Below are 144,179 nucleotides of genomic sequence, written 5' to 3'. Positions count from 1 at the left end.
GCCTTCACATCCTTCCAAGAGATATTTTAGTCAAATATTCTTGGAATTTGATGTTGAATTTCTTTTACCTTCGTTGCATATTATCACGATCTCTTCCTATCTCACACACATTTCATTCCCAAGAGCATTCAATCATAGTTCCTTGATTGTGGTCATCTTCCTCATGATTCATGTGAGAAAATATTATGTTGATTTCATCTAGAGTGACTTATGATTTGTTGCAATCTTTCAGAGGAGTAGATCGTTTCTTATTTTGATCATGTTTCCCAAGATGGAGATAATGATCCATATTATCTACAACCGTATGACATGACTTTTATAATATCCTATGTTAGCAAACATACCTCATATTTCTTTCAGTCATCCATACTTCTTCATTTGAAGAGACTTTATTCTCCAGCCTTTCTTTCCTGTTATGTCATCATACCATCATTCCTTGAATCCCACAAGTTGGAATTCCTGATGAAAACCTTTTGATTCCTTTCTACATCGGTGAATCCTTTGATGAGAATTCTATCAGAGAAACTCGAGGATGTTTCATATCCTTACTCGGTAGATGCTTTCTTCTAAGATGATCTTAGTCGATGATGAACTCTACTTCTATAAGTATTAAATATGTTTCCTAAGAGATTTCTATCCTTTGAAATCAGTAGGACCTGTACCAGACATACCTTTTACTTCCCATGTCTCGAGCTCTTACTTCTAATGATTCTATACTATTTTCTAACCTGATGCATCCTATCTTATTTAACCTTCACCCTATCCATAATTTACAAGTGGAAAGTACCTTCTCTATAAAAAGATCATCTTAATCATAGTAGAGATCTTGTATTTCTTCATTCTTAGGCTTCTTTGACTCGGGTTCTTTCACTTCCTCGGTAATGTGTGCTTCTTCTATATTCCTCTTGTCCTTTCCACAGTCAGGACAATCTCTTCTATAGTGTCCAAGTTCATGACATCCATAACATCTTATCTTATCCATGTTCTTCCTCTTCTTTGGAGGACCAAACTTTCCAAATTTTCCTTTCTTCTTGTCATTGTAGCATATGCTTGATTCTGCTCACTTGGTCCGACGTCAATCTTTGCCTTCAAACTAGTTTCTTTGATCTTACAGAGTGACCATAGATCTTGAAATGGGTAGTCTCTTTCTTCCCATATAAACTTGAAGTGAAGTTACCCCATTCTTTCGGTAGTGCATTTAGTACCATTGTGGTCATCTCTCTATCAGACATAACTTCTCCTAGTTCTTGTAGTTGATCTCGAATTTATAATATCCTCATAAAGTATGAGGCTATTCCGTCTTCCTTGGATATATTTATTTTGTATAGTTATTTCCTTAAGGAGATTACTTCTCCTGCAGTACTTATAGAAAACAACTCTACCAGTTTTTCATATATAGCTTTTGCAGTTTCCAATTTTGATATATATGGGATTAGAGAGTCTTTTATAGATTTCTATAAGAATCCTTTGGGCTGTCACTTCTCCCTTCATGTATCTAGCATGAACATGAGTATATTATTTTGGAGGCAGGGTTATTGATCCCTTAATGTAATCCATGACCTCATTCTCAATAAGATTTAGGTCAGTCCTTTTCATCCATGCAAGGAAATTTACAGCCCCAACCAATTTATTTATTTCCTTGCAAAAAGAATTTTTTATATTATCAGATATAGTCATAGACTTACTTGTCATATTTATGCTTGCTTCTTCTTTTATCTAGATGTTGATAGAGGACCTTCTTCTTGAGTGATTGATGAGAGAAATCTTGATTCATGATCCTTTGATGATGTGATGATATTTGAAGTACATATAGGGTTTTGGTTTTCTTTATGCTTCCTTCGATCTAGGGTTTCTTTGATGTAGATCTTGAACTTGTTGACATCCTTCGCTTTTCTTTTATGATTTCTTTGAAGATTGATTCTTGTGTATCAACTTACTTTGACTGCCCCCTTTGCCTTCATCTCCTAAGCTCTGATACCACGTTGAGAAATGTAGGGCATTCAAAGTTAACAATTTCTCTGCTTGATAACTGCTTGTGATGCACTTTTGCTTCTTATTTTATAGTCTTTTCTTTGTTAGCTTATTAATGTATTCCTTCATCAAGAGAATTACCAAAATGCATAAAAGACGAGGGACATAGTATGTAGGCTTCTATAGCCAGGGCAAAAACCTCTCACCTCTTGAGAGGAAAACCCGATCAAAATTCTTCTTCTAGATCATCAATTGATAAGTAACAAGGTCTTGACACAGACCCTTGAATCTAGTATCCTCTCAAGAACCTTGTCACCAACCTTGATGATATGCCTGTTCCTTCCTTCACCTTTCTTCTTAATCTAGAACTTCTTCCTTTTGGCTCCTTCTAGAGAAACTCTGTCTCTATCCTTTTTTGTTGCACCTTCACAACTTCCTAAGAGAATCTCGGTCTCTAGATCTTTTGTAGAGAAACTTAGTCTCTACTTTGATTACCCAGAAGAGTCTTTCATTTGCTGCCCCAGAAGTAACTGCCAGAAGATACTTCACTACCCTAGAAGAAAATTTGTTGCCCTAACTTCACACTACCCAGAAGATAATTTGTTGCCCTAGAAGAAAGTTACTTTCACTAGCCCAAAAGAAACCATAACTTCACATTACCCAGAAGAGTCCTTTCTCTCCCTTTTTCTCACTCATGTTCTCTTCCTTCTTCACACTTCTGCTTCTTCCCTTTCTTCATACTTCTTCTTGTCTCGATGTAATTTGAGTTGCTTGTCTGAATTGTGTGTGTCCAAATGAGGCCAAGTAGGGCCATTTATACACTTCTTCGCTTGACCTTTAGGTCGACTTGACAGTTGGAGTTAGGCCGACTTTATCTAGCAGCTTCTTCATCATTTGTAGGCTGACTTGAAGAGGTTAGGTAAAAATTTCTTGGAGGATTCTTTACATAGACAATATTGGCCTTTTACAAAGTGTAACATGACTTCATTTACATGACAATGAATCTTACATTTTATGACTAGATGACAAATAAATCCTAAAGACTCTCAATGGGTCTTGACTCAAAAACAAAATCCTTGATCATGAAACCCATGAAGAAAGTCAATAAAATAATTTCATTTTTCTTATTTAAATCTCCTTACATAAAATCATATTTACATGTCATTATGAAGACTGAACCTAGTTACACTTTTCAATGCCTATTACATGAAAATGCGAAATACATGAAAAAACATGATTGCAATCACATTTTTTTTGATGTATTTCACATTTTTCGTGTAGTAGGGTCCATCAGAAGTATGAAACATGGGTACTCCTTGGATGAAAAATTAAATTCCGCATCCAACAAGTGCTCTTGCTTGAAATATGAGTAAAATCGTAGAGAGATAAGTTGAAAATACGAGTTGAAAAAGTAGTTTTTTCTTTTTTATTTCCAAAACTTGATGAGGTAATCTAATCGTATTGAATTATTTCCACTATTATTTTATAATGTTCCTTATGAGGCCCATTTTAGACCTCAAAATTTCTCTAATGCTTGTCCCTCCTCCGTTAAGTTGCCTTACCCTCTCCTACAAGTCAGCCTCAAGAAAATGATTCGACCTCCAAAAGGCTATATATAAAAGATACATTTGACCTTGTGAAGAACACGATCATGAAGTAACTTCAATCTGAAATCTATAGGAGTGCAAAGAAGTACATACCAATAGCATAAGGGAGAAATATATATACGACAAGGAGGGGACTCTTTAATGGACCGAAAAATATGTGATATTTGAGATAAAATGGCAAAGACTACAAGGTCGAGGGTGCAATCAATAGAAGGTAGGATGAGATGCTCACTGAAGCCAGTTTGCATTGATTTGATTTGTCTCTACAATTTTATCTTTGTCTTGATAGTTGGAAGGCCGATTTGATGGACATAGGAGGTCCTATTGTTGAGTCAAGGTCTTGGTTGTCTCAAGTTGATTTGAATCTACTAGTGGAAGAGTTTGACCGGGTTTTCCTCTTCATAAGGGTTTTGCCCTGGCTGAGCACTTATATTTGGTCTCTTTATGATCTTCTTGTTTGGAATTTGTCTTGATGATGAAAAGAACATAATAATAATAACAAATATCAAATATACTAATCACAAGAACTTGTCAAAGTGTAAGGGAAATTGAGCTAAAGAACCTAGTCTAGATGCTGCCCGATATTTCTCAACACAAGTTGCAGAGGACTTGCCACCACGAGAATTAGTAGTGGGCCTTTTGCAAACCAATAATATTAATAGAATAAAACTCTACGCTGTAAATGAGACAGCCCTGCAAGCATTTGCAAACTAGAATTTATTGTTGGAGTGGGAAATGAAATCGTTGGCAACATGGAAGATCCAAACTTAGCTGCTAAATGGGTCAATGGAAACATTTAAGATTACTTACCAGCCACAAAGATCATAGGTATATCAGTGGGGAACAAGGTTTACTTAGGAATTGACAAACAATTACTGGCAAACCTGGTTCCTGTAATGATCCCTGAGTTAAAGGGGGTAACTACCGCACAAAAGACAAATCACGGGTTTTTCCACAAGCAAGAAGCACCTCTCACAGGCAAGTTTAAGTTTTGCCTCCACTGGTGCAAGAATAGCTTCAATCAATGGCATGTCATCATATTTTTGAGTAGCATACACCCTTCGAAGTTTAGCGTCTGTTGCAAATTGCACAACCAATGCAACTTTCTTCTCATTGGTTATTCTTTAGTTTAAGTTTCTGCAGTAATAAGCATGATGTATGGTAATCATGATATACATTTTAAAATATCTCTTGAAAACCTAGAATGACAACTAAAGGAAGACCAATCTAATAGTTCAAGTTAAGGAACATACCCTATTTTCAAGAAAGATCTCATTAGCATTCAATTTTTCATCCAATTTCCTTAACTCCTCTATAAGATGTAGAACAATCATGATGCATGCAATCCACCAAATGAATCGTATGAAACCACCTTATACACTACATGGGATACCTTTGGCTACAACTATGGGCCCTATTAAACAACTTGTAAAAATGCAGACAAATCATCAGAAGGGAGATAAAAAAAGGTTGTTAAAAACATTCACAATAATGTTATCATTGGTGACATTATTAGTGTGGGAGCTAGGAAATTGCCCATTTATTAGAATTATCTGCAAGAACAACAATGGGTATCATTAATAGTGTACTGATGTAGATTTCATCCAGACGTGAATAGAACATAGATATCGTGGTTGCGAAAAGGAAATAAGGAGTTTGATTTCCAGTATAAACAATATAATTCTTAACATGGAGGCCATAGGTGGGTATGAGATGAAACAAAATCTTGGGTTGAGATGTTTAAAATCCAGTCAAGAAGGACAGAGACACAAAAGCACATGGACAAAGAGAAATAGAAACAAAGACAATAGAGAAATAGTATATTACCTCGCATCTCAGAAGTTATGGATTGCGTACAAACCTTTTTTATAAAATTACACCCCACATGGTCGAGCCCCTCAACATATTGGATCTTTGAAGAGATACCCAATCTTCGAGCCTATTCGACCAGTCGATACCCGACCTCTAGTGAGACATTACAAACTCTTCTATTTCAAATGTTATTGTATATATGTTCGAAAGGTAAAGAAACCCAAAAACATTATCGACGTGCCCTTTGCACCTCTTGATACAAATGCTAGTTTAATATTAATCATGAAATCATTAAAAAAATATGCAGAGATCATTTTATTGGGGAGTATTAAAAGATGAGAGTTTCATAATATAAACAAAAGCCACATGGTGGCAATGCCACTGCTTTGCTCTTTTGCCCATTGCCACTGGGTGAATTTTGTTATAATAAATTTAATAAAAAGATAAAACAATTAATAGAATATGTTAGAGAAAAAGATACAAAATAAACAAACTGTAAATTAAAAATTTAAATGTATTTATTATTTTACTATATTTTCCCAAATAATAAACACAAAATTCTAGAAATTCATATATATATGATCAAAAGTTTAATTTGGTTATGTTGTGATTTAGAAATTAAGTGAATTCTAATACTATGCTAATTTGGAAGTTAAGTAAGCATGTTTTTTAATATCTCATTTTTTTAAGTGCGTATTGTAGGGTTCTTTTTATTGATCCGAAAAATGGAGTAAATTATATTAGTTTAATTTTAAATAGGGATTTTTTCTTAGTTTAAATTTTTTTGTTAAAACAAATTTTAATATATATAATATTATTTAAAATTTTGATTTATTTTTAAATAATTTGATAATAAAATTTTATTTTATTTGAAAAATATAATCATATATTCATTAATATTAGTATTAAATTTTTACCATACATCTAATAATGATTAATGTGGTTGATATAATATTAGTTTAAATTAACCATATTTGTTAAGATAGTACACTAGCGTAAAAGTTTCAATAAAAATAAAAAGCCTACCAGCCAAAATGGTTTCCAAATTATCTATGAAAATAATTGTGAGAATAAAGCATGTAAAATATTCTTATCATCCCAAAGTCTCATGTGAACATTGTAGCTGTCAAAGAACATGTCATTGCTTTTGTTAAGAGTTGTTTTTCATAATTACGTCGCCCTTTGGAAATCAGAGGATTTATATAACTTGTTTAATGCTTACCTAATGAAATAATTTTTCCATACAAAACATATTTACTTACAATTTATTTGCTTATTGGTATTGAATTCTTTCTCATTTATTCAAAATAGTTTCTTGTTTAATTCTTATCTAATGGAATAATTTTCGTATACAAAACATATTTACTTACAATTTATTTGCTTATTACTATTGAATTCTTTCTCATTTATTCAAAAATATTTTTCCATTCCTCAGCAAATCTTTAATCTAAATTTTTTTTCAATAAAAAAATTAAAATAAATTTAATTTTATTAAATATTTAAATATAAAAACTATAATATGATGATGATGATGGTTAATGTCCGCTGAGACCAAACATTGGTCTATCGAACCTAAAGAAACAAATTATTTATTTTGATTTAAGATTTTATTCCTATGCTCAAAAATCTTGGAGAGAAGCCTCCCGAGTTGACTATAATTTTGACATTGTAAAAGGCTAGGAAGGTCGGTATTGTAACAAAGATTGTGACACTGAGATCTAATGTGGTTGTACGTGGGGCACTCTAAGAGGAAGTGGTTTTCATCCTCGATGTTCCTATTCTCACATATATGGCAGATCTTTTCCATCCATGGCGTTTTAGGAACTGCCCAACGACCTGTTTCACTATGGATCTCATGAGAATTCGTTCTAATCTTTGCTATATTAATTTTCTTCTTTGAGCTAGTTAAAATAGAGATATACTTTTGATCTTCTAGGGTGGGGTTGATGACCTTTTTATAATAACTTAATTTTCTTTTAGCTGCTAAATATTTCTCACACCACATTTTTTCTTTCAACTTAGAAGTAACAATATCTTTAATGTTATTTATGTTTTGCAATGCATCATTCTCGTTGATCTCCCAATAGTTTAACTAGGCCCTTGTGTCTTTATGCCACCCCCAATTGAGCCTTAGGTGGTTTTGGCTGGAATTTAAAGCTAGCTTAGGAAGTCTATGATCATCTATGTTATTGAGTTTATGCTTGTACAATAGAAACCTAATCATAGCTAGGCTCTCAAAAGGGGAAAGACCTGCTTCTATAAGGAGAATAGGATAGGGTGTATTACTTTTAATTTTCAGGTTATAAGTTAGAAAATGCTTCTGGATTTGCTCAATCCTTCTCCATGATTCTCTGGAGATGCTGCAACCCCAAACCTCACAGCCATATAAGATAACAGGAGTGACTAAAGTTTCAAAGATGAACTTCTTTTTATCCCACATTACGAGGTTTGCTATTTTACAATTATTTTCAAGACCAAAATAAGCTTTCCACCCCCCATTAATCCTTTTCTCAATGCTATGGTTCCAGTTGAGCTTGTGATTATCAATTCCTAGGTACTTGTAAGAATACACTTCCTCCAAGTTATTATTGTCATACATAAAATTAGCGTAAGTGTCCTTCTTGGATTTGATAATCATAACTTTTGTTTTTTCAGTGTTAATAGTTATACCCATGGTAGTGCAGAAATCCTTAAGAAGCCTGAGTTGCTTATCAAGATCAGATGGGCACCTTACGAAAAGAACAATATCATCAGCTAGAGAAGAAGGATGATGACTATCCTAGCTAAGATTGTGCCATCACATCTTGCTTCCTCTAAATAGCCTTCGAGCTTATCGATGTAAATGCCAAATAGGGTAGGGGAGAGGGGGCAACCTTGTTTAACTCCGATGTTACACTTAATATCTTTCGACCACCCCTCATTGCTCTTTAGCTTGGCAATTACATTCTCGTATAACCTTATAGCGACAACTCTCAACTCGAGAGGAACCTTTAGCTCTTCTAATCTATTCCAAAGGTTGTATCTAGGAACCGTATCGAAAGCCTTTCTAAAGTCCACAAAGCAACAAAATAAATTGGATTTATCATTACGACATTCCTCCGCAATGATCCTAAGCGTAACGAGGTGGTTTGTTGTTGAGTGATGCCTTCTAAAACCTGCTTGGCCTTTAGCCCGCTTACCTTCACTTTCAAGCCATATGCTTAACTTCTTTTCCAAAATACTACCATATAACTTGGCTAAGAGAGGGTTGATCATAATTGTCTGATAATTAGAGGGGTTATTTGTATCCCCACTTTTAAAAATAGGGATAATGAGGCTCTCAGTCCAAGGTTTATGGAACCCTTGCTTGACTACTTCATTGAAAAGCTTGTGGATGTGGGGGATGAGGACAGGACCTCCAATTTTTAAGATTTCCGTCTGGTAACCTTCAATGTCCTTAGCTTTCCCATTAGCGAGGCGATTAACCCCAAACTTAATGTCTTCTAAAGATTGTTGTGAGCAGGGTTTCCAAATTATCCATGACATTTGGAGATTCATAAAGCTTTTTAAGATAGGAATTCCAATCGTGAAGAGCAATTTTATTATTATCTTTAGTCTTCCTAGTCAGAATCTGCCTCCAAAATTTCTTAGGAGCTACCTTAGAGAGGTGTAAGAGATTCTCCTGTATTTGATGAATGTACTGCCTCTTTTTCCTTTTAGTTAGGGCTTTGTGTATTTTTATCTTGTCCATTTTAAGAGATTCATCAACAGCTTCCTTAATTGCTCTCCTCGCACTTTTACAATCTTTGTCATACCATGGATTGATTTTGCTATTTCTTTTATTATTTGAAACTTCAATTGAGAACTTGCTAATAGAATATGAGAGGGTTGTAGTAAAATTATGATAGAGGTCTTCTATGTTGTCTATACTAGATGAAGGAAGCAAATTTGTTTTTAATTCATTTAGAAAGAGATCATTTTTATTTCGATCAAATATTAAGTTCTTTTGGCTGTAAGTATTATTTTCTGTGGGAACTCTATGCATGACAAAATTGAGAGTTATAAGTAAAGGCCTATTATCAGAGTCAGGTTTGTGGTCATTTAAGATGTCAAAATTTATTATTTCGTTGTATAATGGGAGATCGGAAATAACATAGTCTACTACACTGCTACCAAGTCCATGGATGCAGGTCATCTTGCTGGAATTGGGCCACTTCTTTAGACCGTTGCAAATTATAAGATCCTGAGCACTACAAAGCTTGACTAGCTCCGACCCAAATAAATTTTCCCCGAGGTCTTCAGAGCTCCTTTTGTACCTACTAGCTAGAGTAGGCTCTTCGTCTAATCAAAGAGGATTAGGGTTGGAATGATTGCTTAGAATAATAGCTTGGTTAAATATATAATATATTTAACCTAAAAGAGAAATTATTTGAACACACATTTCATCTATCAATATAATAAAATGATGTGATATCATTTGATCTGATATTTTTACTTATATAAAAAATTCCATTGATAATTTTTTCCTCAAATATTATAATCTTGGAGTCAAATAAACATTTTTTATATTATAACATAACGATTAAATTTTGTAGTTGTCTTTAGTGCGATTTTTTGGAAGTTTTTATGGTGGGTTTTTCCGGTGTAATTTCTTTAAAATCCGGTAGAAATTTATTGAAATCACAAGCTTGATGGGTAATCCTATGCAATCGAAGTGCCTTAGAGGTTTTCCAGGGTGCTGAATCCATATATATAGTCAAAAAACTAGTTTAAGTAACCCAAATCAAGATTTTATCTCAAAATTTTCCACCAGATTCTGGCACCAGAAAATCTAAAAAATCACACCAAAAATAATTCCAAATATGTTATTTTAATTATTTGGTAATTAAAATTATATTTCGTTTATAAATTTATTTTAATGCCCAAACATGACCACCATATACCACTGCCGGGACATAACAATAATGTTAGGTACCTTATTTTTTCTTATATTTTGGTATTGTTTTTGGTTTATATTTTATTCATGTGTTATACTCGCCATAGTTGTTTTCGTGTATTTTTAATAGTTTTATCTGGTAGATTACGATTGTTTATTTCATGTAAATTTATGGTATTGTCTGTTATCTTTTTTATTAATAGTTTATAATTGGGCTATAGTTTCTTAAGAGTCAAGTTTGCAAAGTGATTATTATTTGTTCAATGATGTGATGTTTGGTGCCTCCTTGTACATATTTGGAACTATAAAATGTTTGTTAAATTATTTTTTTGAAATTATAAAATGATTAGTAAGTTCAAGTAGGAAGTGTTTGTTATTTTTATTTTTTTTATTTTATATAACAAACAAAAGAATACACATTTGAGGTATTTGGTGTTATTTTTATTAATAATTTATAATAGGGTTATAGTGTTTTAAGAGTCAAGTTTGTAAAGTGGTTATTATTTGTCCAATGATGTGATGGTCAATGTTTTTTTGTAAATTCCCTAATGGGGTGTGCATATGTCACAAGGGGGTAGGGGTTTATGTCTATCACTTACTCACCTGATTATATTAAATATGGATACATAGCTGTTGGTTTGTGTTTTTGTTTGGGAGGTGGAGGTGGTGGGATATCACAAGCGTGAGGTCAAGGAGTCGAACTCCTTGTCGTTAGCCTTATGGATTGTCTTGAACATGGTGAATTATTGGGTCATTTCCATCCATGGTCTATACTATGTGAGGAAGTTTTATTGTCTGGTGTTGGAGAAGTAGGGGGAGGAGGGTGTCTTGTATGTCTATGGCATGGTGAATTTCTGGGTTAATTATGTCCCTAGTCTGTGCTCTACGAGGTGGTTTTTGTGTCTGGTGTTGGAGAAGTGGTGGGAGGAGGGTGCCTCTAGCAGCAAGAGAGGAATTCGGTTGTAACAACCTTGGTGAAAATTCCATGTAATAAAAGTAAATAAAGGCAAAACAATAACCACGGATGATGGGACAATTTTTCCAAGCTGAATGTTGGGCAGAATCCTAGTGATGGGGATCACTTGTGATTGGTTATGGCTAAGGAAATTGGCAAAGGCAATGGTTAAGGTTTTGGAAAGGAAAAATGGCATTATTGGCACATTTATTTATGAAAATAATGGAAATTAGGAGAAAAAGGAGGTGAAAGGTCACAGGTTGCATGTGAGGAGGAAAATGAAAGAAAAGAATGGAAAAATGAAGAAAAAAGAGGCCTCATTCATAAAAAGGCTTATGAGGATCAATTGGTAATATTTTTTCAGTTCAGTGTTGGAGCTCTCTCTCATTATTCTCTCTCTCATACTCTTGGAAAATTATAGTTTTCTTGGAGCACTCTTGGAGGGTGTGGCATACTTGGATTCTTGGAGCAAGAAGGCAAAGGAAGAGCAGGAAAGCGCAAGAGGGCATCAGGATCAATAAATACATCAGATTTGCTTGCAGGTACCGAGTTGCATGCATGTTTCCTTCACTAGTTTTGACATGCATGGCATATGCATGTGGATTTTTGGTTGTGATCTGTCATTAGCATGGAGGATGGCTGAGATTGATAGTGGATTGCCTAGCCTTGTCATTTCTTGGATAGCCATGATGATTGTGGGTTTATTTCCGTGTTCTGTTTTGGTTGGTTCTCATGTTTCCTTAGCTTGGGTTGAGTTATTAGTCCTGTAGCCTTGGTTGGACAAACGCTCTAGAGCCTTGGAACAACTTGGGTTGAGTTACTAGTCTCGTATCCTGGGTTGGACAAATGCTCTGGAGCCCTTGGTGGGTTGAGTACTAGTTTCGTAGTCTTGGTTGGACAAAAGTTCTGGAGCCCAGTAAAAGTTGTAGGTTGAGTTATTAGTCTCGTAGCCAGGTTGGACAAACACTCTGGAGCCCTAGATGGCTGGGATAGAGACCGATCTAGTGATGGTTTTGTGATGTCTGATCATGAGGTGGAATCACTGTTTGATGGGTTGAGGTGGATGGCCTCTGGAAGCCCTAGATGAGTTTTGATTGATGTGTTCTATGAGATCCCAAATTCATGCTTGGAATATGGCATAGGGGTGGATGGATGAAGAAAGATTTGGCTCAGCCATTCTACCGTCGGGTGGAACGTGGAAGTCCCATCCCGGGTTTAGATTTTGCATAATTAATGAAAGGTTATTTCTCCTTGTATTTCTATGAGAATTTTGATGGATTATATGTGGTCTATATGACTATACTTTTATGAGTAATAAGGCTATTATGTTGGTTATGTATATGTTTTATGACTACAACTATTTTTGGCTCTTATCATGTTTTTACTTGAATTGAATGATCAATGTATCTATGACCTAATGGATGGAATGTTAGTTAATGTGTTGAGGGATCAATGGTTCTTAGTGATTCTCAGCTAAGTATGAGATCCCTATGCTTAGAACTACTATTTACAACTGTAGATTACATACTCACGTTATGTTTAATGAAATGCCTATCATCGCTAGTAGGGGTCTAGTCAAGGTCTTGAACAAATATTTGCTTTAGTACTATCATTTCCATGCCATTTTATAGATTTGAAGAGATGGTTCAAATATGGGCAATGAGTTGGGCTTTGGGCCTGAAAAAGTGGCTCAAATCCCGAAGTCGTTGACATAGCACTAACAGTTTTGGCCTTTGGTTGCTAGAAGGCAAGCCTGTGAGAGTGACTCTGGGTTTTTGGTTGCCCTCATGCCTATAGCATGGAGCGGATGAGCCTTAAATTGTCCAAAAGCTTAGTGGGACCCCAAGGCAAGTTGTCAAAAGTATTGGATTGGTACCTGAGGGTCCTGTAGCTGATGATTAATGCCTGTATGGTGTGTTTCCGCTACTTCCACTTCCTTAACATGACTTAGGAGGTCGAATCATATCATATTGGCCTCTCATCGCATGTTTACCCCAACTAGCCAGTTGCTTGGGTAGGTGGGAGGAGGGTGTTATAGAGTTATCAGAGCTAGGTTCACCCCTCAGACTGGATGGGCTATGTGTTGGTCGTGCATGCATGCCAGTTGCATGTGTGTCTGTCACACTTGCATTTCATGTGCTTGTTGCATTTGCATGATGTTGATCATGCTTGTAGTGATGTTGCCATGTGGTACTTGAGGTTATTGTGGTGGAATGCAACATCGTGAGTGTATGACTGGTTACATGTCGATTTATGTCACTCACATGTATCATTGTAGTATTTTGATTGCAATCTTGCTTGTTGGTTGCATTTTTGTATGCTTGGTTGCATGTATCCTTCTTGCTGGTTTGATTTCAAGTATTGTTCATTCATGCTTGATCATACGTATTTATGCATTTGTGTGGATAGTTATGCATCACTTATGCAGATTCATGTTTACATGTGGTCAAGTGTATAGTGACATAATGATGGTGGTTGTTATGCATGAGGTAGTGGTGTGTGTTGTTTATGAGGTCATGCATTGATGACTGTACCCTATCTAGAATGACGGTTGCATGGTCATATGCTTATGTTTTATGTTTCTATATGTTGTCATGATTATGTTATACATGTATCACGTTGATTTGTTGATCTTGCAGACAAGGTATCCTCCCCAAGCTATACTAAGGTACGTTGGTTTATTGTGATTTGGTTTAGATGACATGATATACCTTGCAGGAAGAAATATCAAATAGCTAGCAAGATGGTTGACTACAAAGTCTCTCCCTATGAATCCGAAGAGAAGTATGGTGTTGGGAACCCTTCCGATTTGGCATTTACATTGAGAATATTGAAGGAAGAAATAAGGAGTTGTAAGGAAAATAACGATAGAATCATATAGGCCCAGGAAAAGCTAGCAGAGGTAAATGCAGTCATACTTCAGAGCTTGTCAGATTTGCAGCGACATGAACCACTTCAAATAATCCATGAGCATGAGGATAGAACTAATGGGGCATATGGTAGTAGATCACATGGTGGTCACAGACCAGATAGAGATGACACAAATGAGATGGAAGATTGTTGTACACTTCGAATAGGAGAGAGGATAGACACAAGTATGATTCTAGTTCTTATTCAGATAGCCACTATGATTGTCATGATGGAGAGGTGAAGAAATTGCAAGATGCAGAAGCATGGTTGATAGGCATGAAGAAGTTCTTCAGGTTGCATGACTACTCAAAGAACATGAAGGCTAGAGTGGATACAATCAGTCTCAAAGGTAAAGTGAACATTTGGTGGGAATATGTGAAGAACGTCAGAGGCATACGTGAGGAAGATTTGACTTGGAGTGAGTTTGAGCGGCTATTCAAGAAGAAGTACTTTTCAGAGAGATACTTTGATGACAGAGAAAAATAATTTTATGAGCTAAAGATGGAATCCATGACAGATGATGAGTACAATAGTAGGTTCTTGGAGTTGCTGAGGTATGTGCCTTACCTCAAGGAGGAGAAGGCTAAGATTTAGAGATTTTTTAGTAGGTTACTGGTTGCATTCAAATATAGGATTGAGTTCGGCGAGCCTAGATCATTGGAGGAGGCCATTCGAAAAGTGAAGCATTGCTATGAACAATCGAAGTGCAGAATTGAGACTAAGAAAGAATGGAGAGCTAATGCAAAGAACAAAGGAAAATGGGACAAGAAGTGAGTACAACCACAAGACATAGGTAACAAGGAGAATGTTTCACCACCTAAGAGGTTCAACTCATGAGATAGAGGACATGGACACATATCTGAGGAGCAAAATAAGGAGCCCGTGTGTGGACTTGTGGAGGAGATCATCGTAGGAGGGATTATCCAAAGTACAAGAGTGGTAGGCCTAAGATATATATTGTGCAGGAGGCACAAACTATTGGAGATGTTGGTTAGGGTATTCCACATATCTATGCAGCATTGGATAAAAAACATGCAGAGCATTAGACATCTATCATTGAGATGGACGTAAGATTTGTGATCAAGTTATTTCTATTTTTACCGACCCTGGATCTAATTATAGCTATGTTAATCCTGAATTGGTGGATAAGTGTGGTTTGAGTAAGGAATTGCATGCAAAGTCTTGGTTAGTGCAGTTGGCTATAGGTACAAAGAAACGAGTTCTTCATTGGGTAAGAGCTTGCGAATTTGAATTGAATGGTATGCCTACTGCAACACATCTAAATGTACTATCGTTGGGATCATACAATATGTTGTTGGCTATGGATTGGTTTTATCTCCATAGAACCAAGGTAGACTATTATGATAAATCTATGGAGTTTGTTGATGACAATGGGGAGCCAAGAGTCTTACAGGGTAAGAAGAAAGCCACATCAGTTAGGATGGTGACAACTATGCAAGAAAAGCGTACCCACAGGAAAGGGTGTATGTTATTTGCAATATACATTTCTAGTGATAAGGGTAAGGAGGATGAGGATGCAAATGTGTTGAACGGGTACCCAGTTTTGCAGCAGTTTCAAGATGTATTTCCTGAAGACATTACAGAGTTTCCACCTCATAGGGAGGTAGAATTTTCTATTGAGTTAGTGCTAAGGGCAACACCAACATCAAAAGTACCTTACAGGCTGAGCACACCTGAGTTGGTTGAGTGTTATAGCTCCAAATATCACCCCTGGTATTTGTCATGCTTGGTTTATGGCCTAGGGCAACCCCTCCTTCCAGACTTGGTCCAAATATTTTAAAAACAATGTTTTACTCGTACGCTACTTTTCCCTGTGTTAAAAGTGTGTAAACACGGGTCAGTCTATACCCAACCCATGTATATGTGTTAAAACACTTTAAAAAATTAAATTTCATTAACTATGGGCAGAGATCACAGGTTTTACCTGTTGATTACCTATTAGTGCCCGTGGCCCAACTGTTCCTGACTGTTTACCAACTAAAAAACTAATTTCGGAGAAGTATAAAAAGACTTCAATGGGAAGGCTTTAAGGAGGAGAAAAATGATAGAATTACTATACTGAGATTATCCCCTGATCAAGTCTGAAGAATCCATGTGCTTCAATCACTTCCCCAAGTTCAGGAAACCCTTGTTTCCTTGAGTTTTGATGTTCTCTCATATGCTTGGAGGTATTATGGCATTGGTTATGGAAGGAGGTTGTTGAAGACTGGGACTGGACAGACTTGGAGAACAGTTCCGCTTGGAGCTGGAAGAGGAAGACTCAGGTGAAATCTTTCCATGTTTTTATTATAGTTTTCTACAATAAAAAGAAACGTTGTCTTGTTCCTGATATCAACTTTGTTTATGCATCTGATGTTATTGTTATGGTTTATATATGAATGACTATTTCAATGTATAACTAACCATCTACTTATATGATATAAAGTTGATTTCACTACAATGCTTTATCTATATGCTACTATGTGTATTCGAATTGGTTGATTTGCAGGTTCGAAGATCATTAGGAGTTGCAGAGGGTTTGAACCCTGGCTAGAACTACCCAAACGAAGGACATCCGGGTATGTTCATCCTCACATAGTTAGTTTGTTTAAGCATGTTGCTTGAGTTGAATGCTTGTTTCTTGCTGTAGATTACTCCTGCTCTGCTAGGGTTCTAACCCAAAGCCCTAGGGGACTTATTCCCTCAACAGAATTGGCAACTCCACTAGGGACGTATACAATTTTTTGCATGATTTTTTTCAAATATTTCTTTTTGGAAAGATTTATTTCTTGGTCTGTGTGATTTCTAAGTGGTCAGTGTCTGTTTTCAGAATTTAATTTTTCAGTGAGCTTACTGTTACAAATTCTCTCCTGCTTTGAAAAGTTTTTGGCCTCGGTTTGCTTTATAGTGAGTTTTATAATTTGTGTTTGAACACACAAGGCTTCTTATAGAGGTTCTTGATCGTTCTGGTCTTCTGGAATAGAAGATTGTCTGTAATCTTAGTGTCAAAGTTCATTTTATGGTTTGCTTGCTTTGCTTCTTGTCAATTTTTTGGCCATTCACTTTTTCTTGCTTTTCGAAAGTTTCTTGTTGATGAATTTGAAAGTGTGTCTTTCCTGATTTCTTGATCAGTTTTCTCAAAACTCTTTTTGCTACTTTTGGATCGTTTAGTGCAAGTTGAAACACCTATTTTGTTCAAGTTTTCATTCGTGTTGAATTGATAACTTGCAAAGTTTCCTTATGGTTTGCTTTCGGTTTTTGAGTCTTTGGTGGCATTTTGAGTGCCTTCGAAAAGTTGTTTTTATTGTTTCTTGAAAAAGAAAAGTCCTTCAAAAACATTGTTTTTGCTTTCTTTGCCGAATTTGAGTTTGGTTTCTTTTGGTTTTTGAGAGTGATTTGAGATCTTTTTGATTATTCCTTCTTGTTTGGGAAAGATTTTGTGTTCAATATTCATATTCCTTTCAAACACTTAAGTTGGATTATAAACAAATTTCTTTCATTACTTTTAGAGTAATCTACAATTTTTGCATTATCATATAAACCTTGAATTAGGGTAAGTTTTGCATTATTAAAGCATCGATAGTTTTTTAGTTTTTGTGAGTGTGAAGTATATTACAAGAAAATAAAAGGAAATGTTTTTGCTTTATAGAAGTTTCTTAGAACCCAAGTAGAAGTTGCTTTTCATCGAAGAAAAAACAAGTGCATTGCATATAAGTTAGTTTTTCATTAATTTCTTTTGCGTCATAAGAACACCATCAGTTTCACTTCCGTATTGTCCCTTTGACTTAAAAAGAACAGCCACTTAAAATCAAGCACTTAATAAAATAAACTAGAACTTTTTATATTGTCAATCAGATACACATCCAAGTTTTAGGTTATTTAGGGCCTTGGATTAGGCAAGAGGAGAGTAAAATCTCGAAGGCCACTCTAAATTGTGAAACATAGAAGTCTGAATAAAGAGTGAAATCCAATAGCATTAGGGAGACCAGGAAAGCTCCGTGACTGGGAGTTAAGCATGAGGGTTTGTGAAGATAAGGACGAGAGATACCCCCTCTCTTACTTGTCGGATCTTACCTCACGATTGTTTTGCCTGGCTTCTGATACGAGTTGGTGTCTTTAGTTGCCAATCCTAGGGATTTACACAGGTGGCTACAGAGGGGAATCATGTGGCACCTGAGGTTGACGTTGCATCATGTTCAATGGTACTTCTGGAGGGCACCCTTGCGAAGCTTGGGGGCTTGCACCGGCAAAGGCTGTTGTCTGGAGGTCAGCGTAACTACCTCTGATACCTTCGCTAGTAGACCTGGGGCGTAATTACCCTAGTCTATTTTCGGAAGGCCCTTTATATTCACTTTCTTGTATTTTGGTGTCCGGTCCTAATCACTCGGAGTGGAAATACTTGGAAGTTGTTTGACTGCTGAATTCTTTAGGGACATTTTTAGTGTGTGTTCTGTGCTCCTAGTCGGCCTAGCTTTCAATTTTCTTGAGTCTTTAAGTAGATCTTATTAAAATAATTCAAAGTGGCTGACCGATCACTTAGACGGTCCCGTAGACTTCATGGGCTTTCACCTGCAAGTCTAGAGCCTTCTCCTAGAAGGTGTAGGAGCGATTCTACCAGTGGTTTTCAACTAGTGGCAGCTGGCACATCAGAGATTGATCCTCCGCTTGGGGGCATCAGTGTACAAGGTAGACCTGGTACTACCACAGAGTTAGAGAGGAACACACCAGTTCTTTCTCGAGTACTCTTCCAGTCGGAAGATAATATTGAGGTAGAAGAGCTCTCAGAGTCAATTGCGGCTCCGAATTCTCCTCTCCCTTCTAATCATCCAAACATATTGTTATATGTCAGAACTCTGACACATAGGCCTTCAAGCCCAGGTCCACACACATACATCCCTTCGATGACCACTACTGGAAGCATGGCATCCACCACGAGTGCTACGAGTATGCAGACTCCTATATTAGTACAAGGGGGAGGAACTATTTCCATCCCTTCTACATCTTTATTTGGGTCTATTGCCAACACATCCCTATTTGGGTCTACTTCCATTCCATTGATGAGTGGAAGTTCTCAAGCTAATGCATCCAGTTTTGGATTCTTCCCTTTTGGAATGCCCTCTCAAGGTATTCCTTCAGTTCCATTAAGTGTACCATTAACTGCCTCCACGTCCATGATGAGTGGATCGACTTCTTTTTAGGGTTTCCCCTTTGGAAGTGGTCATATACCACATTCAAATCCGATGATAGGGTCTATGCCTTTTCCTTTCACAGGTCAAGGTACTAATACTTTTCATAGTTGGACAAACCCTGCAGTTAGTGGCATAGGAACTGGGAATCAGTTTTTCGGCCAACAAGGGAATGTGTCGTATTCCTTGGTCAATTCATTTCAAAGTTTTCCACCCTTAGCTAATGCTTGGAACCCTTACCAGGGGCTGTCCGCTCCTTACAATAATTCATTAGGTGGAAACTTTTCCGGTTACGGAGGTTTTTCGGCTAGAGTTGGTCAAACTCTGAGTTTTGCTAGACCACAAGGTTCATCTTTTGGTTTAGCAGGTTCTACCAGTTACTTTGGGAAACCTGGTGCCTTTAAAAATCCAGGTCATTCTTTTCAGATTTTCGGGAACCTTGCCCAATCTGGGTGGAATCCCCAAGGTCCTCTACGACTTCCGTTTTTGGCCACGCTTAATCTGCCAGACTTGACTAAGTTGACAAATTATCCAATCAGATACAATCTGGCTTGGCCTCTGGTCCCAACCAAACTTCCATTGGATATTCCAAAATTTGAAGGGAAGAGTGGTGAAGACCCGGGCGACCATGTAACCACGTTCCATTTATGGTGTTCATCTAACTCCCTGATCGATGATTTGATTAGGCTGAGACTATCTCAGTGCACTTTAACTGGGAATGCGGCTAAGTGGTATATAGAGTTTCCAGGGGGTACCTTTACGTCTTTTGCCAATTTGGCTAACATTTTCTTAAACCATTTTCAGTTGCCTGTCCATTGCAAAGCCAAAACTAAACTTCTGGCCAATTTTCATCAAGACACGACTACTCACATTTTGGATCATATCCAGGAATGGAGACGGAGAAAGAGGCTCATCAAAGCCGAAATTCCACTTGAATTCCATCTCGAATGGTTTTTAAAATCATTACAACCCGAGATCTCCAAGGATGTTTCTATGTTCGGAGTTTATTCCAAAGAGCAGGTTATCTTTCGCGCCCAACAGTTAGAACTGATATATTCTTAGTCTGGGACTCTTCAGAAAATCTTGGCCGATGCTCCTAGATCCACGGTTGATATAGCCAAATAGAAGCCAATTCCACATGCTGATGGTATTGTTGGATCGATTGATGCAAATGCGGTGAACCTTCTAAGCCAATTGTAGCAGTTGTCTATACAAACTGCTTCTTCCAATCATGTTGCACCATTTACTCCTACACCTTCTCAACCTTCTTCCATAAACGTCGTTCAGGCTTCTAACCCCAAAGGAAATAAAAATTCCGATGGGAAGAAGAAGGGACGAGGTAAAAAGAAGAATCAAGATGGGAAGGGTAATGTGAAAAAACCTGACAATAGTGCTGGTGAGGGTGGAAAAGAGTCTAAGAAGAAAGTTAAGTTTCCATGCAAGTTATGCAATGGAGACCATTTGACTCATCTCTACTTGAAAATTCAAGATGCTCAGCACTTGTTAGTGCAACAAGGGTCTTCTAGCTCCCAAGCTGTCTTAACTAACCCTTTCCCCCAAGGGCAGCAGTTGCTTGCTGGCACGAACTCAAACCCTGGTACCTCTGTAGGGGGCAACTAGGAGGGGGAAAATTCCTCAAATGTTTTCATGATGGGTTCTCACATCAATGTGGCTACACGGTCACGTGATTATGGTGAAGCTGAAACATCCAAGGATAAATCTGTTCCCGGAACTACGGATCCACTTCATATTGAGCGACCCTCTATCGAGTCTATACCTCGGATACCAAAAGGTTCCGCCAAATGCGCAACTATCAACCCTAATGCTAGGGCAGCCTAGAACTACTCCATTATAGAAGATCTGGCTCAAAGTCCATGCGCTATGTCTGCTTTAGAGGTACTCTAGTCATGTCCAGCTCAACGAAGTGCTTTGCTTTCAGCGATCGGGGCAGTTGATCCAAACAATTCTTTAGTGCTCACTTTTGACATGCTCAATGTCAAAAAGGGACTTCCTCATCATATGGCTTTTCAAATAAAGTCTACTTACTAGAAAACTAATATTTTTCGAACAGTTATAGATGAGGGAGCTTCCACATGCATAATGTCTATGTCATGTTGGAAGGCCATTGGATCGCCTTCGGTTGTTCCTTCACCCACTCTCTTGATAGCATTTGACGGGCATTCTCATAGGCCACATGGGATTATCCCGACCTTTCCTATATGTTTTGGAGGAAAGGTCGTTAATATCGAAGTAGAAATCGTTGATGCCAACCTAGATTACAATCTCCTCTTCGGACGAAATTGGATTTATGAAATGGATGTCGTAGTTTCGACTCTGTTTCGAGTCCTTTGTTTTCCTCATGAGGGAAAAATTGTTAAGGTTGATCAATTGGATTATTCTCCAATTGATCCTCATGTAACTTCGAATTCTAATGTTCCATTAGTGGATAACCCCCGTCAACCTATCGAGAATCTAGGAGTTGGGATGTATTCTTCATTGATGGGTACATTTGATCTTCCCACTCCTATAGCTAGAATCAATGTCATTTCATCCTCCAAAGAGTCGTCATGGGAAAAGTTCTTACGGAATCATTATTTTTCAGACCCTTGGACCTTGCCTTCGCCTACAACCACATTAGATGAAGGACAAATTGGTGGAATGGCATTCCCTATGTCTGCAACAGAGCTTAGATATCAACCTATCATTAACTCTGTAGACGACCATCCTACTCCTTTTTTAGAGGAAGATTTAGATGGTGATGTGGCCCCAGCTTGGACCCTTGACTCTACTTCTGCTATGGATTGCTTAGATATGGTCTTACCATCTGAGGAAGCAATCTTAGAAGCAATGACAGGTGTAGATCGACCTTGGGAAGATTTACACCATCGTTCATACTTTCTTCCCCCATTGCAGGAAGTCGAATCCAGGTTCTCCAATCTGCTTACTAGCGATGTTTGTACGGTTTCAAACCCTTTGGCTCCAACACACATCCGTGCCGAAGGTAATATGTCGGTCATTTCAAAAACTGTACTGATAAACATCTCTAGGAACCCTAATGTGATAGAAAATGTCTTCATCGGAGCCGAGTGTTCCCCTGAAGAGATTCAAATTTACACCGACCTATTTAAAGAGTTTTGGGATGTATTTGCTTGGTCTTATGAAGAAATGCCTGGTATTGATCCATCCATCATTTAACATGAGATCAAGACGTATGAAAACGCTAAGCCGATTCGTCAGAAGCTTCGACCGGTCAATCCTAGGAAAGCAGCAGCTATTAAAGCTGAAGTAGAAAAGCTGCTCAAGGTGGGTTTCATATACCCCGTTCCTCTAACGGATTGGGTTTCTAATCCAGTCCCAGTTGATAAAAAATAAGGAACGATCCGAGTGTGCATTGACTTTAGGGATTTGAACAAAGCTTGTCCGAAAGATAATTACCCCACACCATTTATTGATTAGATAGTTAATGAATGTGTAGGTAATGATATTTTTTCCTTCATGGATGGATTCTCCGGTTATAATCAGATATCTATCCATCCAAAAGACCAGCATAAGACAACTTTCATATGTCCTTGGGGTACCTTTGCATACAAAAAGATGCCTTTTGGTCTTAAAAATGTTGGAGCCACGTTTCAGTGGGCCATGTCATACGCTTTCCACGACATCAAGCATGTCATCGAAGAATACTTGGATGATTTAGCTGCTTGTTCTTGAAAGAGAATTGATCATCCTAGTCACCTTCGGTTGGTTTTTGAGAGATGTCGATTTTACAAGATCCGGTTGAATCCAAATAAGTGCATTTTTGCAGTTACATCTGGTCGGTTGTTAGGGTTCATTGTTTCAACTGAAGGGATTCGAGTTGATCCCTTCAAGGTAGAGGCAATAGTTCAGTTGCCTCCCCCGTCTTCCATCCGAAAACTTCAAAGTCTTCAGGGGAAGGCAAATTTCTTGAGACGGTTTATAGCGAATTATGCTGAGATAAATAAAGGATTTATGCATTTGCTCAAGAAAGGAGTTCCATTTTTATGGGATGACTTTTCACAATGATCTTTTGATGCCTTGAAGTAGGTGTTAATCTTTGGCCCGCTTTTGAGTCCACCAGATTATGGTAGAGATTTCCTTTTATATCTTGCAGCTGCAGAATCAACCATAGGTATGGTTCTAGTTCAGGAAGATGATGCTCTCACGGAGCATGTGATTTACTACTTGAGTCGAGGCTTGGTAGGCCCTGAACTACGCTATTCTCCAGTTGAGAAATTAGCCTTGGCAGCTGTCCATGCTGTCCAGCGGCTTCACCATTATATTCTGCTATGCAAAACATTTGTCTTAGTGGCAGTTAATCCTTTCCAATTTGTCCTCAGTAGGCGAGTGATTAGGGGCAAATATAATCGATGGATTGTTATTTTACAAGAATTCGATCTTGAGTTCTTGTCGGCCAAGTCTAAGAAATCATTAGTTTTCGCAGAATTAATTTCCGAGTTGCCTTGTGGAGAAGATACCATTTATGAGGAAAGTTTCCCCGATGAACATCTGTTCCTCATCTCTTCACAAGATCCCTGGTATGGAGATATCATAATCTATCTCTAGACTTCGAATTTCCCTCCCGCTTCCTCCAAGGATGAATGTCGAAAATTACGTCACCTGGTTAAGAACTATGTCATCATTAGTGATACATTATATCACCGAGGGGTTGATTCAATCGTAGGTGTTGTTTAACCTTAGAGGAAGCAAAGTCTGTACTTAATGATTGCCACAATTGAGCTTGTGGTGGTCATCTTTCAGGGCTTGCTACATCCCAGAAAATCTTGCGTGCTGGCTACTTTTGGCCTTCACTTTTCAAAGATTGTATTGAAGCGGTCAAACGTTGCCACCTTTGTCAATTCTATACTCGGAAGATGCGTGCGCATCCAACTCCTCTTTTCCCTGTTATCACTATCGGTCCTTTTACAAAGTGGGGTATTGACTTTACTACTTGTAATTCGCCTTCAGTAGTGAATCACAAGTACATTATAGTGGTCGTAGACTACTTTACGAAGTGGGTTGAGGCCATGCCCACTTATAAAAATGATAGTGAAACAACGACATTGTTCCTCTTCAATCAGATTATTTCTCGTTTTGGTATCCTGAGAGAGATTGTCACTGATCATGGTAGTCATTTCCAGAACCAATTGATGTCCGAATTGGCTCTTAAATTGGGCTTCCGGCAGGAGCATTCATCTTCGTATTATCCTCAGGCCAATGGGCAAGTCGAAGCCGTGAATAAGTCCCTCAAGACGATCTTGCAAAGGACAATTGAAAAAAATCGCTCCAATTGGCATCTCATGTTGTATCCGGCTCTTTGGTCTACCAAACCTCGGTAAAGATTGCCATCGGTTTTACACCTTTTCAGTTAGTTTACGGGCTGGAATCTATTTTTCTTGTTGAGTGCGAAATTCCATCCCTTAAGCTGGTTGTTGAGCTCCTTCCCGAGACCTCTAGTCTCGAAGAGCACCTCCTTCATTTGGAACATCTCGATGAGCAGCGTCGAGATGCTACCATAATCAATGAGGCTCATAAGAAAAGGGTTAAAACTCAGTACGATAAAGTTGTCTGTCCTCGAGTATTTTCTGAAGGCGACCTTGTCTTGGTCTACGACCAAGATAAAGACGCCTTGGGGGCAGGAAAATTCAAGTCTATGTGGTATGGTACCTTCATAGTGAAATGAGTTTTAGAAAAAGGGGCTTATGAATTAGTCGATTTTGAAGCGAACACGTTGGCGGAGCCCCGAAATGGGCTCTACCTCAAGAAGTACTTTGCTTAGGTTATGGCTAAGCAATGGATTCTCTATATATTTTGTATTTTTGTACATATTTTATTGGGAGTTTTTTGTGATATCGACACTTTTTTGATCTGCTTTGGAAGGTGTTGATGGATGACTTGGTCTATTTCGGATTCGCAGATGGTGCTAGTTGGCACACTCGGAATCTCGCTTCCACAGCTTGGGTGATTTATTATCCATCTGGTCAGTTGATGGTGTCAACGGGAGTATGTATTGGTTCTACGTCAAATAATATTTCCAAATATACTGTTGTCATTAATTTACTATCTAAAGCTATTTCTTATGGAATTGATTCTTTGGTAGTGTATCTTGACTCACAGCTGGTAGTGTCACAATTGAATAACATTTATCGGGTTTGAGATCCTTATTTATATCGCCAATTTTTGAGAGTGAGGGTGTTGCAAAGATCATTTGTTTTTGTTACTTATTTGCACATTCCACGATCTGACAATTCATTAGCGGATTCTATCACTAATCAAGCATGAGATTGGCATATCATTCATTCATCAAGATAAAAAGCAAACATAAACAAATTTGGAACTATATATATATATATATATATATATATCATAAAATCGCCCGTGTGTACATAAAGTGTTTCAAAAATAATATACAAAATTGGGACTAAATGCCCATAATCATTTCCAGTATATCTAATGACCTGGCTCATGATGAGCAGCTAAGTAGGTGACTACTGCTTTAACCACACGCCGAAAAATGCGAACCCAGTCGCGTGGCACTCCTACCACACGGCGTTGCATATCCTCAGGTAGGTCTTCTATGGCCTCCATCGGTACCCGGTGAGTTAATCTCACCAAGTTTCGTTGGACTGCATATAAAGCCCTTTCTGTCTTGGTAGTCACCTCTTCGACACCTCTTCCGCGACACTTGTGTCGCGGAAATCCATCTGGTCGTACCGAACCCACATCTGGAACATGATCATTATGTCAGTATTTTAATCCCATCAAAAATATCTTTAAGTTTATTTTCATATTTAAAAAACATAAAAAAATCTTAAAATTGATAAAACTTAAAAAATGGTTACCTATCTCTCCCCATGCGGTGTTTGGTGGCAGCACCAAGTCTGGATCTCCTCTGAAATCCATGCCAGCATAGGGATAGTCATCCACAACGATGATTTGTTGTTCCCACCAGGAGAAGAACTCATCATTGAAAGCAGTCCTCGGCACATCTCTGCCTCCAAGGCGTTTCATCAGGTCGGCCCACTTGTCCGAGGATCTCTGGGGCTATTGATAGAAGCTGATACTTTGGGACGTAGCCCTGGAACCTTCTCGAAGAAGAAGGAATACAAAATGGTCCCGTATCCAAATTTTTTGGTTTGTTCTTTCTGTATGGAGGAAAACTGGCTCTTCATGTTGGTAAGAAGAGGTGTACACCAATCAAATACTGTAGTGAGACACTCCACGGCCAAACTCATGGATAGTCATGACACTTGGTGCAATGAGGCTGATCCGTTTATCCTGGCTATGGTGAATAGTAAGATCCTCAGGGACAAACTCTCTACATGTTTTATTGGAATTTGGCTTCCAATTTTCTCAGGATGCCCCAGACAGTATATATGTACGTAGTCTTCCACTGAAGACTACCTCGTGTTTGGCCAGTCGAATGTACAACTTCTCCTCTTCGGGAGAGACCAGTGATAAGTAAATATCTTCTACCTCTATCCTCAAAGGCATTCGATCAATCATAAAAGCATCATCTTCGATACTCCAGCAGTGGATTAACATTTCAAGAAAGTGGGTGTTGGCCTTCATATTTGGCATTTTGAAAATTTTCAATAAACCGCATCCCCTCAATGCATCTAAGTCCTGCTGATCATTTGTAACTTCATTATCAATGGTAGTATGCTCCCTCTCTCCCCAGGTGATTGTCATCCTGAAAGAAAATTGATTTCCAATCGTTAGTTTTTTGTGTTTAAATTTAAAACCGCGTATACGCGGGTCCCTTTCATACACAGTCGCGTATAGGGCCTGCGTGTACACAGGTTTATAATATCCAACCCGCGTATACACCGCGTTCAAATTTTTAACATAAATTCATACGGTAAAATCCCAATAAAAATTTCTAAAAATGATCATAAATTAATGAAAGCTAAGATTGGGGGTTAGCTGATGGATTTTATCCAATTTGAACGGTCCAATTCTTTGGGGGGCAAGTTTGCTCTTTTTTCTCCACAGCTTTTTCTCTCAACACAAATGGTACAAATGGTGAGTCAAAAGGTCATTTTATAAGCTTTGAAAATGTCAATTTTTTTCAAAACTTGATTTTTTTCGTCTCATGAATCTTTTAACTTGTGAGCTTGGATTGTCGAGAATAGGTTGTTTTGTCAGGATATTTTGGACGCTTCTTCGGAAATCTCACATCGGTTCCATGACTGCTGACCCATCATGGTAGGTATTGTTTACTTACTGGCATATAGGTTAGGGAGATAATTTTATCCATTGCATTTTGCATACTAGCCTCCATTTGTTGATACACTTGCCATAGGGTCGATCCCATCGTGTTATGGTTAGTAAGCCATGTTCACTCTTCAATTTTTAAATCATGACACGATGGTAGAGCCATCCTTTACATGGGCATCGTAGTTAGCACCTCACTAACATTGGTTTCCCATGCTGTTTCATTGAGTAGGCTCGAGAGTCCTCTCTAGTCCCACCATGACTTGTGCGTTGAAGACTCATTCTTCTTTGATTCTTCACTTCGTTCTAGCCTTATACCCTAGAGGCTCCTTTGTGTTGAGTTGTACTACTGCATTGCATTTTGACCATTTGACCTTTTGGCCTTGAGCCGGCTTCAATTGAACTCGTGTTTAAGTCACTTTTTGACCATGTCTTCTACAAACTCAAAACTTGCAATCCCTTAGCTTCGACAACTTAACACACCATCAGACCCATGGAAGGAACATCCCTTTTAGTGTCCTTGACTAGCTTCACCTCCCTGCATTGAGCATAGGAATGTTCCCATCCTAGGAACTAGATCATCTGTTTCACTGACACTCGTTCTTTCCACTGTACTATAGCATTCTTTTATTCTTTTTCCAGCTTAAAGAAAAAGACAAAAAAATTACATATTCCAAAAAGAGCGGGAACATGACAACATTTCCATATATTGTTGGCAGCTAGAGTCAGTCATGTCGCCTTTGAAAAAAGCACTCAAAAGAAAGTCTCTCCTCCATTTGGGTGGGATTTAGTTTGACTTAGGTAAGCCTTAAACTTGTTATTGAGTTAGTTCTCCTCTGATTGGTTATCTCTTCCAATCATATGGAGAGTTCATTCGTGCCTCCTACATGACGAACTTATATAGAGTTATCATATGTTGCCACATGGTCATCATTGAGTCGTGCTTTTGTTCAAGGAAAGTAAGCTTGAGTCGGCCTCTCTGCGGTGTCTCTTGACCTATTTTTCAGTCGGCCATCCCTGGTTGTCAGTGTCTTGTCTATCATCACATCAGTTATATTGGTCCTTTACTCGTGCTGGTTTGAGAAGGTCTCCATTGACTTCTTGCTGGCGGGTCTTGTCCTTATCGATGATGACATATTGCTCTGAGGACAGGCTTAGAGCCGCACCCTGGCCCTATTTTCATTATTGATAGGTCACCTTGTGCTTAGCATCGATCAGTATCATGGGTATTTGACTAAGAGGTTTCCCTTGTGTTTGACATCAGCTTTCATTATCACACATTGGGATTCGTGTAGTGCCTTGGTTTCCATTTGACCCTATTGGTGGATTCCTCACCTCTGTGTCAGCTTTCATTATTGGTTGGTTCAGAGGGTTTCTATCGTGCGTTAGCTACATCTTATGTATGTCAAAAACATGCTTCGGTGGGGTTACTACATCTTTTTTCGTCCGATTCCTTCCACATTATTGGCCTACGGGTTGCACTCGCGCTAGATTGATGAAGGATGCCTTAATGCCTTCCTTCTAGTGGATCTTTCCCCATCGACTACGACTCATTGCTTTGGGGCAAAGGTCTAGAGTCCATTTGGCAGTACCTTGGGGTTTGTAGTCATCAGTGGCAAATCCTTCGTTGTTGACAGTTAGAAACCATCATTGTCTCTTGATTGATAGATTCTTCCAGGTGTTCGACTTCAACTCATCTATTCACACTTGTTAGATTGTATTGGGTACCTTGACTCTCATTATCATTATTGGTGAGTAGTTGTTAGGAAATTATATATTACGGAGCAATGGAACACATAAAATATTGCAGAAATATAAACACAGAAAACGCACAAAACAAGAGAGACACAGATATACGTGGTTCACCCAGTTTGGGCTACGTCCACCCCGAACAGCCAGTCCTTCCTTTCTATTATCCAGCAAAATGAAGAGACACAACCTACAACAAATCCGCTGTAATATCCTCTGTTTTCTCTCACAGTCTCACCTCTCTATTTCTCGCTCACAGAATACACATCTATCACACAGCCTCAAATACAATACCCTCATACAAAGAGAGGGGTTGCCTTCTAGGGCAAAAAACCCTAAACTAAACATAAGTTCTACCGTCAGATCATCCGCCTAATGAACGGCCCAGATTGACTAGAAATTACTATACTTTTACAAGGCAATTTTACAGCTGTTTTTAGCTTCGGGGGCACTGCCCCCGAAACCCCCCGCCAGGGGGGGGCTCCCAAAGGTCGCAGCCGCCCCCCCTGGACCCCCCCTGCAGCGAATATTTTACGGGCGGCGTTGCCGCCCCCATTTCGAACTGGGGTCCTATGTGGCGATACCTTTGAATATAGAAGATAATCAGGCTCCACACCCAACAATCTCCCACTTGGAGACTGATTGTAGCAACTCCACCGCTGCTCCATTTGCTAGACAATGACTCCTCTTTGGACCTGGCTGTTTCTCATCTTCATCGTCATCCTTGAAGACCAACTGAAACTGAGCATATTCTCAGTTTCTCCCTGGTTACAACTTTTGTTAGCATATCTGCAGGATTCTGGCTAGTGTGTATCTTTTCCAGCTTCAACTCTCCATCTTCCAACACTGATCGTATGAAATGGTACTTGAGCTGTATGTGTTTAGTCCTGGAATGAAATGCTGAGTTCTTTGCAAGAGGAATGGCACTTTGGCTATCACTGTATAACGTGCCCATATCATGCTCCTTACCCAATTCACCCATAAACCTTGGTAACAAAATCATTTCTTTACTAGCCTCTGTAGCAGCAACATACTCTGCTTCTGTTGTTGAAAGTGCAACAACACTTTGGATTTTTGAAACCCAACTGACAGCTGTTCCTCCAACAGTAAATACATATCTTGTAGTGCTCCTCCTGTTATCTCTGTCACCTGCCATATCTGCATCAACATATCCTTGTAGGGAGATGTTTGAACCACCAAAGCATAATGCTTGATTTGTGGTACCTTTCAAATATCTGAGAATCCATTTCACTGCCATCCAATGTTCCTTTCCTGGATTGTTCATGTACCTGCTTACAACTCCCACTGCATGTGCAATATCAGGCCTTGTGCAGACCATTGCATACATTAAGCTTCCAACTGCTGATGCATATGGAACTTTAGACATATAATCCATGTCTTCTTGGGTCTTTGGGCACATTTCCTTGCTAAGTTTGAAATGGCTAGCAAAAGGTGTACTAACTGGTTTTGCATTGTGCATGTTAAATATTTTCAACACCTTTTGTATGTACTCATTCTGAGACAATGTTAATTTACGATTTTTCTGTCTCTAGTTATTCTGATACCAAGGATTTGTTTCGCAGCTCCCAAATCCTTCATTGCAAATGAATTTGCCAATTTTCTTTTGAGCACATTTATTTCCTGCATGTTAGATCCTGCAACAAGCATGCCATCTACATACAGTAACAATATAATATAGCTTCCATCATTTTGCTTTTTCAAATAAACACAATGATCAGAGTGACATCTAGTATAACCTTGTTCAGACATAAACTTGTCAAATTTTAGATACCACTGCCTCGGAGCCTGTTTTAAGCCATACAATCTCTTCTTCAACCTGCACACTATTTTCTCCTTCCCTTTTACCTCATATCCTTGTGGCTGCTGCATATATATCTCTTCCTCCAAATCCCCATGGAGAAAGGTTGTCTTTACATCTAACTGCTCAAGATGCAAATCTTCAGCTGCTACAAGACTTAAAATAGTTCTAACTGAAGTCATTTTAACAACAGGAGAAAATATTTCATCAAAATCAATACCTTTCTTCTGTGCAAACCCCTTCACCACAAGTCTAGCTTTATACCTCTGTTTTCCTCCATCTTCTTCCTTCAGCCTGTAAACCCATTTATTCTTCAATGTAGTTTTTCCTACAGGCAACCTGACTAAATCCCAAGTCTGGTTATGCATTAAGGAGTCCATCTCTTCTTCCATGGCTACCTCCCACTTCTTCCTGCTTTCAACCTGCATTGCTTCTTCATAACGTTCGGGTTCACCTGAATCAGTGAATAATAAATAATATAATGAAGGAGAGTATCATTCAGGGGGTCTATCTATCCTGGTAGATCTTCTAACACCACTTTCAGGTGTTTGGGGTGCCTGTTGCTGTTGTGGTGGTTGCTGTTGTTGTGGTTGTTGATTATTATTATTTTCAGGCACCTTTGCTTTTTCAGTGATTTCATCAAGAACTGTGTATTCCTTGTTTTCCTTTTCCTGTTTCTTTTCCTGCAACTGATTCTTATACAAGACCTTTTCATTGAATATTACATCTTTGCTCCTAATGATTTTGTGATTTTCGTAATCATATAAGCGATAACCAAAATCATTAACACCATATCCAATAAAGGTACATTTCTTTGACTTTGCCTCAAGCTTTGTTCTATTTTCTTTATCAATATGAACAAAGTCCTCACAACCAAAAGGCTTTAAAATAGAGTAGTTTACCTTTTTACCTGTCCATGCTTCCTCTGGAACACCACCATCCAAGGAACTTGAAGGCCCTCTGTTTATTAGATAAACAACAGTATCTACAGCATCTGCCCAAAATTGTAAAGGCAATCCTGCATGCAATCTCATGCACCTTGCACGCTCCATGATTGTTCTGTTCATCCTTTCTGACACACCATTTTCTTGTGGTGTTCTTGGAACTATCTTCTCTCTGCGAATTCCATGCTCTGAACAGTACCTATCAAACTCTTTGCTGCAATATTCACCTCCATTGTTGATCTAAGACACTTCAATTTCTTTCCTGTCTCAATCTCAACCAAAGCTTTCCATTTCTTGAAAGTATCAAATACATCAGATTTATTCTTAATACAATAAATCCAAGTTTCTCTCACAGTCTCACCTCTCTATTTCTCGCTCACAGAATACACATCTATCACACAGCCTCAAATACAATACCCTCATACAAAGAGAGGGGTTGCCTTCTAGGGCAAAAAACCCTAAACTAAACATAAGTTCTACCGTCAGATCATTCGCCTAATGAACGGCCTAGATTGACTAGAAATTACTATACTTTTACAAGGCAATTTTACAGCTGTTTTTAGCTTCGGGGGCGCTGCCCCCGAAACCCCCGCCAGGGGGGGGCTCCCAAAGGTCGCAGCCGCCCCCCCCTGGACCCCCCCTGCAGCGAATATTCTACGGGCGGCGTTGCCGCCCCCATTTCAAACTGGGGTCCTATGTGGCGATACCTTTGAATATAGAAAATAATCAGGCTCCACACCCAACAATAGTCTTGCGTTTGTTAACAGTATACATCAATGACCGGTAATCAAACGATTTCTCACATGGTCGACTTCAGATCATTTATCCCCATTGTGTAGAATTAGAATTGTACCACGACGGTCGGTGAAGACCTCGGGTTGCATCAACATTCTTTGGTTCACTTGTTAGTTGCTCCTGTTGCTGCTAGCTGACACCATTCCACATTATATGTTGCAGTCCTTCACAACGACATCCGATATGCTGGCATCCGAGTTGCGATGTAGTATCATATTTTTCCATCATGTTCATTTGGTACTATTGGGATCAGTTTTTGACATCAGTGATCAGCTTCATTGATCATCTTCTTATATGTGATATTCAGACATGTACTTGTTCGATCATGATCAGATGATCCGTTATGTACTTTCAGTTCCTTATACTTGTATACATAGTGGATCCGCTTGTACTTGATATGCAGACATGCTTTACTTTCTCTGAGCATGGGTATGCCTGCCTCAGACAGTTGTTTCTTTCTGATCTTCTTTTGCTGGCTTGGCAGGCTGAAATCTGGTGAAGTCCTTCTCAGTTTTTGACAGGTTTCCTTTCCATATACTTAATACATTTCAGCCATCATGTACCCCTTCTAACCTCATATATTAGGGGGCATCTGTTATAGCTCCAAATATCACCCTTGGTATTTGTGATGCTTGGTTTATGGCCTAGGGCAACCCCTCCTTCCAGACTTGGTCCAAATATTTTAAAAACAGTGTACTCCCTATACACTACTTTTCCTTGTGTTAAAAGCGTGTACACGCGGGTTAGTCTATACCCAACCTGCGTATATGTGTTAAAACACTTAAAAAAATTAAATTTCCTTAACTATGGGCAGAGATCACGGGTTTTACCTGTTGATTACCTATTAGTGCTCGTGGCCCAACTGTTCCCAACTGTTTCCCAACTAAAAAAGTAATTTGGGAGAAGTATAAAAAGACTTCAATGGGAAGGCCTTAAGGAGGAGAGAAATTATAGAATTACTATACTGAGATTATCCCCTAGTCAAGTCTGAAGAATCCCTGTGCTTCAAGCACTTCTCCAAGTTCAGGAAATCCTTGTTTCCTTGAGTTTTGATGTTCTCTCATATGCTTGGAGATATCATGGTATTGGTTATGGAAGGAGGCTGTTGAAGACTGGGACTGGACGGACCTGGAGGACGGTTCCGCTTGGAGCTGGAAGAGGAAGACTCAGGTGAATTCTTTCCATGTTTTTATTATAGTTTTCTACAATAAAAAGAAACACTGTCTTGTTCCTAATATCAACTTTGTTTATGCATCTGATGTTATTGTTATGGTTTATATATGAATGACTATTTCAATGTATAAATAACCATCTACTTATATGATATAAAGTTGATTTCACTACAATGCTTTATTTATATGCTACTATGTGTATTTGAATTGGCTAATTTGCAGGTTCGAAGATCATTAGGAGATGCAGAGGGTTTGAACCCTGGCTGGAACTACCCAAACGAAGGACATCCGAGTATGTTCATCCTTGCATAGTTAGTTTGTTTAAGCATGTTGCCTGAGTTGAATGCTTGTTTCTTGCTGTCGATTACTCATGCTCTACTAGGGTTCTGACCCAAAGCCCTAGGGGACCTATTCCCTCAACATTGAATTAAAGCCACAGTTGAAGGAAATGTTGGATAAGGGATAAGGGATACATTAGGCCAAGTGTATCACCATGGGGTGCACTGGTATTGTTTGTGAAGAAGAAATATGGTAATCTCAGATTATGCATTAACTACAGGCAGTTGAACAAAGTGACTATCAAGAATATGTACCCTTTTCCAAGGATTGATGAATTGTTTGATCAGCTGAAGGGAGAAACAATGTTCTCAAAGGTTGACTTGAGATCTGGATACCACCAGGTATGCATCAAAGAGGAGGACATTTACAAGACTGCATTCAGGACTAGGTATGGGAATTATGAGTTTGTTGTTGTTCCATTTGGCTTAACTAATGCTCCAACCACATTTATGTGTTTGATGAATAATGTGTTGCATCCATATTTGGGTAAGTTTGTTATTGTGTTCATTGATGATATACTGGTATATTCTAAAAACAAGGAAGAGCATGCCAAACATTTAGCAACAATGTTGAGGTTGTTGAGAGAGCATTAGTTGTATGCTAAGCTCAACAAGTGTAGTTTCATTCATACTAAGGTAAACTACTTGGGGAATGTTGTCTCCAAGGATGGCATTTCAGTTGATCCAGAGAAGATAAGGGCCATCATGGAGTGGGCAGCTCCTAAGAGTGTGGATGAGGTGATATCTTTCATGGGTTTGGCAGGCTATTATAGGAGGTTCATCAGGAACTTCTTGCAGATTGCTTATCCTATTACATCATTGCAAAGGAAAGGTAAGAAGTTCAAATGGACACAGGAGTGTGAGACTAGCTTTGAACAACCTAAGTAGTTGTTGACACATGCACTGGTACTACAAATTGAAAATCTGAACAAAGAGTTTGTGGTATACACATATTCTTGCAAGAAAGGGCTTGGTGGAGTCCTTATACAAGATGGAAAAGTGGTATGATATGAGTCTCAGAAACTAAACGGGCACGAGCAGAACTATCCCACACATGATTTGGAGTTAGCAGCGATCATACATGCATTGAAGATGTGGAGACACTATCTTCTTAGCAGGAGATTTGTACTTTTGAGTGATCATATTGGATTGAGGTATTTGTTTAAATGGCCAAATTTGAATGCCAGGTAGGCTAGATGGTTGGCCACGATCAGTGAGTTTGATTTTGAGATTCGATATATCAAAGGTAAAGAGAACAAAGTGGTCGATTCTCTTAGCAGGCGGATATAGGTACATCACTTAGTAGCTATGAGCTCCTATGGCACATATTTATAGGATAAGATTTTGTGGGCAGATCAACATTATGTTAGATATATGAATATTGTGCACATGTTGCAACAGAGTATAGGTACAAGTACAAGTGATGGTAAAGGTACAGGTACATGTGATGGTATAGGTACAGGTGATGGTATAGGTGTAGGTGTAGGTGCACAAGATATGGATTATTTTCTTATGATAGATGGATTAGACAGGTTCCGAGACAAGATATATGTGCCAAAAAATAGTGAGCTCAAGAAGGTGATCTTGAGGGAGTTTCATACGAAACCTATTTGAGTTACCCAGGGTATCAAAAGACATTGACAAGAGTGAAGAAATTTATTATTGGCCGAATTTGAAGAGGGATGTAGCAAAGTTTGTGGCTAGATGTTTTGATTACCAGCGAGTGAAAGTAGAATGTAAGCATCCAGGTGGACCGCTAAAGCCAATTGCAATTCTAGAATGGGAATGGGAGGTCATTTCCATGGATTTCATCACAGGGTTGCTGAAGACTATGAGGCAACATGATTTCATCATGGTTATTATGGATAGGTTGACGAAGGTTGAACATTTCATTCTGATTAAGTCTACATTCTTAGCTAGCGGTGTGGCACATGTATTCATCCGAGATGTGGTCAGGTTGCATAGTGTTCCAAAGAATATTGTGTCAGACAGGGATGTGGAGTTCACTTCCAAGCTTTGGAAGGAGTTATTTGCAGGTTTTGGCACAGAGTTGGCCTTCAGTACGACTTATCATCCACAGATAGATGGACAAATAGAGAGTGTCAACAGGATATTAGAGGACATGTTGAGGATGTATGTAATGCATCAACAATGAAAGTGGGAAGAGTATCTCTCCTTGGTAGAGTTCACATACAACAATGGTTATCAGGAATCATTAAGGATGAGTCATTTTGAGGCATTGCATGGATGAAGTTGCAACACTCCCATCAGCTTGAGTGATCCGGTTATCAGAGTATTGATTAGACCAGACATGTTGGCAGGCATGGAATAGGAAATGTAGGTGATCAAGAAGAATATAGAGGCAACACAAGATGGGCGGAAGCTTTATGCAGATAGGAACATGTTTTTCAAGGAGTTTCAGGTTGAGGAACAAGTGTACTTGTGCATCAAACCAAAGAAGAGCTCCTTGAAGAGTGGATCATGTGTCAAGCTAGCACCGTGGTTTTTTGGACCCTTTAGTATCATTGAGAGGATTGGGTCAGTATCCTATCGACTTGCACTACCTCCGATAGTGAAAGTCCACGATGTATTCTATGTATATTTTCTTAACAAGTATGTTAAGGATGTTGATCATGTGATTGACTGGTCTATATTGTAGGTGGAACTAGATGGAGAATTCCAGCTAAAGCCTCAGTGTATATTGTAGGAAAAGGTGCTCATGATTCAGAACCGAGCAATCGAGCATGTTAAGGTGCAGTGGAAACACATTGGGCTCGATGAAGCTATATGGGAGATGGCAGATCAGATGCGGGCTATGTATCCTTCCTTGTTTGTCGGTTGAGGCAAAGCAATTTTGGCTTGATGTTTTGGTGTGATTTTGGTATATGTTTCGGTATATGTTTTGATGATGTTGGCTTATGTACATATGTATATGGATGTAAATACCACCATGAGTTGTGTTATAAAGCTCCATTATGCGGTATGTTGTTATGATGTCATGTTATTATGTCGTTATGTTGGTTTGCTTTTCAGTAGGGTAATCATTGTAAATACTGCATCGAGCTAAGTTGTAAAGCTCCATCAAAAGTATATATTTTGCTTACAATATTTTTATGGTGATAGGTGTTGTTGAACACCGAGGAAAATGTTCCCCCAAGGGGGAGGGTTTTGTAACAGCCCTGGTGAAAATTCCATGTAATAAAAGTAGTTAAAGGCAAAATAATAACCACGAATGATGAGCCACTTATTCCAAGTTGAATGTTGAGCATAATCATAATGATGGGGATCACTTGTGATTGGTTATGGCTAAGGAAATTGACAAAGGAAATGACTAAGGCTTTGGAAAGGCAAAATGGCATTTTGACACATTTATATATGAAAATAATGGAAATTGGGAGGAAAAGGAGGTGAAAGGTCATAGGTTGCATGTGAGGAGAAAAATGAAGGAAAATAATGGAAAATGAAGAAAATAGAGGCCTCATTCATAAAAAGGATTCTGAGGATCAATTGGTAAAATTTTGTTAGTTCAGTTTTGGAGCTCTCTCTCATTATTCCCTCTCTCATACTCTTGGAAACTTATAGTTTTCTTGGATCACTCTTGGAGGGTCTGGCATACTTGGATTCTTGGAGCAAGAAGGCAAAGGAAGAGCAGGAAAGCGCAAGAGGGCATCGGGATCAACAACTACATCAGATTTTCTTGCAGGTACTGAGTTGCATGCATGTTTCCTTCACTAGTTTTGACATGCATGGCATATGCATGTGGATTTTTGGTTGTGATATGTCATTGGCATGGAGGATGGCCGAGATTGATAGTGGATTGCCTAACCTTGTCATTTCTTGGATAGCCATGATGATTATGGGTTTATTTCCGTGTTTTGTTTTGGTTGGTTCTCATGTTTCTGTAGCTTGGGTTGAGTTATTAGTCCCGTAGCCTTGGTTGGACAAATGCTCTAGAGCCCTAGAACAACTTGGGTTGAGTTACTAGTCCTGTAGCCTGGGTTGGACAAATGCTCTGGAGCCCTTGGTGGATTGAATTACTAGTTTCGTAGTCTTGGTTGGACAAATTCTCTAGAGCCCGGTAAAAGTTATGGGTTGAGTTACTAGTCCCGTAGCCGGGTTGGAAAAATGATATGGAGATCTGGATGGATGGGACAAAGACTGATATGGTGATGGTTTTGTGATGTCCGACCATGAGGTAGAATCATTATTTGATGGGTTGAGGTGGATGGCCTCTGGAAGCCCTGGATGAGTTTTGATTGATGTGTTCTATGAGATCCCACATTCATGCTTGGAATATGGCACGAGGGTGAATGGCTGAAGAGAGATTTGGCTCAGCCATTCTATGGTCGAGTGGAACGTGGAAGTCCCATCTTGGGTTTGGATTTTGCATCATTAATGAAAGGTTATTTCTCCTTGTATTTCTATGACTATTTTGATGGATTATGTGTGGTCTATATGACTGTACTTTCATGAGTATTTTCTGCTACTATTATGCTGGTTATGTATGTGTTTTATGACAATAATTTGTGTGGATCTCATCATGTTTTTTCTTGTAATTGAATGATCAATGTATCTATGACCTAATGGATGGACTGGTAGTTGATGTGTTGAGGCATCAATGGTTTTTAGCGATTCTAAGCTAAGTATGAGACCCCTATGCTCAAAACTATTATTTACATTTGTAGATTGCATATTCACAATATGTTTGACAAAATGCTTATCATGGCTAGTAGGGGTCCAGTCAAGGTCTTGAACAAGTATTTGCTTTAGTACTGTCATTTCCATGCCATTTTAGTGATTTGAAGAGATGGTTCAATTCTGGGCAGTGACTTGGGTTCTGGTCCCGAAAAAGTGGCTCAAATCCCGGCTTCAATGGCATAGCACTTACATTTTTGGGCTTTGGTCACTAGTAGGCAAGCCTGTGAGAGTGACTTTTGGTTTCTCGTTGCCCTCATGCCTATAGCATTGGAAAGAATGAGCCTTAAATTGTCCAAAATCTTAGTGGGACCCCAATGCAAGCTGTTTAAAGTATTGGATTGGTACCTAAGGGTCCTGTAGCTTTTGATTAATGTCTGCATTGTGTGTTTCCATCGGTTCCACTTCCTTAACATGACTTAGGAGGTTGAATCATATCATAGTGGCCTCTCGTTGCATGTTTACCCTGGCTAGACAGTTGCTTGGGTAGATGTGGGAAGAGGGTGTTACGTCGGTGATGGAATCTTGGTTCTAAATGGCAGAGATTGGGTGTGGTAAGAGAAAGGAGGTCCTATCAACCCAATGCTAAGTCGAGGAGGAATTCTTGACAACGGAAACCCTTCCACTAGAGGAGGGTCCTGTATCTTTGGTGCAGTCACGTGAATTGATGGGTGACATTTGAATTCAACAATTAATGTTGGTGCTAGTGTTGAACTGGGTGTGCAAGCACCAGTTTTCTGGGGTTTTTCATTCACACATGCTCTAGCATTCACACAAGTTGGTGCAATTTACATAAGCATGGTATTTTGTTGTGGTGGGGTTTGGTTGTTGGTAAATTTTTATCACTAACAGTGGCATGAGTCTCAAAGTGAAATTGCAACCTTGGAGGGTTTAAAAATAAGTCTCACAAGTGGACACACTTACGGTTATGGGAGATTCTCTCCTAATTATGTATAATTTGGTCAAAGGCTACCTCCCAATGAGAAATCTATGGAAAACATCATGAAAAGAATCAAGAAATTTGTGGAAGATATCCCATCCAAAGCAAGTTTCCATGTCTTAAGAGACTTCAACAGAGAAACACACAAGTATGTTAATTAAGGGTTTAAATTGAAGATAGGTAAATTATAGATTAATGTCCAAATCAGACTTTCTATATATCCCTAATGGTGGATGAAGTCTATTAAAAAAATTCACTAGTAGCATTATGTGTTGTAAATTTTGTATTTTTTTGGGGGGGTTTTGTAAGGTATTCACCTACAAAACCTCTTTTTTTGTTGCTCAGATATACTATCCTCAAGAAAGTCATGTATTCTTATTGTAAAGGAGAAAACAATTGGAAAATTTTGATGAATTAACTGTGTAATACATTATGTATTTTCCGTGAACAGGGTAGGATTATTTATTACAAATGCTCCTTTTGGTTTATTTTTTTTTATGATATGAAAAAGTGTCAAATGAAGTGAGTTATGGTTTTTTAGGTATGTGGTATTGATAGGCCATGGTATTGGCCTATACTATTGTAACAAAGCCTATTTACATATTAAGAATCTCAATGGTAAAGTGGGGGTAAATTTCCATGGTTAAGAATCTTGTTCCATATTTTTTTAAATGTATATATGTTTAACTTATATATTAAGTTTTTGTATTATTTAAAATAAAGTTATGATTTAGTTAGTTTTTATAGTTTTTACGCCGTAAGACGTTTCCCTTTGAAATCAACTCCCCTCCCAAGTTATGTGTGCATTTGTGGGCCCTTGATTTAGGTGTTAGATGATTAAACTATTTTGAGCCATCTGATTGATTCGATCGATATTAAGTTAGTTATGACCTCTTCGATGATATCGTGTTGCTTTCTGAGGGCCATATTGTTTATCAGGAGCTGTGAAGATGTGCTCGAGTTCTTTGAATCCATGGGTTTCAAGTGCCCTAACCGTAAGGGCGTGGCAGATTTCTTGCAGGAAGTAAGTAAAGTGACAATACACTGTTCTTGATCGATCTTGATTGTTCTTGTTATGCAGTTCTTGTTATGTAGGTTACTTTGAAAAAAGATCAGTAGCAATATTGGGCTCTTGTTATGCAATTCTTGGTATGCAGGTTACTTCAAAAAAGGATCAGTAGCAATACTGGGCATTTTTCACTGTCCATCCGCCATTGCCTTATCCTTGCATTATCTGGACTTAAAATTTGTAGGCCCTGTTCGTTCAGGGTCCTGAATACATTTGAACTGGCCCATTGGCATCTTGCAAGAAAGAAGAACAAATACCATGGTGACCAGTTCCGTTGGGTAAGTACCATATCCCTATTAGCGTAGTATTTTATTAGGGTTTCTTCTCGGCATTTCATTAGAGTTTTGGTTCTTGTTTAGAAGAATAAATATCATGGTGGCCAACAGAGTTCTTTTGGGTAAGTATTAGGTTTTTTCTCGGCATTTCATTAGAGTTTTGTTTCTCTTTAGTGATTCTGACTCAGTTTTTGACTTGCAGTTAGTCAGGCACGGGTGGAAGAAGGCGTTGGAGTAACTGAGTACACAATCTCCTCAACATTGGAGGATATCGATAAAATCCCCAAATACAGAAGAGGTAGCATGGTAGCCAATCCCAGTTTCAGCTTCTCCCGTTCCAGCTTATCCACTACCTGTACCAACAATGGCACCAGCACTAGCAATACGAGAAGTCGATTCTGACCTGTTCATTCTGTTGGTTCAGTCGATGAAGCAAGCAGTTGGTGATTCAGTAATTCTAGAATTGGTAATTCAGTAATTCCAGAAGTGGCACAAGCAGAGTACAAAGAGACATGTATGCTAATTAGAAGAAAAGTCTGAAATGACTGGTGTAAAATTTGAACCGAGCCCGTATGCTGCTTGGTTGTGAGTGAATATGGGAGAGGTGTTTGTTCGAGCTTCATGTTCTGATGGCCACCCACCTTACAACCAAAATAATGTATATTATATGTGTGGGTTCACTACATAGTTAAGTTAGTTGCGGCTTCAATCATTTATTCAACCCACCCGTTAGCCCCAATAAACAAGTAGCCAGGGTTATAATTCCTTAATCGTGGAATATAGAGAAGAGGTGCATGCATTGATTATTCCATTGATTGATAAATATAATATGGATGGGGTACAACACACGCACTCAATTTACCTCAATTGGGTGCCATTACCAGTCACAAGCGTTTGTGTAACCCCAAACCGAAATGTGGATCTATTTAGCCAATTGGGTCTTTGTCTCGAACATACTCTGAATAGTATGGTTTCTATTGCTTTAAATAATGCTATGCAATTTCTTGAGCAAAGCCTTTTCTTAAGTGTGTTTTCCAGGTGCCATTAGATAAGACTCTATTAATGCAGTCTTCTTGTGGGTTTTCTTAAGTGTGTTTTCCAAGTGCCATTAGATAAGATTTTATACAGAGCTAAATGAAGTGTATACAAAGTAGAAGGATCAAGGTATTATCCAAACTTATACTATTCTAGAATCTATTAGTTCCGACAATGTTTAAAGTACTCTTCGTTGTGGCTGTATTTTTATTTTTTGGTGTTAATAAGAGTGTATCTTATACCAAGAAGGTCAGAATTTTATAACTTTCTAGGTCTAGTTTTTATTTCAAGCCTCTTAAAAATATTTGCATTAGTTTACAAAATTGTTGTAATGTTGTCGTAGAGTCCTCTGTTATCGGAAACCTAATTGACAGATTGGTTTTTGGTTATGTTCCTATGTCCACCCCTGTTCTGTTTGTTGTCTTTAATTTTGGAGGAGATTATTAGTGCAATTTCCCATCTCACAGGATCGAGGTTCACCTTTTGTCCCCCTTCAAAAAGCCATTTTTCTTATCATAAAAGGTTGTGAATATTTTTCCCTTGAATAGAATTGTTGTAGAAAATTTTTACTTAGTAATATATGGGAACAATAGGTAAAATGTTTTCATCTGATTGATTGATTAAATTTCCATTATTTTTTGAAAAAAAGCAATGATAGTAGTTACTCATCTTGCAATCAACAATTACCTTCCAAATAGTCCATCAGTAAATTTCAAGGATGTTCTTGTCCTTCAAAAGTGCTACCTTAGTTATTGCAGTTTGGAATATTAGTGCTTGTCATTGCTTGTCCCTGTGCTCTGGGACTTGCAACTCCAACTGCAGTAATGGTTGCAATGGGGAAATTTGCTTCCCAAGGTGTATTGATCAAGGGCGATAATGCTTTAGAAAGTGCTAATAAAGTATTTGATTTCAACTTATTTGAGAGCTTTGTATTGTTTGTCTGTTTGGATTATTAGTGCAATTGTCCATCTCATAGGATCGAAGTTCACCTTTTGCTCCCTTCAAAAGTCATTTTTCTTATCATAAAAGGTTGTGAATATTTCTCCCTTAAATAGAAATGCTGTAGAAATTTTTTTCTCGGCAATATATGGGAACAATCAACATGGGAACAAGTTTTCATCAAATTGATTAATTAAATTTGCATTATTTTTTTAAGAAAAGCATTGACAGTAGTTACTGATCTTGCAGTGAATAGTTACCTTCCAGATGGTCCATCAGTAAATTTCAAGGATGTTTTTGTCCTTCAAAAGTGCTACCTTAGAAAGTAGGGTACTTATTTATTCAAACATTTAGGAGAATATATAATTTAGTGAACCTTCTTCGACGATATCGTGTTGCTTTCCGAGGGTAAAATTGTTTATCAGGAGATGTGAATATGTGCTCGATTTCTTTGAATCCATGGGTTTCAAGTGTCGTAAAAGTCTTTGCATCAGGTTAAACAATATGTTGTAATGTTGTCGTAGAGTCCTCTATCACTGGAATGACCGATAGATTGGTTTTTGGTTATGTTCCTATGTCCACCCCTGTCATGTTTGTTGCTTTTAATTTTGGAGGAGATCCCCTAACCAACATCTTGGCTCCGAGGTTGGTCTGTGAGGTGTCACATATGAAGGGATACCATTGGATTTACATCCACCATGCACATTTCTAGCTTTGAATGTAAATTTCTTGTTTGATTTTCCTTATTTTGAAGGGGATGTTCTTCCTTTTATTAGGCTTTTCTTTGATGGTTATGATCCTTTTATTGGGCTAAAGGGTCTTTTTTAACTGAGGCGAAGATTTCTTGCTTCTTTGTAATCCATGGAGTTCCCTTAGCACTCAGTCACTATAAGCCTGGAGTTGCCTGAGCACTTGGTCACTATAAGCCTGGAGTTGCCTGAGCACTTGGTCATTATAAGCCTTAAGGAGTAGTGTACTCCTTTGGGTTCTAGTCCAATGGTTTAATTTTGGTCTCTATTGGACTTTAATTTTAAATTAAGTTAAATTTAACTAAACTAGTAGGTAAGGATGCCTCTCATGAAAATACCATATAACTTGGTGATAGAGCAGACCACCAGCTAGGGGAAAATCCTGGGGTTTGATTCCTAGCCTGTGTTATTTTCAGTAGTTTCCTAGCCTCTCCAATTTATAATAAGGGATTTTTTCTCAATGGATTAGTTTATGTAGCCCACATTTTAGGTCACTTTCTTGGCGACCCAATTATTTTCATCTAGTGCACTCTATTACTCTAACTATTAATCTCCAGAGGCAATTATTAGATACTTAGTAATACCCTGTTATTTCTGTTACACAAGGACAACTCTGAATCTGCATACAGTAGAAATAAAAAAATTGATACTCAAAATAATTAAGATCTTGTTAACCAGTGTGTTATTGAGAAAATCCCGAAGGCATGTAATAGTACCCCTAACAAGAACATACATGCCACTTTTTATATTGGGGTACATTAGGCCAAATTCACTTCATGGAAAGTTAATTTCACCAAATCACTCTCCACTTACACTTAGCCTATATAAGAAGTTGCCTGTTTTTTTTTTATATTGAGAACATATTTAGAATTTAAATGATATATACTTAAAACTTGAGAGTCAATATTATGTTAGGTGGTTCAATAAATCCCTGTAATTTTCATTCAACCAGTTTTCAAAACTTTATTTGATTCACAACTTTCGAAACTTTTTTGACAACTTAAGGAGTTTGGGAAACTGTTTGCAAGGTTAGAAATACTAGCTTTCCCATGCAATCAGGTTGGTGGACAAGAACCAGGTGTGTTGGTACCATTCCATGACCATATTTTTCTTCTTGAAACACATCATTTGTCTACCTTTTTCCTCCATAGATCCCCTATATTCCTTGAAATTGATTAGTTAACAGTATTATAGTTGTTAGTTTGCATTAAAGTTAATTTATGAGTTTTTATGTTAGAAATTAGGAATTTTTAATAAAAAGGTTACAGGAAGTCACAACATCCTGTAAATGGTTCATCATCTGACACGTGGCATGACAGGCAAGCTAAAGCAAGGGATAGGAACGAAAACTAGAATGTACAAGCATGGAGAAACATCGATCCTACAACAAATCAAACACTCCTAGTTATGCGGTCAACGCTGGTCAAAGCCCCAACCTTTTGGTGACAAAGGCAGCAACAACCATAGGTTTCCCAAACCGGTTTCATTTTGTTTCTTTTTGGAAATCGGTTTAGAATGGAAATGACCCAAAAATCATTCCATAGTAAAAGCGGAAACAACTGCATAGTGAATGTACATTCAATCCAAATAAAAGCCGTGTATTAGTTGTTTTTAAAAACACGGATATAGTTACAGTTACATGGTTGGTGATCTCTGTATATCGTTTTGCAAACATAGCTTTTGTATGATCTTCAAAACTTGATACCAGAACTCGATTACAGTCACGGTTTTATTATAACATTTTTCATGCGTTAATACCTTAGTTGCTTGAGCGTATTCTAGTATACCATTGAAACGCAGACGGGCCCTGCGTGGACGGGTATACTGTCATTTTCATTTCATTAGCAGCTTTTGAATATTGTATAACATGCATAGTGATTAGAGTTATGCTTATAATTTTGTTGATTTAATTAGCAATCTTTACGAATGATGTTTATGGTGATAGCTTAAAGGATTTATCGTTAAGATCATTGAACCATATCTTGTAAGAGATCTGATCCATCGTTATATTTTTAAAGCATCCTCATAAACTCTGTTTACATGTATTTAAATTTGTAGTATGCTTTTGATCTTTCATGAATGCTGAGTGTTAACTAGACAGAGCTTTTGTGCATAGCATCCTTGTAAGGGGATTAAAATCTCGGTCTAGCAATACACAGTGTCTTTAGGACAGTTAGATGAGTTGAGTGACCTGAGTGTCAAGGTGATAGGGAACATATCTTAACCTTCCGTAAAGAAGTACTGTAACCTACCACAATGAACACTTAGTTAGGAATCCTTTATGTCTATAGATTTTAGACGCATGCCTCGAAGTTTACTTACCCTGGTCGATAATAAATTTAGCCTAATCTAGCACCCTAGGTTGGTCACTACATTTTGGCGCCGTTGCCGGGGAGGCGTAGTTAGAGGATTTCGAAAAAAATTAAAATATAGTTTTTTTTTTTTAATAAACAAAAACAAGCAAAAACATAGATTTAGAAGTCATGTTTACTTATGCCTAGATCTAGAGATAATAAAGGTAGATTCATAAAAACCCCCCATCCAAAAACTAACCTACCATCAGGAGCAGACCCTTTGGGAAAAATTGAACACACAACACCAGCTGAGGAAGTCACCATACAAGAATTAGAGGATAAACAAAAATCAGGGCAAAGACTCACACTCATCGAGAGGCAAATTCTATTAGCACACAAATCACAGAAGAAACACTTCCCTAGATCCTCTATACAAGGAGAAAGTAGCACAGTGACTCAACAATCTTTCTTTAATCTTCTCTTTGAAACAAGTGACACTGAACAAGAAACAGAGGAACCTATCAAAATGGCTGAGGAAGGAGATGGATCAGTACCAAATCAAGGTCGAAGAGACGAGGAAGAGTCAACCTTTAAATTTCCTATTCAAGAACCACAAGAAGATGATGAAATAAAAATGAAAAACATACCTCCATCTGTGCTACCAAACTTTTATGGCATGGCTTCAGAAGACCCAGATTCATTCTTGTTTGAGTTTGACATTGTATGTCGAACATATGGTTACACAGATGATGCCCATAGGCTTAGACTCTTCCCAGCAACATTAAAAGCATCAGCATTAAGATGGTTCATGGGGCTTGGTGAACATGCGATAACTGATTGGGATGGCATGAGAAGAATATTCCTAAAGAAATACCAACCTTATTGTAGATCGAAAGATTCCAAAGATGATATCTTTAGGATGAACCAACAAGAGGATGAAAATTTAGAGGAATACTTAGAACGGTTTGTTTACAATTTACAAAAATCAAACACCGAACCATGCCTCTTGATTTGATTCGAGCAATATTCTTGAAAGGCATTCGAGAGGAATACTTAGATGATCTTAAATTGATGGGAAAAGGTGATATTTCTACTTTACCTTTTGAAGAAATTGCTGAGTTATGTGAAAAGTATTCAAGGAGCAAAGCCAAAATTGGAAAAAGAACCATGTCATCCAAAGCCACAAAATCTGCTTCAGCAAGTGTCACAAGGGCTGAAATAGGGAACCCGTTAGAAGAATTCAAAATAGATCTGTTAAGTACCTTAGGAACCCAAATTGACACTCTAAAGGCTAAGAAGAGACAAGAAGAGGAAGATCATATGATGGCTATCTTTTGCCCAAAATGCCAGAAGAAACATGCCTTAAAAGACTGCCCATTAGAAAACATTCAAGTTTGTGCCTTTTGTACTGAAAATCATGATATATTTCATTGCTCTAAAGTCAAGGTTTTGCAGAATTGTAATGTGGCAGCTAATGCAGATATGGAATATGTGTATTACATGGGCGCAAAGAGACCATGGCAGCCAAAACCAACACCTCAAGATATGTTCCCAAATCATAATTTTCAATTTCCTGTACATGATCAGATATATGCTCAGAATTCATGGAATGTACCCATGCCATGGAAGCACCAAAACTACCCCCAACAACAATGGAGACCATCTCAACAATACTCTCAACAATATCATTCATATCCTCAATCATACCAACCATATTCGCAGCCATATCAACAATATCATCAGCCATACTCGCCATATCCTCAATCATATCAACAATATCCTCAGCAGCAAGTTGTTTACCCACACCAACCTCAACCCACTCAACAAGAATTGCCTGCTCCTCCACCAATAAATCCACCACAATTACAACTCCCATCTAACTCACAACCTCCCAGACCTACTCAAATCCCTGCTCAACCTGTGCCAAATCCAAATAACAGAGCAGAGAGACCAGCCTACAATGTAGATGAGGGAACCTCATATCCCACATTACCCTTGCAAAATATCAATTTGAGGTCTGGTAAGGTACTCCACAAAGAATCTCCAACAGCTGATAAACAAGAAGAAAACGAAGAAAATGAAAATGAAACTTCAAATCAAAGAAAACAAAACGATGACACCAAAAATAAACAAATGCAACCATTGCATCCACCACCTTTTCCAGACCGATTGGTCCAAACAAAACTTCCAATGTCTATACCACAGTTTGATGTTTTAGACGAGCTCAAGAATGTCTATATAAAAATTCCACTACTACAAGCCATAAAAGACATTCCCATATATACTAAAGCAATCAAAGAACTGTGCCTTAAGAAGCCTACTAGGAAAAGGGTTGATCCACAAACCATTCATGTTATTGGACATTTAGCTGGCCTTATGACAAACACCATCTCAATGGAAAAGTATGTTGATCCTGGTATTCCCAGGGTCACTACAATCATTAACAACATACATATTCCAAACACTTTAATAGATCTTGGGGCCGCAATAAATGTCATGACTCTTGAAACCATGAAAACACTCCAGCTCACAAATTTGCAGCACACAACAATTGTTTTAGAACTCGCTGATAGGTCTAAAGTGATTCCTGAAGGGATTTTGGAGGACATAATTGTTTCGCTGGACTCTTGGGAGTATCCAGTGGACTTTTTAGTTCTTCAACCCAAATCCAATTTAGGAGGGCACCCTATCATCCTTGGTAGACCATGGTTAGCAACTGCTGATGCATTCATAGGATGTCGATTGGGTAATATGATCATTTCATGAGGAACTGAAAGAAAACAACTCACTCTTTACCCATCAGCACAATCACCAGAAGTAGCACACAATTTATGGCTTGACGATAAATACAATGACAAAGAAGAAGTACAATCTGTTTTTAGCATCAACCAGATCTATGATTTTCAAGAACATAATAATGATGATTTGGTAGAATTGTTCCTTTCTTAACCTGATATTTCCGAAAATTTGAGAAATGACCAATATCATGCTGCAGATGAACTTTTAGCCCAAAATTTTCAGGAAACATGCACCATTCAATCTTTGCAAACAACATTCCACAATATTTTTCCCATTCAATCCATCACAAACACACAGAGTAAGACCATAGAGATTAGTCCAGGAAAAACTCTGAATATTGGCACTCACCTAGACTCATCTCAGCAAGAGAAATTGATTCAATTATTGAGAAAATACCAGAAAGCATTTGCTTGGGACTACACCGATATGCACGGGATTCACCCTGAAACATGCACTCACCATATTTATACCGATAGTACTATCAAACCAGTGAGGCAACCGCAGAGATGAATGAACCCCATGCTCCAGGATATTGTTAGAGAGGAATTACAAAAACTGTTGAAAGTTAATTTTATCTATCCTATCTCTGACAGTCAGTGGGTATCCCCATTGGTAGTAGTGCCCAAGAAAAATGGTAAGTGGCGGATTTGTGTCGATTACAGACAATTGAACAAAGCAACGCTCAAAGATTATTTCCCACTACCATTTATTGACCAAGTGCTAGACACATTAGCTGGGAAATCATCATTCTCTTTTCTTGATGGTTTCAGTGGCTACAACCAGATCAGGATAGCCTTAGAGGACCAGGACAAAACCACTTTTACTTGTCCCTGGGGCACTTATGCTTATAATGTTTTGCCATTTGGACTTTGCAATGCTCCAGCTACATTTCAGAGAGCTGTATTAGCTATTTTTGTTGATTTAGTTCATGATTGCGTTGAAGTTTACATGGATGATTTTTCAGTGTATGGCGATTCATTTGAGCATGCATTAGAGAACCTTGAAAAAGTTTTGAAGAGATGTATTGAAGCTAATCTATCCCTGAGCAATGAAAAGTGTTTTATGATGTTAAATGAGGGGATAGTATTAGGCCACTATATTTCTTTTCAAGGCATTGAAGTTGATCCATCAAAAATCTAGATCATTGTCAATTTGCCAATTCCGAAGACTCAAAAAGAGGTAAGAAGTTTCCTTGGGTATGCAAGCTATTACAGAAGGTTTATTCAACATTTTAGTAAAATAGCTTCACCCTTGTTCAAGCTTCTAGCCAAAGATGTACTTTTCAACTGGAATGAGAATTTCCAGCAAGCATTTGAAGCACTCAAAAAGAAGTTGTCAACCACACCAGTCTTAAAAGGACCTAACTGGAACCTACCATTTCACATCTTTACAGATGATTCTGATACTGCAGTAGGTGCCTCATTAGGCCAGAAAGAGGAGTCTTGTCATTATGCCATCTATTTCATTAGCAAAAATCTAACACCTGCAGAATTAAACTACACAGTCACAGAAAAAGAAATGCTTGCCATCATACATGCTGTGAATAAATTCCGACATTATATAACTGGTTATGAAATTTTTGTACATACTGACCATTCTGCCATTAGGAATTTAATGAATAAACTAGTAACTAGTGGTAGAGTTACCAGATGGTTATTATTGTTACAGGAATTTAACATCATAGTGTTAGATAGACTAGGTAAGGAGAATCAGGTGGCAGATTTTCTTTCTAGATTGCAAAATCAAGGTGAGGTTGTTCTGGTTGAAGATTCTTTTCCAGATGAAAATCTATTTGCAATTTCAATAGTGAATCCTTGGTATGCTGACTTGGCCAATTATTTGTCTACAGGAAGAACACCTCCATACTTTACTCCAAAGGAAAAGAAGAGGCTAGTGAAACAAAGTGCTCGATACTCATGGATTAATGGCGATTTATTTTACACTGGTTATGATATGATTATTAGACGATGTGTAAGAAATGATGAGATAATTGATATTTTAAAATCTTTCCATGATGAACCGTGTGGTGGGCATTTTGCAGCTAAGGGAACAACATTCAAGATTCTTAGTCTTGGATACTACTGGCCATCTATTTTCAAGGATTCTAAAAAGTACATGAAGAGTTGTGATAGCTGCCAAAGAATGGGTAGGCCAACAACTACAGATGAGATGCCACTTCAACCCCAAGTGCACCTAGAGCCATTTGAAAAATGGGCTCTAGATTTCATAGGACCCATTAATCCAACCTCCAATGGTAAGAAGTACATCTTAGTATGTACTGATTACGTAACAAAATGGGCTGAAGCAAAAGCACTAGTTCGAGCAACTGAACAAACAGTGGTAAACTTCCTTTTTGAAGAGATTTTTGTAAGGTATGGAGTACCAAGGGAGATAGTGACTGATCAAGGTACTCAGTTTACTTCAAAGTTAGTTAAGGACATCACAGAAAAATATCAAATCAAGCACAGAAGAAGCACACCTTACCATCCATAGGCCAATGGCCAGGTGGAATCCACAAATAAAACTTTGGAAGGAATTATCACTAAGACGGTGGCAATGAACAGAAAGAATTGGGAAGAGAAGCTCAAAGATGTAGGAATTTACAGGGTAAGTTCCTCAGAAAGAACACCAAAAGGACACCGCTCACAACCAGATCTCAAATCAATACACCAGTATTTTTGACGTGGTTAAAACCCTCAGAGTGCAAGGAGGGAAACAGTCCACGGCCTGTCCCAACGTGGGTACTACAGGCAATTTATTAATCAAAGAATGAAAATTTACATAAGCTTCTCTCATGCACGGATTACCCGAACAATGACCCTCCATGCGCTTTAAATAGAACTCATGGACCAATCGGGTGTCAAGCCACGGATCAAGTGTCGGTAATACCGAGGTGAGAGTGAACCGTCGGATCACTACATATCGTGACCGTCGGATTGTAAGTTACAAAATGTACAACGGTAAAGAAACACACTTTACCTAACTCTAACCTAACTCTATACTAGACCAAGTTGAACTTAACTATATCCTATGTGTCGGAATATCCTAACATCCCCCCTTAAGAACAACTTGGGATAGGATTGAAGGATTTACAAATATGACACAATAGGAGAAGGAAGGAGGCACTAGAGCCTATCCCCCCTTAGTGACAACTTCCTGAACTCCAAGCATATATCGAAGTCTAGTGAACTTCGCCTCTGTGAGAGCCTTTGTGAAGATGTCTGCAACCTGATCATCTGTTGGACAATATTGCACTTCAAGAACATGGTCATGAATGAGCTTTCTGATGAAGTGCATGTGTAGTTCAATGTGTTTGCTGCGTTGATGCTGGACTGGATCTTTGCATAGCTGAATGGCACTTTGATTATCACACCAAAGTGTGGTTGGATGCTGCTGCTCAAAGCCAAACTCTGATAGGATCTGACGAAGCCACAAGGCTTCCTTACTAGCTTCCACGGCACCACGATACTCTGCTTCTGCTGACGAAAGAGAAATGGCAGCCTGTTTCTTACAAGCCCATGTAATAGGTCCTGAACCAAGAGTGAAGACATAACCGACAGTAGACTTCCGATCATCAGGGTCACCAGCCCAATCAGAATCAGTGAAACCAACTAACAGAGGAGCTGCTTTGGCACTGTAATGAATCCCAAACTGTACTGTACCTCGAACATAACGAAGTATTCTTTTAGCTGCTTTCCAATGACTTTCATGGGGGTTTTGCATAAAACGAGCAACAAGGCCAACAGCAAAGGAAAGATCAGGACGAGTATGGGTTAAATACAAGAGTTTTCCGACAAGTTGACGGTATAAGGTAGCATCAACTTCAGGAGAAGTACAAGAGACTGAAAGTTTGACTCCAGACTGAAAGGGAGAAGGGGCTGGCTTACAGTCTTCCATGTGAAAATGATGAAGAATATCACAAGCATACTTGGACTGGGAAAGGAAAATACCCTCCTGGGATTGCAAGACTTGAAGACCGAGAAAATAGTGTAAGTGTCCTAAGTCTGTCATTTCAAATTTCTTTTTAAGGCTGGACTTCACATGGTTTATAAGGTTGGGATCACTACCAGTAAGAATAAGATCATCAACATAAAGAACAAGGATGATAAGAGAGTTGCCCACTTTCTTGGTGTAGACAGTATTGTCAGAATGACACCTAGAAAAGCCAGATTCTAAAAGAAAGCTATCCATTTTGGCATACCAAGCCCGAGGAGCTTGCTTGAGGCCATAAAGGGATTTCTTAAGTCGACAAACAAGGCTGGAGTCTGTTTGTATGAAGCCAATGGGTTGTTCCATATAGATTTCTTCCTGCAAGTCCCCATGCAAGAAGGCAGATTTAACATCCATCTGATGGACTTCCCATTTTAAAGAGGCAGCAAGGGAAAGAACAAGGCGGATAGAGTTCATTTTGGCAACAGGGGAAAGGTTTCAGTGTAGTCAATGCCTTCAACCTGTGAAAAGCCCTTAGCAACGAGACGAGCTTTATGTTTATCAACTTTCCCATCTGGTCCATACTTGGTTCTGTAAACCCATTTACATCTAACAAGTTTGCGTCCCTTTGGTAGAGGAACAAGATCCCATGTATCATTTGTCATCAATGAATGATATTCTTCATTCATAGCTGCTTCCCAATGTGGATGGCCTGAAGCTTCTGCAAAAGTGTCAGGATCATGATTTACTGGAGCTTGAGCCAGTAAAGAAGAGGCTCTTTCAAACTGAGAACGTGTACGTCGCTGATCTGTAGGATCACCGGCAAGATCACCTGCTGCATCCCGAGTAGCACGGACCCATCTTGGAAGTTGAGGATCCTGAGAAGGTGGGGGAGGATTATCATCCTCGCTTTCATCATCTGAAGAAGAAATGTTTTCAAAAATAGAAGAGATAGGAAGAGGGGCACATCCGCCGGACTAGGCTCGCAGGCCGATTTATTTTCATCAAATTTTACATCTCTTCTAATGATAACATTTTTGGACTTAAATGGAATAAGTCTATAACCTTTTACATCTTCAGAATATCCAACAAAAGTACATTTCTCACTCTTAGGTTCTAAAGCTTTATGCTTTTCATCTGGAATATGGGCCCATGCTTCACTTCCAAACACACGAAAGTGACTTACATCTGGTTTAATGGAACTCCAAGCTTCTTCTGGAGTGATATTCTCTAGAACCTTAGTAGGAGTGCGATTGATTATATAATTTGCACAATTAATTGCTTCGGCCCAAAAACTAAGACTGAGTCCTTTAGATTGCAGCATACAATTAGCCATTTCCTTTAAGGTGCGATTTTTCCTTTCAGCTACACCATTTTGTTGTGGAGTGTATGGAACAGTATGTTGCATTTGAATTCCATTTTCGGTGCAAAAGTTGATGAATGTGTTTTTAACATATTCTCCACCATTATCAGTTCTTAGCTTAAGAATTTGATGTCCAGATTGTTTTTCAACAAAGGCTTTGAAGGCCAAAAAGGTGTTAAATACTTCGCTCTTGAGTTTTAAGAAGTATACCCAAGTGCGTCTGGAGAAATCATCAATGAAGGTTAAGAAGTACTTGCAGCCAGAGAATGAAGCAACAGGAAGAGGACCACATAAATCACTGTGCACAAGCTGTAAAGGGGCTGAGGCGTGCCAAGAGGCACGTTTGTCAAAACTGTCCCGATGATGTTTTCCGAGTACACATCCGGAACAAACACCATCTCTGCAAGATACCATAGGAAGACCTGTCACCATATTTTCTTTACATAGATGCTGAAGGGAGCGATAGTTTAAGTGACCAAATCGCTCATGCCAAAGTTTGCTCACTTCATCATTATGAGCAACAAATACTGAGGGAAGATTTGATGACCCAAAGTTGTGAAACTTATACAACCTTTTGGAATCATCAGCAAGACCAGTAGCTAGAATCTGTTTAGGATCTTTTAGATCCTTGATTACAACATCATGAGGTGAAAATTCAACAATTTTACCTTCACCTGAATGAGTTATCTGATAGACAGATAGAAGGTTGCAGGATAAGGTTGGAACACATAATACATCATTAAACTGACCATTGTCTAGATGAACAGTTCCAGTCCCTACAACATTAAGAGATCTATCATCACCAACATATATATTTTTGGTGTTACAATCATTTAAAGAAGAAAACATGGCTTGGTTTTTGGCCATGTGACAAGAGGCTCCAGAATCAATGAGCCACTCATGAGAATGAGAAGAAGAAGAAGATACATTTAATGCATAACCAGACTGAGATGATTGACAATGACATGCAGAAAGTGCCATTCCGGAAGTTGAAGTTGAAGTAGGCTCCACATGGATGTTATGTTTCTTCATTGCGGCTTCCAAGGCTTCCATCTTCTTAAAGCATTTAGATTCTAAGTGGCCATCTCGATTACAAAAGTTACAATGTCTATCAGTCTTCTTCCATTTGTTTTTATTGGTCTTATCATTTTGCTGAAATGATCTTTCATTTTGAGGCTGAGATGGTTTAGGACCATTCTTTTGAGGATATGACTTCTTAGGATTCTTTGAATTTGGTTGCTGCTGGGCGGCTAACGCTTTCGTGGAAGAGTTTCCAAGATTAAGAAGACCAAGGTGTAAGATTTTTTCTTGTTCTCTTATTAAGGAATCACAAAAGGAGTCAAAGGAAGGGGCCTTGTAGTCTTTTCCTTGACAAATGAAAGCTTCCCTTGTAGAATGGAAAGTGGAAACAAATACAGAGTAGGCTGGTCCCAACTTAGTAAGGATGGAATAAATAAGGTTACCATCTTCTTTCTTAACTTTAACACCTTCCAAGAGATATCTAAGGGTCTTGAATTTGGACAAGAAATCTTCAATGCAAGAAAAATTATTAGGATCCAAAGTAAGCAACTCATTTTCAAGTTGATGGGCTCTAATTTCATTTTTAATCCCAAAAACTTTAGCGAGTTTTTCTAATGCTTCATGAGGAGTCTCAAGGTCTGCAATGTGGAATCTAAGATCAGGAGAAATAGACATCCCTATCAAACCACGTGCTTGATCTTGTCTATTTTCCCATTTTGCAACCTTGTCTTCATCTTTTGGTTTCTTCTCTTGGTCTGTGGCTATTCTGAAGAGACCTTTACTTCTAAGTAAATCTTCCATGTAGGCTACCCATTGGAAGTAGTTAGTGCTGTCAAGAATGACTTGGCATGGACTTTCCATTTAAAAAAAAACTGAAGCTGAAGATGCTGAAAGTGAGTGTTCCAATGGATAGATCTCGAAAAAATAGGCGGTTTTAAAAAAAACGGCTCTGAAAAAGGCTTCCGGATGAAGAAGTTATGGCTTTTTGAAAAATAATTGTTGAAGTTGCCGGCAAAGTGCGCGAATGTGCGGGAATGAAAAAATCCGCCCCCACAAAATGGAGACTTGAACCCAAGACCTCTACTCTCTTAAAATAGCTTTGAACCAATTGATCTATATAAAAAATTTGAGAGAGAGAGAGAGAGAGAGAGAGAGAGAGAGAGAGAGAGAGAGCCTTGGTTTGCGTGCTTGCCTTGAGAAAGCTCTTTTTCCCTACAAAACACAAAACACAAAACCCAACACGAATATGCAAAGAAAAACGAACCTTGCGGCTCGAAGTTAGCTTTAGCCAAAAAAACTAGAAATTTTAAAAAAAATCTCAAAGTTAGCTTTAGCCGAAAAACTAAATATTTTTCTCAATGTTTCTGATTTTCCGAGATCACACTAAGGTGCAGGGAAAAGAGCATACGCATGAGAAAAATCCTTCCTTTCTGTTTCTGATTTGCCCAGATCGCACAGAGTCGCAGGGCAAAGAGCATACGCAGAAATGAAAGGTATAGATCCGGTTAAAAAAAAGGCTAAATAAATCGAAACCGAAATAAGCAGAGAGAAAATAACAGTAAACTGCAAAAAAAAACATTGTATACCTCCCGATCTGAAAAATGACGCAGCTAGGGCTACCGGAAACCTTTTCGCGTGAAACGAAAGGGGTTCCTCACTGGAACAGATGCTCCGAACGCAACAGAGCAGTCCTCTCGGCCCGAAAGCAGTCAGAAACAGCAGATCTAGGAAACGACAGCCGCATGCAGTTCTACCGGCTTCAGATTTGGATCACCAACGGACGCGGCCCTCAAATAGCTCGGATACCATGTAGGAATTTACAGGGTAAGTTCCTCAGAAAGAAAACCAAAAGGACACCGCTCACAACCAGATCTCAAATCAATACACCAGTATTTTTGACGTGGTTAAAACCCTCAGAGTGCAAGGAGGGAAACAGTCCACGGCCTGTCCCAACGTGGGTACTACAGGCAATTTATTAATCAAAGAATGAAAATTTACATAAGCTTCTCTCATGCACGGATTACCCGAACAATGACCCTCCATGCGCTTTAAATAGAACTCATGGACCAATCGGGTGTCAAGCCACGGATCAAGTGTCGGTAATACCGAGGTGAGAGTGAACCGTCGGATCACTACATATCGTGACCGTCGGATTGCAAGTTACAAAATGTACAACGGTAAAGAAACACACTTTACCTAACTCTAACCTAACTCTATACTAGACCAAGTTGAACTTAACTATATCCTATGTGTCGGAATATCCTAACAAAAGATGCACTCTGGGCTTATAGAATCACGTGGAAGAATACTACAGGATTTACACCATATCAGTTGGTGTATGGCAAAGAGGTAATGCTTCCTATTGAGTTTTAGATACATACTTTTAAGATGGCTGCAGATTTGGAAATTGATCTGAACGAAGCACAACAAGAAAGAATTCAGCAGTTGAACCAGCTGGATGAAATGAGGCAGCAAGCAGAGGAAACAACAATCCTCATGCAAAAACAAAGGAAGCAGTGGCATGATGCACATATCAAGAAGAAGCAGTTCAAAGAAGGAGACTGGGCTTTACTCTTTGATTCTAAATTCAGAGATCATAAAGCCAAGTTTACCACACATTGGATGGGCCCATACGAAATCATTCAAGTTTATGACAATGGATCAGTCAAGCTCATTACTATTGATGGAGAAGGCCACTCCTTTACTGTCAATGGTCATCGCTTGAAACTTTACAATAAGCCCATCAGCAAGCAAAATTTTCTTCAAACAGTATCTCAACAGAGAGAGGTTGAGATATTGCAGCCTTCAGCTGTAGTATCTCTACCTTAGTTCATTTCATTTCAATTTAGAAATCCAAAAGACATTTAAAAATAATAATAATAATAATAATAATAATAATAAAAATGGGTTAGATGTGAAAACCAGACTCTGGCACACTCTAACCCATAATTCTTACTTGAAAACCAATTCTTTGGCTGGTAAGAATTCCTTTTCTTTTTGTTTCCTGATTGATTCATCACTTGAATAATGAATTGAGGACAAGTCAACGCTTTAGTGGGGGAGAAGCATCAGCATTTTGTTTTCTTATCTCATCTCCTCATTGTAAATTCTCAAAGATTTCTTATCTCATCTCCTCATTGTAAATTCTCAAAGATTTATTATCTCATCTTCTCACTGTAAATTTCCAAAGAGTTTGTTTCAGCACTCCAGATTTCAATAAAGAAGTTGTTTTTGTCGTTGTTCTAATCAGAGGGACCTGTTTAAAAACACTATGCAGTGGGACCTGTTCTGTCTAGAAGACCATGTTACCAGCACCAACAGTAGTGGGACCTGTTCAACATATATAAAAGGGACCTGTTAAGAGATTTTTATCTCAAGTTACTTCAGCAAAGCTTCAACAAAGTTTCAACAGAGATTCAAAGGTTGCTTGTCATCGAGGCTTCATCAAACACCAAAGGTCGAGGAACTTGCACACATATAATTCTTTTCCAGATTTCAAAGAAGCTGCACAAACATTTTCCAGATCTCAGAGGGACCTGTTGCATTCAAATTCATCTCAGAGGGACCTGTCATGAACAACAAAGATTAGTCAAGAAAGACTAGTCCTACCTAGCATGCCAATTCAACGCTTGATCAACCAATAAAAGTGTAATGTATTCTTTATTTTTAACATTTAAATTCTTAGATTATTTTTAATGTTAAATGTGATGACTATGACTGCTACGATCAATTTCAAAAACACCTACATACCTATCGGCCCTTATCATATTCTTAATCCCTATCATCTCCCAACACTCTAGCCTATCCCATATTTATACGATTTTTAAAATCCCCATACTCTCCATACGATTTCTCAATCCCCTCTTATATCACCCTTCCAGCCTTTGTTATCAACTCTTTATCGGCCAATCAAACCCTACTGCCGGTCCAACATCTCCCTATTCGGCCAGGTACCAATGAACGAGGGACATGTGGTGAACTATTTGAAAGCCAAATGTTATACAGTTTTGTTCATTATGTTTGAATCGGCCAAATTATAACATAACCACCCGACGAAGTCGAATGATGCAAACAACTATCTGATATCATACTCCAGTACTCCATACATGCTTCCAGCGTTCTCATGATGGTATTCATACGACCCAGTACAACTACTCCTCTGTCATAAAATATGAATATGCTATGAATTGAGTCGGGTCGGTTATTAAAAAAAATTTCATTTCATTCTCAGTTGTTCTATATTAGCAATTCGACTTCTGTGATTTCAACAACAAAGACTGAGAGTAGCAAGTGCTACGAGAGGAAAACACAGTCATTTGGGTTTACAAGTTTCAACCTCCACCTGGGCATCGCTTAAGTCACTGAAGGAGCTAGTTTCAAAGAACAGAGGGCGCCACCAGGTCAGCAGTGTGGAGCAAAAGACAAAGGTAACAAACCAAAATACCTTTGTTGAATTCGTAAGCATAAACGAAGAGGGTTAGAGCAAAATTTCTCTGTCAAAATGACTAATAGGGTAGAGCCAAGCACATTTGACAGTTCTCAGTACCACGATGACTGCATTGCAATTTTAAAAGAAAAACAATGGCTACCCTTCTTGGAGAAGTTTAATGGAAGCAATGAGGAAGTCACTAAACAATTTGCCTTTACATTCAATGGGGAGAAAGCCTTGATAGGTAATTTTTCATTCAGGGTCTCAGAAGACACCATAGCACAGTCCTTAGGGATCAGCCCAGAAGGGGAGAAATACTTCAAGACAAAACAATTCAAAGAAAAATCATGGACCCAATTCATGTCCAGATCGAGGGTCTCATCCGTTAACTGGAAGAAATGTGTCCCTAGGAGCTAGCTGATGCATCCATGGGACGAAATGGTGTATATCATCCAAAAATTTGTTACTTGTGAGGGCCACTACAACATCGTTTATTTATACCACATCAAACTACTGTTACATTTGAAAGGGCAGTGCACTATTAGCTTACCATATTTCCTCTTGCAGAGCCTAACTAAAATGTCGAAAACCATCCAAAAGAAAAAAGGTAACGAGGACAAGAGCTTATATCATTTCGGGCTAATTAAAATTCTTATTGAGTATGAATTACAGAGAAGGGGAAGAACGTGGAAGGAATTCTTGGCTGCCAACCAAATCAAAGATGAAGAGGATGAGCAAGAACAACAAGAGCACTCAGGATTTATGCATGACATTGATGAAGAGATTCCTGTGCACAAATCAAGCAATGTACCTCCACCCATTAGTAGTGTGAGGATGAGGAAAATGAGAAAAGAGGATGCCCAGAAAGCAGAGCAAGATAAAATTTTTACTACCTATACAAGAAGATCCAGGAGAGCACAAAAGACCCAGCTACAAGAAGACCAACCAGAATCGAATGCACCTGCACCGATGGACATTGAGAGCAGTGCTCACTCACAACCTGGACCAGAAGCTGAGATGGAGGTTGAGAGCAACAATAGGCAAGAAAAAGAGTCACCACCCGCCATTAAGAAACAAAGGAGGTTGGAAAAGAAAATTGAAAAGTTAAAAGAAGAACTGATGGAGGCCAACATGTTGGAAAAAGTCATCAAGAAAGAGAATGAAATGCTAAGAGCACGGAGTAAAGAGACTCAACAGAAAAATGAGAAGTTGAGGGAGTAGATCAAGGAACTCGAGGCTGAAAAAACTGACATTTGCAAGTGGGCAACCAAATGGTATAACCAAAAGAAAGCCCTCAAGGAGAAGTACAAGAGTTTAAAGCATGAGCTCCACAGTCAGAAAGATGCCCAAGCTAAGAAGAACATGGATGCATTGTTGAAAGCATCAGAGGTGTAGGCTGGGACAGAGTTTAGAGGCAGCGCATCAGGATTAGCATGAGGGCATGCTAATTCATTAAGCTTGGGGGAGACGTTGGTACCATTCCATGACCATATTTTTCTTCTTGAAACACATCATTTGTCTACCTTTTTCCTCCATAGATCCCTTATATTCCTTGAAATTGATTAGTTAACAGTATTATAGTTGTTAGTTTGCATTAAAGTTAATTTATGAGTTTTTATGTTAGAAATTAGGAATTTTTAATAAAAAGGTTATAGGAAGTCACAACATCCTGTAAATGGTTCATCATCTGACACGTGGCATGACAGGCAAGCTAAAGCAAGGGATAGGAACGAAAACTAGAATGTACAAGCATGGAGAAACATCGATCCTACAACAAATCAAACACTCCTGGTTATGCGGTCAACGCTGGTCAAAACCCCAGCCTTTGGTGACAAAGGCAGCAACAGCCATAGGTTTCCCAAACCGGTTTCGTTTTGTTTCTTTTTGGAAATCGGTTTAGAATGGAAATGACCCAAAAATCATTCCATAGTAAAAGCGGAAACAACTGCATAGTGAATGTACATTCAATCCAAATGAAAGCCATGTATTAGTTGTTTTTAAAAACACGGATATAGTTACAGTTACATGGTTGGTGATCTCTGTATATCGTTTTGAAAACAGAGCTTTTGTATGATCTTTAGAACTTAATACCAGAACTCGATTACAGTCACGGTTTTATTATAACATTGTTCATGCGTTAATACCTTAGTTGCTTGAGCGTATTCCAGTATACCATTGAAACACGGACGGGCCCTGCGTGGACGGGTATATTGTCATTTTCATTTCATTAGCAGCTTTTGAATATTGTATAGCATGAATAGTGATTAGAGTTATGCTTATAATTTTGTTGGTTTAATTAGCAATCTTTACGAATGATGTTTATGGTGATAGCTTAAAGGATTTATCGTTAAGAACATTGAACCATATCTTGTAAGAGATCTGATCCATCGTTATATTTTTAAAGCATCCTCATAAACTCTGTTTACATGTATTTAAATTTGTAGTATGCTTTTGATCTTTCATGAATGTTGAGTGTTAACTAGACAGAGCTTTTGTGCATAGCATCCTTGTAAGGGGATTAAAATCTCGGTCTAGCAATACATAGTGTCTTTAGGACAGTTAGATGAGTTGAGTGACCTGAGTGTCAAGGTGATAGGGAACATATCTTAACCTTCCGTAAAGAAGTATTGTAACCTACCACAATGAACACTTAGTTAGGAATCCTTTATGTCTATAGATTTTAGACGCATGCCTCGAAGTTTACTTACCCTGGTCGATAATAAATTTAGCCTAATCTAGCACCCTAGGTTGGTCACTATAAGGTGATAATGCTCAAATTGAAGAAGAGGCTTGCACTCGCTTTAAAGCAGAGTTTCACATATTCGACAAGGTATTCATCTTCTTATCTTTATACCATCTTGGATTTCTTCTTTCTTTATGCTAGAGGATTCATTTAAAGTTTAAACTTAACCAGCCCATTTGGTTGCTTCATTGGATCCTTCGTGTTAAGTAGCAATTTTGTGATGTAGGTCGAAGTTAATGGTATCAATGCAGCTCCTCTCTACAAGTTCTTGAAGTCAAGCAAAGGTGGGCTTTTTGGTGATGGAATAAAGTGGAACTTCACTAAGTTTCTGGTGGACAAAGATGGGAATGTTGTAGAATGATATGCACACACTACGTCTCCATTGAGTATCAAAATATTGGAAAAAATCTCTTTGTTGGTTCCATGTATCATATATGAAAATCCTTGCTATCACTATCTCACTATATACTCACTTTGGTGCAAACTTGTTTTTGTGTGCACCAATGACACCAAACTTGAACTAAGGACACCCATAGGGAGATATCTTGTGAAGAACATCACTCCTTGGAAAAAGCAAAGAGATTGTATGCAAATTGGCACACATAATAAACCATGACGTTGTCGAGAATAACATGTTGTTAAAAATTAAGTACCTTATTCTTCAAATAGATGTCTTATTTACATTGATGATGCAATAAACCATGATCTCCACCGTGATATAAGGCCTATTTTGCATCATATGAAAATGCAGAATAGCATTAGATTTTAATTTGTATTGACCTTGCCAGTCATAAGGCCTATATTGCATCATCTGAAAATGCAGAATAGCATCTGATTTGAATTTGTATTGACCTTGCCAGTAATATGCATGGCATTGTCATTAAGTTTTTTTTTTTTTTTGACTTTAGTCTCCAATAATCCCCACTAGAATACAATCTATCCTTGAAATGATGGAAACGGTTGGCATCTCTCACAATAATTTCTCGTCCAACAATTTTGGAAATTAGCTTGGTAGCAGTGTGGCAATCTTCAACATACATGCCCCTTTTTATATTGGGGTACATTAGGCCAGATTCACTTCATGGAAAGTTAATTTCACCAAATCACTCTACACTTACACTCAACTTGTATAAGAAGTTTCATGTTTTTTTTATATTGAGAACATATTGAGAACTTAAATGATATCTACTTAAAACTTGAGAGTCAATATTATGTTGGGTGGTTCAATAAATCCCTGTAATTTTCGTTCAACCAGTTTTCAGAACTTTATTTGATTCACAACTTTCGAAACTTTTTTGACAACTTAAGGAGTCTGGGAAACTATTTGAAAAGTTTCAATGCTTCAACACTGTACTCATTCTTGGTACACATACCAATCATCTCGGTCCATAGTACAACATCTCTCTCAGAGATTCTATCAAATATATGACATGCATTATTTATTCTTCCAAACTTGGAATAGAAGTTCAGAACCTCAGTCCCGATAACGACGTTTGACTCAAAGCCACTTCGAATAACATACGAATGAATCTTAGATTTGATTAGGGTGAATATTTTTGAACTTATATTTAAGTTTTACTGGAATTATTTTAAAGCTGAAGATGTTAGTTATTACTAGAATATACTTGTTTAAACTGTTACAATATTTTTGAAGTTATATTTTTGTTTTACTGGAATTATTCTAAAGATGTTACTTATTACAAATATATACCTTAGATTTGATTAGGGTGAATATCTTTGAACTTATATTTAAGTTTTACTGGAATTATTTTAAAGTTGGAGATGTTGGTTATTACTAGAATATACTTGTTTAAACTGTTACAATATTGGACCTAGGTCGAGAAGATAACAACATTTATCTTAATCATCCATACTACATATCAATAACTAAATACATATTATCAATCATTATACTCACTAAAATTATATTTAAAATTAAATTCAACAACTTAAAATTAAAATTTTCTAAATTTCTAATCAAATTTTAAATCTTTCAAAACTCCACCCAAAAAAACTGCAAATTTTTACAATATTCTATCAAAAATTACAAAATCTATCTTACATTGACAATTTTGAAATTTTGTTTTTTAACAAATAAATTTCTCTATATTATGTTTATTTATTATGGTATTGAGATGAATCTTCTAATATAGAAATTATTGTTGAAATATTTATTATTTTGTTTTTTAACAAATAATTTTTTCTATATTATGTTTATTTATTATGGTATTTAGATTAATTTTCTAATATAGAAATTATTGTTGAAATATTTATTTTTAAAAATAAACCTAACAACTTAAAACCACTTGCATGTCAATTTCAATTCCATAATAAAAACTTAGATTATATGTTAATTTCAATTTCAATTCCATAATGAAAACTTAGATTATATGTCAATTTCAATTCCACAATTGACAATTCCATAACAATAGCTTAGATTATTACTTGCATGTCAATTTCAATTCCATAATAATAGCTTAGATTATTACTTGTATGTCAATTTCAATTCCACAATAAAAAGTTAGATTATATGTTAATTTCAATTTCAATTAGATAATGAAAACTTAGATTATATGTCAATTTCAATTCCACAATTGACAATTCCATAATAATAGCTTAGATTATTACTTGCATGTCAATTTCAATTCCATAATAAAAACTTAGATTATATGTTAATTTCAATTTCAATTCCATAATGAAAACTTAGATTATATGTCAATTTCAATTCCACAATTGACAATTCCATAATAATAGCTTAGATTATATGTCAATTTCAATTTCGCAATAAGAGCTTAGCTTAAAAGTCAATTTCAATTCCACAAACGATTCAAAAAATTGCCTCAAGAGCTTAGCTTAAAAGTCATTTTCACTTCCACAAACAATTCAAAAAATTGCCTCAAGAGCTAGGTGATATGGTAAATAGTTTGCAGGAAGTAGACCTTTCAAGTTGCCAATATATTATATGACATGATTCTTCTTAAATTTATGCCTTCTATATGTCATGATTCTTCTTAAATTAGCTTAAAAGTCAATTTCAATTCCACAAACAATTCAAAAAATTGCCTCAAGAGCTAGGTGATATGGTAAATAGTTTGTTGGAAGTAGACCTTTCAAGTTGCCAATATATTATATGCCATGATTCTTCTTAAATTTATGCCTTCTATATGTCATGATTCTTCTTAAAAATTTTTATATTCAGTGATCTTTTATAGGTCATAATTCTTCTTAAATTTATGTATGTCATGATTCTTCTTAAATTTATGCTTTCTATATGTCCATCATGATTCTTATTAAATTTATGCCTTACGACGTTTCCTTTGCAACATCTGGGGCAATTGCTAGTTTAAAATTTTAGCAATTAAGATGTATAAAATTTTAATGCTTATTACTTTACATGGTTGCGCTAGTAAATAAAATAATACACATTTAGTATTGGTATAACCAATTGATACACATATAATTTATCAAATTGACATAACTTTATAAGTTAAGGAATTCATGTATTTTCATAAGACATGGTTGAAGTTGCATGCAATCCTAGGTTAATTAAAATAACAAAATTTTTAGGTGGATACTTAAAGCTTTGTTGGGAAAGTGATTGATGACTTCACATCTAGACATATATGTGTGTAATTTTGATCTTCTAGATTGGGGTTAATGATTTCTGTTGGACGAGGTTAATAACTTATGTTGGACGAAATTTTTAGGTGGATACTCAATGCTTTGTTGGCAAAAGTGATTGATGACGCCATATCTAGACATATATGTGTGTGTAATTTTGATCTTCTAGATTGAGGGCTTAATGATTTATGTTGGACGAAATTTTTAGGTAAATACTTAATACTTTGTTGGGAAAAGTGATTGATGACGTCACATCTAGACATATATGTGTATGTAATTTTAATCTTCTAAATTGAGGTTAATAACTTCTATTGGAAACATAATCCTTTAGAGTTATGTGTATTTGACACATTTTGAAAAGTTCAAAAAACATCTTGGAATATGAAAACTAAATGTAAATAGAAAATGTAAAAAGAAAATGCATTTATATGTAAATTTTGTAATTAATATAAAATCCCCGAGAGTTATCCAATTTTCATGTTACTTTTATGTGTACGTAACACCGTATCAGAGCAAACATCTTCCTTCCCTGCTTGATTATGTGAGAGCCTTCCTCCACCACTATTTTTGTGGTTCTCTTCTTTCTTAATGCTTCATAAACCCATTTGATCTCCGTATTATTTTATGTGTATCCATTCTCTACGGCCCATTCCCATGCTCAGTTGCCTCTGAAATTAGTGCTTCTGCTGCCTCTCAGTTGGCTCCACCATGTGTATCCATTCTCTACGGCCCATTCCCATGCTCAGTTGCCTCTGAAATTAGTGCTTCTGCTGCCTCTCAGTTGCCTCTGGTGGAGTGTTTGGAATTGAGAGGAACAGAAGGGCTTTGTCCTCTAGCTAAACTTCAATATTTCTACGTTAGCTCATCGGAAAGTTAAAGGACTGCATAGTGTGAAACAAGGTTGGATACCATTGGAGGAGTTGGATGACAGAGATCACGAGTCCCTGAAGTGCTTGGCAAAGGACAGACACATTAATTTATGTCGATATATGTCATGAGATGTTGACATGAATCAGGTGTTCTCTTCCCCTGTTTCCTTACGAGGTATGCAGTTAATTTCTATGAGAAAGGGATTTCAATATAGAAGCTTTCAGCACTTGTGTACCAACCATGAAAACCACCAAGAATTCCTAAAAAGTACTAGCATGTAAATAGTTAAGCCTGAACTACTATTACTTGACTGTCAGAGATTAAGGATTGTTGCCGGACACCTGGACTATTCAATACCAAGTTGGAGGGTTTCTGTAACACCAAATCCAGCGCATCTGAGAGCGTGGAGGCTCATACCATTTCAAATGTCGCCCTATTGAACAACATGGGTTGTATTGGCCTGTGAGTGAATTCTGACATAGGAACAGTTGATGGGAACTATGACCGAATTGTGGATGTCGAGGATGTCGAAGAACTTGTGGATCTAGGCCATCTGGGACTTGTTGGAATAACGCAATTGACTGATATTTTCCAAGGTCCGTAACTGGTTTGGGATTTTATAAATTGGACAGGCCATTTTTGCTCATTGCAAGTGTATCCATAGGTGATATAAGGGGAATTAGGAATTAGTGTTGGAACATTCCAGTCGAGATTTCTTCTCGTACAATTGCTGCCATGTTCCACGAATGCCAGGTATTCATGGCATTTCTACTGATGTTTTTGAATCTACTATAGATGCTCAACCACTAAAATTATGAAGCTTGCCCTCCCCCATTTGCACCTGCACCCAACAATGTTGGTGGGCATAATTTACCAACAGAATTAATGTCCCTTCATTCCTTTGTTGGGCAACAGTTGGAGGTTCCATTTTCAAATCCTTAACGATTTTAAGATAGATCAGCTTCAATTTCAGAAACTTGGCCAACACTCATTTGATATAGTGATTAGAACATAGTCTTCCTTCTCACTAGTTTATCAGCATGTCTTGGAATTGGCATTATTGTGTGTGTACTGATTGGATTTCTTAATGAAGGCCATATAAGCACGGCGGAAATATGATTAATATCATAAATTTCACATGTTATTCTTTTTCACAAGTATTTAGGGAGTATGGCATTATTCTTGCTCTATGCTCTGACAAGAACAAATTAGAGGGAAGTTTTGTTATCTTACTACCCCTATTCAAGGAGAGGTCTAATCAATTCAAATTCAATATCAAGAATAGCAGTAATTTATAGTCAATATTTCTGTAAATTTACTAGTTGATTTGCACTATAAGTGGGTGCATTTTCAATTGAAGTTGACATGGGGAATTGATGGTCAGCGGATAAAAAACGATGTTCTATTAATTAAGTGGCTCTCCAGTTAAGATACCTGGAGAGTGCCCAAGCACTTCACACATACACACTGTATACAATCAAGAGAACAACCTAGTATATATAGGCTTTATCACAATCAGGGTGGTTTGAACCACTCCCTGGATATTAGGATCTGAGATCTAAAATTAGAGTCTCAATCCTATCATCACTATAACAGTGATCTAAGTTTAGCTTTCTCCATTATCTCCAACACTCCCCCTTAATAGAGAAAGGGTACTGAACAATAACATACGCCCGCTGGTCTAGTCTTAGCTAGGCATACAATGGTAAAAGACAGAGCTTTCATTTTTGTCTTCTTGTAGTAGAGCCCATACTTGTTCATTTGTGAGATGAAGCTTCATCTTCACTTTCTTTACCATGAGGTAGTGCTATATCTTCACCTCATTTCTTCCCTCGTGAAGGAAAGCTTGAATTCTTATTCTTCGCCTTCTCAGAATTATGGCAGGCTGGATAGGAGAATTTTCCTTCTCACTATTTCCAGTGTCAACCATCTAAACCCCAGCGATGATGTCTTCACCATTCATTACTGCAACTTCTGTGTTGATTTCATAAAGACATGGTGTTTCAAGCCATGCTTCAAGAAATTTCAATTCTTCTTCAAACTTCGTTACTTTTTCCTTGTTGTTGTTGGTATCATCTGCACACACAGAAATATTAATGAGATCATCATAATTTAAATTTTTTCCAGCTTTATCTTCTTCTGCCACATCTTTGCAATCAGCTTCATCTGGCTCGTCCCATTGATCTTCAACACTTTGTTCCTTTTCACACCCTTCTTGAAGATCAGCTTGTGAATCTTGCACAACAGAGTGCGCTTGTTGATTCTCGTGGTCATCAACAGAACCACATTGTTTTTTTTGAAATTTCTTCTGACTCAAATATACTACCCATGTTAATGCCAAATGCCCACCTGAGAAAACGAATATCATCAGAATTAAAAATATCTTCAAGTAAAGACATGTTGTTAAAGTCCAGCTTATCTTGCTTCGAGATTTCTTTTTGACTCCACACGGTCCTCTAACGAGCTCCAACAACCCCATTACCACGCAGGTGGGAAAGTTCTCCCTTTGGTAGCTCTTCAACTGTAGAACCTTGTAGACTGTGGCTTCTGTGCCACATAGATCTTAGTTCCCTCGACTCTGGCGACGAGCAACTAAACGACCTCTCACAAACTGGAAACGCTATCAGTATGTAATTCTGATGCACATATTTCTGAAGATGGGTTCAAAGCAGCAAAAAAAAAAAAAATTGCTTTTTCTGTGGCATATAATAATTTAGAAGAAAATTTTCCAAATTGTTTTTCAGATCTCCACAACCTGCACCTTCTAGGTTACTCAAGACAATAAAATTTCCAGACAATTGAAAATTTAAAAAACGACACAAACATCAGACAAATTTAATCCACCATGGGTAGAACGCTGCTTCTGCAGCACTGCCTCAAGATCCACACCAATGTTCCACGGATCTTCCAAGCTTCCTACTCTGGGACTTGTTCTTCTCTGCCTTAGATTGCTGAAGGGACATGTATGCATGCTATACTTAACCTTTAATCATCTATATTCTCCAACCACCACGAGATCTGATCATAATATGATCCGCACAAAACCAAACCCTTGGCGCTCACTATGCAGTGGCCACACCACACCTCCACTGCACCAGATTTGTTCCACTGCGCGGATCCACCAACAGACAACCTCTAATATAGATCTTCAAAGCTCGATCTGTCAACCTTGACGAGCTTGATCGGCAAAAGGGCAGATCTAACTGCCTGGCATCACACCAGTAGATCCAGCTCCCACATGCTGGTCAACGAAGTAGGTCATTGCCAAGAGCCCATTGGATAACTTTGTGAGTGTCAAACACTATTTTTTTTTGAATCGCCACCAACACCCAAACGCATCTACAACGATCAAAGGTTTTACGACGTATGGTTCCCGATCACCATTTCAAGAACTATGGCACCGACAGTAACGCGGCCAAACAGGATTTCACCAGCTACGACGACAACTCCAATGTCATAAGGGATGACTTCGCCACCTACGGGAAGGACGCCAACGACATTTTAACTGATTTCGCAAGCTATGCCCAAAACTCCAATGTTATGACCAACAGTTTCAAAGGCTACAGTGAGGATGGCAACGGCCCCAGAAATGAGTTTGAAAGCAACGATCCACACTTCTCCCTCAGGCAGACGAGGGGCCACCACACAGCCACAGATCTGATACCATGATAAAAAACGATGTTCTATTAATTAAGTGGCTCTCCAGGTAAGATAGATGGAGAGTGCCCAAGCACTTCACACATACACACTGTATACAATTAGGAGAACAACCTAGTATATATAGGCTTTCTCACAATTAGGGTGGTTTGAACCACTCCCTGGATATTAGGATCTGAGATCTAAAATTAGAGTCTCAATCCTATCATCACTATAACAATAATCTAAGTTTAGCTTTCTCCATTATCTCCAACATCAGCTACCAAATTCAAAGTCAAATCAAGCAAGTCTAAGCTATAACCTGAACTAGAGCCAACTACCAGAGTCTAGAGCCAAAGTCAGCCAATGCCAGGATCAGAGTTGTAGCCAGAGACAAATTCATGTTCCATGAGCATGACTTGGTTGGTGGACAACCTTAAACCATCACTCGTAGAAGACTTCAACTTATTCTACCTGTCTCATCAGTTTGTGGACATTTTAAAAACATCATCGGAGAGCACTTCCACTTCACAGAAGAGTTCAAATTTTAGTGAGATTCAAAATTGTTCTAGGAACAGCTTCGAACCTAGTTCTAGAGTTGGTGGTTAGCCTTAAATGACCACCAGTAGAAACTTCAAGTTCTGTTAACTCGTTTGGTTTGTGGTCTTCCTTAAACCACCATTGCACATCGAGCCATTGATGGCTATCCTATGTTGTATTTTATCTCTCTTCTTGGACTCATATACACCTTCAGATTAAGGGGGTGAATGTTAGAAACATGATCCTTTGGGGTTATGTGTATATGATACATTCACTTGAGAGGAAAAACAAAAAGCCTCAAGGGAATGCCAACAATTATGGGAAGTCCAAGAGACCTTTTGAAATATGAAAACCAATGGTCAATGAAAAATGTATTTATATGTACATTTTGTGAGTAATATGCAATCACACGAGTTATCAAATTGGCTATTACTTTTGTGTGTTTAACAACTTCTTTATGAAGAAAATCAACATTGCTAAAATAAGAGAAAATTCTCATGAGCTCCATAGTGAAACAAAATGTTACACAATTCCTAAATGTTGTGTTGAAGAATTTGTCATATTTGTGATTCTAAGAGGGTGGAGGATAACAAATTAGAATTCCTTGCATATTCCTACAATAGATCTCAATTTTAAAATATGTGTACAATATTAACCTTCTTAACCTATCAACTCAATAAAACTATGGAGATTTATTAAAACTTCTTTCCAATCTTTTCTAGCACATAAATCTCTAAAGAAATCCAATTAGGTACTTATCATTTTCATTAAGCATGATCCAATAAACCTAAGTTGATCTTAGTGTACGATGACAATAATCTTCATCATCACCACCACACACATATATGGAGGATAAATCTAGTTCAAAAGTATATAAACATTGTTGGGAGATTTGTAGTCATTTATTAGAGTTGTTTCTTCCTGAATCATAACCATGTCAATGTTTTCAACACAATTCTCTATGTTGGAAGGTGATGCTTTCATACTCCAATTATTGTGTCGAAACTTTGTCCCTGGTCTCCAACATAGTTTGGTTAGGAAGACATTTACTTAAATGAATGCAAATAAAAATCAAGGATAGGTTTTGGAAATTAAATTTGTATTTTTTGCATTGAAGGTGATAAATTTACCTAGAGTGTTGATAATGGTTTGAAGCGAAGCATGGTTCTATAATTATAAAGGAAGATTAGGTAATGCTATCCATTTTAGGACCTTTGTTAAGGATACCATGTCAGGGTTAAAACCCTAATACCCAAACTTCATAAAGAGGATAGAGTTGTCCATATAATATTAGGGTCCCTTGTGGAAAACTTGTGTTCTCTTTGATTTAGAGACACAATCAAAATGCAAAGCTCTTTCAAAATCGAATCAATTGTGAAGTATCTACTAGGATAATATATCCTTATTCAACTTACCCACACCAATTAGGGAGATGGAACCCCATCAACTAAGGAAATATGGAGGAGAGACACAAACATCCCATGATAGGAAACCTATGCACCAAAGACACAAAGGACCACTATGATTAATTGTGTCTTCCTTCATATAAGAAAACTAAACAAGGCAACTAAGAAACCCATAACAAGCCTAAGTGTCATGGCTGGAAAGGGATAGATTGGTGATATCTTGTCATATTAAATGGTAGAGGGGGGAAACATAGTTGGACCACCACTTATCATATTAGACACTAATTAGAGTACATTTAATGGGATTACAAATTATGATAAGGAAATGCTCCAATTTAAGAATTAGGTAGCTTAAATGCAAGAATTAAATCCCATATGAGAGTATGTTAAGGAAAGTTGTGAGAGGAAAGTCATCAACCACGGGCTTATAATTCTCTTTGATACTAGAGAAGCCCAACAATCATGACAAGGACTTTCATCTCCCAAAAACCTTCTTCCACTGCACCATCAAGTCATTATTCACTTCTTGTGGTAGACAATGCTAGATGAAAATTGTCATGGCTACTTTTTGACAGAGGAGAAAGGATGCAAATGAGGAATACCCTAATCCATAGAATATTGAGTATGCATGTAGATTTAAGGTCAACGATGGAAGCAAGGCTCTAAGACCCTCTACTCATTTAATTAAAGGCATAGAGCACTTTTGTACTAGTGGATTATAGTTGTTGATTCTATATTAGTCTAGAATATTATATAATTATCTTAGTGGTTCTATACATATGTATTAATTCAACATTATAGGGGGTTGTTATTGTTGTTGATTGGTTTGGTTCTCGGTTGAGAGTGTGTATTCTATGTTATTTTATATTTGTTTTGTCTATGAGATTATTGAGCTCTAGTTAGGTGTAAGGTGCAAGGTGCAAGGACAACCAATGCAATGATTAAAGGAAACCTTTTTGTATTGTATCCTTTTGTTTAAATGAATGGGATTAAAGGATAACTAATGGATTTACACTTTCACCATTTCTTAATACTTTGTGCAAAAATTAAATGACAATAATAAAACATGCCTTGAGTGAGACCTCCTTCCTTTGGAAGGTTGAATATGTTGGCATACTAACTACCTTGAACTATTATTTAACACCTTCCATGGACACTAGGTATCTAAAAGATCGAACAAACAAGACCTTGACATATGAAAGTAGTAGAAATGCAGTGGAAGCTAAACTTCAAAATCGGCTTAAAAAAATATTCATGAATTTTTGTGTCAAAGAAGTGCCATTTGGATGAATATTGTGCTAGATTCAAGGATAAGTATTTGCGAATTTTTACATGAAATATTTCGGGTAGAATTTTTTGTGAAGTATCAACGGATGGAAAGGCTCATAGAGCATCCTTGGCATTGGTTTTTATGTCCAAGAAATGTGCAGAACACTGAGAAACTATTAAAGATCTAGACCTATGATCATGAATTGACAAGAGTAATATATATTTGGTTCAATAATGCTATGGAAGGTTATGCTTCAGAATTTCATGGTTGAATATTGTTAATATTTTGCTAAAGTGTTTGAATTCTCTAGAAATGGCCATTTGGAATGTTGATTGAAGATATTATTATTTGGATAAGATGTTGTTGGTGGAACAAGATACGTTTCCGAACCTTGTTAATATGGATGTGTAAGCACTATATGGAGGGGTGGAATTATTGGAGGACCTAGTGGTAGATGTAAAGGTTCAAGATACCTAAAGCTCCATCATGGTAGTTGTATATAAATTTGAAAGTGCATGATAGATGTTATATTAATAGTGTAGAAATGGTTGAGAGTTGATGGCATGAGTAAATGGAAAAGATCCACAGTAGTCAATATTCCCTCATAAATTTTAATTAAGAATTGAGCACCTAAACATGACCATTGCATCCTATGTAATATCTACTAAGTGGTGGTTGTTGAAAAATGCAGCAAGAAAATCTCAGTTTGACTTTGCCTTGGTCAAACTAGAGATAATTTGAATTTCCACATCAACAAAAATCTTGGAGGTAGTTAACTGAGGTGACATGGCTCTTGTCACTCAGTTAACTCAGTTAATTCAAGTTGGAGGGCTTGAGTTTAGTTAAGCATGAGTGATTGCTAATTTGTAGCAATCTAATTTAGTTATATTAAGTTGTGTTCAGTTAAACTAGTTCTAACTGTTGGAGGAACTAGTGGAAGGTCAGTTGTGTAGTGTGACTTCTATCTAACTCAGTGATCATCTAGTTAACTGATCAATCAATTCAAGTTACCCAATTGAGGTGGATATTCCAAGGAAGTGTAACATTAGTTGTAGACTATTTTCAAGTGTATAGGTGTTGCATGCAACCTGATGATCAACCTGAGGAATTGCGTAATTCATTTTGGAGAAATTCCTAATTAATAGGGGCATCATTTCTGAAGGAATTGCGCAAGGAAACAGGGGCTCAAGCATAGGAATAATTTGACTAAGTTTGGGTCAAAGCTTCTCAGTGAACAAAGAGATAGGTTATTCACTTGTAGGGTGTGCTCAGTTGAGAAAAGAAATTGTAATACATCTCTATTCATCATATTAATGCAAGCAGACATTGGGTTTTTTAGCATATTGGTTTCCTCGAGAAAAATACAGTGTGCATGTGTGCTATTTCTTATTGCATGTTTATGATTTGTGTTATAGATTATGAATTGAATTTCACAAAGTAGTAGAGTAGGTTTGTGTCTTGTGATCTTGATTAAAACTTCATGAGAAGTTGAAAATCTACACCATAATTCCTACATGGTATCAGAGCAGGATTCACTATAGAACACGAATTCTGAAGTTGTTTCTTAGTAGAATCGAATTTTCAGTTCAGTGTTGCAGGATCTCTTCAGAGTTGGAAAGATGAGCTTCACCAGGTTGAGGCTAGAGTATGCCTTGGAAGGTAGTTCTAATTTCATCGCATGGAGGCAGTATTGGATGACAAAAAATTGTTGGAATATGTCAAGACATACATTGCACAACCACCATTAGTTGATGTATAGGACCTAACTCAGTGGAAGAAATATGTAGCCAAGGCGAGGAGAATAATCTTGGAGGGAGTACGAGATCACATTGTCTCAAATCTCCAGAGAAAAGAAACTTCGTTCGCAATGTGGAAAGCACTGAGAGAATTGTTCGAGAATAGTAGTGACCATAGGAAGCTGATGCTCAAGGATAAACTTTGAAATATCAAGATGCATAAGAATGACACTATTCCGTAGTATCTGAGTAGGTTCACACAATGTCACAATGAAATTGGTGGGGTCAATGTTAATGTTGCAGAATATGATTTGGTAAGACTAGCCCTTCTAGGCCTTCCCAAGTGCTGACACAACTACCAAGATTCGGTGAACGAGAGGGAGAAACTACCAAATTGGGAATGCTTATGGTCTAATTTAGTACATGAGGAAATAAGGCACAATACTAGATATGGGACTTCATCCAAGGGAAAAGATGAAGAAAATTATGCATTGATTAGAGAGGGAAACAATGGAAAAGGGAAGAAATATAAAACCAAACTAGAATCCAGGCAAGGGGGCAAGAAGAAATATTTGTCCAAAATTAAATGCTTCAATTGTCATGAATTCAAGCACTATTCCACAGAGTTTCCGTACAAAAAGGTAAGAAAGAAGACCTCAGGAGGAGGAACACGTGAATATTTGGCTTCACAATTTGAGCTTGACTTTACCCTCATCACATGCATGACCAACACAATGATGGGGAGTGTGTGGTATTTGGACTCAGGTGCATCGTTCCACATGACAAGGTGTAGATATTTTTTTAGTGACGTGGAGGATAAAGATTTACAGATGCACATCGAGATGGAGGACGATGAAAGGTACATCGCAACTGGGATTGGTATAGTCACATTTTAGAGGGAGTCAGGATCCCCTCTCTGACTCAAGGATTTCATGGTCATTCCAGGCCTAAAGAAAAATCACATCTCTGTTGTAGTTTTGGAAGACCGTGGTTATGATGTGAGCTTTAGCAAGGGAAGTGAATTCCTGAGACACATAGCCATGAGACATGTGAAGCAGATTGGGGTTCATGTGAAGAACCTATATAAGCTAGACGTGGAAGAATGTGTTGCATTAAGCACTAAGTCGGGGAAGGCACAAAGTCACGATGTTGGTGAAATTTGGCATTGTAGAAATTCCCACTGGAAATTCTCTACAAATCTACATCTGAGATCTATGTAGAAAATCCGACTGTAGATTAACTCGATAATGCAATATACCAAAGCAAAATATTATAATCTACTTCTACTACCAAACTTGTGGAAGCATAAAGATTGAGCAAGATCAAGCTGAACACATATAACCAGAAGAAGAATTAATGCACATGAAACATAGAAGAATACTCAGGGGAAAGCCTCAGCTAAAAACCCCACTATCTGTATTATCATACAAGGTGGAAATATATCAAGATTACACAAAGCTTTAGCTCTCACAGCTAGCCAGCTCTCAGTACAATCCTCCTGGATGCTCCAAGCAAATAAAGCTTCTCAAAAGCCTTCTCCTCTGCCCTGCAAGCTCCTATTTCCTTGCGCAGTTACCTCTGGGATGATCTCCTTCACCCAGTGTAACACTGCTCTAACACACTATCAGAACTGCGCAATCCTCAAGGAATCTTGTTCCTTCTGCATGGATGAGTTTCTTTTATAGGAAAATTCCTCCAACTGATAGTACAATGTCCCTATCTTTAATCTCAACTGGGTGTTTGTCTGAACTGACATGAATGAGTTATTTATGAGAGAATATTCAGTTATCTGGAGTACACTAGTTTCATGCATGCATGCATTAACTGACTGAACTCACAATTAGTTCCTCAATCTGTTTGGAACTAATTTAACTGGACTTAACCCAGTTAACCGAGCTAACTAATTACAACTCATCCTTATCTCCTTAATCAAGGGATAATAACCTTAATTTAAGGGATAACTGTTGCATGACTTCACAAAGACTTCTAGCTTGAATTTCTCTAACTAATTAATCCGTAATGAATTAATTAATTATTTCCAAGCAGCTGGTGATACTAAATTTGAATTTGAATTCTCAATTTTAATTCAAGGAAAAATTAAAATTGGAATATTCTGAATGCTATTTTTAGCGTTTCTTGTTTCTATTTTCAACACTCCCTCTCAACAAGAAAGGAATTCAACTCGATCCTGTTCCTGAACCTTTGGAATGTTTTGCATGCAACACTTCTCTCAAGTGTTGTTGCTCCAGCAACTCTAGAAACAAAAAAAAACATCCAAATTGAATCAGAATGATGCCTCTGTCATCAAAGTCTCTGACTGTTATTGCTTCTATCGACTGAAAACTCTGCGCTTCTGCTGACTCAACCTTTCTGCATTGTTGTCAATCCTTCTTTATGCTCTTCAGTATCTAACTGCTCTAGCCTCTATCACTTTGATCTCTGACTGCATCATTCCCACAGATTCCTCCCGCTACTATGTACTTTGGGCTCTCGTAGCAAGGTACGATCCATGAGATAAAACCTCTCAATGGACCCTGCCCAATTTCAACCTTCTTGAGACTATCACTTCACATTGCCCCACCTCACACCTGGAGGTATGGTTGCATGTGATCACTCTACTGACTTGGCTTGAAATTTCCCCCTATTGGAGGTCTCTGCATGAGTGGATGCCTCTACTCGGTCTCCTTTCAGCATCTCCAATTGTGGCTCCTCCACAATTGTGTGAGACTTCTTCTGGGACTGCAGGTTGAGAGGTAATGTACTCTCCCTCTCAACCACCAAGTCTCTAACATTTTCCTTGCTCCTCAAGGCTTTGCATGCATCTTGAACCTCAAGAGCATACAGGTTCTGTACCCATGAACCGATCTGTTTCACTTGTCCCACGGTGATGTTTCTAAGGAAAACCTTCCCCTTACTGAAGACAACATCATAGCCTTTGTCCCCCAACATCACGATCAATTCCAAATTCTTCTTCAGGCCAGGCACATACTTCACATCAGTCAAGGTGATAAGAGCTCTATGCTCCCTCTGAAAAGCAACCGTGCCCACTCTTGAAACACTATACCTTTCATCGTCACCCATCTCTATGAGTATCTTGAGGTCTTTCTCCTCCAAGGTACTAAATAAACTTTTATCACCTGTCATGTGGAATGAGGCTCCATTGTCAAGAAACCAACCACAACCCATCATCGAAGACACCATGCATGCGATGAGGGTGAAGTCTATTTCGAATTGAGAGGCCAATGCCTCACCTTTAGATCCTTCCAAGGATCCCTTCTTGGACTTCTTCGATGGGCAATTAGTCGCATAATGACCCATCTCGTGACAATTGAAGCATCTCTCTTTAGAGTTTTCACCCTTCTTCCCTTCATGAGAAGAATTCGATTTGGGATGAGAATCCTTCTCCTTTCCTTTCCTTGCCTTACTCGCTAAGGCAAGATTTTCTTCGTCCTCCTTGGATGAAGAACTATCTCGTGTGCTCCTCTTGATCTCCTCCTGCATGAGATCCGACCACAGTCGTTCCCAATCCGACCACAGTCATTCCCAATCCGACAATTTCTTCCTTCCATTCACAGAGTTCTGGTAGCTATGCCAGCTCTTTGGAAGACCGAGGAGATCAAGGCTCACCATATCATCGTCGGCAGTAGTTATTCCCACACTTCCAAGCTCATCTCTACATGTGGTGAGCTTGTTCAGATATGTGGAAATAGTATCACCGTTCTCCATCTTGATTCTCCGAAGCTTATCCTTGAGCGCTAGTTTCCTCTGGTCGCTACTGTTCTAATAGAAGTCCTTCAATGTCTTCCACATTGAAAACGGAGTCTTCTTCCCATGGACACTCGAGACAATATGGTCTCGAACTCCCTTAAGGATGATCCGTCTCGCCCTCGCCACACACTTCTTCCATTTAGCCAACTCTTGTGCATTAGTTGCAGCTGGCTTGGGGATTTCTTGATGAATGAAGTCCTTCAAACCATTGTCTTCTAATACCGCTTCCATGCGATCTTTCCATGCTATGTAATTCAAGCTGCCATCCAAGGCATACTCGAGTATCAAGCCATAGAACGCTATTGACCAACCTGAAGTATGAGATGAATTCGATTTGTACCTGCAACCAAGAACTTCAAACTTCGAATTTCCTTCTCTGTATACTATTCATAGATTTGATAACCTTTCCTTTGATACCATGTATATCAGCTAGCTCTGATACCATGTAGAAATTCCCACTGGAAATTCTCTACAAATCTACCTCTGAGATCTATGTAGAAAATCTGACTGTAGATTAACTCGATAATGCAATATACTAAAGAAAAATACTATAATCTACTTCTACTATCAAACTTGCGGAAGCTTAAAGATTGAGCAAGATCAATCTGAACACATATAACTAGAAGAAGAATCAATGCACATGAAACACAGAAGAATACTTAGGGGAAATCCTCAACTAAAAACCCCACTATCTATATTATCATACAAGGTGGAAATATATCAAGATTACACAAAGCTTTAGCTCTCACAGCTAGCCAGCTCTCAGTACAATCCTCCTGGATGCTCACAGGAAAACAAAGCTTCTCACAAGCCTTCTCCTCTACCCTCTAAGTTCCTATTTCCTTGCGGAATTACTTCTGGGATGATCTCCTTTACCCAGTGTAACACTTCTCTCACACACTGCTCTAACACACTGTCAGAACTGTGCAATCCTCAAGGAACCTTGTTCCTTCTGCATGGATGAGTTTCCTTTATAGGAAAATTCCTCCAACTGATAGTATAATTTCCCTGTCGTTAATCTCAATTGGGTCTTTGTTTGAATTGACATGCATGAGTTATTTATGAGAGAATATTCAGTTATCTAGAGTACACTAGTTTCATGCATGCATGCATTAATTGACTGAACTCACAATTAGTTCCTCAAACTATTTGGAACTAATTTAACTGGACTTAACTCAGTTAACTGAGTTAACTAATTAGAACTCAATTATAACTCACCCTTATCTCCTTAATCAAGGGATAACCTCCTTAATTTAAGGGATAACTGTTGCATGAATTCACAAGGACTTCTAGCTTGAATTTCTGCAACTAATTAATCCATAATGAATTAATTAATTATTTCCAAGCAGCTGGTGAGACTAAATTCGAATTTTAATTCAAGGAAAAATTAAAATTGGAATATTCTGAATGCTATTTTTAGCATTTCTTATAGTTATTTTCAACAGGCATAAAGACTTGGCCATTTGTATTATGGCACCCTGAATATTATGCAGCCAATACCCACAACCCTCCGCAAAGGAGCGCTTGAGCAACAAGATGCATGCAAAGGATGTATCTTGGGGAAGTACACAAAATCCATATCCATTATCGAGATAGCAAAGCACATGCAGTCCTTGAAAGGATCGAATCTGATGTTAGAGGATAAACCATCCTCTATCCTTTGATGGTCTCATTTAATGTATAATTCTGTCAAATAGACCTTATAGAGGTTTTGATGATTTTAATAAAAGATTCTTAAATATAGCGAAATAAAATTTATTTTGAATCATTGCTAACAATGAAGTTTCAACCAAATATACTTTAATTAAGTCACCCCCAACTAATAGAATCTTGAATAATTATTTTAGGTCATAATATTATATAAATTGATAATTAATTTATTACATAACAACTAATTTTCAACCAAATATTTTTATATAGATTAATTATTTCAATAATATTATTAACCAATTTAGTATATCATGATAACTGCCAGTTTCTTACCTAATTCACAATGATTACGTGAATCCTAACTAATAATATTTTGTTCCTTAAATTTATTAGATGGTCCATTATCTAACTAACTTAATGGGTTTAAAATTTTGTCTATTATAGATTATGATTGATATAAAATTTATATTTAATTAGAAAGTTTAAGTTTATATTAGCTTTAAGTTTATATTTAATTAATAAGTTATACAAACCAATAATAATAATAATAATAATAATAATATAATTTATAAAATAATAATTATTTTTATAATATTATTATTATAGATATATATTTAGGAATATTAAGAGTAATAATAAATCCATACTATCTACGTCTATAAGATCATTAATATTAATAATCCCTAGATTTATTAATATTTTTACTATTAACATAAATATAATTAACATTTTACATAAATAATAAACACGACTAACATAAAAGTATTAAAATAAGTATTCATAAATAGCATTTATAAAATTATTATTAATAATATTCAGAACATTAAAAAAATATTATGTTAATAATATTGATAATATGTATTAATACATTTAATAATTATTTATCTATTTATATTATTATAATTAAATAATATTATCAAATATAATATTAGTCCATGTCCCTATCCTTTGGTCCAGTCGGGTTGGCTAGTCAAATTTAGCCCTTTCATAGTCAAATATAGTTGTTGGTCTACTCTAGTTTCCTAGTCCTATATAATCGTTTTCGAGTCAAACATAGCTGTTGGAAGATCTGCTCTCCCTATTTAACATGCAACCATGATCTGGTTCTTCAACTTGTTCTAAGGATGAACCACACTTGTTGGTTCGAAATGCATCGACAAATGTATTATAATGTGATCTACCCCGGAAAATTCTTCTCATAAAACTTGATATGGATCACAAAAGCCCCAATTCAACAATATTAATATAAATAAACTAGTCATAGATAATAGTATTATTTGAATTGATAAATAAATTAGTTTTAATATTATTATTAACTAATTCATTACATAACAACTAATCTTCAACCAAATATTATTATATAAATTAATTATTTTTAATAATATCAATAACTAATTTATTATAACGGCTAGTTATCCTCCTTATTCACAGTGAATAGGTCAACCCTAACTATTAATATTATATAAATAAATTATGCTTAGATAATATTTTATTTTAATTGATAAATATATTAATTATTTTTAAGATTATTATTAACTAATTTATTATATCATGATAACGGCTAGTCTTCTACCTAATTCACATTGAATAGGTCAACCCTAGCTAATAATGTTATATAAATAAGTTATTCTTAGATTATATTATTATTTAAATTGTAAATAATTTACAAATTCAATATTAAATAATTAATTATGACATAAGAGTTATTTCTAACTAAATATTAGGTAATTTAATAAACTTCTCTTCTTCACATATTTCTAAATAATTTTATTTCACCAACGACTAATTTTGAACGACTAACCGTGAACAATGATGCATCCTTGCTATTTATTCTCTCAGATCGATTGGTTTCTCACCTTTTCCTTGTAGAAATTCCCACTATAGATCAATAGATTATGCAATATACTAAAATACAATACAAGATCTACTTCTGCAACACTTTGCGGAAGCTTAATCAATTTGAGCACGATCAATGAGAACACATATAACTGAGAAGGAGAAGCAATCACACATAACGTAGAAGATATAACCCGGGGAAAGCCTCAGCCTAAAACCCCAACTCTGTATTATCATACAAGTGGAAATATAGCCCGGATTACAAAAAGAATCAGCTCACAAGCTATCCTATTCTCTCTGCAATCCCTCTGCTGCTCATAGACAGTCAAAGACCTCTCCCAAACCTTCTCCTCTTCCCTCCAAGCTTCCTGTTTCTTTGCACAATTTTCCTTGGGGTCCAGTGTAGCCACTTGTGTGAATTGGCCTCTTCACACACTCACTAACCTCTGATACAACTACGCAATTCTGAAAGAGATAAATCCTTCTGCATAGATGAGTTTCTTTTATAGGAAAAATCCATGCAACTGATAGTACACTGTCCCTCCTCTGATCTCAACTGGGTCTCTTTCTGAATTGACATGCATGAGTTATTTATGAGAGAATATTCAATTATTTGAAGTGCAACAATTACATGAATGCAAGCATTAACTAACTGAGCTCACAATTAATTCCACAAACTGTTTGAATTAATCTAACTGGACTTGACTTAGTTAACTAAGCCAACTAATTACAACTCATAATTACAACTCATCCTTATCCTTTAACTGATGGATAAATTCCTCAATTAATGGAGAAACTGTTGCATGTCCCCATATAGACTTTGTTAGCGCTTGAAATTTCACCTCAGGTTGAGAAAGGTAAACCTCAAGGCAACATCAAACCACCTAGCCTCGTAGAAAGCCCTACGGGGCAGGAGAGGGCTCTCTCCGGTCTATCTCGGTAAAGATTTTCAATGGGTGAGATGACCAATAGGGTAACACTGATTTTAGGTTAGTAAACTGATCAAAAGGGTTGATTTGGGGTTTTTAGGGTTTTTGGTGGCAAATTGAGGAGATGGCAATTTTGGGTGCGGGGATTGGACACAGTTTCTGCAGGGGGTTCTTTGGGGAGAGATAGGAGACAGTATTGATGCCTTAGATTGAGGTGAATGGATGATAAAGACAGGTGAGGAGCTAAGGAGAGCAAACAATAACTTTTAATTCTCCTTAAACAGTAGAAAACATTTAAATTAAGCAAACTTAAAAGCAGAGCATGACAATCATGAGTTCTACTTTAACACTTCATTTGCCTAATGTGCAGAAGGAAAGAAAAGAAATAATTCACATAACACACTTACAAGTACATAGAGAAACACACCATCAATACATGTAACCACAAGAATCCCAAAAAGGACTGCAAAACCCTGGTCTTCCTTAGCCAAAAATTGCAGAGATACATTGAATAATACAATGATAGCTTCTCCCTCAAGAGTCCAACCATGAAAATGAGCAAGAAAGTACATCACATAGATCATCTAACATCTTTCCCTGCCTCTAGGGGTCGAGCTCACTATCCTAGGAGTTGTTTCAACCACTTCTAAACTAAGTCAAAACAACTTGCCTCTATAAACTAGGAAACCAATTCATTCATTTAATTTTCACCTATTTCATGAATGAATCTTCTAGAAGAGATACATAAGTGTAAAAGTGTCATAAAATTACATTATTTACATCAAGGAGGATGACAATCCATTCCAAAAAATCAAACACAGTCAAAACTGCGTTTTGCTGAGCTGTACACTGAAATTTTGAGAAATTTGCCTGATGGGTCGCGCGCCATTTCCTGACGGGTCGCGCGCCTTTGAGGGCAATTTCGGGGCACTTCTAGGTGTCCAAATGAGGCAAGAGTAGGCTTGTTGGAAAGGTCTGTGAGTCTACTTTCCAACCCAACTTGAATTTCTGAATTTGTTGTCATTTTCCCCTCCAAAATTGCAATCTCCCAAGACTGCTTTCTGTGTGTCAAAAATATGGCAGAAAGTCATTTTTTGCTTGTTTTTTGACCTTCTAGAGGCCCAAAACTTCATAAAATCTCTTGGCAATGGATGAGCATGTGTAACTTTTCATGAAAAATCTGGAAATGTTGAGTTTTTGCAAAATGGAGTTGCCAAGTGAAAGGGTCGCGCGGGGGGTGAGACTCGTTAAAAGGACAAAACCTGTAAATTGCCTGAAAAAACCAAAATTGACCCAAAATGTTCAAAAAATCTTGGGATTTGTGCTGTGACTGAGCTATTTAGTGCCTTGCTCCTTCAAGGAAGCCTCGGCCAAGATGTGGAGGGGATCGGGCCTTTTTCTCCTTTTTTGTGCCTTGGCCAACCGCCTTTGGAACATCTTCATCTTCGCCTTGCACACGTGCATCCGCGCCCAATAATGGTTCTTCATGTTTCTCAACAATTTCTTATCTTGGTTGGCCTTAGCCAACAGCCTCTCCAAGTGAGCATTGAGCTGGATAAGCATAGACTCTCGCTCAGCGGGCAATAGATCACCGGGTCTTCTTCGATTCAAGTTGCGGTCACTACGAATCCTCCACAACTCATCAAGAGCTTGCTCATCCTCCAACTGTTTGTTGCACTGCTCTAGATATGAGATTTTCCATTGTGCCCCCTCTAATCTCCTCTGCAATGCATCATTTTCAGCTCTAAGGTGCTGAATGATCTCCTTCGACTCTAGGCTAGGAGAATTGACATCAAGATCAATAAGCTCTATATCTGGAACACCTGATGGCCCCTCATCAATATTGGGCTGCTTGCCCCTCTGTGCTGCCTGTGCGATGCCCCTTCCACCTGCTGTGGAGATAACACTCGCTGAGCTGATGAAGAAGGCGAGACCCCTTCCACATGATGTGGAGAAAATACTCGCCGAGCTGCTGCAAATAAGGCCCTTTGGCCTCTCTGATAAGTGAAAAGCGGAGGAGAGCTGACATGGCTAATCCCGGGGATATCATGCTGCTGTGATGGTCCTCCCTCCTCATGAACAATCTCCAGATGTGGTGGTGGTGCTGTAAAGAACTCACGAGAGATGAACTCCTCCCATGAGATGCCCTGCTGAGCCAACTGATGTAAGACCACAAGCTGAATCAAACCATTATGGTAGAGGCTCCTATACTGCTGTGCCGGGTTCTTCCGCTGCATCACGGGCACCATCCTCTCAATGTTCTGGCAGAAGAAAACAGGGATGTTCATCATCCGTACCCGTGTGAAATGCATCAATAGGCGAATATGGTATGAATATACCTGTGAAAATCTACCCTCACAGGTAAAATAGAGCATGATAAGCCTCATCATGGGAGCATACTCACTCCTGAGAAATCTGAAGGGAAACACACCTGTCAAGTGTCTCATGAGTGCGGGCCTAACGAAAGGCTCAAACTGAACACTGTCCAACACCTTGCGCTTATCCCATACCTCTCCGACATTAGGTATCCCTGTGGCCTGTGCAATCACCTCGGGTGTCAATGTAAAGTCCACCCCGGCAAGGTTGACATGTCCATCATGCAAATGTAAAACAAATAGGCGAGCCAACTCTCTGTGATGCTGAATCCGAGAGACCCTCTCGCAAAACTCATAACAAGACATATACCGGAAACATGAGACTGCCATAGGACAAGCCTGTAAATTTGTCAAAGAAGTGGGCTCCTCTCTCCTATGATGACCACCCTTTCCACCCTTATGAGGCCTCCTCTGTACCTCAAACTCTGAAGCTGATGCCTAGTCATCACTTTGCTCGTAATTGGTTTTGGTTTCTGACATTGTTTAAGGAGAAAAGTGGCTGAAATGTACTGCTGTTTCTGCTTGGTAAAATGCTGATTAAAATGCTGTTTCAAGGGGACAAGGAGCACGAGGGGAATGTTAGGGGAGGGACGCTTTAAAGGGAAAATGGGAATAAATATATAAAACAGGGATTTTGGGAAAAATCATTGCAAAATCATTGCACATATACCATTATACAAACTTATTAACATGGATATTATTAGAGGTAGGGTTAGGGTTTGATTTTTACTTGTTAGGGAAGAGGGGTAGGGTTTAGGGCTTTTCACTAATTTTGCAAGGGAAATTTACATGGAATGTCAAGGAAAAAGAAATGGGAATGGGGAAAAAATGATTACAAGGGAATACCTTAAAACAGCATAAAACCCTAGCCACTTTTACAATTTCAAACTACAGCAACATGGATCTTTTCTCTTGCACATGGAGATCTTTGAAAATGTACTCATGATTTCTTTTAACCATAACAAGCAACAAATTTTTAAGCTTGAGGGCCTACCTCACACAATCCGATGATTTTGTGGCTCCTTGGTGAAATTTGCAGGCGGTTTTATAAGGAGGGCGCTGATGGGTCGCGCGCTTCACCCAACGGGTCGCGCGCCACTGACGGGTCGTGCCCGTTATAAATTTGCACTGTTGGAGGGCGCTCAACGGGTCGCGCGCCTGTCCAACTCAAAAGTTTCGTCCAATCTCTCACCCAATCTCTCTTGCAAGTGACTTAGATGCACAATGAGGCTCGATGGAGGGAGATTGGGCTTTTATAACCTTGATTTGAATTAATTTCATGCCCAAACCCACTTTATAATGTTTTTCTTTGACACTTTATAAACTTGATGTTTTTGGTTTCCTTTTATCCTGAAATTGACTAATTTGATGCTTTTGCTCGACACTTTTTGCAGGGATAACATCTGAGGGATCTTGGCAAGGGAGCCAGGGTTACATGCTGTCCTTTGAAGCCTTTTGAAATTTTACCATTTTTTACAAAATTTTGAAAAATGACCTTGGCTTTAAAAACAGGGTTTTTAAATCCAAGGTGAAAATTAACTGTACAAGATAGAAATTTTCGAAGAAACACCTTGAAAATCATCCCTCTGGCTTGCTGAGCACTTATTGACCTTCAGAGACATGACCTTGAAGACAAACTTGACCAAAACCCTAGACCTAGAATTTTGACTTCAAGACAAGACAAGTAAGCTTTAAAAGAGTTTAAGGACTGAAACAACTTTGATCCAGCAATGCCAAGAGGGGGACAAAAACACCAGCTCCTCCATCAGGGTTATGGCATGCCTAATGGAATGCAAAAATTGACACTGATGAGATACCTACTTATGCAAATGCAAAGAGTTTTGATCGCTGATGGAGGGCTACTAGACCGACTCTAACAGACTTCATGTTTGATTTTCTACAACTAATTAATTCAAGATGAATTAATTAATTATTTTACAAACAAATTCTAAGATCAAATTCAAATTTTACTTCACTATTTTAATTCAGGGACTAACTAAAACAAGAATCTATCCATTGATATTTTTAGCACTTCCATTTTTCATTCCTTGTTGCTCAGTCCAGCACTGGTACCTGAATTACTATTTATGGCAGTGCTATTTTTAGCACTTCTATTTTTAGCATTTCTTGTTGCCATTTTCAACACTCCCTCTCAACAAGAAAGGTATTCAACTCGAACCCAATCCTGAACCTTTGGAGTGTTCTGCATGAAACACTTATCCCAAGTGTTGTTGCTCCAGCAACTCTAGAAACAAAAACTCTCCCAACTGACCTCCCTGTTGGGCTAGAAACATCCTCTGATGCTGAAGCTTCCTTTTCCAATGACAAGTGCTCCCTTTATGACCTCTGAGTTGCTGCAACACTCCATGCATCTCGCACCGTTGCACACCTCTCTATGCCATCCTGCACTGATGCAACACTCCTATGCCTCTTGCATTGTTGCAGCCTGTTAGCTCTGCACTGTCTAGGGATTCCTGCACCGTAGCTCTCTCTTCCGCTCCATCCGCATCGACCTCTACCCACTCAGCCAGTCCTTCTACTCCTCGTCGGGGCTCCCGTAGCAAGGTCTAATCAAAGAGGTTGGGTACCTCAATGATCCTGCCCCTATTCTAGCCTTCTTGGGACTATCACTCCACATTGCCCCACCTCCGACCCAGAGGTATTGATGCATGTGATCCCTATACCCACTTGGCTCGAAATTCCCCCCTACTAGAGGTATCTGCATGAGTAGATGTCTCTACTCGATCTCCTCTCGGCTTCTCCAGTTGTGGCTGCTCCACAACCTCCTAAAGCTGCTTCACTAATTGTGGCTCCTCCACAATTGTCTGAGACTTCTTCTGGCACTGCATGTTGAGAGGTAATCTACTCTCCCTCTCAACCACCAAGTATCTAACCTTTGCCTTGCTCCTCAAGCCTTTGCATGCATCTTGTACCTCAAGTGCATACAGGTTCTTGGCTAGCACACCAATCCGTTTCATCTTTCCTGCTGTCACGAAATTTTATGGAAAAAGAGCTAATTTTAAATTAGCGATGTCTCCTTCCTCCGAACTCCGATTCAGTTGTTTCTTAATTTTGGGTATTTTTCTGCAAGAAATCCAGATCTGCTATTTGTTTCTAAAATTTTTGCATAAAAAGTTTTAGATCTGCTCTAAAAACTCGCGGCCCAAAACTGAAAACTTAGAAATCTCCTCTAGTATATTGTTCTCTACCTTGATCACCTTTGCTCTGATACCATGTAGAAATTTTTCTACAAAACCTCGCTTTGATACCATGTAAAAATTCCCACTGTAGATCAACAGATTATGCATTATACTAAAACACAATACAAGATCTACTTCTAAAACACTTTGCAGAAGCTTAATCAATTTGAGCACGATCAATGAGAACACATATAACTAAGAATGAGAAGCAATCACACATAACACAGAAGATATAACCCGGGGAAAGCCTCAGCCTAAAACCCCAACTCTGTATTATCATACAAGTGGAAATATAGTCTGGATTACAAAAAGAATCAGCTCACATGCTATCATGTTCTCTCTGCAATCCCTCTGCTGCTCATAGATAGTCAAAGGCCTCTCTCAAATATTCTCCTCTGCCCTCCAAGCCTCCTATTTCTTTGGGCAATTTTCCTTGAGGTCCAGTGCAGCCACTTGTGTGAATTGGCCTCTTCACACACTCACTAACCTCTGATCCAACTACACAATCTTGAAGGAGATAAATCCTTCTGCATAGATGAGTTTCCTTTATAGGAAAAATCTATCCAACTGATAGTACACTGTCCCTCCTCTGATCTCAACTAGGTCTCTGTTTGAACTAACATGCATGAGTTATTTTTGAGAGAATATTCAGTGATCTAAAGTGCAACAATTACATGCATGCAAGCATTAACTAAATGAACTCACAATTAATTCCACAAACTGTTTGAATTAATCTAACTGGACTTGACTCAATTAACTGAGCCAACTAATTACAACTCATCCTTATCCTTTAACTGATGGATAAATTCCTCAATTAATGGAGAAATTGTTGCATGTCCCCACATAGACTTCATGTTTGATTTTCTACAACTAATTAACTCAAGATGAATTAATTAATTATTTTACAAACAACTGCTAAGATCAAATTCAAATTTTACTTCACTATTTTAGTTCAGGGACTAACTAAAATAGGAATCTATCCCGAACTGATAAAAATGACAATGCTATTTTCAGCACTTCCATTTTTCATTCCTTGTTTCTTAGTCAAGCATTGGTACCTGAACTGCTATTTATAGTAGTGCTATTTTTAACATTTCTTGTTGCCATTTTCAACACTCCCTCTCAACAAGAAAGGTATTCAACTCGAACCCGATCTTGAACCTTTGGAATGTTTTGCATGCAACACTTATCCCAAGTGTTGTTGCTCTAGCAACTCTAGAAACAAAAACTCTCCCAACTGACCTCCCTATTGGGCTAGAAACATCCTCTGATGCTGAAGCTTCCTCTGCCACTGACAAGTGCTCCCTTTATTACCTCTGATTTTCTTCAACACTCCATGCATCTCACACCGTTGCACACCTCTCTGTGCCATCCTGCATTGGTGCAACACTCCTGTGCCTCTTGCATTGTTGCAGCCTGCTAGCTCTGCACTGTCTAGGGATTCCTACACCATAGATGTCTCTTTTTCTCCATCTGCATCGGCCTCTACCCATTCAGCCAGTCCTTCTACTCCTTGTCGGGGCTCTCGTAGCAAGGTCTAATCAAAGAGGTTGGCTACCTCAATGATCTTGCCTCTATTCTAGCCTTCTTGGGACTATCACTCCACATTGCCCCACCTCCAACCTGGAGGTATTGATGCATGTGATCCCTCTGCCCACTTGGCTCAAAATTTCCCCCTACTGGAGGTATCTGCATGAGTAGATGTCTCTACTTGATCTCCTCTCGGCTTCTCCAGTTGTGGCTACTCCACAACCTCCTGAAGCTGCTTCACCAATTGTGGCTCCTCCACAATTGTCTGAGACTTCTTCTGGCGCTGCATGTTGAGAGGTAATCTACTCTCCCTCTCAACCACCAAGTATCTAACCTTTGCCTCGCTCCTCAATGCTTTGCATGCATCTTGTACCTCAAGTGCATATAGGTTCTTGGCGAGCACACCAATTTGTTTCATCTTTCCCGTTATCATAAAATTTTCTGGAAAAAGAGTTGATTTTAAATCAGTGATATCTCCCTCCTCCGAACTCCAATTCAGCTGATTTTTTATTTATTTATTTATTCATTATTTTTATTATTTTGGGTATTTTTCTACAAGGAATCCATATCTTCTATTTGTTTTCGAAAATTTTGCACAAAAATTTCCAAATCTGCTTTGAAAACTCGCGGCCCAAAACTCAAAACTTCGAAATCTCCTCTAGTATATTTTTCTCCACCTTGATCACCTTTGCTCTAATACCATGTAGAACCTTTTCTACAAAACCTCGCTCTGATACCATGTAGAAATTCCCACTAGATCAACAGATTATGCAATATACAAAAACACAATACAAGATCTACTTCTACAACACTTTACGGAATCTTAATCAATTTGAGCACGATCAATCACACATAACACAAAAGATATAACCTGGGGAAACCCTCAGCCTAAAACCCCAACTCTGTATTATCATACATGTGGAAATATAGTCCAGATTACAAAAAGAATCAGCTCACAAGCTATCCTGTTCTCTCTGCAATCCCTCTGCTGTTCATAGACAGTCAAAGGCCTCTCTCAAACCTTCTCCTCTGCCCTCCAAGCCTCCTATTTCTTTGTACAATTTTCCTTGGGGTCCAGTGCAGCCACTTGTGTGAATTGGCCTCTTCACACACTCACTAACCTCTGATCCAGCTACGCAATTCCGAAGGAGATAAATCCTTCTGCATAGATGAGTTTCCTTTATAGGAAAAATCCATCCAACTGATAGTACAATGTCCCTTCTTTGATCTCAACTGGGTCTCTGTCTGAACTGACATGCATGAGTTATTTATGAGAGAATATTCAGTTATCTGAAGTGCAACAGCTACATGCATGCAAGCATTAACTAACTGAACTCACAATTAATTCCACAAACTGTTTGAATTAATCTAACTGGACTTGACTTAGTTAATTGAGCCAACTAATTATAGCTCATCCTTATCCGTTAACTGATGGATAAGTTCCTCAATTAATAGAGAAACTGTTGCATGTCCCCACATAGACTTCATGTTTGATTTTCTACAACTAATTAACTCAAGATGAATTAATTAATTATTTTACAAACAACTGCTAAGATCAAATTCGAATTTTACTTCACTATTTTAGTTCAGGGACTAACTAAAATAGGAATCTACCCCCAACTGCTATTTTTAGCACTTCCATTTTTCATTCCTTGTTGATCAGTCCAACACTGGTACCTGAACTTCTATTTATAGCAGTGCTATTTTTAACACTTCTATTTTTAGCATTTCTTGTTGACATTTTCAACAGCCCTGAGGATGAACCACATTAATTGGTTGTTACATGAGGTTGTTACAAAAATTTAATACACATGTAACTATCAATATGACATCAATCACAACCATTAATTGCGAAGAACTTGGATCGTTGAATTCATTAGCTATGCGAGTTCAAGTTAAAATGCATGCAATCAGATATCCAATATTCATTTTAGTTGTCAATTTCAAATTCTCATGGCCTAATCTGTAAATTGTTGTGGATATTCCACTAGATAGTTTATCACAACATCTTTAATGAAATTATATTTAGAATCCAAAATCTACACTATGAGGGTTAATTTCTCCTTTATAGGTTTTTGGATTCATTAATTACTATGTTATGATTATGTGCAAGATCAAAGTTTATATCTAAGAAGCTAACCAAATGGAAACATCCACCATAACTACAACTTTATGTTTAAGATTACAACTTTTCAAAGTCTAATTAATTCAATGGATGAAGATAGAGATGAATGCAAGTATAGATGCAAATCAAATGAACCATAAGGTACACCTCTCTATTATAAATATGGAGTGTAATTACATCTCAAGCCAAATTGAGGTTCTAATAGGAACACAAAAGAACATGGAAATAAAGTGAACAAGGATTAAATATGATGATAAATCTACTCATGAGGCAATATATAAACACAAGAACAAAATACATAGAGATTAATAACTAATATGCAACAAGGCAACATATGCCAAACAAAGGAGGCCCTACCTCACTCAACACACATTGCTTAAGAAAACTTCAGTATTAAGTGACTAGTAATGTTATGATGAAACTAACAACAACCTTATATTAAATTTAAAAAAATTAAGTACAAAGTTTTAGACAATATAATGATCACATCCCATTCATCTCTCTCCTTCCTAAGACATCATGACTTACTGTCTTCCAATTGACCCCTCATGGCCCATAAAGACATCATCACATCGTTCTTTATAAAGTTTACAACATAGAGGGAGGTACATCCCATACATGCTCGATCCTACACTCATGGATCTTAATCTCTTTACATCTAAAATAGAGGATATACATCTCTAGTTCAATCCCCTGAAGGGAGGACTCTTTGACCAAGAACCTACACTCTTGATAATGAGATTTGTGGTTGGATGGATAACAAGTAACCATATTGACATTATTCCAAACATAACCCATATGCTCGATTGTTTCCTAGGATGGGAAGAATATGAAAAACATGGAGGGGTTATTCATAATTCTAGAAGATTAATAGTTGTAGGAATTCAATCAGAAACTATAGGAATTCCAGTAGATAACTTTAGGATAGAAGCTAGATTGCTACTTTAATTTTGAACTATCACACAATTCTTTCCAAAAATAAGCTAAACAATTATTAAAACACTGGGAAATAGATTAAAATCATCAATCCATTACCTGATAGAACCTATTGGAATATAAACCTTAAGAGAGAATAAATATAGTGGTTAGAGTTGCAAAATGGTAGAAGTAAGGGAATGTGGTAGGTGGAAAGGGAGGCTTCTTGCATTACAAAATGTAACAAAGTCCAAGCTCAACCAATATATTATTGTTATCACATGTCATGGATAATTGTATACCAATTTAACATGAAAATTGCAAGTTTTAACCTTGTACAGTTAATTGTTGTAAACAAATTCTTAATAAAACAAAAAAGATTTAGTGGAAAACATGCAAACACACTAACATAGATATTTTACCCTGGAAACCCAAACAAGGAAAACCAAAAATATTTTTAACTATATTCTTCTTTGCAATATATATATATATATATATCTATATATATATATATATATATATATATATATATATATCCCACAACATCCATAAGTTTCTAATCCATTTACCATGGGTTAGACCACCATGCACCACAAAACTATTAAAGGTGAAAACCATGTGTTGAAAATCACCAAAAACATATGTAAAAAGACGCCCAATTTTTTTTTAGGGGCACTATGCTTGACGTAACATACAACATGTGGATCTAGTCTTACAAAGAATATAACACATATCGAACATTCTCCCCACTTGTTTTATTTGCATACATAGGGTCACAAGAGTGCATGATTAACAATATAGGGCAATAATGCTAATTGTTTCTCTACTCCAAGAGAACTTCTCAGTGCTAATTTTTTTTAATAGATCTACAACATTCTTCAAAGTGTCCACCTTCACTAGCAACACCTTCATGTATTCAATCATATATCTCATAGAGTGATACTGAACTTCAGTATGCTTTGTATTAGAATGATATGTTGGGTTATTTTATAGGATGATTGCATAATAATTATAACAATCTATGTTGACAACCTTTTATACCAACCCAACGCCTGAACACAATCTCTATAATCACATTTCTTCCTGCTTCAATGAGTGGCGTTGATGAGGGGAGTCTATATACATTGCTGACAATACCCTTGAATCTCACAAGTATTGATATGTCAAGAATCTTCTAAATTAATAATTACTTCTTATGATTTCTTTAGTTACTCTTCTTCTTTCATTCATATTCATCATAAATCAATTACACAAATTATTTCAATAGTAGAAATGAAATGTCAGTAGGATTATAAAGAGGCAACCAAACAAGAACACAAGAATTTTATTTGGGAATACCCACATGGGGGAAAACCAAACAACATTTTCCTCAGAGAAATCACTTAGTTCAAAAGAGATGCATCTAATTTTTCAAGTTAAATACGAAGTCAAACTGACTAGAAAATTGACCCTAGTCACACCTAGTCAAACTTCCTCCTAGTCAAGTCAAACAATATCCAAAGATGTTCGGTCTAAGCCGATATTCTAGGGCAAAAATATTGCCTACTCATGAACCCAAGAATATCAGTCACATTGCCTTGATATGCTAAAAAATTTAGCCTTTTTGTGCCTAAGAAATTCATCCCTTTATTCATCAGAAACTCGCCTTCTATTCATAAAAAATTCATCCTTATCTTCATCAAAATAGTGCCTCAGATAATTCAAATTCTTCCTGATAAGGGATTTGATTGGATGCCCAAAAGTGGAGGAAAAATTTCCTTTATATATAGAAGTCTGGTTGGCCGAATGGGTTCCTCTTTGACTGGGGTCGACTTGACTAGGAGGAGGACCAACTTGACTTGTTTGGAGCCGAAAAATCAAATTTCAAAATTAAAAATCTATCTTTTGAAAGGGCATGAAGGTCATGCCTTGTATTTATCATTACATATATTTATAGGGTTAAAATATTAATTATGAAGACCAACCATAGCTACAAAATTCAACACCCCCTATTAGCTAGGGTGGTATTCATAATGACTATCTAGATGTTCTCTTGTTAACAAATTTCTCTAAGAAAAGGTTATAACAATTCATCATTAACATCAACATCATTTACAATTACCATAATCTTGGTCAACAACTTTGACCTATGGTGATATCTACAACATCAACTAGGTACCATTATTCGAGTCAAGACCTCTGACCTATGATGCGTCATCACCATAATCTTGGTTGGTACTCCTAACAGATGGTACACCATTATCATCAACTAGTCACCATAGATCCAATATATTTGACACATGATATACTGACTAGTCTTGGTTCACCATCATTCCAATCAATATATTTGACACATGGTGAATCTATGAAGGCCTCACTATTCATAAGTAATTCTGGGCTTGATGCTAAATGTGCTTACTCGACCTATTTAGAGAGCCTGAGATTGATGCTGAAAGGCACCCACTCAACTGCGCGTTTGGGCCTCTAGGACCATTCTTCCTAATTTCAATTAACATACTTGACAGAGGGGAAATCTCTATTCATGATGCTATCACATAACCACTATGGACCATTTTCCCTAATCCTAGTCAACTTGACCTAGGGATAATTACTGTCCTTAATGCTACAACTCCATCACTCCCTCTTGCTGAGAGAGACATGCTCAATCACTCCAAGCTTGTCCTTGAAGTATACAAACTTCATCTTGGGACAAAGGCTTTGTCAGCTATCTACTTGATTGTAGAATAGTATTGGAGCCATAATGCTTCCTTCTATACCATGTATCAGTACTAAATCTCACTATGCTTTGACCTATCATGGTCATCACCATCACTTGATCAAATAATCCTGCTAGTTTTTGAAATCATAAAACTTCATAACTTGCTAATAAAGCTGCAATATACTTGGCCTCTGTAGTACTAAGTGCAATAGTTGTTTTCTTCTTGCTTATCCAAGAAATGATAACGAATCCAAAACTAAAGAAATATTTTGACAAAATCTTTTTGTCTTCCGCACTCTCTATTGAATTTGAATATGTGTATCCCTGCATTTGTACTTCTATTTTTGAGACATATCTCAAACCATAATTGATTGTTCCATGACCAACCATACCATGCTGACACTTTAAAATATGTTGGGCCACATGCCTTGGCTCAATCATAAGATGATAAATAAATTTTTGGTTACCCTAATTGGGTGTTATTTCTAAAACAACTTATGCTTTGGAAATCTTGGCTGCTCCCTCCGCCACAATTGTTTTCAACTATCTAGCCTCACAATCTCAATGACAACCCATCATCTCGAACTCAGAGGTCAACTCCCGTTGAAGCTAAAACAATTCTCCCTGACTACTCCCTCTATCAGATGAGTCCTTATGATTTTCTCAGAGACAAATCATAAAGGATCAACCTTGATCCACCAATCCAAGTCTTAGGTGCAATATTCTATTTGTAGGTAGGGGACTCCTTTATGATCTTCAAATCCTTGAGGTGGTTCATGTACACTTCTTCCTTTATTTTATCATTGAGAAGAATGGTCTTTACATCCATCTGATGTAATTTCATAAATAAGGAACAATAATTCTAATAGAAGTGTACCTTTCAACTGGAGCAAATGTCATTTCATGATCCTTTCCCTCTTTCCGGGAGAACCTTCAATTCTCTCTTTGTACTTGTCTATGCTAGCATCTGTGCACGCTAGATATTGTAGATCCATTTGGAAGCCACCACTAACTTCCCTTTGGAAAACTCAAGGTATACTTTAAATTTTTTGATCTTCATACTCCCTTTGATCTCGAATATCATCTAGTAAAATATCTCTCAATGCAAATCACCGAATCTAGGAGAGTCATCTTTTCATAATCTTTGCTTCATTCTTCCACCACTTCCATATGCTGCAAGATCCTTGGAAGCCTTCCTTATGTACTTGCAATCCTCACTAGGAGGCGATGGAAGAATGATTACAACCGAGTAAAATAAAAACAAAGATAAGAGGATAACTAATAATAAAACAACATCAATAATAATAATCAAGGAAAAGAGATATAAGGTACTTATATTTTGAGGATTATAGGTAGATGTCAGCTCCCTCTTGATCTTACCCTCGCATCCATAATTTACTCATCATCAACATGATGTCATTCCTTCCTTGCATGAGCTAGTGTCTCTTATTTTAGAGGAAACATTAATATAGATTCAGATATAGGATTTTACCTACAAACCCTAGGGTTTTCACATCCAAGACTTTTAGTCTTCTAGGATAAAACCTTGTTTCACTTTACACCTCTTGCAAGTCCAACATAATTTCTAATGTGCTAATTCTCCTTTCCATATCCAAATGTCCAAAAATCATAGAGTCCCAATGCCTTAGCAAACAATCAAGGATATTCCATCGTAATATCAGACTACAAAAATGTGTAAAGGTCAGGGAGCTTCCAATTATATATCTTCATTAGGAGAGAAATATGATAGACCCATAACATACTTGGTTATTGCCTTAGTGTTACTAGTAGTGACATTCTAGAAACCATATATTCTTAGCTGAACATTGGTTTTGACCCTTTCAATACAAGTAGCCTATACTTCCTCATAGTAGTAATAATAATGACACATCAAGTTTTGCACATAACTCATCTTTCTTGAGAGGATTTTGGTCTCCAAACTTGAAGGGGACTTAATTTCTTCTTCAATGTAAGCTCAAAGGTGAACTTGTTCCATCAAGGTGTGGTTTCTTCATATTAGTGATAGTGATCCTTTTTACGAATTTTGACTTCCTAAAGAATAAAACATAGGACATACCTTATGATCAGCATATGCAATGTATTTTCTAGGGCCTTTTCTTAACAGTGCAAGTTCCATGACAAAAAATGGTGTTAATACTTTACGAGCTTGTAACTTCAACATCCCGCGTCTAAACAGATTTTGAAATATACTGTAACATCTTCAAGGAAAATCACATGTTTGTTATACTTTAACATTCATTACTGTCCTTATCTTGTTTTGAGCCAAACCCATATTATGATGCTATCATTTTAAATATCAATAATATTTTCATATGATTATATGAACAATATTGAAGATCATAAGTGAGTCTCATTGTGGGTGAAGGGACTCCTTCAATCATCATAGCTTCTCTTAAGGTTTTATTTAAGGATCCCTAGCAGTCCTATGAATAACTCACAATGATTATTTTCAACCTTCAAGGTATACTGAAATTCAACCTAACTTTATGAACTAGATATCAATAGTTCCCACATAAAACTTTGATACAATTCTTACTACAAACTATACTTGGTTATTTTATTTTAAGAATTAAATTGTATACTTATAACTTTGTTGGTCAGGCCTTATACTTGTCTAACTCAACATTGTAGTGTGTATGCATGGAAACAGAGTCATGCTTGCTTGGTGGCCAAAATAGATCTTCAACACTTCAACTAAACCATCTGAATCCTTCTTCTTAGACAGTGAATTTCAAACTTCCTTTTGGATGATTCTTAAGACTTCTCGGCCTTAGTCATAGAGGATTAGATATCAAATACACTCATGATCGTGTAAGTAAAAGACAAAAAAATATACCATCACAAGTTTATGCTCCTATTAACAAGATTTCTCCTTGTTGATGAGTTGAAGTCATCCGAAAAACAAGGTATGATGTTAGGATTGTAGCTTTCCTTCTTGTTGACATGGTGGTGCATGAAATATTTTTCAAATCTCTTCTTAATAGGGGCTTATTTTTGTGACTTGAATATAAAGTGGCTTCAATAATCAAGGGATTATAAACCTCCAAACAAATCTTAGATGACCTTATGCACAAAATAAATTAAACTGGATTTTACACTGACAAGAGTATTTCAGTCTGAGACACTTCAAATCTTATGAGGTCATTTATGAGACCTCTCAGTCCTCTACCATTAGTCTTGAGGCCTTCTTGACCTTTATAAGATTAATTCAGAGGCTATTAAGTGTTATGAAATAAAAATGAGGTTTATTTTAGCCTATTCAAGACCTTAGACCTTCAATCCTTTAGAAAATGGACTAAGGTTGAGAATTAGGGCTTCGACCCTCTTCGTGTAGTCATTAAAACTTTGCTTCCACCAAAATATATTGCTTTATTAACAATAAGTTATCCTTGGCACTGGATGATCTTCCTTTCATTGCAACTTTAGATATTCAACTTGCTTTAGACTTAGTTCTGGAAATTCCCTTAATGGTTCATCTATAACCCACACTCTGATCCCATGTTGATTTTCCAAGAATCTTCTAAACTGATAATTACTTCTTATTATTTATTTAGTTACTCCTCTTCTTTCATTCATATTCACCATAAAGAAATTACACAGAATATTTCAACAATAAAAACTAAATTCTAATAGGATCAGAAAGAGACAGCCAAACAAGAACACACACATTTATCGTTGGGAAAACCCACAAACCTTTTCCTTAGAAAAATCACTCAGTTCAACAGAGACACATCTAATTCTTCAAGTCAAATATGAATTCAAACTGACTAGAAACCTGACCCTAGTCACACTTGGTCAAACTGCCTCCTGGTCAAGTCAAACAATTGCCTAAGAAGTTCGATCTGAACTGATATGCTAGGGCCAAAATCTAGCCTTATTATTATCCCAAGAATATCGATCTTATTTCCTTTATATGTTTAGAAATTTGGGCTTTTTGTGCCTTAAAAATTTGTCCTTCTCTTCATCAAAATTATTCCTCTTCATCAGAATAGTGCCTTAGATAATCAAAATTCTTCCTTAGAAGTGATTGGATTGGATTCCCAAAAGTGGAGGACAACTTGTCTTTATTTATAGAAGTATGGTTGGTCAAATGGGTTCCTCTTTAACTAGGGTTGACTTGACTAGGAGGTGGACCAAGTTGACTTGTTTGGAGCCAAAAATTCAAATTCTAAAATACAAAATTTCACTTTTGAAAGGACATGAAGAACATGCTTACTATTTATAATTACATAAATTTCTAGGGCTAAAATATTAATTATGAAGACCGACCATAGCTGCAAAATTCAACAACAAGGAAGGTGATATAATGGGATAGAGCTCAATGTTTAATTCCCTATGCATAGTAATTCTAATTATGTATGATAAGCTAAAACAAAGGAAAGAAGTGTGTACAACAAGTGAAATTAAAACATCAATTTGTACAATATGTGCACTATACGAACGATCAAATTGCAGAATAATAAACAAATTGATAAAATAAATTTAGCAGATTCATAATTATATTTTGTTGGCCACAAGATTACATGAATACAATTAAAATTAGCTCAATTCAATTCACAATTTCAACAACATATGCTAGTAAATCTTCACATAATATTCAAACAATAAAACATGAAAATTTAGAGGTGTATGTTGAATAAGGGAGAATGTGAAATGCTGAGTTTTTTATTATTAAAAATACACTATTACAAAAAATTGTTATGGCATATTTATGTGAAAATCTTGACCAGAATTTATTATAGATGCCTAGGATGTAACATACTCACACATAGGAGATTGAATGCTAAAAAAAAGGGTAAGATAATGTAGCAGGGAAGGCTTGGACCTCTATGATAAGATTGAATGAACATATATTTCTGTAAAAGGTGTACCAAATAGCATTGATATGAAATACATCATGCTTTATAACATCACAAATAATGTACTCAAAATAGAACAACCTGAATAAATAAATCCATGAATGATGTGCTTACTTCCTTGTCACTCCTCGAATGATTCTATTATCAGAAAAAATAGGTAAGCTTGAGTACTTAAGAAAGTAATTTATCAAGGGAAATGATAACTATTAAAATTTAAGCATACCTCTCTTCACCCTTATTTTCCATCCCCTCTTCTGTGCTTTCTAGATAATTTTGTATCCACCTAGGACAATTAGACAAGGTAATTGTTTTAGAAGAAATCTTATTTTATTAAATAAGATTCTTTTCTTTTTAAAATTTGAGAAAGGGTCATCTAGAAGGGGTGTTTTAATTTAATTTTAGTTAGTAGGTGCAGTCCCCAAATATATCTTCTTTTATCAAATATTGTTTAAAACCTTATGACTCTAGTGAAAGTGAATAAAGTATAAATAAGGCATCATAAAATCATATCATCATTAAATATGCCATAAAAACATGCATATAGAATATCATCCATCATCACATAAACAACCATATGTGCCTCCCACAAGTAGTAATGTCATTAAAAATATAGCATGGTGAAAAGTAATATGTTGTCCAAAAAATATAAAAATGTACCAGAACCTTCCAAGTAAAGTCAAGCAAAAACATCATGATAAAATAATCTCAAACAACTTATTTCATCTTAGGTGGTCTACTAGGACCAACCATGTAAAGTAACCCTTGTTCTTCATTCTTTCCTTCTCCTTGTACCTCCGGGTGCATATATTTAAAACATATTTCTCTCTTTCCATATGTTCCTAATGCACTAGTATGAGAATGTGTTGATATGGCTTAAGAAGGGGAATACATAGGCACATAAAAAAAATGAATCTTGCCAACCACAATGTGGGGAGGTGAGTGAATAAGATGGTTGGCATGGGAGGACATAGCCCGTGAGAGTGCACAAGGTGCATGAGGTATGGAAATAAGAGGAGGAGCCATATGGTGAGATATAATCAAGCAATGGAAAAATTTGGATGCTGGTATGACGGGATTGGGATACCAACTATCATGTTGCATTTGTTGTTGTTGAGGCTAGTGAGCCTCCGAGATCTCCATAATGCTGGGATGTGGTAGAGGTGAATTCAATGAGGCATGTGGAGTAGGAGGATAAGGAGGAGCATCCCCAAGGTATAAATGTCTTGTCCGAGTTAATTGGTTGAACTACTTGAATTCTGCATAAAAGTTTATAGAAAACCCAATTGGTTTGTTTCTATTTTCCCTACATAACACATTTGTCATTATGCCATGACCTCTTTAGTCACACTGAAAACCTCTGTTAAAGAAACACATTGTGCATTATGACCAAGATTTTTTTTATGAAACCATTAATCTCGAAACATGAGCATACATAGAAAAAGTAAAAGTATTATCTGATATCATGTATTACGCAAATATTAGAGTGCTTAATAAAAACACATAGGGAAAAATGAACTATGCAAGGAAAGGAATTTTTCATACATGCTGTTAGGTCCTTATAATACTAGTGTATTTCCTTATTATTTTTATCATTGTAACCCCTTATTGTTATTGTTGTGCCCATGTTGTCCCCATATTTTTATTATTGTGCCCCATCGAAGCCCACTATTGTTATTGTTGTGCCCTTACATTATTATTGTTATGTCGACTATGATTATATTGTGACCCATTAGGCTCCTATATATAGAAAGGAGGTATTTTAATTTGTATCATCCAAGAATTGTTCATTTATGTAATGTAAAGGAGGTTCCCCCTCGAAGAGGCTACTTTTGAAGTCTTTGATCTATCTCTTTCTTCTAATTTGTGAGTTGGATGCATAACAATTGGTATCAGAGGTTTGGATTCTAGGGTTTCACTACTTCAAACATATCATCGTGGAATTTTAGCTATAACTTTTTTTCTATGAAGCTTCATAATCTAAAAATAAAACCCATTTGAGAAGTAATTGTGATGAACCTCATGACATAATTTCAGATCTTGCCTCGCTATATTTTTGGAGATATGAATTGAGGTAATTAGGGTTTTTGCAGCTCTAGAATTCGATCTCAAACAGGTCACCTTGGGAAAATCATCATAGATTTCTCTCTGAGCATCAGATTTAAATTTCATAAAAAGTGGTGGAAAGAGGATGGACTTTAGTTTGTTGGGTATCATTTTTAGGGCCGAAGGTTTAAAAAATGACATGTGTCATGTCGTACAAGTTCGCTCTACTAAACTATTCTATAATCAAGTCATCGTGGGAGATTGGGAATAACTATTTCCTGGAGAATCAAATGATGATTAGACTTATGGGGTTGGAAAGAGGACTCATAGGGATATCACAGGCCAAAATTTCAGAACTTGGATATCTAAAATTACATAGTTACAGTCATTTCAAGATCAGGATCATACAAAGGGAAAAACAAATGTGTGTAGTTTTTTAAAATTTGCATAAGTTTTGTTTGAGAAAGTAGTTTGAAGTGATTCAAAGGGTACTGTGAAGCATAATTATCATTAATTGATGACCCTATGAAAGAAAATGGAAACACCTAATAAGCAACCCAAAGCCTCTACTATGACACATGAAGAAGAGGAATAAATGCAACATGATATATCAAAATTATGAGACCAAGTGCAACAAATTTTGCTCTCACAAAAAATAACTGAAGCTAAGATGGATGGTTTAAAGAATGGAATGGAATCTAAGATGGATAGCATGGAAGATAAGATGGATGGTATAGAAGCAAAATTTAAAGGAAACATGGAAGATTTGAAGATAAATTTGACAAAGTTTCTACAAGATATGCTTACTAATGGCAAAAGGGTAGTAAAGGAAACTCATGATGAGAACAAAAGAAATGTTAATCATGATTTCATAGACTCTAACGTTGGATTGAAGACCCACCATGTTCCAAAGATTGATATGAGGAAATTTTATGGCAAGGATCCCGTAAAATGGATGCTACATATGAAGCAATATTTCTATCTCCCTAATGTACAAAACATGCAAAAGGTACGCATTGCAATTTTATATTTAGAACCCAATCAGTTTGTATGGCATCAATGGCTTTTCTCTCATAAAAAATTGTCACTTGTACAATTTTTAATAAAGAAATGATATCACATTATGAGGATACTAAAAACAACACCTTTTTTAGGCAATTGATAAATCTCAAACAAAAGGGTTCAATGGTAGAGCACATTGAGGAATTCCAAAAATTGAATATAAGTGTAAAAGATATTCCAAAGGAGCATAAGATTGATGTGTTCATATGGACTTTAAAGTATAACATCCAACATGATATTTTCCTTTGGGAACCTAATTCATTGAAGAAAGCATTCAAGTTGGCAAGAAAAATTGAAAGCAAAATATTGGAAACAAGGAAGCGTACCACTCACAAATAGAAATATGGAAGTGTTGTTGCCCCTAGCCTTCCACAACCTACAAGGTTGACACCACAACAATTGTAAGAAAAAAGAGAAAAAGGGCTTTGTTACAGTTGTGATAGAAAATACACTAAAGGTCATAAGTGTGTTGAGAAGAGATTATTTTACATAGATTGTGAAGAGGAGGAAAAAAAGGAACAAGAAATTTCAAAAGAAGATGATACACACTAGGAACAAACCATAGAGAAAGAAGAAATGAATCCGACCATATCTTGTAATGCATTGGCTAGAATTACCACTCCTCAAACTCTCAAGATAGAAGGACATATCAAGAAGAAAAAGGTAATGGTGTTGATTGATTCAGGTAGTACCCATAATTTTGTTCATTGTAAGATAGCCAAGGAATTGAATTGCTTCCTATATCTAGCACCAGAGTGTCAAGTGATGGTTTCAAATGGAGGAACCATAAATTTCTCTAGAAAGTGACATAATATCAAGCTATCCAGGGATAATATGTATTGAATAGTTCAATTATTTCCATTCCAATGGGTGGTGTTGATGTTGTACTAGGACTCCAATGTCTACAATATTTGGGTACGATAGCTTTTAATTTTCAAGAAATTTTCTTGAATTTTTTTCGGAAGGAAAGGAATTTTAATTAAGATGTATCACAGGGAAACCAAGAAATATAATCGATTCTAACGTCATGATAAAGCTTCTAAAGAAAGAGCAACAAGGCGTAATTGCATAATTATGTTCGCTAGAGGTTCCCACATCGAAAGCATCTATATCTCCAGATGTCTAAAAGGTATTGGACAATTATTCCAAGGTATTTGAGACTCCTAAAGGCCTCCCACCTATTCATGATCATGATCACGCTATTCATTTGATTCCAGGAAGTGTTCCTTCAAATATCAGACCTTATAGATATCCCTATGACCAAAAGAGTGAAATTGAATGTGTGGTTGCAAAAATGCTAGAGGCTGGTATAATTCAACCTAGGCAAAGTTCTTTCTCTACTCCAGTAGTATTGGTGCACAAGAAGGATGGATCATGGCGCATGTTCCCAGATTATAGGGAGCTCAACAAGCTCAATATTAAAGATAAATTTCCCATTCTTGTCATTGATGAATTATTGGATGAATTGCATGGATCAATTTACTTCACCAAGTTGGATATTCCTTCAGGATATCATCAAATCAGAATGAAGACTAAAGACATTTTAAAAACAACGTTTAGAACTCATGAGGGTCATTATGAATTTTTGGTCATGCCTTTTGGCCTTACCAATGCACCTTCTACATTTCAAGGTTTGATGAATTCCATTTTCAAACCCTTAGAAAATTTGTGTTAGTATTTTTTGATGATATACTAATCTACAACAAGTCTTGGAAGGATCACGTTCAACATGTTGACATGGTGCTCAAACTATTGGAGGAGAAACAATTATATGCAAAAAACTCTAAATGTTTCTTTGGAGTACAAGAGGTGGAATATCTCGGTCACATTGTATCTCATGAAGGTGTTAAGGTAGACCCTAGAAAAATTAAAGCCATTAAGGAATGGAAAATCCCCACATCCATGAAGAATCTGCGAGGATTTCTTGGGTTGACATGGTATTATTGCAAGTCTGTTAAGAATTATGGGAGAATAGTGAGACCTTTAACAAAATTACTGAAGAAAGACGCATTTTCTTGGACTCCAGAAGAAACAAAGGCCTTTGAACATCTTAAAGTGGCAATGTGTCAAGAACCTGTCTTAGCTACACCAGACTTCAAAAAAACCTTTATTGTGGAACATGATGCCTTAGGAAATGGAATTGGTGCTATTTTAATGCAAGAAGAAAGACCCATTGCTTTCAAAAGTCGTCCAATCAAAGGAAACTATTTACCCAAATCTGTTTATGAGAAGGAAATGTTGGCAATACTACATGCACGTAAGAAATGATGACCTTACCTAATGGGAAGACATTTCAAGGTAAAAACGGATCATGATAGTCTTAAATACTTTTTAGAACAAAGATTATCTTCTAAATAGCAGCAAAAATGGGTCACAAGATGTTGGGTTATGAATTTGAAATCATCTACAAAAAAGGGAAGAAAAATGTTGTTGTAGATGCAATCTCAAGAAAGGATGAGGATGTGGAAGCATTCCTTTGTGCCATTTATATTATCCAACTAGATTGGATAAACTAAGCAAGGGATGAATGGAAGAATGACGAAGAAGTGTGGGTACTCATTTGAAAGTTACAACAAGATCCTAGTACATATAATACATTTAGCTGGAAAAATGATTCGTTATGGTACAAAGATCACTTATACCTCTGTAAGAATTTCCAACTCAAACAAAATATTCTTATGGAATTGCACACCTCTCCCATAGAAGGGCACTCAGGATTTTTAAAATCCTACCAGAGGGTTAAGAAGGATTTTTTTTGGGATGGCCTTAAATTTGATATTCAAAAGTTTGTGGTGGAATGTTTGGTTTGCAAACAAAATAAAGTTGAGACAATTAAGACCCGAGGTCTATTACAACATTTATCCATTCGAAGTTAATGTTGGGAGGAGGTTTCAATGGATTTTATCACAGATTTACCCAATTCAGAAGGAAAGAGTGTCATCATGGTGGTGGTTGATAGAATTACCAAGTATGCACACTTTTGTGCATTATCTCATCCATTTAAATCCAATATAGTTGCTACTACATTTACGGAAACAATTCAAAAGCTACATGGAAACCCAAAGATAATTGTAAGAAACAAAGATCCCATTTTCACTAGAAAATTTTGGATAGAATTATTTTCTTGTTGGGGAACACAGTTAGCTCATAACTCATCTTATCATCCTCAATTTGATGGGAAAACTGAGATAGTGAACAAATTTTTGGAAGGATATCTTCGTTGCTTCGTATCTAATAAATAGACACAATGGATCAAATGGTTGCCTCTGGATGAATGGTTGTTTAACACTTCCTTCCATACTGCAACCAAAATGACCCCATTCATGGTACTTTATGGATATCATCCACCGTCCATCATATCGTATTTGAGAGAAAATTCTAAGGTTCAAGAAGTGGAAGATCACATCGAGCATCAACAACAAGTTATCCAACTCTTAAAGGATAACCTAAATTTGACACATAATATAATGAAACAACAGGCAGATCAACATCACAATGAAATAAGTTTTGATGTAGGTGACTGGGTATTTCTACAAACAACCATACAAACAAATGTCCCTCAAAAGAGCTAACAGGGATAATAAATTATCACCAAAGTATTATGGTTCGTACAAAGTGTTTCAAAAGATTGGTACTATGGAAAACAAATTAGAGCTTCCTGCATCTTCCCGAGTGCACTTAGTTTTCCATGTTTCATGCTTAAAGAAGGTTATAGGTGAAAAGCTCCCAGTTCAAACAATATTGCTAGAAATTGATAAGGAAGGAAAAATCATATTGGAACTTGAAGCGGTCACAAAAACAAGAACTCGACAACTACAAAATCGAGCAATTTCAGAGTACATCATCAAGTGGAAGAACTTACTCGCTGAAGATTACACATGGGAGGATAAGAATTTTATACAGAAGCATCCATAACTACTCAAGGATTGCACAATTCCCGAGGTTGATCATTTGACTGAATGAAACACTTGTACATTCAAGTCTAGTCTATAATTGATGTTACATTGCCTTGGAATCTCCACCACAACTGGGGAACTTGAATTATCTGCATGTACTAGCTATTTTTGGATGATTGGTCAGTTAACTAGATGATCATAGAGTTCGAGTGAAGTCCCAATGCATAACTGACCTTCCACTAGTTCCTCCAATAGTTAGAACTAGTTTAAATGAAAACAACTTGAAATAATTGACATTGATTGCTACAAATTAGCAATCATACATGCTTAACTGAACTTTAAATCGTCCAACTTGAATTTACTGAGCTAAATTAGGTGACAAAAGACATTTATCATAAGTTAACTGCATCCAAGTTGTATGTTGATGTGGAAATTCGATTTTTCTCAATTTAATCAAGGCCCAATCAAAATGAGAATTTCTTACTGGATTTTTCAACACTCCCTCTTAGAAAGAAAGGATTATCAACAACCCCTATCCTGCACTTGTGGAACTCGAACTTCCCTCTTGACAATTCCTTTGTCAAATTGTTAGCATCTGCTGTTCAATTGTAGTGTAGCAACATTATGCACCTCTACACACAGTCTTGTAAATCATGATACCGAATATCTATATGCTCAGATCGATCATGAAATATAGGATCCTTAGAGAGATTGATGCAACTCTGATTATCACAGTAGATCACAGTTGGATCCATCATCTAACCAAACAATCCCAAAAGTATCTTTCTCATCTAGATCACTTGACATGCTTCTTGACTTGCAACCATGTATTTTGCTTATGCCAAGCTAAGCGCCATAGATATTTGCTTCCTGTTGTACTAGGAAACCATTGTGGAACCAACACTAGAAATTCCACCTGATGTACTCTTCTAGTTTGATGGAATCCCTGCCTAATTTGCATTTGTGAAACCACACAAATTCAGTCCCTTTGTCTGTTTATACCATATTTTAAATTGTAGTGCCTCTAAGGTACCGTAAAACATGCTTAGCTACCTTCCAAAATAATTTGGTTGGCCTAACCATAGCTTGGCTCAACTAGTTGATTTCATAGCACATATCTAGTTGGGTGTTCACAAGATACATCAATGAATCCCATAGCTATTGATAAATGGTAGCATCTACTTCTTCACCTGAAGTGGAGTCCTCCTTCCTCCAGTTGATCACTAGAGGTGCCTCCATGGGTTTACAACTCTCGATGCAGAATATCTGTCGTATCTCATTTTCATACTTGCCTTGAGAAACAAACAGTTCCCCATCGCCTTTTTGTAATTCCATTATGAGGAAGTAGTGCATGAGACTGATGTACTTCATTTGAAATTCCCTTGCATGGTCCTACTTACAAGATCTGATAAAATTCTCATCAATAATTAAAATCAAATCATCAACATATAAGACAATAATAAGCAATTTACCTTCTACCAAGATGTGATAGAGGTTTGCATCTACTTCACTTTTGGCGAAGCCCAAACAAGTGAGATAATTGTTGATCCTGGTGTACAAAGCACAGGGTGTTTGTTAAAGGCTGTACAACACTTGTTTGAGTCTACACACATGAGACTCTTGATCAAATATCTCAAAACCTTCTAGTTTCTCAATGTACACCTCCTCCTCAATAAACCCACTGAGAAATTTCGTTTTTACATCCATTTGGTGGATCTTCCATCCCATCTCGGCAGTAAAAGCAAGAATTGATCTAATGGATGAGTACCTTGCTACAAGAGCAAATGTCTCCTCATAGTCAATTCCATCAACTTGAGAGTACCCCTTGGCCACAAATTTTCCCTTATACTTGTCTATGCTTCCATTTGCTACCTGCTTAACCTTGAAGATCCATCTCAAAACCACAACTGATTTATCTGTTGGTCTTGGGACCACTTCCTAAACACTGTTCTTCATAATGTATTCATACTCTTCCAGCATCAACCCATAAAGGTTTCTCTACTACTTCCAAAAGAGGATGGCACAGTCTCTATAAGCTCAGTCATTAGAGCCATGTAGCTAGTGTACCTTTGAGGTGACCTCCTTTTCCAATGCAAATTTGAAGGAGCTCTCACATTCTCCCTCGCATCCTACACAAGTCTATCAACTTCCTTGGTTTTTTTCCTACCTTCTCTCGATGGTTCTGCTTTAGTGGATGCCTCCACTCTGCCTCCTCTCTAATCCTCTATTTGTGGCTTCTCCACAACTTATTAATGCTCCTCCTTTGGAGCTAAAAGCCCCTCTTATGGTGGGATTGGAATCTCCCTCTCAAGAGAGCACTGTGTCACTTTATCCTCATCAAACTTTACATCCCTTTGCACAATTTTCATTATGAGGGAAGGTAAGTACACACTGTAGTTTTGAAGAGTTTCTATGTAACCCACAAATACCCTCAACTCTGATGTCGACTTAAGATTATTGCTTGATTCTTTAGAGAGATGGCAGTAAACATTGGATCCAAAAATACTAAAGTCCAACACATCCGACTTTCTCCCTGAGAAGCCCTCTTCCGATGTAATCATACCAAGAATATGATGAGGACTCTGGTTTTGCAAGTGGAGCATTGTGTTGCATTCTTCTACCCACAAATGCAGTGGTAGGCCTTGGTCATGCAACATAGCCATCACATCTCCCATAATTCTATGGTTCTTTCTCTTAGTCACCCCATTTTGTTGTGTGTTGTGGGGTGCTGTCAACTCTCTTTTAATGCCTTCTTTTGCACACAAATCTTTGAATTCATTCCAAATGTACTCACCTCCAATATCACTCCTAAGAGCCTTCAACTTCTTGCTAGTTTCTTTCTCAACCAATGCCTTGAATTCTATGAACTCAGAGAATGTGTCATCCTTCTTCCACGTGAAGACGATCCAACACTTCCTAGAGAAGTCATCAGTAAAAATGACAAAATATTTGTGTCTGGAAGTGGAAGATGTCGAGAAAGGTCCAAACACATTAGAGTGGATCCTTTCCAAGACTACATGTGCTTTGTTGTCCCCATCATGAAATGTGGAATTTTCATACTTCCCGAAGGTACATCCTTTTCATACATCCTGCTACTCAAGTTCTCCTTTGGGGACGCCAATGGTTATTTGTTGCATAATATTTAAGGCACCATGATGCAAATGGATAAGTCTTCCATGCCAAAGTTCACCATAATCGCAACCCTGCACTTTCTCCACCTTAGTGGTTAATGCAACATAGTCTTCCACATCTAGCTTATAAAGGTTCTTCACACGAATCTCATTCGGCTTCAATTTTCTCATGGCTATGTGTCTCAGGAATGATTTTCCTTTGATGAAGATCACATCATAACCATGGTCTTCCAAAACTTCAAAAAATATGATATTTTTCTTTCGGCCCGGAACAAGCATGACATACTTGAGTCTGAGAGGGGATCCTGACTTCCTCTGAAAGGTGAATGTACCAATCTCAGTCACGTCGTACCTTCCATCGTCCCCCATCTCGATGTGAATCTGGAGATATTTCTCCTCTAGGTCACTGAAAAATTCTCTACACCCTGTCATGTGGAACGAGGCACTTGAGTCCAAGTACCACACACTCCCCATCATTTTTCTTGCCATGCATGTGATAAGGGTGAAGTCAAGCTCAAATTGTGAAACCAAAGCTTCACCTGCCACTCCTCTTGAGGTATTCTTGCTTTACCTTTTGTGTGTACACTTCGTGGTGTAGTGCCCAAATTCATAACAATTGAAGAATTTAATTTTGGACAAATCTTTCTTCTTGCACCCTTGGCTGGATTCTGGTTTTGTTTGAGATTTATTCCCTTTTACCTTCTTTCCCTTTCCAACCAATGCAAATTTTTCTTCATCCTTTCCCTTGGATGAAGTCCCATCTTTGGTATTTCGCTTTATTTCCTCTGGTACTAAATTAGACCACAAGCATTCCCAATTTGGTAGTTTATCCTTCCCATTCACTAAATCTTGGTAGCTATACTAACTCTTGGGAAGGTCTAGAAGGGCTAGGATTACTAAGTCATCTTCTGCAACATTTACACCAACCCCGCCAACTTCATCACAAGCTTGTGTGAACCTGCTCAGATACTATAGAATAGTGTCATTATTCTTAATCTTGATATTTCTAAGTTTATCCTTGAGTGCCAGCTTCCTGTGGTTACTAATATTCTTGAACAATTCTACTATTTCTTTCCACATTGCGAACAAAGTTTTTTTTTCATGGAGATTTGAGGCAATGTGATCCTGTACTCCCTCCAAGATTATTCTCCTCGCCTTGGCTACATCTTTCTTCAAATGAGCTAGGTTGTGGGAATCATATGCTAGTGCTTTTGCAACATCTGTCTGTATGTATTATAGCAATCCATTTTCATCCAAAGACGCCTCCATATGTTCCTTCCATGCGAGGAATTTAGAGTTGCCTTCCAAGGCATACTCTAGCCTCAACCCATTGAAGGTCATCCTCCCAACTTTTTAGAGATCTTGCTACATTGAACTGAAAATTCGATCCTCCTAAGAAACAACTTCGAAATTCCTACTCTAATGTGAATCCTGCTCTGATACCATGTAGAAATTATGATGTAGATTTTCATTTTCTCATGAAGTTTTAATAAAAACCACAAGACACAAGCCTACTATTGCTCCGTGGTATTCAATTCACAATTTAGAACATCAATCACAAATGTGCAATGAGAAATAACACAAATGCACCCAATATTTTTCCTGGGGAAAGAAATATGCTAAAAACCCCAATGCATGCTTGCATTAATATGATGAATAGAGATGTATTACAATTTCTTTCCTCAACTGAGCACAACCTACAAGTGAATAACCTATCCCTTTTCTCACTGAGAATCTTTGACCCAAACTTAGTCAATTTCTACCTCCGGTTGAGATCTATTCCCTTGCACAATTCCTTGAGAAATTAGGCCCGTATTATTCAGGAATTTAATTAAAATGGATTGCACAATTCCCAAGGTTGATCATCTGACCGCATGCAACATCTATACACTCAAGAATAGTCTACAACTAATGTTACATTGCCTTGGAATCTCCACCACAACTGGGGAACTTGAATTCTTTGCATGCACTAGCTATTTTGGGCTGATTGATTAGTTAACTAGATGATCTCTGAGTTTTAGTGAAGTCCCACCACACAACTTACCTTCCACTAGTTCCTCCAATAGTTAGAACTAGTTTAACTGAAAAAAATTGAAATAACTAACATTGATTGCTACAAATTAGCAATCACGCATGCTTAACATAAATCTAACTCCTCCAACTCAAATTTTTTGAGCTAAACTAGGTGACACAAGCCATGTCACACAAGTAAACTGCATCCAAGTTGTCTGCTGATGTGGAAATCCATTTTTTTCTCAATTTAATCAAGGAAAAATCATATTGAAAATTTCTTGCTACATTTTTCAACACATAAATAATTACCAAGACGAAACTACCTGGATTCATGGTAAAATAATATTGGAGTATTACTTGCATATGGGTCAAATAAATGATATTTCCATGGCAAGGAGAGTGGTGCAAGCTAATAGAATTGTATGTGATGAAGAATAATGAATAAAATTTATAACCAACAAGTGTTGGGTTGGGTTATATTCTTTCCACGACTAGCCCACGTAGTTAACCGGGGGTTAGAGGGGGGGGAGGTCACAGGGGGTTTGAGGGGCACTCGTAACCCCACTTTATGGGGTCCGGGGGCAGCACCCCAGAAAATTTTGGTTTTGGACCCTATGTTAGGTTGGGCGGACCCACCTGGTTTTGTGCATGATTTTCGCACATGTTTTTGGACGCGATGGTTTTTAGTCCATGGTTTTGGACGCGATGGTTTTTCGGTCCATGGTATTGGATGCTTTGACATGTATAAATATGTATTGTAACATTGAAAGGAATATAATGAAAAATCAAGCTGGTAGTCCCGGTTTTGGGATCCAGGGGAAAATCTTTGTGTATATGTGTTTTATGCGTTATGATCTCGCATTGTTTATTTTCTGTGTTTTAGAATTCGTATGCAGGTAATTTCTGTACGGGGTTAAAACCTACATTTTGTATCAGAGCTGTTTTGGCTTCAAGGGGATGCCTTTGTTGCTGAGGGGTTTCACTTGGGCCTATGGTAGACCCTGTTCAATGGGATATCTGCGAGATCGATTCTGGTGGTGAAAGAAGATGGTGAGTAGTGGAAAGATAGAGATCGAGAAATTTAATGGTCAGATTTTTGAATTGTGGAAGCTCAAGATGGAGGATCTGTTGGTGGATAAATATCAGTGGATCGCGGTAGATCTAGGTACTAAACCAACGAGAGTGTCCGATGAAGAATGGAAGAAGTTGGATCAGAAGGCAAAGAACACAATACGATTGTGTGTTTCAAATTCAGTATTGCTGAATGTATCAGGGGAAGCTACGACAAAGGCTTTGTGGGACAAGTTAGGGACTTTGTACAAATCTAAGTCTCTGGTGAATAAACTGTTCCTGCAGAAAAAGCTGTATAACTTGAGGATGAAAGATGGAGACTTGGTGACAGAGCATCTGAATGCATTTAATACTGTGGTAAGTCAGTTAGCATCTGTTGATATTAAAATTTCAGATGAAGATAAGTGCATTAGTTTGTTGTGTTCTCTACCAGATTCATGGGATAATATGGTTATTGCAATAGGTAGCAATGCAACTGCCTTGCATTTTGATGAAATAGTCTCATCCTTGCTGACGGAGGAGATGAGACAAAAAAATATGGAGAGCCAAAATGGTGATGCCTTGTCTATACGAGAGCAGACCTAGAATAGAAACAAAATTAAGTCATCGAGTGGGAGATCTAAATCTCCAGGAAAACTTGTAAAGGTGGTGTGCTAGAAATGTAGAAAGGAAGGGCACTACAAAAGGGACTATAAATCTAAAGCTCCTGACAAAGGAAAGGGATCTGATGAGGCTCCTTCTGCAGAGGTGAAAACCACCTCAGATGAAGGTGGGGATGTGTACTTGGCTTCTTCAAGTACACATGTAGATCATGAGGCATGGTTGATTGACTCAGGTGCATCCTTTCACTTCACTCCCCATAGAGAGTGGTTTTGCGAGTATGAGAAATATGATGGTGGTGATGTCTTCTTGGGGGATGACAAGAAGGCTAGAATCGTTGGTCGCGGAAAAGTAAAGTTGAAGTTGCAAGGTGGAAGGGTTAGAATGCTTCCAGGTGTTCTAAATATTCCCGCATTAGCCAGAAATCTGATTTCTGTAAGCACGCTGGATGATGCAGGTGTAAAAACAATGTTCAAGAAGGATACCCGCAAAATGGTTCGGGGAGCACTGGTGTTGATGTGGGGAGTTCATATTGGAACTCTGTACAAGCTACAAGGTAGCACTGTTATTGATGGGTGCAACAGTTCTATGGTTCCTGAAAGTGGAGCAGAAAATCTAGTGGTCTCTGGAGAAAAGACCATGTTGTGGTATTAAAGGCTTGGACATATTGGAGAGAAGGGCCTTCGAATACTTCATGGTAAAGGTATGGTAGAAGGTATAAGTAATAGCTCTCTGGATTTTGATTTCTATGAAAATTGTGTACATGGGAAGCAGAATCGGGTGAGTTTCCCCTCTGGTAGTAAGAGGGCGAAATAGATATTAGAGCTTGTGCATAGTGATGTGTTTTGACTTGTGAAGGTTCCATCACTGGGTAAGTCTGTGTACTATGTATCATTTATAGATGACTTCTCAAGGAATACATGGATATATTTCCTTAAGAAGAAATCTAAAGTCTTTGACAGGTTTAAACAATTTAAGGTTCTTGTGGAAAATCAGACAGAGAAGAAGATAAAGGTGTTGAGGACAGATAATGGTGGAGAGTTTTGCAACATGGAATTTGAAGAATTCCATAAGAAGTGTGGTATAACACGACAAAAGACTACTCCATATACACCTCAACAAAATGGAGTTGCAAAAAGAATGAACAAGACATTGATGGAAAGGGAAAGAAGCATGCTCAGTGGTGCCGGGTTAGGATAGGAATTCTGGGCAGAGGCGGTGGATACTACATGTTACCTGGTCAACAGGTCACCTTCATCAGCATTGGAGGATAAGACTCCACAAGAGGTATGGACTGGTATGAAACCCTCTCTTTCACATCTAAGGGTATTTGGATGTGATGCATATGTACATGTTCCAAAGGAGAAACGAACCAAGTTGGATAGTAAATATGAAAAGTGCATCTTTATTGGGTATAAGGATGGTTTAAAGGGTTATAAGCTTTGGAACCCAGTAACAAGGAAGGTTGTGTACAACCGAGATGTGGTTTTCAGAGAGGTGAAAGATGTTATTAAACATGAAGTCCAACCAAAGGAACCTGAGAAGATAGAGTTTGAGCTAAAGGAGGAAGAATCAGACTCTACAGCAGAGGAGGAATCTTAAGATGAAGAGCCACAAACTCCGGCTGTGAGAAGATCAGTTCGAGAAAGAAGGCAACCAGAAAGGTATAGCCCATCTGCTTTCTGTTCAAATTTTTCTTTGTCTATTACTGATGATGATCCCAAAACTGTGAAGGAAGTAGTGGATTGAGAGGATGGAAAATTCTGGAAAGAGGCCATGGTTGATGTAATGGCATCTTTGCACAAAAATGAGGCTTGGGATCTGGTGGAGTTGCCGGCTGGAAGAAAACCCATTGGAAGCAAATGGGTGTTCAAAAAGAAGACAAATGCAGAAGGTAAAGTGGAGAAATACAAAGCTCGGTTGGTAGCAAAAGGTTATTCCCAGGTGTCGGGAATTGATTTTGGTGATATTTTTTCTCTTGTTGCCAAGGTAACTTCTATTAGATTACTTTTATCTGTTGTTGCTGCTTTTGATTTTGAGGTAGAACAGATGGATGTGAAGACAACATTTCTTCATGGGGATTTGGAAGAGGAGATCTACATGAAGCAACCTGAAGGCTTTTCGGTGAAGGGTAAGAAAGAACTGGTATGCAAATTAAAGAAGTCTCTGTATGGGTTAAAGCAGTCACCAAGGATGTGGCATCAGAAATTTGATACATTGATATGAGGACTTGGCTTCACCAGAAGCAAAGCAGATCACTGTGCATATTTTAAATTAATTGGTGACTGTGCTATTTATCTGGTCTTGTATGTGGACGATATCTGGTTGGAAATGACAAAGAAATTATCCAGTATTTGAAGACCCAATTGTCCTCCAAATTCGACATGAAAGATCTTGGTGCTGCAAACTATATTTTTGGCATGGAAATTAAAAGAGATCAGGCAAAGAGGAAGCTCTGGTTAAACCAGAGGAAGTATGTCGAGACAATACTACAGGGGTTTAATATGCAGGATAGTAAACTGGTGAAGGTTCCTATTCCTGTAGGTGTGAGGTTATCTACTGAACAGTGTCCCAAGACGCAAGAAGAGGAAGAGGACATGTCCCGTGTTCCATATGCAAGTGCAGTTGGTAGCCTGATGTATGCATTGGTATGTACTAGACTAGACATTGCACATGCAGTGGGAGTATTGAGTAGGTTTATGTCAAAACCAGGAAAGGAGCATTGGACAATAATGAAGCGGGTTTTCAGGTATTTGCGTGGCACTAGTGATTATGGTTTGTGCTACCAAGGAAGACCAGGATTGGACAAAGTGTTGGATATTCGTGGCTTTGTTGATGCAGATTGGGCTAGAGATCTGGATCAGAGAAGATCTACAAGTGGGTATGTGTTTAACCTATTTGGAGGTGCAGTCAGTTGGATGAGTAAGAAACAATCTGTAGTGGCACTATCAACTATAGAGGCATAATACATGGCAGCCACTCATGCAAGCAAAGAAGTAGTTTGGTTGTAAAGATTGTGTTCAAGTATGGGGTTAGTACAGGAAGCTATAAACATAGACTGTGACAGCCAAAGTGCAATTTTCTTGGCAAAGAACCCTGCATATCATTCAAAGACAAAGCACATTGATGTTCAGTATCACTTTTTGAGGGATATGATAGAAGACAAAAAGGTGTTGCTGGTAAAGGTGGACACTTTGAAGAATACTGCAGATGCATTGACAAAATATGTGAGCTATGAGAAGTTCTCTTGGTGTAGAGAAACAATGGGCATTGCAGGGCTGGATAAATGACTAAGCTCTCTTGTGGCCCCCTGTGGAAAGAAAACAATAAGTGGGAGAATGTTGGGTTGTGTTATATTCTTTCCATGACTAGCCCACATAGTTAACCGGGGGTTAGAGGGGGGGAGGTCACAGGGGGTTTGAGGGGCACTCATAACCCCACTTTATGGGGTCCAGGGCAGCGCCCTGGAAAATTTTGGTTTTGGACCCTATGTTAGGTTGGGCGGACCCACCTATGGTTTTGTGCATGATTTTTTCACATGTTTTTGGACGCGATGGTTTTCGGTCCATGGTTTTGGACGCGATGGTTTTTCGGTCCATGGTATTAAATATGTATTGTAACATTGAAAGGAATATAATGAAAAATCAAGCTAGTAGTCCCACTTTTGGGATCTAGGGGAAAATCTCTGTGTATATGTGTTTTATGTGTTATGCTCTCGCATTGTTTATTTTCTGTGTTTTAGAATTCGTATGCAGGTAATTTCTGTACAGGGTTAAAACCTACAACAAGTATAACATTCACTAGTCAAGGAATTACTTTCCACTAGGGTTTTCATTCATCTTTTCTAGCCACGACAAGGGGGTTTTACTTTTTTATTTAGAGATTTAACTATTGAGACAAAGAATTCCACCACTTTGGATTCTTTTTGTTGGGAAATAAAACTTCTTAAGAAACGTGGAGACTAACCTAGGTCACATAATGGAGGTTGGATAAGCTTTTGAGTGGGTATTAACTTCAAAGGCCAAAAACATAGTGATGGTGTTTTCCTAACTGTATGCTAAAAAAAAATTCCCCTTTCTTGAAATGCAATTAAACATGAACTTAGAGGATTCATTTAGAAAAAGAGGAACTCATCTTCTTTTGCATGTATAAATAGAAAAACATACGACATGGAAGAAATTGCATGAAAAAGACATTAGAGCATGATTAACTCATACCAAGAAAGTTCAATAGAATCAAACAAACCAAAACTTGTTGAGTGAATACATAAATATACTCAATTCAAGTTGATATTTCTCTCGTACATGTAACCAATCACACTATATTTTCCTAGGAGTCTGTTAGCAATTATCAACATTTCCTCCCAATAGTTCCAGAATGCTGAACTAGGGTTCAATCAAATTTCCAAGCTCGAAATAACATGAAGAGCTCCAAATTTGGCAATCCAAATAGATGTAAGTTGGAAACCTTGTTGCCAACTACAATTATGTCATTGGGAGTCTTGATGTGTGCCTCGAGATCTGGTGCATCAACCACATGTCATGTCAAATAGAAAACCGTACTCACCACCTTCCTTGCTCTATATTTCTTACAACTATATGTTATACAATGGAATTGTTAAACACCATATCATATTTCTCATACCACTCACAAGGTTCAATTTATTATATGTGCAGGTAATTCATGAAAAATATAATTTTGTGTAGTATAGCATGTTAAATGCCCCATTTGAACGATGTATTGGTTTTTTCATGCTTGAGCTAAGGTATGTTTGTTTGACAAGAATGTCATATTGTGTGCTAGTGCTTACAACCTTATTATCAACATATGACAAAGTTGTATAATATTTCAACGAAAAATTTGCAATTTCAACTTCATACTATCCATGCCTTCAACTTGTATTCAAAGGATTTTTATTTAATGCATTTGGACCTCCTATTCTACATTAATTTTCACACCCATATATATGTTATTAGAAACCATTTTGGTCCTAGGTTTGTTATAGTGTAGAGTTGCTTTGTAAGGCATTTGTTTTTTTCTTCAATCATCATTTTTTCCATGTTATAACTTGAACCCAATGAAATTAATTGCACCAAATTTATAATGTCTTTATAATAAAAAAAATTCCAACATTGATACTATGGATGACTTGTCATGTCATAACTATCATTTTATCACATATATTAATCCTCATAACACCATATATTTGTTTGAAAACATAAAATTAGGAAGTGATGTTAGATGATCATAAGTTGTCAACTCCTTATTGCTCTGGGGCGACCCCACCTACCAAGGCTTAGTTTTTTTTGTTTTAATATGTTATTAGTATGCCTTCCAGTGGACGGATAATAATGAAGTGCAATGGTTTGCACATATTTGTAATGTACCCAAATCCTAACCCCAACCTCGACCTAAGGTTATAAGGAGGTAGTTATGATGCTGACCAAATCTGCATGGTCCCGTTATGGAAATGGGATCCAAATTTTTTGATATTTTCAGCTTCCTAACAACTTAAAATGGATGACATCATTGTGCTCATCTCTTTGAGACCTTTCCAATGATATAAGTTTTACTTTGACCCAACTTACAAGCCAAAAGATGTGGCCATTCAAAGATAGGCCAACTACAAACCTTACCACGTCATCATTGATTCCCACGTGGCAATTACATAATAACTTGCATGGTGCCTTACATGGCTGCTCTGCCACTGTGGATGATCTCCATGTAGGCATGTAGACACATTTCTTCAGGAAGGTGGAGATTGAACTCATTTTCAATCCATGAAATGAAATTCTAGCCAGGGCCTTGACCTGGCTTCTCAGCTTGATCCCTGACCTGGAGGTCCCGCCTGACCTTACCTCCGAGGTTGAATATGCATCATGACCTCGACTGGCCCAAATTCTGACTAACGGGACCACTCGATTTCTCGATCTACACAACGTGGGTCGAACACGACTTCACCCGAGATTCAGGCTTTTCAACCGACCCTCTTGACCCCCGACTTCGGCTGGTCATACAGTTGAATTCAAGACTATTTTGCAAGCCTTTTACACTTAGAAAAGTTTACAAGTTCCTTCGTGGCACTATAGAAATTTTGAGGTCTAAAATGGGCCTCCTAAGGAAAATTATAAAATAATAGTGGAAATAATAAAATAAGATTATATTACCTCATCAAATTTTGGAGTGGAAAAAGAGAAAACTACTTTTTCAACTTAACTTCCTACAATTTTACTCAAATTTTGAGTGGGAGAACTCATTGGATGCAAAATTTAATTTCACATGCAAGGAGTACCCATGTTAAATACTTTCAACATATCTTGTTAGATAAAAAATGAGAAATACATGAAAAAATGTTATTGCAATCACATTTTTCATGCATTTTAAGGTTTTTGTGTAGTGGGATCCATATTAAGTATTCAAGATGGATACCCATTGGATGCAGAATTAAATTCTGCATCCAACGAGTTATCTTTCTCGAAATTTGAGTAAAACCGTAATGAGATAGGTTGAAAATACAAGTTGAAAAAGTATTTTTTTCATTTGTTTATTTTTTATTATTTTACCTTTTTAATCCAAAAATGGTGAATCCTCTCCTATGATTGACATCATAATATTCACTTCTATTGGTTCTTATAAAGTTGATTTTGGTTGTACATTTTTTTTTTGAGGCCCATTTTTGACCTCAAAATTTTTCTAATGCTTACACGGATGATGCGACCTTCAACTAATAACATGCCCAACAATATGCACTCAGTGAATGTGAATTGAAGGGCTTTTCTTGAGAATCACATAGAACTTGAGCAACTCCCTCGCACGACCTAAAACATGTTCTTGTAATAAATCAACTCACATACAAAGAGAAATAAATAGAAAACAACCAACATGTCACACTCAACAATTTCATGAATGGAACACAACAATTTATGCTCACACAACACTTATAGGAATTTAACCATTATTCAGACATGCATATAGGAAATCTAATATCCATTAGCATATAAGAGTTCACATTCCTTAATATCAACAGGAACATTGATCCATTTCCATGCACATATGTCATTCAAATCAATGGAACATAACTAAATACTAATCTAATATGACAAATAGACAGGAAATTGAGAGTGCAACTTCAACTCTCCACCCAATCATAGACAAACTATAACCACTATTACTTGTAGCTATGACCCCCGAGTCAGATTCCAAAGCTTGAGGTGGAGTTATTTCTGAGGAAAAACTTCAATAAGTAAACAACTGAAATGGGATACCACAAGGCTACTCTGCCTTCAACCACCAGCTACCCAAGATTTCACTCAATTTTCTCATACTTTTCATACACAATGAACATCCATGCCAAGATACCACAATATAGCAAGTTCAAATCACTTTCAGGAGAAGAGAGTCCACAATAAAGGAAGGTTCGTTAGTGGATAAGCCACCATAGGAGCAAAAAATCCATTTTACTAGATAATTCATCAGTGAGAGAAAGCATCAGTGTTGTCATCACTTGGTCATTCATTAACTCCCCAAATACCTAGTCGCTTCTCTCCTAGCAAATAGTTCATCAAACCACAAGCTTCTACTAGTTCTTTAGCCTCCAGGAAAACCACTTCTCTCCATAATGCTTTCACCTAGCAAGCCTTTGTGAGGATTCTTCACCTAGTTTTTAATCTCTTTAGAGCTTAACAACATCGAATTCTAGTCATTTCCTTCTCTACATTCTCACCTCCAACCTTGGAGTAATTTCTCTTGTTCTTACCACAACATTCTCTATCTGATTTATTCCATTGCTTGTGTGCACCCTTAAAGATCTTGTTCTATTTGCATATACCTATGTGCATGCATGAGAGCGAGTGTGCCTGAATGAATGGAGGTCCTCTTTATTTTCACAATAGTCTAACCAACCATCATTTTCCATGATTGCACGCCCCAAGAAAACACAACCCATGTTGCCTTCAATAATTTTTCCTCTTCTTGCTTATCATTGGAGCTAAAGGACACCTAGACCTGTCACTTATTATTTCAATTAGTTTATGGCACAATTAGGCCATTTAAAACCACTCAAACAACCAAGATTGATATTTAAATAAAAAATCCCTCAAGCAATCTCCTTCATCAAACAATGGAATATGTGTCCCTATCTTAGCCATTTAAACAATCATTGGTATTTACAATGAGAGAAATATTGACTAGGGGATGTCACAGTCTTTGCAAAGGTGACTCATGAGCTAGTCATGTGTCAACATCTAGCGACTTCATGAGGAGGATTGTATGTAGCAGGCCATAACTCATAATCTCTTTAAACAAGTAAGATTTTAATAAGTGAGAGAGGGTATGCTATTTGTAATGTAGGGAAAGGAAGCAAGGGGGATGAGCAAATGGGATGAGGTATCACCTATTGAGTTTCCAAGCAGAGGAAAAAGTAAGGTTGTGACGAGTACTGTAGCAACATCACCTTGCAAACTAGAAAAAGGTTTCCATGTTTTCCTTCTTTTATAACAAGTTAGCTATTCAAAAGGTATTAGTACGAAATTTGTAGAAGTAATAGCATCTAAGAATCTTATCAGAAATGTGTAGAATTTCCTGCAAATTCTCTACAAATATACCTCTGAGATCTATGTAGAAAATCTAACTATAGATTAACTCAATAATGCAATATACCAAAGAAAAATACTATAATCTACTTCTACTATTGAACTTGAGGAAGCTTAAAGATCGAGTTGAATTAGAGCTGAACACATATAACCAGAAGAAGAATCAATCCACATGAAACACATAAAATACTCAGGGGAAAGCCTCAGCTAAAAACCCCACTATCTGTATTATCATACAAGGTGGAAATACATAGAGATTATACAAAGCCTTAGCTCTCACAGCTATCCAGCTCTCAGTACAATCCTCACAGATGCTCACAGTCAAACAAAGATTCTCACAACCCTTCTCCTCTTCCCTCCAAGCTCCTATTTCCTTGCACAGTTTCTCCTGGGTGATCCTCCTGTTACCAAGTTGAAGATTAATCACTCACACTGATCCTACTCCCTATCAAAACTGGGCAATCCTCAAGGAACCTTTTTACTTCTGCATGGATGAGTTTACTTTATAGGAAAATTCCTCCAACTGATAGTACAATGTCCCTGTATTTAATCTCAACTGGGTCTTTGTTTGAACTGACATGCACGAGTTATTTATGAGAGAATATTCAGTTATCTGCAGAACACTAGTTGCATGCATGCATGCATTAACTGACTGAACTCACAATTAGTTCCTCAAACTGTTTGGAACTAATTTAACTGGACTTAACTCAGTTAACTGAGCTAACTAATTACAACTCAAATAAAACTCATCCTTATCTCCTTAATTAAGGGATAACTTCCTCAATCGAAGGGATAACTGTTGCATGTCTTCACAAAGACTTCATGTTTTAATTTCTCCAACTAATTAACTCAAGATGAATTGATTAATTAATTTTCAAACAACTGGTGAGACTAAATTCAAATTTTAATTCAAGGAAAAATTAAATTTGGAATATATTTTGAATTGCTATCTATAACAATTACTATTTTTAGCATTTCTTGTTGCTATTTTCAACACTCCCTCTCAACAAGAAAGAAATTCAACTCGATCCTGATCCTGAACCTTTGGAATGTTCTGCATGCAACACTTCTCTCAAGTGTTGTTTCTCTAGCAACTCTAGAAACAAAAAATTATCAAACCTGAATCAGAATGATGCCTCCGTCATCAAAGTCTCTAACTGCTATTGCCTATGTCAACTGAAAACTATGCACCTCTGTGCTATTCAGTATCTGACTGCTCTAGACTCTGTCACTTTGATCTCTAACTGCATCAATCACAATGATTCCTCCTGTTGCATCTGTGTTGCTACCGGTCCTATCTCCTAGCACTGCATCCGCACTGCACCTCCTCTCATCATGTTACATCGTGCTGCCCACTGCTGCATTGCAACTCAGTTATTGAGAAATAAGTAACTGATTTCCCAACTGACCTCCCTGTTGGGCTAGAAACAACCTTTGATGTTGAAGCTCCCTCTGCCGCTCCATCCGCATTTGTCTCTACCCACTTAGCCAATCCTGCTACTCCTCATCGAGGCTCCAGTAGTAAGGTCTAATCAAAGAGGCTGGGTACCTCAAGGATCCTTCCCCATATTTCAGCCTTCTTGGGACTATCACTTCACATCGCCCCACCTCACACCTGGAGGTATGGCTGCATGTGATCCCTCTACTGACTTGGCTCGAAATTTCCCCCTACTGGAGGTCTCTGCATGAGTGGATGCCTCCACTCGGTCTCCTCTCAGCATCTCCAATTGTGGCTCCTCCACAATTGTCTGAGACTTCTTTTGGGACTGCATGTTGAGAGTTAATTTACTCTCCCTCTTAATCACCAAGTCTCTAATATTGGCCTTGGTCCTCAAGGCTTTGCATGCATCTTGAACCTCAAGAGCATACAGGTTTTGTACCCATGAACCGATCTGTTTCACTTGTCCCATGGTGATGTGCCTAAGGAAAACCTTTCCCTTACTGAAGACAACATTGTAGCCTTTGTCCTCCAACATCGTGATCAATACAAAGTTCTTCTTCAGTTCAGGCACATACTTCACATCTGTCAAGGTGATAGAAGCTCCATGCTCCCTCTGAAAGGCAACCGTGCCCACTCCTAAAACACTATACCTTTCATTATCACCCATCTCTATGAGTATCTTGAGGTCTTTCTCCTCCACGATACTGAATAAACTTTTGTCGCCGGTCATGTGGAATGAGGCTCCACTGTCAAGAAACCAACCAAAACCCATCATCGATGAAACCATGCATGCGATGAGGGTGAAGTCTATCTTGAACTGAGAGGCCAATGCCTCACCTTCAGATCCTTCCGAGGACCCCTTCTTGGACTTCTTCAAAGGGCAATTAGTTGCATAATGACCCATCTCGTGACAATTAAAGCATCTCACTTTATATTTGTCACCCTTCTTCCCTCCATGAGAAGAACTCGATTTAGGATGAGAATCCTTCTCCTTCCCTTTCCTTTCCTTACTCGCTAAGGCTAGATTTTCTTCATCCTCATTGTATGAAGAACCATCTCGTGTGCTCCTCCTGATCTCCTCCTGCATGAGATCCGACCACAGTTGTTCCCAATCCGATAGTTTCTCTCTTCCATTCACTGAGTCCTCGTAGCTATGCCAGCTCTTAGGAAGACCGAGGAGAGCAAGACTCACCATATCATCATCGGAAATAATTATTCCCACACTTCCAAGCTCATCTCTATAGGTGGTGAGCTTATTCAGATATGTGGAAATAGTATTTCGGTTCTCCATCTTGATTCTTCGAAGCTTATCCTTGAGCGCCAATTTCCTCTGGTCGCTACTATTCTAGTAGAGGTCCTTCAATGTCTTCCACATTGAATATGGAGTATCCTTCCCATGGAGACTCGAGACAATATGGTCTCAAACTCCCTTAAGGATGATCCGTCTCGCCCTCGCCACACACTTCTTCCACTTAGCTAATTCATGTGCATTAGTTGAACCTAGATTTGGGATTTCTTGATCAATGAAATCCTTCAAGCCATTGTCTTCTAATACAACCTCCATGCGATATTTCCATGCTATGTAATTTGAGCTGCCTTCCAAGGCATACTCTAGTCTCAAGCCATAGAACGCCATTGGCCAAACTTGAAGTATGAAAATAATTCGATTTGCACATGCAACCCTGAACTTCAAACTTTGAATTCTCTTCTCCATATACAGTTCACAACTTTGATAAACTTGGTTCCGATACCATGTATAAATTTCTCTATAGACCAGATAGCTCTGATACCATGTAGAATTTCCTGCAAATTCTCTACAATCTACCTCTGAGATCTATGTAGAAAATCTAACTGTAGATTAACTTGATAATGCAATATACCAAAGAAAAATACTATAATCTACTTCTACTATCAAACTTGTGGAAGCTTAAAGATCAAGCTGAATCAGAGCTGAACACATATGACCAGAAGAAGAATCAATGCACATGAAACATAGAAAATACTCAGGGGAAATCCTCAGCTAAAAACCCCACTATCTGTATGATAGGAAATACATAGAGATTATACAAAACCTTAGCTCTCACAGCTATCCAAATCTCAATACAATCATCATAGATGCTCACAGGAAAACAAAGCTTCTCACACGCTTTCTCCTCTGCCCTCCAAGCTCCTACTTCCTTGCACAGTTTCTCCTGGGTGATCATCCTGTTACCAAGTGGAAGACTGATCACCCACACTGATCCTACACCCTGTCAGAATTGTGCAATCCTCAAGGAACCTTTTTCCTTTTGCATGGATGAGTTTACTTTATAGGAAAATTCCTCCAACTGATAGTACAATGTCCCTGTCTTTAATCTCAATTGGGTCTTTGTCTGAACTGACATGCATGGGTTATTTATGAGTGAATATTAAGTTATCTGGAGAACACTAGTTGCATGCATGCATGCATTAACTAACTGAACTCACAATTAGTTCCTCAAACTGTTTGGAACTAATTTAACTGGACTTAACTCAATTAACTGAGCTAACTAATTACAACTCAAATACAACTCATCCTTATCTCTTTAATTAAGGGATAACTTCCTCAATCAAAGGGATAACTGTTGCATGTATTCACAAAGACTTCATGTTTCAATTTCTCCAACTAATTAACTCAAGATGAATTAATTAATTATTTTTCATACAGTCGATGAGACTAAATTTGAATTTTAATTCTCAATTTTAATTTAAGGACAAATTAAAATTGGAATATATCCTGAAATGCTATCTATAGAATGATATTTTTAGCACTTCTATTTTTAGCATTTCTTGTTGCTATTTTCAACAAAATGTTCCAGATGCAGGAAAGATAATGTTTCACTCAAAACATAACTGGTAAAAGTAAGCAAAGGCATAACAGTTGTGATAAAAAAACATCGCATAAATAAAAATATATACACAAAAACAAAATTGTATGTATAGAAAGGAGTATTGAACCATATTACTTATCTTTTATCGATGTCAATATAGGGCTTGAGGTGAGACCCATTAGTGGTGTAGGAAAATAGTTGTTTATTTTTGTCTTTAAGCAGATATGAATTACTCCCAACAATGGCAACAATTACAAAAGGCCCTATGCATAATTTTTGTAATTTCGAGTGCTTCCGTTTATCAGCATGAGTAGAGTCCCATAGCAGCACTTTATGACCAACCTGAAAATTAACATTGTTAGTTTTTCTATCAAAAATCAAATTAACAGTTTGTTTCCTATGCTTCAGGTTATTAAGTGAGTAATTCCTTTTCTCTTCTAGAGCCATCAAAGAAAGAATTTGTTAAGGGACATTAGTAGCATTCAACTATTCAACCTGTAGTGCTAAACATAATGAAATTAGTTTGAGTTCAATAGGCATGACAACTTCTTGGCCATAAATAAGTTGAAAGGGAGATAACCTAGTGCTTGACTTGGCAGTGGTTCTGTCTTCCCAAAGAGCATAATTTAAGAGGGTATGCCAATTTATTTTCTTGTCATTAATGACATTTTTGAGGATTTTAATAAGGTTTTTGTTAGTGGACTCAACTTGGCCATTACCCTGTGGGTAATAGGTCGAGGAAGTGGAGTGTTTGATTCTATACTTGGTACAAAACTGAGTAAAGTTTGTAGAGATAAAAGTTGGTCCATTGTCAGAAACTATTTCAAGAGGTTGACCAAATCTAGAAAGTATCATTACTCTAGAGAAACTCAATTACTTGTTCATTCCTAGAATTCTTTAAGGGTATTGATTCTTCCCATTCTGTTAAATAATAAGAAGTAGTTAGGATGAAAACATGCCCAACGGATGAAGGGGGGATGATAGGACTGATGAAATCTTATCACCATTTACAGAAAGGAAATTTTGGAATGACATGAAATAGAAGTAATGCATAGAAATTTTCTCTTCTTGCAACGCTTTGACATTCTTCGCAACTTTGGACAAACTTGTAGATGTCCCTAAAGCGCGGTGGCCAGTAGAGAAACAAATCAATTGAGCCCTTGTTTAACTATATCAAAATATTGTTCAAGGGTTTGTTAAAATCTCGATTGAACTATCTCTAATTATACCTAAAGCACTCGATCGATCTTTTTAAGTGCTCGATCGAGCTGTCGAGGGCCTAAAAAATAGAGTTTTAGCTCGACTTCTATAGGTTTCTCTGCAACACCATCTTGTAGCATGACAAACATAAGGAAATATTTATCCTTAGGTGGTGGAGTTTATCATGTTGTATTCATGAAGGAGTCCTCCATTCAATGACACATGAGTTTAACATTTTCGAATTCATATGATATTTTTCATCTAATTTATTTTGAATTTTATGTCTACAAAATTCAATTGATATAATTTTGCATAAAAAAATAAAGTTTCAATATGCATAATTTAGTTTCTTTGTGTAGATCATGCTTATATATATATCTATATATATATATATATATATATATATATATATATATATATATATATATATGATATCTATATATATATATATATATATATCGATATATATATATATATATATATATATATATATATATATCGATATATATATATATATATATATATATATATATATATATATATATATATATATATATATATATATATATATATATATATATATATATATATATATATATATATATATATATATATATAAGCACATGAACACACACATACATATTAAGATGTGCGAAAAATTGCAAGGAAAAACATTTAATTTAATGGAAAATTGAAAGATTATATGGCACTAATATTTTTTGAAAAAGTTATCATCAGGACAACAACATAATTCTCCACAAATTGTATTTTTAGTCCAATCCAAAAGCTTATATGAATTTTTCAGGCTTCAATTCAATAAAAGAGTAAAATTTTGAAATTTTGTCACCTAATTTGGCCCAAAAGTGTAAACCATATTCTTGGATTCACCCAGTAAAAACCCACTATTAAAATCTTATGTGTTGTAGATTTGGAAATGAAGTGGCCACCAATGTGCATATTAGAATAAGTGGACCCATGCAATACTTGCAATAGTTTGTTGGTCACTTTGTCATCTACACAACATAAAATGAGTCCATTAAAAGATCTGTGAAAAAGGAGAGTATTAAGAATCAAGTATTTGGAGGCTTCAAGATGCAGTCTTCTTTGTTGAGAGTTTTTGAGTTATCAGGACATCCTTTGCAGATAATAAACAATATAATTATACTAAGGATGTTCTGCAAGGTCAACCTAATCACCATTGATTAGAAACAAGGTTGATAATGAATCATCTTTGTCAACACCTTTATTTGGCTCGGGGTATTGGGCCAAATGTAGGACAAGGTCACATCCCTTCATTATTTTAGTTGTAACAATTGTTAGATCATGTTCTTGGATCTCTGCAATCCAATGGGATAACTTTCCAAAAAGTAGAGTCTGAGAAGGTAAAAGTTTCATAGTAGGTAATAAGACTCTTACCTCTGTGAACTTGCTAAGGATATAGTTCTGAAATTTCTCTATAACAATGACTAAATCATAAGTGTGTTTTTTAATAACATAATACCTTAATTCATTGTCAGATAGGTTTTTCTCATAGAAGTTGTGGGGCATTCTTTATACTAATCATCCTTCTAAATAAGGATGCTTGAAATGGATTCCTCTATAGCATTGGTGTATGTAATGAAATCTTTAGCAAAATTTGGTTTTTCTAAAATGGGAGTTGAGCTTATGGCTTCTTTGATAGCCACGTAGGCTTCTTGGGTGGCATCATCCTAAAGGAAATTTAGACCTTGCTTTAGTAGATTATGAATGGGTTTAACAATATGTTGATGTGCAATCAACACCATCTAAATTTTTTTCCAAACATGAATTTTGGAGCCCACAAAGGATATTACGGTCTGTCATATTATTGTTACTCCATGGTCATTTTATGTTTTGTAAAGCGTTTAAGTCTTCTTCCTAGTTTTAAACTGTCAATTCACTTGCACACACATGCTCAGTCTTCGATGAGTTCATGATAACACTTCCTTTATGAAATCTTGAATAGACATAACACCATCCATCAGGACAGTTCCTATGCGATGTTCAATTCATATCAATAGTTAGTGTGCACTTTTATTAACAACCCCCCTCACTTTTGTTGTGTTTGTACTTATATTTTGGTGAGTTTTATCAACTATCATATTTTGCGCACTTTCAGTATCTCTTTCACATTCACGGTTTCTTTTTTTTCACTTTAATAATTTTTTTTTTCATGTTATGTTTGCTCTAGCATGTGTCTCTTTCAAGGTTGTTCAAATTTTGCAACTGTCGTCTTCTTGTTTTCCTCCTGTTGCAGGTGTCACTTTGTTGATTTCACTCATGTATGTGTCACACCTTTGTAGATCACACAATTTATTTATGACACATTCTTCTGCATTAGATAGTATTATATATCATTATAATATGTGCTAGACACATTTCTACAACTTAGCACACCTTTTGGTCATAGTCGTCACGTTTTTCTTAACTTGTGTTCTAAATGTCATAATGTGTTGTTACAACTATCACACTTATAAATAAGTGTCGCTTTTCTGTTGTTTCAAGATGTTATTGTTATCCATGAGACCTATGTATCTTTATGGGTTGTATTGATAGTTTTATGTGTGTGATCCATGTTTGAGTTGTGTTTGGATGTACCTCTCTCTTTTACTTTGTTGGTCTCATACTTAGCCATTTTGTATCCCTTCTTAGTCCTTTAGCCTAGTGGAAGTTGTGAAGGCATTAGCCCTTTTACTTGGTGATGGGAGCAACCTATTCATGATCCTTATTGATGTATATTTCCCACCCATACTTTGGCACTAAGTATTTTCTAAGGTGTCCTCCCTCTCACAGTGCATTAGTACTTCCTAGGTTAAGTGACATAGCCTTTTGTTGCCTCACTCAGTGAAAAAGTGCACTTCTAAAGGACAAGGACCTTTTCTCCCTTCAAAAGTGCACTTCAAAGGAAGCACACTTAAAAAAAATGACACACACTTCAAAAAAATGAAGCACACTCTGAAACAACAAAGCACACTTTGGAACAATGAAATCCCACTTCGGAACAACAAGACGCACTTAAGAACAAGAACCTTCCATCTCTTAAAAAGCACATGGTGCAGTCTTGAAGCAAGAGTGCATGGTGCAATCATGAAAACTAAATCCTTCACCCTTCCCCATTCTCTTAGAGTGCATGGCATAGTCTTGAAGCCTGGAGCCATCATTTGAGTGCACTCCTTTGACTCGAACAACTGTACCCTCCTTGAGCACATGAATGCACCCTGAACCAATGAATGATTTCTCCTTCATGCTTCGATTATGCACCTTGCGCTCTCTTAGTTCCTCTTGAGAGAAGTAGCACAATGGGAAGGATAGAAGTCTAACCGTTTAGTTCCTTCATCATTTTCCCTTGCACCCTCCTTAGTCCCTTTGAGTGCACAAGCGCACTGAACCAACAAATGATTATCCTTCGTGCTTCGAACTTGAGCCCTACGCCCTTGAGTTCTCTCTCTTTCCCGAGTGCACAAGCGCACCTTGAAGGACCCCTGTGCACCTTGACCTATCACTACATTTAGCACAATAAAAATGGATAGTGGAGCCTTCCTAAGCCATTAATGAGTTTGAATTTTCCTTCCTATTCAAGCCTCCTTCTTTTAACCCTGCCACAAGCCTATTGTAAGTTGATCATTCCATGAGCTAGGTAGTGATAGGATAGATGTTCTTAAGACTATTTTTTTCTTTGTCATGAATGATTTTGATTGGAAGGAGTACCTTCCTAGCATGACAAGGTGATACTCAAAGCAGATAGAAAGTAGAAAAACATAAAGAAGAACACACGGAGAAGAATAAGAAAAGAAAGCTTTCATGGTGATAGGAAGTAGATCATGACCGAGACAAAAAAATACATTGCATGATGACTCAAATGATTCCAAAGTTGATCAAAGATCCTTTGGAGGGTGAAGATAAGAAAAAAGGTAGATCTTTCATGAAGATGCAACATAGACCATATTTACCATCAAGAATGCAAGATTAACTAATAAGGGAGACAACTTATCATTGTCACTTCATCACGAAGTCCATGTTGTCATTGTCAAGTTGTAGCTTGTACAAGTTTCATCATAGTATTCAATGTGTGTCCATGTGTCATGCCACATCATCATGTGGAATGTAATGATGTATTATCAAGAAAAGGACAAAATGTAATGTGTGGAAGTCCAAGGGTCATATGTGGAATATGAAGAGTCACATAGTCATATATGGAAAAAAGAGTTGTATAGAAGTCCAAAGGTCTTAATAGAAATCCAAGGGTCATGAGGGTAACTCAAGAGTCATGGGGATATTAAAGGTCATTCCCCTTGTTATAAAAGGAACCTCATAACTCAAGAAAAGGTCTTTTGGAGGCTTAAGCTTTGGAGAACTAGTCTTGGCTTCTCTACTTGGCATATGAGAGAAAATTATTCATTGGAGAAGCAAGAAGTGACTTAATGTTCCACTATTGGAACTAATGGCTCACCATTGTAACTGCGTACTTGGATCTTTCACCTTATAATTGAAGCTTTATGATCCAAAACACTTTCATGCATGTATTTTGAATGTCTTAGGAATATTATTTAGATGTTTCATATATATGTTTCTGTTATGTGGAATTTGGCACCTACGGATAAACATAATTTCCCTTGGTGGATAGCTACACCTAGAACAAAAAATTTAAAGCGCTTAACCTTTTTCTATAGAATATAAATAAGACAAGGGACCTACTTCTTATCTTTCGCTTTCCCTTTTTCTCCTTTGTATGGCTCCCGTCACTCCTTCTCGAACTTAATTTTCTCAACAAGTACCTGCCATCATAAACATATGATAAAAACAATCAAAGCAAGAGACCTATCTACTATAATAAAATGGAATTGAAAGAATTTACACATATAATCATCATATATAAAGACAAGAATATGGGAAAAGGTGTAAACAACTTTATTAAGTAGAAGGAAGAGTTACAACCATGAAGTCCGATCCAATGTCACTCCTCCAACTTGGGTTCCAACCAACATCACATCAAAAGCACAACACTTTGGCAGCATAATAATACTTGCATATAATCTCAAACCTTACACCAACAATATATCCTTACAAATTCTCAAAGTCCAGCCCTTGATCACTTAGACGAGTGCTCAATTGATAGGAAAATGGAGGAGGTTTGGTCATAAACGAGGGTATTGGATGGTCTTCCAAACTTAGAGTTATTTTCCATGGAGGAAGGGATGAGAGGATAGGAGGTTACTTAACTCATTCCCTATCCAATTTCAAGCTCATAGGAGATGATAAATGGGGGAGTCTTCTAGAAAGCTCCAAAAGATAAGAATATTCCCAGAACCCTATGTGGATTTCGCTCAATCTCGCCTAGCACAGGTGAAAGTGGGTCTAGGTGCTCTAAAATGCACCCTGACATAGGCCTACCTGCACTAAAGCACACTTATGCCTAACCAAGGCTGCACTGGTCCCTCAAGGAGGAATTTCTGGAGGGCTTCAGACTAAGAAACTCTCAGGGAAGGAGGCATTCAAAGTGATGACTTGTCTAGGGCATGTAGCAACTGAATTAGGGTTTAATGAGCCCCAATAGTACTGATTTGAACGATGGGAGTGATGTGCCCAAATGGATATGTAACAGTTGCCCCCTAAAGCATGAAATCGAAAATGATAATCTCAAGTGATATGCTTTACGATGTGATGAGGAGGTTCCGAAGCGGATGGTGACCTGCATTAATTACAATACATAATATCATGATATTTTTATTTTTTCTCATGAATTGCTGAGGGAAGGAATACCCATTCTCAGCATATAAACTTTGATTACAAGTACATAGATATTCGTCTACAGATATAGACCCATGATGGGATGACCATTAGTGTGAAGCCATCGTACGGATGATTTGGTACTTTCCTGAAATCGCAGCTCGGATGGAAGAGACTAGATCTGGGGTCTTCTATCTCGTTCAATCATTCGCTCAAGTACGAGTCTAACCATGTGAATATGTGATCTAAAGTTGAACATGGGAAGACATCGTCCGATTACCAGCCAATGATGTAAGCTGTTAATAGACGCGAGAGAAATCACCGATAATGATAATGATCCTTAAGGTACTGTAGTAAATTCTGCATGGTGTGAATGGATTTTTTGATGTCGAACACCATATAAATACTTTCGGTCAAAGGGCAGTGATGTAAACCTATCACTGGAAGTGAGAAACTTTCCATTGATGTATGCAAGCCCCAAGGTACTGAAAGGATGTTTCTAAGTCAACTTCTTGGATAATGTGCTGATGTCAACAAGAAGCGACTCGTCGCAGGAGGGCCTTGTTGTATCCCACATCAACGACATGAAACGAGTGTAATGATTTTTGGAGATGGAATGTGATTGACGACACAAGATTTAGGAATGGCGGTCATGAAAATGAAGGTTTATGAGTATTGCAAAGGATGAATTTAACTAAGTGACTTCTCTTGCACATGTCGGTGACATCAAATGAATTGGCATAATTGACCCAAAACCAAAGTAATGGATGGTGTGATAGACCATAGGTATGATAACCATCAAGCAGATAACCCAACCCAAATAGTATGAATGAATTGGTAGCATTGACCCAAAACAAAAGTGATGGATGGTGTGATAGACCATAGGTATGATAACCATCAAGCAGATAACCCAACCCAAATAGTCACAATGATGAAGTGAAAGTGTCATGTTCAAGAACGACTTGCAACCATAAAGTGGTTTACCCCTTTTCCAATTTTCCCCAATCATTGGTGACCAATACCTCTTTATTTTTTATCAAGCTCGAGGAGGATAAAATATGCTTGTTGTATAATTCCACCCTTTGAGTGAACCCATCGCTATGTGATGTTTTAACTAGTCTAGTGAAGGTGAAACTCAGTCTTGTCATGATGGACAAGTTTGTCGCTATTTGATTTTTTAACGAGTTTAACGACAATGATAACTCGGTCCTTTTCATGTTTAGAGAGTTTTAAAATGGACAAAAATAAAACTTCATAAGTTATTTTTCGTAAGTTTGTCTCTCAAGTCCCAAAAAGCGTAAAATAATACAAGAGAGAACCTATTGACCATGTTCGATCAACATATTCCTTTTTCATAAAGAATCTTTCTCATTCCAGAAAAGAGTTAAAATTATACTGAGTAGATGTCGTTTCCAATCCGTTAACATGCTGAAAAGGAAAAGAACTCGTAAATCTTTTCATATTTCGAGAGTTTGAAAAGAGCTTAAAGAGGACTCAGCTTAGAGGAACGAGTGGTGTCTAGGATAGCAACTGGTTCCAATGATGTTGGAACTTCTCAAAACATGTTGATTTATGTGAAGAGGTTGGCTAATAAGACCACTCATTGCAACTGTTCCTCAAAAAGGGTAAAAAAACCAAGTGAAAGCATATGATCGGCCAAGCAGATAGTGACGATGGAAGGAGAATAACCAAGGCTCATCTAATGGAAGAGGCTAATAGAATGTCAATCACGAGAGTTAAAATGGAGATGGGTTCATTTTTACACAAGCTTGAACCATAGGGAACTATGCTTGGATTCAGTTTCATTTTTGCACAAGCTTGAAATGAAAAACTATGCTTGGATTCAATCTCATTTTTACACAAGCTTGAAATGAAAAACTATGCTTGAGATTGGTTTACATGCCCCCAACATGATGACTTGATTCTAGGTGCATGCCCCCCAAGATTCATTGCATTCACCTAAGTAGACTACTCATGGCTATGAGGTGGATGGAATGAAGGTTCATATATGAGATCAAGTGAAAGACTCGACCAGGATTTTATGAGTTCTAATCAAAATCTTGAATTGGAACTTTGCTCTAGGGGACCTTGTTTCATTTTTTAATGAGCTTGACACAAGACAAGTAACTCTGCTCAAATTCCTTGTTTCATTTTTTAATGATCTTGACACAAGATAAGGAACTATGCTTTGGAACCTGTTTCATTTGTTTAATGAGGTTGACACAGTAAAAGAACTATCCTCATATTCCTTGTTTCATTTTTTAACGAGTGTGACACAAGACAAGGAAATATGCTCATATTCCTTTGTTTCATTTTTTTAACGAGGTTGACACAAGATAAGGAACTATCCTCGTAACCTTTGTTTTGTTTTTTAACGAGGTTGTCACAAGACAAGGAACTATCCTCATATTCCTTGTTTCATTTTTTAACGAGCTTGACACAAGACAAAGTAATATGCTCTGGGAGCTGTTTCATTTTTTAATGAGGTTGACATAGTAAAAGAACTATCCTCATATTCCTTTGTTCACAACCCATAAGAGGTCATGACTTCCAAGAGGTTCTCATCAGATGGGAGAACAATGCTCTGGAAGGAGAGATTTGGTTCTAATGCCCCCAGTACATAATGTACAACATCACGGAATTGATTGTCTGTTGATGTAGGCATGGAATGGGTTGCCACATAATTAACCCATGGCGGGGAAGATACCATTGGGACAAAAGGACCAGTTCGGGAAGATGGTTGGCTGGAAGCCATATTTGGACAGGGAAATGAAAGCTAGTCAACGGTGACAATTCTGCCTTCATGCGGGAAACAAATCACTTGAAATAGTGTTGAAACACTAGCTCCCATGTCATAAACATAGTCACGCCCAAGAAGTAAATTGTAATCTAAAGGGCCTGGGACTACCATCACATTGAGATAAACAATTTTTCCTTCCAAAGTAATAGGCAACTGAGGGAGGATCCCTAATGGTTGATTGGTTCCTCTGTTAAAAGCCAACAAATTCTGGGTAATAGGCACAAGTGGTGGCGAATCGAGCGCTTGCCAAGCAGTGGAGGAAAGGATACTCACTGATGCACCTTCATCTATAATAGTGCCAGGAACAACCATATTACAAACTTGTACAATTGTTGAAATGTGGCAACAAGAATATTCCAATTTAATTTGTCCTTGAATTAAATTGTGAATTAAAATCGAATTTAGTCTTAACAACTACTTGAAAAAAATTAATTAGGTTAGTTTGACTTAATTAGTTGGAGAAATTCAAGTTATAAGTATTTTTGAATTCATGTAAGATTTATCCCTTAAATTAAGGAGATAAGCCTTAAATTAAGGAGATAAGATTGAGTTATATTTGAGTTGTAATTAGGTAACTCAATTTACTGAGTTAAGTCTAGTTAAATTAGTTCTAAGCTGTTTGAGGAATTAATAGTGAGTTAACAATCAGTTGATGCATGCATGCACTCAACTAGTGTACTCCAGTTAACTAAAGATTTCCTCATTAGAAACTCATGCATGTCTATTATGAGAAAGACCCAGTTGAGATTAAAGTCAAGGACATTGTACTATCAGTCGCATGTGTTTTCTTATAAAGAAAACTCATGCATGCAGTAAGGAGTCATTTCTTGAGGATTGTGCAGTTCTGACAGTGTGTGAGATCAGGAGATCATCAAATTGGCAAATTGGTTTTCCACTTGGTTGAAGGAGATCATCCCAGAGGAATAGCACAAGGAAATAGGAGCTTGGAGGGCAGAGAGGAAGGCTGAAGAGCAGCCAAAATTGCCTGTAAGCATCTGTGAGGATTGTACTAAGAGCTGGCTAGCTGTGAGAGTTACGGCTTTGTATGATTCTTATGTATTTCCACCTTGTATGATAATACAGATAGTGGAGTTTTTAGCTGAGGCTTTTCCCAAAGTATTTTCATGTGTATTGTGCGATTGATTCTTCTTCTTCTGTTTATATTTTTCAGCTCGATCTTTAAGCTTTCGCAAATTGATAGTAGAAGTAGATTATAGTATTCTGCTTTGATTTATATTGCATTATTGGGTTAACCTACACAACAAATGTTCTACATGGTATCAGATTTGGATTTGTAGAAATTTTCTACATATTAACGGATTTGTGAACAGTATAATGAGAAGAGAATTCGAAGTTTGAAATTCGGGGTTGCAGGTACAAATCGAATTCATATCATACTTCAAGATTGGCCAATGGCATTCTATGGCTTGAGACTTGAGTATGCCTTGGAAGGTAGCTTGAATTACATAGCATGGAAAGATAGAATGGAGGCCATATTAGAAGACAATGGCTTGAAGGATTTCATTGATCAAGAAATTCCAAAGCAAGCTTCAACTAATGCACAACAATTGGTTGAGTGGAAGAAGTGTGTGGCAAGGATGAGACGGATCATCCTTGAGGGAGTTGGAGATCATATTGTCTCGAAGCTCCATGGGAAGGATACTCCATTTTCAATGTGGAAGACATTGAAGGACCTCTACCAGAACAATATTGACCAGAGGAAATTGGCGGTCAAGGATAAGCTTCGAAGAATCGAGATGGAGAAAGGTGATACTATTTCCACATATCTTAACAAGCTCACCACCTGTAGAAATGAGCTTGGCAGTGTGGGAATAACCATTGTCGATGATGATGTGGTGAGCCTCGCTCTCCTTGGCCTTCCAAAGAGTTGGAATAGTTACCAGGACCCTGTGAATGGAAGGGATAAACTTCCGGATTGGGAACAATTATGGTCGAATCTCATGCAGGAGGAGATCAGGAGGAACACACAAGATGGTTCTTCATCCAAGGATGATAATGAAGAAAATTTGGCCTTAGAAAGTAAGTCTAGGAAAGGGAAGGGGAAGGCTTCCCATTCCAAATCGAATTCTTCTCATGGAGGGAAGAAGGGTGACAAGTCTAAAGTGAGATGCTTTAATTGTCACGAGATGGGACATTATGCGACTAATTGCCCATTGAAGAAGTCCAAGAAGGGATCCTCGGTAGGATCGGAATGTGAGGCATTAGCCTCTCAGTTCGAAATGGACTTTACCCTCATCACATGTATGGTGTCATCGATGATGGGTTGTGTTTGGTATCTTGATAGTGGAGACTCATTCCACATGACTGGTGATAAAAGTTTATTCAATGCTTTAGAGGAGAAAGACCTCAAGATGCACATAGAGATGGGTGATGATGGAAGGTATAGTGTTTCAGGAGTGGGCGCGGTTGCTTTTCAGAGGGAGCATGGAGCTCCTATCACCTTGACATATGTGAAATATGTGCCTGGATTGAAGAAGAACTTGGTATCGGTCGCGATGTTGGAGGACAAAGGCTACGATGTTGTCTTTAGTAAAGGAAAGGCATTCCTAAGACACATAGCCATAGGTCAGACCAAGAGGATAAGGATTCGGATGAAAAATCTTTATAAACTAGAGGTAGATGATTGTGCAACATTGAGTACGAAAGCATAATTGGTGCAAAGCCAAGACATTGGCGAGTTGTGGCATAGGTAGTTAGACCATTTGCATCATGGGGCTTTGAATATAATGCAACAGATATCTACAGGACTTCCCAAAGGTAAACTTGAGCAAGTTGACACATGCAAAAGGTTGTACCTTGGGAAAATACACCAAGTCTTCCTTTCATGATCGAGAAAGTCAAGCAAAGGCTATCTTAGAGTGAGTTCATACTGATGTGTGTGGAGCATTCTCGACGGCATCCACAACGAAGCAAAGGTATTATGTGATTTTCATTGATGATTATTCTCGTAAATGTTGGATTTATTTCATGCAGAAGAAGGACCAAACCTTCACAAAGTTTTGTGAGTTCAACGCTTTGGTCGAGAAAGAGTTAGGGAAGAAGATCAAGGCCTTGAGAAGTGACAATGGTGGAGAATATGTCTCTCAAGAGTTTAAGGACTTCTGTGCAGTAAAAGGAATTAAACGAGAGATGGCGACACCTCATAACCCATAATAGAATGGGGTGGTCGAGAGGAAGAACATAACTATTATAGGGGTAGCACAGGCGATGCTGCATGACCAAGGCCTACCACTTCACTTGTGGGCTGAGGCATGTAACACAATAGTATATTTGTAGAATAGAAGCCCGCATCGCATACTTGGGATGAAGACACCAGAGGAAGCTTTCTTTGATAAGAGACCAGGTGTGGGTCACTTCAGGATCTTTGGCTCATCGGTATATTGCCGTGGGACAAAGGATGCACGAAAGAAGCTTGAGCCAACAACAGAGTTGAGGATACTTGTGGGTACACTAATACACCTCACAACTATCAGGTGTACTTGACTACCAGTCGGAGGACAGTGGTTTGCAGAGACCTCAAGTTTGATGAGCAGAAGGCCATGCAAGTTTCCTTTGAGAGGGAGCTCCAACTACAGTCTGTGGAGGAACTGTTGGTTCCTAAGGAGGAGGAGCCTCAGACTGATGCGGAGCAGCCACATGCAAAAGTTCTAGGAGTGGAGACATCCACTCAAGCAGAGTCTTCCAGAGATGGAAGGAAGTGCACAAGAGAAGTTGACAGATTGTTGGAGGATGCGAGAGAGAATTTGGGAGCACCATTTTCTCAGCACAGACAGAGGAGGTCACCTGAGAGGTACACTGGATACATGGCCCTTGCTGGGGAATGTGTTGAGACCGAGCCATCTTCCTTTGAGGAAGCAATGCAGCAGCTGATTTGGGTTGCTGCTATGGTGGAGGAGTATGCCTCCATGGTTTGTAACAGTGTTTGGGACGTGGTTCCAAGACCAGAGAACAAGTCAGTTGTGAGTTCCCATTGGCTTCACAAGGTAAAACAAGCTACTGATGATGGGAGGATCATGTTGCTACAGTATATTTCGACATAGGAGCAAGATGCTGACATTTTGAGAAAGGCATTGTCAAAGTGTAAATTCGAGTTCCATAGAGATAGGATCGGGGTGGCAGATAATCCCTTTCATGTTGAGAGGGAGTGTTGAAATGTGGCAACAAGAATATTCCAATTTAATTTGTCCTTGAATTAAATTGTGAATTAAAATCAAATTTAGTATTAACAACTACTTGGAAATAATTAATTAAGTTAGTTTGACTTAATTAGTTGGAGAAATTCAAGTTAGAAGTCTTTCTGAAGTCATGCAAGAGTTATCCCTTAAATTAAGGAGATAAGACTTAAATTAAGGAGATAAGATTGAGTTATATTTGAGTTGTAATTAGTTAACTCAGTTTACTGAGCTAAGTCCAGTTAAATTAGTTCCAAACTATTTAAGGAATTAATAGTGAGTTAATAGTCAGTTGATGCATGCATGCACTCAACTAGTGTACTCCAGTTAACTGAATATTCCCTCATCAGAAACTCATGCATGTCTATTCTGAGAAAGACCCAGTTGAGATTAAAGTCACAGATAGTGTACTATCAGTTGCATGTTTTTTCTTATAAAGAAAACTCATGCATGCAGTAAGGAATCATTCCTTGAGGATTGCGTAGTTCTAACTGTGTGTGAGATCAGGAGATCATCCACTTGGTAAATTGGTTTTCCACTTGGTTGAAGGAGATCATCCCAGAGGAACAACACAAGGAAATAGGAGCTTGGAGGTCATAGAAGAAGGCTGGAGAGCAGCCAAAATTTCCTGTGAGCATCTATGAGGATTGTACTAAGAGCTGGCTAGCTGTGAGAGCTAAGGCTTTGTATGATTCTTATGTATTTCCACCTTGTATGATAATACATATAGTGGGGTTTTTAGATGAGGCTTTCCCCAAAGTATTTTCATGTGTATTGTGCGATTGATTCTTCTTCTTCTGGTTATATTGTTCAACTCGATCTTTAATCTTCCGCAAATTGATAGTAGAAGTAGGTTATAATATTTTGCTTTGATTTATATTGCATTATCAGGTTAACCTACACAAGATATTTTCTACAACTATGATCTGGAAAGGAACATAAGAAGGAAGACGAAATCTTGCCAGTCGATTCCAATAAAAGGAAGTGACCAGAATACTTGGAGGGGGTATCGTAAGAACGAGAGAATTACCCCCTTGAGCTACTGGAACGAGAGTATTTTCCTTCTGTCTTGATGGAATAGGAGGGTTGCCCCTAAGCTCATTTGAATATGATGAAACGAAAAGAACCTATGTGACATCATACTCACTCTCTATGGGAAAGGTACGATTAACCGAAGGTGAAATCGGGTCAACTTTTTCCTTGACTTGTGATTGGTTAGGTATAGACTCATGGGATTCACATTCAGAGAGAGTGGGTTTGACCGATGGTTGATTTGGGTCAGTCACTTCATCAACTAGTGAAGGATTAAGGGAGAGTCTCCTGTAACCAGCTGGAAGTCGGGTGTGGATAAGCAGGACGGTTATCCAACACTTTTTTGGCTTCATTTAGATAGGGACAAAAGTGAATGGGGTGATTCCCTTCGCATAACCTACAGGGAAACTTAACTTTACCCTTCTTTCCATGAACTTTACTACCACTAGTTGATGGTGTGTCACCAACATGATCTTCAGAAGTTGATGACACAAGACAATGTGAATGAGAAGACCATTCTTCTAAGATTTGAGGAATATTAGGACAATTTTGAACAAGATGGTATCCCGTACAAAGTTTGCAAGGATATCGAAGTTTGTGAGGCTTATCAGACGGTTTCTCATCAGAAGTTGCATTCAAAGCAATGGTTACTTGGTTGGCCCCCTGCTGAATTTGCTTCTTCTTCTTCTTCCCTTTCTTCTTCTTAGCCACCTGGTTACTAGTGCCAATACTTTCACTAGGTGAAGAGGAAGAAGGGGAGGAAAAAACAACCGAGGAAGAAGGAAAAGGGTCAACTTTAGGATCAACTGGAGGTTGATTTTATCCAGTTGTAGGAATAT

Source organism: Pinus tabuliformis, chromosome Q, assembly GCF_031772625.1.
Source record: "Pinus tabuliformis cultivar Carrire ecotype Pingquan chromosome Q, CPIR1, whole genome shotgun sequence".
NCBI lineage: Eukaryota > Viridiplantae > Streptophyta > Pinopsida > Pinales > Pinaceae > Pinus > Pinus tabuliformis.
This window is presented reverse-complemented; position numbering follows the sequence as displayed.